This window comes from Eubalaena glacialis, chromosome 9 (genome assembly GCF_028564815.1).
Source record: "Eubalaena glacialis isolate mEubGla1 chromosome 9, mEubGla1.1.hap2.+ XY, whole genome shotgun sequence".
NCBI lineage: Eukaryota > Metazoa > Chordata > Mammalia > Artiodactyla > Balaenidae > Eubalaena > Eubalaena glacialis.
The window spans coordinates 57322960-57467138 of NC_083724.1; the positions used below are offsets into that span (position 1 = coordinate 57322960).

The following is a 144179-nucleotide window of genomic DNA, read 5'->3' on the forward strand; positions in this document are numbered from 1 at the left end:
TAAGGATTTAGGAATATGTACAATTTTACACAATGGACTGCATTTTCACAATGCATAAATATATATATATATATTTTTTCTTACAGAAATAAAAATAAGATTCCACTAAAGACACAGAATACCATATTGTAGAGCCACGCTGCAACAGTCCAAATTCAAGAAGAAACATGTCAATGCAAGTGTGCAAAAGCCTAGCTTACTCCAAACTAGTCAAATTTGACTTTGTTCAATTCATGTTATATAGGCAGGTAAGTCCTGACTGTCTATTTTAAACAAATAACCTTTGAAAACATACTCATACCAATGAGTGAAATGGAACAGATTTTTCCCTCCCCAAGAAAAACAAAGCCTTGTTGCAAGCTAATGAAAAGATACATCAAAACACACATACACACACACACAAACTATGTATAATATGTTTTCAACAGTATAATAAAGTTAAAATTTTTATGGGAGTCAAAACAATGCCCCATTATTTAAAAACTGGCTCGTTTAGTCTAAATTCAAGATGCAGCTGTGTCAGGCTTCTCTAAGCCAGATGACTGAAAAGCAGGGAAGACAGAGGCAGGATTTCGACTGGCGGATACAACAATTTGAGAGAGTGATGAAGAGAGTGAAGAAACCTTAGATGCTGGAGTATTTATGGTATTCAAAATGGCTCCTTCTGGGCTGACCAACAATTTTTTGACTGATGTATCCAAATGAAATACTGAAGTGCTACTTGGCAGTGAAGGATTACCAGAGCAAATGGCAGAAACCAAAGATGTCTTAGCCAAAAGAGTAGCTGGAGGAGACTTAATTACTGAAGTCAATGACACTGTTGGTGCAGGAGGTGGTACAGAACCTTCAGCAGCTGGGTTTATGATCTGTGGTGCTGCATGTACTGTGGGTAGAGAACTTGCATTCCCAAGAGAGTTTACAATTTTTGTAGAGCTTCTTAGAGAATGTTTCACAGGTTGCCCACTTAAAGAATTATTTGATGCTAGCGTGATCTTCTGGGCCAGGTTATCTACCGGTGTAGGCTGAATGCCTTGGCCACTGTTAAGAACTAAGGGAGGTCCGTATTTTGGATTAGTGGATATAAGGAGAACATGGCTGCCAGCTCCAAGACCTTGTGGTGGAACAATAAAGCGGGTTCCGTTAATCATGATTTGTGTGCCAGGTGCCAAAGGCGTACTGGTATTGATGACTATTTTTTGCTGAATACAAGGCTCACTGAACTGGCCCCCTGCCACACTAGTTACATTTGATGGTGCTGCACCAGTGTGAACGGCAGTGCCAGCTGGAGCAGAACTGTAACTGGGGGTTGATTTTACGAAAGCAGGGGACAGTTGCTGGTTTGGCAGAGAAGCAAAATTGGAAATGTTAATTCTTTTACCTGGATTCGGTGAAAGGGATGGAAATTCAGTTTGAGGTTTATTTGTGTTTATACTTGTTGGCACTGGAGTTGAAACCCCTGGTGACTGAAACTGGACGGAAGTCCGAGATTGTCTTTTAGAAAGAGATACAGAACGTGGGGCTCCTGGTACTGTTGCGGCTTGTGGAACTGTGTTGATTATTTTAGGGGATACAGTCACAGATGTAGGCAAGGCAACAGTAACAGGGATTTGCAAAGCTGATGTTAGACATTTAGGAGACACTGTTGGTTGTGTATTTGAAATCAGAACAGATGATGCAAGATGTCCTGTTTTCACAGTTGATATAGCCACAGTGTTTCCGAGATTTGACGTGCAAAGTCTATTTGACAAAATAGGCATAATTCTTGAAGAGGTATCATTTCCACTGACTAAAACAGGAGGTCGTGTCCCAACTGAGGCAGAGGTTGAGGTCACTGAAAGAGAACCCAAAGATACATTTGCTCCTGTTACTGAAAACATGTTTACTGTTCTTGAAGCAGAAACCACTGATTCATTAACAGGAGTAATATTTTGACTCACAAAATTTGAGCTTACTGGAATTGAATTACCACTTGTTGACAGTGGCAAAACATAGCCCTTGGTACTTTTTTCTTCTCCTTTTGGGGTTACATTTTGCAATAGGTTAATTGATGGTATAGCTGGCACACTGCCTGAAGTATTTACAATTGCTTGGCCTATGTTTAGCCCAATTTTCACATCTTTTATCTGAGACACAGTTGGTGACGAATTTATTTTTATTGGTGCTCCCACTGTAGATGGAATTAGTACTATCTGGGGCTGCTCTGGAGCCTTAACATATGTTTTACTCAAGGGAGGAGGAAGAGTTTGTTTTAATGGTTCTGCCACAATAGTTGGGGTTGAAGTGCCACTGGGAATTGCAGCATTAATAAAAACTAATTTCTGGGCAGAAACACCTGTAGATGTTGGTGCAGGTGCCACATTAATTGCAGTTCCACTGCCAGAAGAAAGAATAGATGGAGCTGACACCAGCATAAGTTTCTGAACTGGAGTCCCACTGACCATATCTTCATTTGTTGCTGCTGTTGCTTCTGATCTTGTAACAGGGTAACTTTTTGTGACATAATCTACTTGTTGCTGTTTAGCTGGTGTATGAATAACATTTGCATTGGTTTGTCCAAAATTTCCTGTTGATATGCTAATTACGCTTACTGAACTATTTGCTGTTGATGGTAGGAGAGTGCTAGAAGAAACAGAAGACTTTAAGGGAGAGGAGGGCATGTGTGAAGTTTTATCTATCATGTGCCCCAAATTACTACTGCAGGAAGGTTGGCTTAATGTAAATTTAAGATTTTTCCCCGTGGATGGATTAAAGCCAGCTGGAATGGAAACAGAAGTAGGTGCTTGGCCAAAAGGTGGGAGACTAGATGTAGCAGTTGTTCCAGCTACTGGTGAAAAAGCAGAGGATGATGAAGTTGTTGATTTTGGCACTAGAAATGCCTGAAGCTGAGGAGCAAAAGTAAAAACTGAACTTGAAGATAAACTATTGGATGAATTTTGATCTGGATTGGTCTGTACTTTTACAACTCCAGTGTTCCCACCTCGTGTCCTGACAAGAATTGACTGTGAATCTCTTATGCATACAGTTTTCAGCTCTTGCTTTGCTTCAGAAGAATCAGCAGTTTGTTGTGCAAAACAGTTGAGGGAACTACCTGGATTTGTAGATCCATTTAGTGTTGTTGCTGATGACTGAGGCTGAACTGTTGAGGAAATGGTGGGTGAAGCAATGGGCTGGGGGAATGCGGCTGCTGAAACTGCATTCTTGACTTTTCCTGCCTCACTCTGGCTAGTCTTAACTGGTGGTGTTAATAAATTACTTATGGAGGTTACAGGTGTCGAAGGCTGTGGTCTAGCATTACTCACATTTGACAAAGGTATAACTGTCTCGTTGAAAGCTGTATTAGGTAGTTGGGTAGAAACAGTTCCTGTTGGGTTGACAAGAACTGATGCTAAAGAAGAGTTTATATTTGCTGTCTGTGGGAAAGATGAACCATGTTGTTCTGTACCTTTTTGTTGAAGTGGTGGTATTTCTTTTGCAACTGCTTTCCCTTCCTTGTGCTGAATTACAAAATTCTTAGGCAGAATGAGAACCTGCTGCATGATTTTTTCTCCCGTTTTAGGATCCAGCATAGGTTGCATCTGAATCTTTACAGAGCTGTTATGAAGATCTATGGGCAACCACTGGCCACAGGGCATTTTGTATACCATCTGTAAAGGACCTTTTGTACTGGTGTGGCAGGTCAATGCTGGCTTTATGGGGCTTGCTTCTGGAGGAGATATAACTGGCTTTTCCACAGCAGGAGCACTTCTACCTGCGGAAGGGGGCAGTTGATTTGTTAAGGTCACTTTGTTCCCAATATTCTTTGCAAGCAAGGCCTGAATAGGTTTGGTCCCTTTCTGGAGAGTAGACACTGGTGTTGAATCCAATGAGGCAAATGACTCTGGAAACAGTGGCTCTGTATGCTTTGATTCATTCAAACAGTCAATTTGCATATCACCTTCTACAGTCTCAACTGTTGTCTCATTTGTGCTTAACTTTGCTTTCTTCCTTGGGGAAAGCTCTTTTGTGCTATCATCCAGATAATTAGTTTGTTTGGACTGTCGTTTAAGTGTTTTAGGCAGTGTCTTAGGTACATCTTTAGAAGGCAATTCTTTTTTCAGCAACTTGCTTCTGGCCATAGGTAAATCTATTTCTGACAATTTCATATCATCTGAAAATTATAAAACAAGCATTTTGTTTATATAAAACAGCAAAATAGCAATGGTAAGACCAATTATAAAAAAGAAAGTCAATCTTTGAACAAGCAATTTATTAAGAAACCTGTAAGGCGATTCAAAAGTCTCAGTACCACTGATGGAAATTAAGGTAAGGTGACCTTTGACATGGTAATCCTGACATTGTAACCATTCCCAAGAACAACATATTATTAATAAGGAAATTATTTTTGATAAAATTCTGCTGCCAATACAAGTGTAAAAGGAAAGTTTACATCTTTTAAAGAGATACTCAAGACAGCAATAGGGCTCAGAATTTAGATTTGGAAAGGAATCTAGTTCTCTCCTTCTAGATAGGGAAACCTTCCTATCAAAGAGAGATGGTTCTCCATATTTTCTATTTTTAGAGAGAGACTCTAAGGAATAAAAAATGTCCATATTTTTCTGGTGTTTAATTATTCCTACAGTAAAAAATTTATATTCATATCTGATCAAACTGGGTTTATGAGAAGTTACTCTTTTTCAATTCACCAGACATGGAAAACAATAGGTTAATACATTTCTAACCACAAATTTTTATACCTCTTAGTTAACTAAAGAAAGTTATTTAACTAGATTTATAGAATAAAATAATCTGATAAGTTGAAATGAATTACAGATCATCTAATCCAGCCTCCTTATAAGAATGAGGTGTCCACTCTGGTCTTATTAGGCCATCAACCTTGATCATTCCTCATAAAAAAAAAAAAAAATCTTCACAATTATTAGGGACTTGACAAGTTCCATTTAAAGCAAACATCAGAAATAGTGCTTAAAAAATAATAATAATAAAAAGAAAAGGCTAAACCTATTTCAAAGGGACTGCATATCAGTGATGTGTGGTCTGTAATGAGCAATAACAAGCCTACAGTTTGGAGTTGGGCACTGACTCCAGAAACTCCTAGAACAGTAATAATGACTCCAAAGAACCTTTAATAAGACATTAGTACACCTTCAAACATAACAGATTTCCCCAATCAATGAACTTCATTAACCAGATTATCCTTTATCTCCACAAAAGATACTAAAATTTCTCTTTGTGCTTTTAGTGTTGATTTAAAGAAAGTTTGAACGCCTACCTGAATCAAAATGGTCCTTCTCCAGGATATCTAGAGGTTCTGTGGTGTCTATAGACTTGCTACTGAGTTCTACTTTTGGAGATTCTTTTCCAGGATCTCCTTCACCTTCTTCAGCAGTCCACGGTTCTCCAGTAAATTTATCGTGATCAGGCTGTCTTCTGAAATCATCATAGTCTTTCTTTAGGCGACTCCTGAAGAAAAATATTCGACACAACAAACAATACGTACGTATTGAACTCTTGGAAGCTAAAGTAACTTCTAACATTTTAAGCTATATTTTAGTATTTTCAATTAAGTCACTAAACCTATGTTTTAACCAAGTGTGTCTAAGATGCCAATGACTATTGTTCAAGAAGACAAAACACAGGGTGTAGGCATAAGAAACTTAAAAAATTATATCTGCAATTTCAGAATAAAGTGTTCAAACATACACCTATTTGTCTTTCTAAAGGCTGCTGTTAGACCTATTAAATGTGAAAAAGGTAATTTTTTTTCTAGCTGCACTGATAGAAATAGATTTGAGATAGTCTTAAAATTGCTGATTATAATATAGTTTAAAAGGTCATTTAAAAGAGTTAATCAGAAAGTTCTAAGAAACAGTGTGTATTATTTTTGACTATTACACAAAGAGTTAACAAACAAAAACAATCCATCATTTAATCCTGAGAGCAATCATATCTAAACCTTTGGGTCTCACTAGAAATTATTTTTTTTAATTAAGCATAGGGAAACAAAGCTGAAAAGTGATCTTTCAGAGATCCTTTTCACATAAAAACATAATACCTATGTTTCTATAACACTAAGAGAGATAGAAACATTTCCAAATGATTACATGATATTTTAGAGATCCTTTATTATTCATTTGTTTTCAACTGAGTTTCTCTATTTTACTTTTACCCTTTGTTTATTTTTGTTTGTTTAAAAAAAATCTGAACATACATTCTCCAATTTACTTTTGCTACAAATTCCTATCTGTTTGGGACTTCCCTGGCGGTCCAGTGGTTAGGACTTCGCCTTCCAATGCAGGGGGAGTGTGTTCGATCCCTGGTCAGGGAGCTAGGATCCCACATGCCTCGCAGCCAAAAAGCCAAAACACAAAACAGAAGCAACGCTGTAACAAATTCAATAAAGACTTTGAAAATGGTCCACATCAAAAAAAAAAAAAAAATTCCTATGTGTGCATATTGGAGTTTAAATCTCACCTCTGTCACTTAACAGTTGTAAGACTTTGGGCAAGTTCCTTAAACTTTCTAAGCATCAGTTTACTTATTTGTACAATGAGGATAATAATAGCACTTACTTCATAGTTTGTGTGGCACATAAATATTCAATAAATGTTAGTTAATAATACTCAATTTATTTATCTTTCAATTATTGCTTAAGGGTTTTATAGAGCAGATGAGGGCTGTAAGATACTAGAGTGGGTTACCAAAGGATAACTGTAAAATTAATTTCATTTTAGAAATATCTATATGGGGGTAGTATAATGTTCCTCCCTTCTCAGTCTTCTCACCTCAGCTAATGACTTTGCTCCTTATTTCAGGGAAAATGGAAGCAATCAGACAAGAACTCTCATATGCTCACACCTCGTCTGCAACTTAAGACCTTCATCTGTACTCATATTCTCCATCTTCCTACCTAAGCTAACCCTTCCAACTTACGCATCTTCTCTCACCTAGTCAAGAATGTCACTCAACCAAACATCCCTTCCATTGTCTGAGTTCATTTTTGCCTCTCTATTCAATCACTTCCACCAGTATACAAACATGTTATTTCTCCCATTAATAAAAACAAATGACCCAACTTGACTCCAACTTGTCCTTCCAGGTACTGCCCTATTTCTCTGCTCTACTTTTATAGAAAAACTCCAATTCCTCACCCCTAATTCTCTTGAACAGACTCCTTAGACTTTTACCCACATCTGTATCAACACAGCTCATCAATGATATTGCCAAATTTAACAATGAATTCTCGTCCTCATCTTCCTCAATCCATCATGAGCAGCCTCCTTTTTAAAACATCTTCTTTACCTGGTTTCTAAGACACCACTCTTGGTTATGCTCCTACCTTGCTGAATACTCCTTCTCAGTCAGTTCTGCTGAGTCCTACCATCTCCATCACCTCTAACTGTTGGAATGGCCCAGGGTTCAGTCTCTCTTATCTATGCTCATATACTAGGTGATTTCTACCATCTCACAGCTTAAATATAATCTATATCCTGACAACCCCCAAATTTATACCTCCAGCCTGGCTTACTCCCTTTAACTGGGACTCATATGCTAAACTGCCTACTCAGTAACTCCAATTAGACATCTGAAAGGCGTATCAAACTTAACATGTTGAAATCCAAACTCCTGAATCCACCCCCTCCCCAAAACTACTTCTTTGTTTCCCCTATCTCAGCTAATGGCAATTGCATTATTCCAGTTGTTTAGATAAAAAATATTAGGCACCATCTTTTTCTCCTCATTTTTTCTGACACTCCATATGCAAGCCTTAAGGAAATTCTACCAGTCCTACTTTCAAGATCTATCCAGAATCCAAGCACTCCTTGCCGTCTGCATTGCTACTATCATGGTCCAAGCCACTGTCATTTTTTGCCTGGACTACTACTATAGTGTAACTGACTTCCCTGCCTTTATCATCATCCCACACTACACTATCTCAACAGAACAGGCAGAGCGAGTGCTTTAAAACATAAGTCAGATCATGTACTTCCTCTGTTTAAAGCTCTTCAATGGCTTCTCATCTCAGAGTAAAAGCCAAAATCCTTAAACATGTACATGATCTGGCTACCTTTCCCTATACTTCTCTGACTCTTGACTCTTACCACTTTCCTCCTCACTCACTCAGCTCTGGTTATTCTTGCCCCTTTGCATTTCCTATGAATGGCAATCATGCTTTTAACCTTAGGGCTTCTACATCTTCTTTTCCCTTAGATATCCACTTGGCTCTCTCCCCTATTTCCTTCAGGTCTCTTTTCAAACATCAACTCATCAGGGAAGTGTTCCCCAACACCCTGGTAAATGAGCAATCATTATCCCATCCAAACTAAGCATTTCTTATTCCCCTTAACCTGCTTCATTTTTCTTCACAGCACTTATCACCATCTGACATTTGAGTTTGTCTGTCTGAACAGACTTATAACTAGTAAGGAAACTGAATCAATAATCAAAAAAATCTCTAAACATTTCTCCAAAGATATATAAATTGCCATAAGCACATGAAAAAACACTCAATTTCACTAATCATTAGGGAAATGCAAATCCAAACTACAATGATTACCACCTCATATTCATTAGGATGGCAATTAAAAAAAAAGAAAATAACAAATGTTGGTGAGGATGTGGAGAAGCTGGAACTCTTGTAACTGTTGGTGGGAATGTAAAATTGTACGGTCACTGTAGAAAACAGTATGGTAGTTCCTCAAAAAATTAAAAACAGAATTAACATATTCCTCTTCTAGGTATACACCCCAAAATTTGAAAGCAGGGTCTTGGATATTTGTACACCCATGTTCATAGCAGCATTATTCATAATAGCTAAAACATGAAAAGCCTCCCAAATGCCCATTACAGATGAATGGATAAGCACAATGTGGTATATGCATAAAATGCAATATTATTCAGCCTTTAAAAGGAAGTAACTTCTGACATATGCTGCAATATGGATGAACCCTGAGAACATTATGCTAAGTGAAATAAAGCCAGTCACAAAAAGACAAATATTTTGTACTATATGAGGTACTTAGTCAAAATCATAGATACAGAAAGTAGAAGGGTGGTTGCCACGGGATGGGGGGAAGGGGGGAATGGGGAGTTATCGTTCAACAGGTATAGCATTTCAGTTTCACAAGATGAAGTTCTGGAGATGGATGGGGTAACAGTGACAAAACATCATGAATGTATTTAATATCACTGAACAGTACACTTAAAACTAGTTAAGATGGTAAATTTTATTTGTGCATTTTACCACAATGAAAAAAAAATGGGGGAGAAAAAAGAATATAAACCACACAGTAAGAGTTTTGTTTAATCAACAGTACTTTGTCAGGGCTTAGGAGGTACCTTGTACACAGTAGGTACTCAAAAATATCTGAATTACAAATCAATGGAAAACTATACTAAATGGTACAAGGACACCTTCCATAATCATAAAGTAAGAGCCTTAAAAAGTAAAACAGATAATAAAGCTTGATTTACCTGTTTCTTTGAAAAGCTTTCATTAACTTTGGTTCCCATGGCAGCAATTCATTTAAAAGACGTATCAATGTACTATGCAATTCTTTTACAGCTTGCCTCCGATGATACCATTTGCCCTAAAAAACACAATTTTATAAGTAAATTCCTTAGACTTAATCCAAAAGTAAACGCCAAGACTTATTTTCTGAGTAAAAAACAAAACAAAATGCCAATACCCATCAAATAAGTACATATCTCTTCTTCAGAAGGTTGCAGCAAGGAGGAAAATATCCTATAATAAATCTTCTTTGATATACTTTAAAGATTCTCAACTCTACAGGAGAAATCTAAAACCCATTTAATTAAACCAGGAGATAAAAAATTTTTTAAAAGTTTTTAATTGGGTCAATTATAAACATTTTTATAAATCACTAAAACACATGTAAAGATACAAACATTTATATAACTATGTAAATAACATTGCTCACTTCTGTAAAGTTTCTGTAATTTTTCCAAAACAGTGGGGAAAAAAAAGAGAGAAAGCCTGAATTGTTATCCTATTCAAAAGCCATCTTAACAAACTTCCTTAGGAAATTTTACAATTATTTTCTTTAAAAATGTTTCCAGCACAGAAAAGCAAACAACTGGTCACCATTTTCAATACTATCATGCTATACTAACGGTTAATTTCTGACGTGCCCTCCATTTGCTAAGTATTATCCTAAGTATTTCATTCATACTTGGAGAGAAAGAGACAGAGAGAGAGAGAGAGAGAGAGACAGACGGAGAGGGAGGGAGGGAGGAAGGGAGGGAGAGAGAGATCGAGTGAGCATGAGAGTTCACATATACTAGCAGTTATAAAAGCCCTCTGAAGTGTGTGCATTTTTAGTCTTATTTAACAAATGATGAAACTAAGGCTCAGAGAGATTAAATGACTTGTTAAAGGTTCTCTGACTTGAACCCAGATCTGCCTGTTGGTGAAGTCCAAGTTCTTTAGAACTAATTACATCACTGCCTCTTAAAAACTGTATTACATAAATTCGATCTGACACAGGTTATAAAACCTCTAGTAAAGATACATTTCATCAGTACCCATAAAATTACTTGAATACCATAGGAACAGGAAGATTACAGAAGTTATATCTTTAGGTAGCCAACTCCCCCTTCTCCACAATGTTAGTTTACACCAGCTATCCACATCACCACCACCACCATCACTATAGTCACTTACTGTTATATAACCAAGTTGTATTTCTTTTTTATTTGGTAACAGCTTTGAGATATAATTTACATACCATATAGTCCACTCATTTTATTTCTTTTATAACAAAAGGCACACAACTATATATGTTACAGATCACATTTAACCTGCATAAAATTAGATTTCACCCCACAGGAACTCTGAGTCAATTTGCATATAGGTAAAACATTAAGGCAGAAAAATAACCACTCCCTAGAGCAAAGCATATTCTAAAATCTGTGCATAAATTTCCCAACTTTATATATATCTAAAACTTTTCCTTTTGTCATGGAAATTTTAGACACATACAAAACTAAGTGATCAATAACACTGTATTTCCTACTCCTGAAAATTTTGTGCTTTAAACCAACACAATGTTTATGCACATAAAAATAAACATTTCTAACTGAGGTTTTTATACTTCAGAAGGGAAATTGTTCATTAGAAGAGTAGGAAGAGGTGAGATTATATGTGCATGTGCTCATAATGAATACGGAACCTAGGCTCACTGACTAATTTTTGTGTCTTCTCAGTGGCATAACAAATTATAGTATTGTGAAAAAATTTCAAGAAAAGTAACTTTTATTTCATATAATACACTAACCTGAAGAGACTCTCCATCTTGTCAAAAGCATTCTAAAAGGACCCAACTAACAATGAGTTATACCTCAAAAGTTTATTTTTCTCAAAGAAATGTTATGAGATAGTATAAAGTGCATATTCTAACCCATGAAAACAAAACTATTAGATTATAAATAATAAAACTGAGCAAGAAATAACTTTCATCTATGGAAAGCTATTTGAGGAAGATGAAAAGGCAGGTAACAGCTACCATAAATCCTTTTCAGAATGAGGTAAGATTTTGTTTCAATAAAAAATAGAAGATAGTAGATGGAGATTTTTCCCTTTAACAAGGCATATCAACAACATTATTTTTTTCTACATATCAACTTCTATTTGGCTCAAAAATGAAATGGTGATGGTGGAAATAAACTTTTCCTAATCTAAAGAGAGCAGAAAGAGGTAATGAATGAAGGTGGGGAGAATATTCTCTTCATGGTATAATTAACTGGAAAAGCATTAAAGGATTAGGGGGCGCCAGGCATGCTGAATTCCTTATTAACTGGGAGTTATATGGGGAAGAATTACAGATGCAGAGTTAACCTGGGCAGTACGGTGGCTGTATGGATTAGTGTGGTGGTGATGAGGTAGGGAATACAGAACTATCAGTGTTATGGGACTTTTAGGACTAGGTAGATGAAGCACGGGAAGGGAAGACTGTGTAACTGGATACTACTTAAAGCCATTTATCAACTCTGTTTGTGTCTCTACTAAATTACAACATTAATTTTTATAGGAGAGAGTTTTAAAAATATTAGGAAAATTTTACCTTTTGATTTTATTTTGGTTACTAAATTTTAATTAATCCAATGCCCAGAAAATATACTACTGAACAGGAGGGGTCATATAAATCAATCAGAGAATAGAGTCCTAACTTCCATATAACTCTGTTTTACCCACTGACCTGTTTGTAAATGTCTAAGGCCTTCAACTTTATGTATGTTTTTTGGCCTTCTTCCCCTTCTTTATACTGCATATTCTCAACTTGGGGTAGTGATGGTATGGTATCTCATTTATATTTGAAAATGCCTATCTAATCATTCTGTATTTGAAAAACAAACAAAAAGTTTATTATTTTCATAACACAAATTATAGAAAGTAAAGGCTGATAAAATGTTTTGACTAGAAGATACATATAAAGGATACGATGACCTCAACAAAGGGCATCCCTATACCTGCCATGGGGTATGTGTGTCATCTATCAAAAGGGGGCATAGGTTTAAAAAAGTTCAGAATCACTGCTCCAGGACTGGTGTTTGAGGTAGTAAGGTACTTTAATCACTTGACAGTAAAAGAGAAACTCATACTGCTTCTTTCGTTTATTATTTCTTTGGTCAATACAATCCAAATGGAAATAAAATAATATGTCCCTTTCTACCTAGTGCTGGTCTCAGAGTGTCACAGTACACAATGGAACTAACGTAGAGAAGTTATGAATTTTTAAATGAAGTTAGTCAAATGGTAATAATCTGCTTTAACTTGGATCTAATATAAAAATCTATTTAAAATCAAACAAAATATTTCCTGAACTTTAAATCAGATCATTAGCAATAGCTTTCCTGACTGATCAACTTTATTTATATACACAGGTAAAGGAAAAACTATCATGTTTCTTCTAGGATGAAATTATTAAAGCTAAAAGGGAACTCAGAGGACATAATTTTACAGAAGGAAAGTGTCTAAAGTAAACAGAGAAGTACTTGTAGGTGGAAGAAGACTTTAGAATTCTAGATCTCCCGAATGCTAAAATCCACTTTCCTTCCACTACACAATGCCATCTCTCATGGGCTACACACAGACAATTCCTAAAGAAGAAGAGACTGTACTGTGTAAGTTCCTATATTTACATGTAGGTATCTCTGTAATGCAAACATTAAAATCTCTAAAATTTACTTTGTTTCATTTGTTTAATTACAGTAGTACTTAAGACTATGGTGATCTAAAGTTTAAAAGTGAATTAAAAAAACAAGGAAAACAGCAAGTTCCCCATCTTCAAACACGTAAGAGAGAATATGGATATAATGAAAATCAGAAAGGCTCTTACAGTCTTTATCTGCACTGATCAATACAGAATCAAAGAAAGTAGATAGAAAGATTAAGTAAATGGTTATTTGTAGAACAGTGTTATAATTGTTTCTCTAATAAAAAATACATTTAATAAGCTTTACGTATATGAATTTAGTGCTGACTTTTCTTTATAAACAGGTATGTGAATATGGGGATAAATGAACAATTTTTGGTATCAGAATTCTCACTATTTTCACGGACAAAAATTTTTTTCTAAAATAATCCCAATGCATTATGTGAACTTAATAATTCAAACATTTACTGAAGGTCACTTTGAAAAGAAGAGAGTAATATATTTTTCTTTTATAAATTTACTATGAAATTTAACATAAAATAAAGTATGAATTCAAACATACACCAGGGAACCAAAGGTATACAATACGGTCTAAATTTGAGGCTTACCTTTCAATACTTTCTCAGCCAATGTCCACAGCAGCTGCAGATTGCCAGCTCCCTTTCCATGAGATGCCCCACTGTCAAACACTAAAGGTTTTATAACCTCATAGGGATTACTACAATAAGGAGCTGGTCTATGGCTACAAGATAAGTCCTTTATTATATTATGCAGTTTTGTAAGTTTTTGAATGTGATAGGTTAATAACCTAAGGAACCATAAGAGAAAAGAAACTTTAAAAAAACTTACAAAACTACACAATATTGTAAAATGAAAAGTTGAGTCTATGTGTGTGAAATGAGTGGGGAGGGAAACTTACCTTACAACTAAAGAAAAACTCCATTCTGCTGCAGTAATCGGGTATGACAGCACCAGCATAATGCTGGCTGGGGTGTTGCAAGGAGAGGGAGTTGGCAATCTACTGATGCTGGGGACACTGAACATCTAGAAGGAAGAAAAGAGGAAAACAAATAAATTCCACGTTTATTAAATGTCTCATTACCATGGATCTTTTGCACATTTTAATAAGTTTAGATGCTTTGAGTATTAAACTTAGGTGAAAGTAATTTGTTTACACAAATCATTCTGTTACTTATATAGATTTTCTTATAACACTATATCTAAACAAAATAGGTATCAACAGTTATATGAAGAAAAGATTAACATCACATATAAATATGCAAAGAATGCTTTTTTAAATTGAAAGGGTATTATTGTGAAGATGATAAAAAAGATAATTTTTATGTACAAAACATAATATATATGAAAAAAGCATCAGTGCTCTTTTTCTACATGCTTTTACTTACAAATATGTTGTTACAGCACAGAAACAGGGATCATATGACAAAATATTTTTTGTTACAGGCTTGGTTCTTGTCACAGACATAAATCACATGGTGGAAAGGGATTAGATAATAATACATCATGCTTTTCAAATAAAATTCAAATAACTTTTAGAAAAGCCAAATGAATTTGTCTGCAAAGATGTCTCATTTAAAATCACTAGCAATATCCAAAGGTAGGTTACAAATAATTTAAATGCAAATGTATAAAAACACAGCACAAATCAAATTAACTATATTTAAGCATGTTAATAATCTATTTATTTGGCATTCTCCTTAGTCTAAGTAATATTAAGTGAAAAGGTAATAAGTATTTACTTTTTTTTTTTCTTATTGCTCACCTAAAGAAATTACTACTATATTAGTATATTCCTGCATATTCACAGTTTTGGGGGTAAAACACTGCATTCATCTTGTTGGTATACAGTCCCTTGAAAAAGTACTAGTTAGACAGTATAGTGAAATGTTTGCATATTAATATGGAAAAAGTTAAAGAGTATTTTCACACTTTCAGAGGTTCTAATATGAACTATCCTATCATATACTAGTATTTTCTCTTTAGGTACTCTCATCCATTTTCTCTTAAGACTAATTCAATAGAAAAGGAAAGCATTTGTACTTTATTTTAAAGATATCCTACATTGCACAGCATGTACAACATTTCCATTATATTTCTAAATTAGCATTTAACTAGAAAGCATGAAGACACACAACTGCGTCAGTGATAATATTGGAAGTTTCAGTGTCATTTGACTTTGTATAGAGGGTGGACAGATCACATTCCCAGTGAGATAGTTACTATTACTGGGGAAGAAAATCTAATAATATGTATGTAACTGATGGTATGTAACCATTTTCATTCACAAAGAAGAAAAAATCCTGAACTAGGAATTAACTATTGGGTAAGTATCTGAATTTGATTCTTTTTAGTAAATTGGTGGTAACAAAGAAGTTAATAAAATTTTATCAAATCTATACCTGATATCAGAAAGGTGGCTTCTCAAGCAATTCACTGCACAATCTTAATCACTAAGTAATGTTACATATGGTATCATCAGAGCATAAAAAAGTCCATGTAAGTGAAATTAAGACTGGGAGTATCTTAAAAGCAGGGTCAGTATCCTACTTATTTTTACTTTCTCAGGCTCCATCACAATGCCTAGCAGAGAGCAGGCCCACAATAAGTATTCAAACTATAGAAGTAAATTTCTTAGCTTACTGAGATTTTCTACTTAGCTGCAAAAGATTTTAAAAAATTGATAGAAACGTTCCTAAAATATGTCTTCCAGATTTTCTGAGTACACAATGAATATAATTTAACTCTTGATGACTTGGATCATCATTATGAACAAGTTATTGTTTCATATTTTAAGGCAGTGACTGCAGGGTTTACAGGGCTATAACCTATGTCCCTATATTAAGTGGTTATTGATTACTAATAGTTTTGGACTCCTAAAGTCTGCTTTTGTAGATTTTTTCCTCAACTGTCTATTAGCACTTCATGCTACTGCCACTAAATCTGCCTTAAAGGGCCTTGTCCTAATTAAAAGCACCTGCTACAACTAGTTAGCATCATATCTTCATTGAAAGAAACTGTTCCATACAAGGATTTTTTCTATTTTAAAGTGCTAGAGATCCACATGTGGACTCTGGGCCTTCTATTTAGACTCCTTTTTATTCTCTGGTAGATTTGGGATTAATTTTCCTTCCATATATAATGTATCATTTTTACCCTTTTTACAGAGTCTGGTAAGATGGTAGGAAAGTTCTATTACTGTTCAATCTTCTCCATTTTTTGGATGGTATTCTTCCCTAGTTCACAAAAGGTTAAACTACCCTATCTTTAAATTTTAGGGGCTTTCCAAAGATTTTGATATCTTCTGTAATATAAAAAAGAGAATGATGTGAAGCTCATTTTTGGTCTTAAGCACCTCACGGATTTAAATTCAATTTTCCAGAACTCTTGCCACTGAAAGGCAGTAGAGTAACAATTAAATAGAAAATAATACAAATTTACTTGGGGCTTTGAAAAATATCTGGCATTTAGATTGTTACTTACATTTGAATAAGTGTGTGTGATATGTAATTCAAAAGAGTTTAAGGCAAAGAATAAAAGCCACACTATGAAGTTCTAATTATAGAAGGAGCTGTCACCTAGTTCAATTCTTCCTTGAAGCTCACTCCATGCTGGGAACACGCAGCATTAATTCTCTGGCTGATGTAAAAATACGAAACAACAGTTTTCCCTTTTAATTGGAACTTTTCTTAGAAGAAAAGAGGTGTTCAAATATTGTTTTTAAGAAAGTTTCCCTGATGGGATACAGACTATGCCACATTGCAGTAAGTTGAAACAGTGAGCGCTATTAACAAGAGTTAAAATTCAGTTCTTAGTTGAGCAGAGTAGTTATTAAATGTCAAAAAGAATGCCCCAAAGCAAGACTTACCATAAATAAATGAGGATAATGCATTTTCAGATAATTCAGTGACTACAGTCAATTGAAGTTTTGTCTTATCAGCCAGCTATTGTTCTGGTTCACATTTCCTGTCATCTAGTTCTCTTTTCTTACTATTATTTTGAACATGTCAGTTAATATTTGATTCTTCATAAAGTCCATAAAGTCCTACTCTCAAATAATATATTAACATGACATTAAGGGAAGTAAAGCAAGTGTCTAGAGTGTCTGGTGACCTCTGAATAAAAAAAATGGCTTGAAAATAAAAGATTAAGTCTTTTATAAAAGGACAGGAGTTAGCGCAACCAATCCTGATTAAAATTAAAAATTTATCCCCAGGATTGGCGATAAAAAGCTTAAGCTCTAAGGTGAATTCCTTGAGGATGAGGACTTTGTTTTAGTCTCTGAATTTCAACCAAGTTCCTTGGTATTATGCATAGTACACAGAAAACAATGAGGAAGTATTTGCCTAATGAATAAGACTAGAATATGACAGGTAGAGAAACTTATTTATTTTATTTGTTGTGCAGGGTTTCCAAAAGGTTATTTTAATTTTTTGAAAGCTTTAACTATGACAATTTAAAGACAGAGTGTTTTTCCCCCCACAGATGAGCTAGTTTTCAGTTTTGTTAACCATATAAAAAGATCTAGAATAAGAAAACAAGATACACAATGATGTAATTGCCAAAAACTTAAATAAAACTAATTAAAGGACAATTTAGATGTTGATGCAACCATATGTACAACTAAAGTCATTAAGTAAGTTAATTAGGGCATATTCAGGATTCTGAATGTATCTAAAGTTCCTTATACTGTAGTAAAATAGACTTTTTACTCTAAATAGATGGCTATAAAATAATTTTGATTTTATGCCTCACTGTGAGCAAATGGGATATGGAGAGAAGAGGGAAAAATCCCATAATCCTACACTATAATAGAGTAAAATTTCTTTGTCACAGGTGTTAGAAAATAAGATTAATGTATAATAATTTCTTTGCCTTATATCAAGCTTTTACTATACGCAACTATGATTTAGGGGTTCACATAAATTCATATAAGTGAAGTTTTATACATAATTTGACTATATTTTACCATTTACCTGTGTATTATTTCTTACTATATCTTCACTTTTTAAGAATATTTTCCATCATATTTTTAAAAATGAACAAAGAAAATACATATACAACCAATTTATAACTTCATTTCCTATAATGAAGGTAAAAGGTAAATGGTGACCATACTTAAAAGAGGCCATAAATCATAATGGATTGCAGACAGCTGAGATGGATCTGAAGCTAAGGTCAAGAATTCTTTTAACAATCTGAGAAAATCATAAACGGTAAAGGTTAATACTGACATTCACAAGTTCCATCAAATACAAGTCTTAATTAGAAATACATGATATGATAAAATGGTCTCAATCATGGAATCTGGCATATGATTTCATTGATTTCTACCTAAGTGTCAAAACATCAACTTGTGTTCTCCCCATAATAAGCTGGCAGCAGCAACTCATTATGAGAGACTAGGGCCCTGATCAAAAACAGGCATATGCCAGGGTTCTGCAGTCTCTGCACAACTGACATCTGAGGACAGATAACTATTTGCTGTGGGGGGCTGTCAGGTGCACTGTAGGATCATTACAATGTAGAATATTTTTAGCAGCACGGCTGGCCTCTATCCATTAAGTGCCAGTACCACCTCTTCAACTATGTCAATCAAAAATGTCTTCAGACATTGCCAAAGTCTCATAGCAGCGCTGGGCAGGGGTGGGGTGGGCAGAATCATTACTCACTGATAACCACCGGCTTTTACAAAACTCTGTGACCAAAAACTAGGGTGTCACTACCTCTGATCTAAGCTTCTGATTTCTCTAATGTTTGATCTAGCTAATGCACAGCCTGTGGTTAGGCAAGATAAGTGCTATTATTGTATTATGAATTTAAATTATTTTAAGAACATAATAGAGATTAATTTTATTCATGACTTGAAATTCCTTTCTAATTCTCTTAAACATGCCTTAAAAAAACATGCCTTTTGACATACTGTAATTATTATGCATATATTTTTTGGATGTTTAAAAAGTTTAACATTTCATGAATACTTCCATGTAGTAACAATGATCTACAAATATTTTATTTTACTAGCCATATGATATACCACTGTGTTAATATTATTGCTTGGTTAGTCATCTCCCTACTGTTGGACATACGGGCTTGTCCCAAATTTCTACTATTAGAGACAGTCTGCTGAACACACTATTGTGTAAATTACTTTTTTGGGGGGTAGGGGAGTAGGGTGAAAAATGGGGGAAAATAAAAGTTAAATATCAATTAGGATTATAGGATCAAAGAGTACAGGCAGTTTTATAGCTTTTCTTACATATTGAATATGAAATACAGAAATATTTGAAGTCTGTCTTAAAACTTGCTCAGTGTTGAGGTGCTTAACTGCTAAAAGGTGTATTAGAAAGATAGGGTATTATATTTTAAATTTTAGTTTATCTATATTGATAAGACTATCATTTATCATTTCATAATCCAGAAAAGGTTTCTTTTCTTATAACTTTGTTTTTTTGCCAAATGTTCCCTTTTCCTTATCTCTATACTGATTTTTCATTATCAAAGAAAAAAGACTGAAACCTCTTTGAAGATCTAAATTATGATATAAAACATAAGGAAATTAACCAAATGCAAGAAAAAAAGGGTCACATGAGAAATTCAGAAATATAACCACTTCTGTATTAGCCTGACAAAAATCTAACAAGTTTGATTATTTAGACAGCAAAAATGTCTAATAAATTTCAAATACAATAGGATCAGGCAAATTTATCAATATCGTAGCTCTATCTTTCTGGAAAACTAATAAATTTCCTAAATTAAAAAGACTACTTTCCAAATAATTAAGCAAAATGCAATTTTTCTCTCTTGACTAAAACCACAAAAATAAAAACAATAAAATGTCATGATTTCTCCTTTAGGGCACTAAAAGAATCCTATGATCTAAATAATAATGAGACAGACAAAATGAAAGGATTTTGTCAAACTACGTACTTCTATTTATGTCAGTCAGATGTCTGGTATAGCACTGGAGGACGTAAAGATGTTGAGTTCTCTTTGAATAAGCCTTTAAATGAAGTAATGGGATCAAATGAACTAAAGCAAACTCAGAAAATTAAATCATTTTTTCTCTCCTCACATTATAAATCATAAGTAGAATTAGTTGTCTTGCAAGAATAAGTAAACAATCTAGACTTTAAAAGATTGTAAATCTTCCAGTACAATGAGTAGCTCAATGGCAAAACCTCTAAGAGATTAAGAAAGCTTTTTTAATGGAATGTTGACCTGGATAAGGAAATGGGGTAATTCTTCCTTGTTGCTTTGGTAGGAAAAACTATCTAGAAAGGCCTTGCAGAGAAGCTCCCAAAAGCAGCCAGGTTTTTAAACGAATCCACATTAAATCCTCTATCACATATGTAATTTCTATCTTTAGTAAGGGCATTTGTGACAACCAAATGTTTATATGGAATATGTCTTCCCTGTTACTGAAGCCATCGTAGATCTGAAAGCTGATGATGAATAATATTGGGTGGGCCAAAAGGTTCGTTTGATTTTTTCCGTAAGATGGCTCTAGTGGCCCTTAGTTGTCTTTAACTTCATTTGAAACAATTTTGTTAGATTATATGTGACAGCTGTCGTATCAGTGTGCATTTAAAAAAGACAGCCATTTTAATATTGAAGATGGAAGAAAAAAGCAACATTTTCAGCATATTATGCTTTATTATTTCAAGAAAGGTAAAAATGCAACTGAAATGCACAAAAAGATTTGTGCAGTGTATGGAGAAGGTGTTGTGACTGATTGAACGTGTCAAAAGTGGTTTGCAAAGTTTCGTGCTGGAGATTTCTCACTGGACGATGCTCCATAGTCAGGTAGACCAGTTGAAGTTGATAGCGATCAAATTGAAACAATAATTGAGAACAATCAACATTATACTACGCAGGAAATAGCTGACATACTTAAAATATCCAAATCAAGCATTGAAAATCATTTGCATCAGCTTGGTTATGCGAATTGTTTTGATGTTTGGGTTCCACATAAGTTAAGCAAAAAACCTTCTTGACCATATTTCTACATGCAAGTCTCTACTGAAATGTAATGAAAACGTTCCGTTTTTAAAACAAATTGTGACCTGCGATGAAAAGTGGATACTGTACGATAAAGTGGAATGGAAGAGATCGTGGGGCAAGCAAAATGAACCACCGCCAACCACACCAAAGGCCGGTCTTCATCCAAAGAAGGTGATGTTGTGTATATAGTGGGATTGGAAGGGAGTCCTCTATTATGAACTCATTCTGGAAAGCCAAACAATTAACTCCAACAAGTACCGCTCCCAATTACACCAAGTGAAAGCAGCACTCGCTGAAAAGCGTCCAGAATTAGTCAACAGAAAACGCATAATCTTCCATCAGGATAACGCAGGACTGCATGTTTCTTTGATGACCAGGCAAAACTGTTACAGCTTGGCTGGGAAGTTCTAATTCATCTGCCGTATTCACCAGACATTGCACCTTTAGATTTCCATTTATTTCGGTCTTTAAGAAATTCTATTAATGGAAAATATTTCAATTCCCCAGAAGACTGTAAAAGGCACCTGGAACAGTTCTTTGCTCAAAAAGATAAAAAGTTTTTCAGGAACTATGAAGTTGCCTGAAAAATGGCAGAAGGTAGTGGAACAAAAGGGTGAATATGCTGTTCAATAAAGTTCTTGGTGAAAATGAAAACTGTGTCTTTTATTTTTACTCAAAAAACTGAAGGCACTTTTTGGCCCACCCAATAGAATTGTTGTTGACTCTAAACACTATTTTTCACAGTGATATCCTCTCATGAAGATCATTATTAATATTTCGTTTGTCTGGCAATAGTGAAGGAAGCTCACCAGGCAAGGAATAAGCAAAATGGCTATCACTATTACCAAGTTCATATATTTCATTAATAAAATTCCTCAGGTCCTTACTATGAGCCTAATTCTAATAATACGGATACTTGCTTTGTAACTGACAGTATATCAGCTAGGGCGAGTACATGGACACACATAAGAAATGACAGGCTGACAATGAAGAGACAGAACAAAAGCAAAAAAACAAGCAGACAAAAACCTTCAAAATAAATAATCTAAAGGCCTATTGGTGAATGTTTAGAGTAACTGACATCAATAGATTTTTAGGGTATCAGTACAATTATGGATATTCGTAGTGATCCCTGAGTCATCAAAAAAGTGTTAAATTATGTTCAGTATAAAGGAGGCAGGGAAATTTTTTCATTAAATGATTAAAGGAAGAATTTTAGTACTGAAGGTTTAGGTTTCAGCTTCCTAGAAAATTCAGTTAAGTGGAACCTCTTATTCCCAAATGATGACAGACAAATAAACTGGTATTCTCCAATACTAACATAAAAATTCAATAAAGTGAACTATTACAACTAACATTTATCACACTCCGTATCAGCTTTTGTAAAAAAAATAAGGAATGGCACTGAGATGCAAACTTCTACTATTATTTCCTTTATGCTGTGTGGCCATTTCATTGATTGAGATAAGTTGTTCATGAAAACAGTTTTTTAGTCAGGTAATTTAAGGGGAAAGTAGCCTGTATACTGTTAGTCTCAATAACATTATCCCCATTAAGTACAGTTCCAAGAATTTCTATTTCTTGAAGAGCAGAAAACATATTTTAAAACTAATATGCAAATATCAAGGGTCATGGACAAGTTAAAAATTTAGAGACATAAAATCTAATCAGTTAAAACCCATACATAACCTAAAATTTTCTGATAATCATGTCCCCAAGGACTATAGAGTCAAATATTTGTAATTTATGTTTTCTTTTACTCTTGTACTTGTTCCTGTGAAGGAAGGCAATATGTTTATACCTCATACCACCAATGGAAGTGAGGTGGATGGCTTTACAGAAAAACTCAAGGATGCTTGCAAAAGTCTTTTTCTCTTACAATACATACTATAAGTAAGTATATAAGCCAATTATGCTTAAAACTATCCATTAAGAAGAAACCCCTAATTCATAATATGGGAACAAATTAAAATGCATACGTTATTGTCTAACTGCAGCTAATAAAAACCAATTAGCAAATTTACTTAACAGAATTCTGTTTAGAGTCAGGAAGTATGGACTAAATGGCTTCTGCAAAAAAACTATAAATAAAACCCTGATTAAAAGACTATTCTTTCCTATTAAAGAATAGAATCGGTCCTCTATGAGCATACATATAAAATATATTAAAAAAACACTTTTGGCTGAGGAAAAAATATTTTAATATAGTTTGAGAAATACATCACAGAGATAAGTTTTAAAACAACACTTGGGGTTCATTCCATATGAAGAGATTGCTGATATACTCAAAACAAAACAAAAAACCCCTCACAGTCTAATAAGGATTCAAACCATTTTTAATGGAAATAATTGTAAAATATACAGTTTTCTGCATTCTCAGATTATATATTGTACATAATGTGTATTGAACATGTTTTCTTCTTAATTGATGGCTATCAGTATGAACAGTATCCCATCTCTTAGATTACAGCGATACTCTCAGGGGCATCATATTAGTGACTTCCAAAATGCTTAAGGCTGTTTTACCTCTGTATTAAACGACCTCAGACGGTTGTACTTTTATGGTACTTTAATTTCCTTCCTTCAGAATGCTACCAATATGTTCTTTCTGAACAGCACATAAAATGACTTTAACAAATATGCTGATATGAATGAAGCTTGCTGTATCACTAACCTTATTATCATACATCATTCTAGATTAACAGGTTCTGAGCAAAGACCTAAAAGTGGTTTCATGACGTTCCTAAGGCATAAAACAAAGGGATTTTTTTTTTAATGGTGATTGATTTTTTTTCAATGCTTAAAGCCTTCTCCATTTATTTATTGGTATGTAATTGTGTTTCAAATCTATAACACAATTATAAATGTCAGTTAAATGGGTATTACTGATTTAATAAATAACATAATTGTTTTACCAAGTGTTGAGTGAATAAAAATAATGCCCCTTACACTCTAGTCTCTCAAGAACAGTAAAAAGTGAAGGTAAAGATTAATTGTGAATTTAGTATAGTGAAAGTTAAAAAAAGACTTTCAGCTGATAAAGGTTCTTAAAAAAGACATATTGTTAAGCATGTATCAAAAACATCTGGGGCAAGATTAAACAATTTACATACGTTATTTATGTCAGAGCTAATTGAAATTTTATGTTACTAAGCAATAAACTTCCATTAAAAGCATATAATTATTAATTAAGAATAATTATATTATTATAATATATAATAAGGTAAGCACTACCCAAAAAACTACCAGTCAGAAAACAACCAACCAGTATACTGGGAAATATCTAAAACTATACCTGATATAAACTAGGCAAACAAAATTAATTTACTTGCCCCAGCACCATTTTTGTGTATTAAAAATGAAAACTAGACCACATAGGAGAAATAAAAGAAACAATGTTTCTATTTTTCATTGCAAATTTTTATGTAACTCAGGACAACAAGATTTAAAAAGGCTTTAGGAAAAAGCAGGAATAAATTTTAATGCTGACAATAATAGATAGAACTTTTGGATCAACACCTACCGATTTTTTTCTACTGTTTTCCAGATCTTTGAGTTCATTCTCGATTTTTGTGATTAATTCCCTGAGTTCATCAAGATTAGTGCAAATAAGCTAAAATAAAACACAAAAACACAGCTTGATAACACATAATATAAAACACCCAAAATGTGGTAACAGAAGTTGTTTTAACACACTGAATTCACAATTATTTGTCTTTGTAACAGCAAAATGCAAAGAAAGCTCCGCAGTTTGTATTTTAAAAGATATTTACTTGTTATGATGTATGAACTTCAGGCTTTCACCCCACATCCCCACCTTTCGGTTTGCTTTATAATCCAGGTTGTTTTTTTTTTTTAACATTCTTAACTTTCAGCCCAGAATGACAAAGATCTGGAAACTCACCCTAGACTTCACAGGTTACTGAATCACCTTTAAGAAATGCTTCATCAAGCAGTCCCCTAGCAGATGAATAAATGCACCCCTGGAGAACTATCATTTTACCTTTGCTTTGGTTGCTAACTATACAATTTAACAAATTGCATTACTGCTGTTGGGATTGCCAATAAAGAGGGACTTCAACTATATGAATATACTCAAAGAAGTTAATGTAATTAAGTATACATTCTTAATATGATCTTCTTAGTAGTCCTTAATAAAACCATCTCCAGAGATAGCATCTATTTCCTTTCATAATTGTGTGGCTCATTTTATTTCACCTTGGTAATGCTGGCAAATGGCCAAAACACTTGGTCTTTAGTTATTAATTAATAATCACACTAGTTTGGCTTAATTACTAAAGATTTAAACAGTGAAGTGTCAGCAACAATAACAAAAATATTAGTAACTACATTTTAGTTCTTGTAAAATTATACTGAATTTTTCCAATTTGTTCAATACATTTTACTTTTTTTTCCTAAAATAATTTAAGCTTATATTTTAAAAAATCTGTCGTGAAAAAGAAATAGAAGATTTCCAAACAAGAACTGCAACCACATATAGAGGAAAAGTTTTAGATTAATGAAAATCTTGTAATGTTTATACTGTGTGATAATGAAAAAAACCCCCACTATACTTATAAAGCTACTAATTCATCATTAAATTTTTATCAGTCCCATGTTTCTTACATTCATTAATTTCTTGTAAGGGTGTTGTTTTCCTAAAAGGCATATTTTCTTTTAAAAGAAAACAAACAAAAACAACAAAAGCAAAAGTAGGTTACAACAAGATCATTCCTCATGACTGTGTGACAAAAATGAGAGACTAGGAGCACCGACACTTTCTTTATCATTAAGTTGAACCATATGAAATTGCTGATATGCCTTTGATCTACAAAAATGGCAACATGGTTCAACCTAATAGACAAAGAAAAAGTTATCACAGATAATATAAATTATACTTAGTATTAACAGTTACTAGAAACATCTACATAATTTCAAACTCACAGAACTGACAAAGCAGGGAAAATATGTATTTAAGTAACCCAAATTAAATAATTTCAGAGTAGAAAACAGTATGCGATGATGTAGTAGGACAGTGCAGCTGATATTTATTACACACTACACATTTCCATTTGCCAAATCTAGAATTATGGAAGAAATGCTGATGGTTAAGCAGTGGACTAGCTAATTATATAAGTGCCTCTAGAACTAGATAACGTCTTCAACTTCTGTTATATCAGTAAAGCCTCAGAACCACGTTGGCCCTACACCAGGTTTCTAGAAAGTACTCAATGGGAACTAAACTTCCCATTGTATAATCTGCTATTATGACTACCATGTCAAATTTGCCACAGAGCTTGCAGATGGTTACACCCTTTTCACTGAACTTGATGTATTAGTCAATAGCACACCATGGATTTCTCATTTGCACATATGGCAAAGCTCAGAGGAATTTTCACTTGCATCTCAGCTGTCTCATTACACATGGAGTAAGGGTACATTTTGCATGTACGTTGTAGAAACTTATGGTAACAATGAAAACATATACCTCTACACCTGAACACATCCTAAAAAATTTAAGATCTTTTAATTAGCAAGCAAATATTTATATCCCGTTTAAGGGAACAGATACCACAGTTCTGAAGTCAAACCAGGAACGATTTCCACAGCTTAAGAGCTATAAGTAAGCTGTACTACATCAGTGCTTCTCAAACTTTAACGTGCATAAGAATCACCTGGGAACGTTGTTAAAAGGGGGTTTTTGATTTAGTAGGTCTGAAGCAGGACATAGGATTCTGCATTTCTAACAAGTTCCCAGGTATGGTCTGAAGATCACATTTTTAAGCAATAATGTACTAAATGATTATGAATTACAAATCTGCATGGCTATGGAAACATGCTGGTAGTATGGAGCTAAATGAGTATGAAAATTCAAAAAGATTGATTTCCAAATAGGGGATGGAATAGTGAATTAAATGCACAATGATAAGACAAATGTTTCTTAAATGACATGACTCAAACATAAATTTTGTTGAATTTGAAGGTCAAAATATTTTTAGCAATATTTACTTTGAAGTTATCTTAAAATGACTTAATATCTACATGACAATTTATACTCTCTTTATATACCGCTCTCTACATATATATGTAATACCTAATATATATACCCAAAATATACAGTCAAGTTATTAGAAAATTCTTGTATGGGAACATAATTCTAATTTTATTACTGATATCAAGGGAAAAATAATTTGATTTATGCCAATTCTGTCATATATACACTCTATTCCTTCTCTCTACAAAGTAAGGCATATGTGTGGCCTTTAAACTCAATTCATTTTCAAATGGTGCTTTTAAAAATAGAATCAATCCAATAAGAAATGTTCACCTCAATAAGGAGAACAGATGCATTATTTGAACAAAGCAAAACAGCTATTAAGACCTCCTCATTACCTTAAATTTGAAAAAAATATCTAAGGCTCGGTGCTTCCAGGGGTGAAAAGGAAAGCTCCATAGCAGCTTGGATTACAGTCGGGTCACACTGCCAACACTCATAAGAGAAGGTTTTCAGTCATACTGCAGAGGTTAGAAGAAGAGTTTTATCCCCCAAGAAGTACATCTTCAAGGATGTCACACTCTCCCTCAAATTAACCTTTCACTTGATGCAACCCATGAGAGCGTCACAAAATCATAAATCTTAGAGCTGAAAGGAACCGTCCAAAAAATGTAATTTGGTCCAAACCTTGGCAAAGGCTAAAAAGGTGTATCTCCAATTCATATACAAGCTAGTTAAAACTAACAGAGATAAAGTAACCTAAGGTGACACACTCATAGAGAAAACCATGGAACCTAGGACTCCTCCTCCTACTACTAGATCATATTCTTTAAGGGTTCCCTCTAAACAAAATAAAACAAAAAAACTAACAATAATTGAACATGTATTATAGTTTTAGGAATTAAATTATACCTAAGCTTTCATTTCTATTAAATGGTAAATATTAAAAGGCCCTCTCTCCAACTCAAGAAGCAGAAGTGTGTGTATACAGTGGGGGAGGGAAGGTCCTGTAGAGATTGAAAGAACTCCGTGACCATATCTCAGAAAAATTACAAAGTAAATTATTTCTTATTTTATCACTACTTCAAGCTAGATATTATGCCCTTTGGGTATAAACTCAATAGGTTTGAGAGGTATTTACTTTATTGATTCCAAAAAGGACACAAGTAAGGTAGCATACAAAAGTAAAAGAATATAGTAAATTACATTAAAAAGCAAAGGGAAAACAATGCAAAGTCAAAATGAACAGGTCCAAATAAAATGGATCACATTTACTACCATTCTAATAAAACACTCCAATAATTTATTTAAAAAATTATAAGTAAAACAATAAATGCATAATGTAAATTCAAAATCTATATTATATTTAAAATAAAATTATATTGACATCTGTTAAAACTATGAGGGCAGGAAAATTCCTTCTCACTTCTATGATCATCATATCAGCAATAATGACTACTTCAAAACCTGCAAATGAAGATATCATGTGTGACATGACAAGTAAGTATGATTAACAAGTTAAAACATTTTTATACCACTATATGATATGATTAAAACCTGATGTTTCTCTCAATGTACTATATATAAAAATGGAAAAAATTTTAAGGGGAAAGTAAAACCCCATGATGTTAAAAGTGAAACAAAAAGCTGAAGTTGAAAATACTCATTTTATTAGGATACATTTCACATGCATGAAGAACAAATGAGAAGGATAAGGATGTGTAAAGAAAAATATTTTTAAAGAAAAAGGTAGCAATTCAAAACAACAATACAATCTAAAGGTCCTTAACTCAGTGAAGCAGTCAAACTCTAATTTTAATTTTGGTCCCAATTTGTCACATTGAAGATAGTACTTTATTTCATATCCCTTAGTTTCTCCCTTGGTTAAATGGAGAAATAGAGTTTTTTCAGAGGTATGTTGGATCAGTGAGTTTATGCTTATGTTTAAAAATAATACTACTATGTAAGTCTTAATCAACAGCTGGATTCTGGATTTCCTCTGCAAAGGAGCCTTTCGAATAAATCACACATATGGAATAGGAACAAGTACACATGACATGAAAGATTTTGATTACCAACAAAAAGCAGAGTCATGGTAACTAAGGCTTTTAAATTATTTTAAAGACTTATCTTACTGAGACTTGACAAACTAAGCTTTAAGAATACTTTCTGGGACCTTCAAGATGGCAGAGGAGTAAGACGTGGAGATCACCTTCCTCCCCCCAAATACATCAGAAATACATCTACATATGGAACAAATCCTACAGAACACCTACTAAATGCTGGCAGAAGACCTCAGACTTCCCAAAAGATAAATATTTTTTTATCCTTTTTCTCTTTTTGTGAGTGTGTATGTGTATGCTTTTGTGTGATTTTGTCTGTATAGCTTTGCTTTTACTATTTGTCCTAGGGTTCCGTCTGTCTTTTTTTTTTTTTCTTAGTATAGTTTTTAGCGCTTGTTACCATTGGTGGATTTGTTTATTGGTTTGGTTGCTCTCTCTTTTTTTATGACTTTTTAATTATTTTTAATAATTTTTAAAAATTTTAATAACTTTATTTTATCATTATTTTCCTTTCTTTTTCTTTTTCTCCCTTTTCTTCTGAGCCGTGTGGCTGACAGGGTCTTGGTGCTCCGGCCGGGTGTCAGGCCTGTGCCTCTGAGGTGGGAGAGCCGAGTTCAGGACACTGGTCCACCAGAGACCTCCCAGCTCCACGTAATATCAAATGGCAAAAGTACTTCCAGAGATCTCCATCTCAACGCTAAGACCTAGCTCCATTCAACAACCAGCAAGCTACAGTGCTGGACACCCTCTGCCAAACAACTAGCAAGACAGGAACAAAACCCCACCCATTAGCAGAGAGGCTGCCTAAATTCATAATAAGGTCACAGACACCCCAAAACACACCACCTGACGTGGTCCTGCCCACCAGAAAGACATGATCCAGCCTCATCCACCAGAACACAGGCACTAATCCCCTCCACCAGGAAGCCTACATAACCCACTGAACCAACCTTAGCCACTGGGGGCAGACACCAAAAACAATGGGAACTACGAAGCTGCAGCCTGCGAAAAGGAGACCCCAAACACAGTAAGTTAAGCAAAATGAGAAGACAGAGAAACACACAGCAGATGAAGCAGCAAGGTAAAAACCCACCCGACCAAACAAATGAAGAAGAAACAGGCAGTCTACCTGAAAAAGAATTCAGAGTTATGATAATAAAGATGATCCAAAATCTTGGAAATAGAATGGAGAAAATACAAGAAACGTTTAACAAGGACCCAGAAGAACTAAAGAGCAAACAAACAATGATGAACAACACAATAAATGAAATTAAGAATTCTCTAGAAGGAATCAATAGCAGAATAACTGAGGCAGAAGAACAGACAAGTGACCTGGAAGATAAAATAGTGGAAATAACTACCACAGAGCAGAATAAAGAAAAAAGAATGAAAAGAATTGAGGACAGTCTCAGAGACCTCTGGGACAACATTAAACGCACCAACATTCAAATTATAGGGGTCCCAGAAGAAGCAGAGAAAAAGAAAGGGACTGAGAAAATATTTGAAGAGATTATAGTGGAAAAATTCCCCAATATGGGAAAGGAAGTAGTCAGTAAAGTCCAGGAAGCACAGAGAGTCCCATACAGGATAAATGAAAGGAGAAACACGCCAAGACACATATTAATCAAACTATCAAAAATTAAATACAAAGAAAAAATATTAAAAGCAGCAAGGGAAAAGCAATAATTAACATACAAGGGAATCCCCATGAGGTTAACAGCAGATCTTCCAGCAGAAACTCTGCAAGCCAGAGCAAGCAGCAGGACATATTTAAAGTGATGAAAGGGAAAAACCTACAACCAAGATTACTCTACCCAGCAAGGATCTCATTCAGATTTGACGGAGAAATCAGCCTCATGGCACAGGGAGATCAGCTTGGTGGTTTGTGACCACCTAGGGGGGGCGGCTATGGAGGGTGGGAGGGAGGGAGACGCAAGAGGGAAGAGATATGGGAACATATGTATATGTAAAACTGATTCACTTTGTTATAAAGCAGAAACTAACATACCATTGTAAAGCAATTATACTCCAATAAAGATGTTAATAAAAAAAAAAAACCTTTACAGATGAGCAAAAGCTAAGAGAATTCAGCATCACCAAACCAGCTTTACAACAAATGCTAAAGGAACTTCTCTAGGCAGGAAACACAAGAGAAGGAAAAGACCTACAATAACAAACCCAAAACAATTAAGAAAATGGTAAAAGGAACATACATATCGATAACTACTTTAAATGTAAATAGATTAAATGCTCCCACCAACAGACATAAGACTGGCTGAATGGATACAAAAACAAGACCCATATATATGCTGTCTACAAGAGACCCACTTCAGACCTAGAGACACATACAGACTGAAAGTGAGGGGATAGAAAAAGATATTCCATGCAAATGAAAATCAAAAGAAAGCTGGAGTAGCAAGTCTCATATCAGACAAAATAGACTGTAAAATAAAGACTATTACAAGAGACAAAGAAGGACACTACAGAATGATCAAGGGATCAATCCAAGAAGAAGATATAACAATTGTAAATATTTATGCACCCAACATAGGAGCACCTCAATACATAAGGCAAATGCTAACAGCCATAAAAGAGGAAATTGGCAGTAACACAATCATAACAGGGGACTTTAACACCCCACTTTCACCAATGGACAGATCATCCAAAATGAAAATAAATAAGGAAACACAAGCTTTAAACAATACATTAAACAAGATGGACTTAACTGATATCTATAGGACATTCCATCCAAAAAGAGCAGATTACACTTTCTTTTCAAGTGCTCATGGAACATTCTCCAGGATAGATCATATCTTGGGTCACAAATCAAGCCTTGGTAAATTTAAGAAAATTGAAATCGTATCAAGTATCTTTTCCGACCACAACGCTATGAGACTAGATATCAATTACAGGAAAAAATCTGTAAAAAACACAAACACATGGAAGCTAAACAATACACTACTAAATAACCAAGAGATCACTGAAGAAATCAAAGAGGAAATTAAAAAATACCTAGAAACAAATGACAATGAAAACACGACAACCCAAAACCTATGGGATGCAGCAAAAGCAGTCCTAAGAGGGAAGTTTATAGCAATACAATCCTCCCTCAAGAAACAAGAAAAATATCAAATAAACAACCTAACCTTCCATCTAAAGCAATTAGAGAAAGAAGAAAAAAAAAACCCCAAAGTTAGCAGAAGGAAAGAAACCATAAAGATCAGATCAGAAATAAATGAAAAAGAAATGAAGGAAACGATAGCAAAGATCAATAAAACTAAAAGCTGGTGCTTTGAGAAGATAAACAAAATTAATAAACCACTAGCCAGACTCATCAAGAAAAAAAGGGAGAAGACTCAAATCAATAGAATGGGAAATGAAAAAGGAGAAGTAACAACTGACACTGCAGAAATACAAAGGATCATGAGAGATTACTACAAGCAACTATATGCCAATAAAACGGACAACCTAGAAGAAGTGGACAAATTCTTAGAAAAGCACAACCTTCTGAGACTGAACCAGGAAGAAATAGAAAATATAAACAGACCAATCACAAGCACTGAAATTGAGACTGTGATTAAAAATCTTCCAACAAACAAAAGCCCAGGACCAGATGGCTTCACAGGCAAATTCTATCAAACATTTAGAGAAGAGCTAACACCTATCCTTCTCAAACTCTTCCAAAATATAGCAGAGGCAGGAACACTCCCAAACTCATTCTACAAGGCCACCATCACCCTGATACCAAAACCAGACAAAGATGTCACAAAGACAGAAAACTACAGGCCAATATCACTGATGAACATAGATGCAAAAATCCTCAACAAAATACTAGCAAACAGAAAACAACAGCACATTAAAAGGATCATACACCATGATCATGTGGGGTTTATCCCAGGAATGCAAGGATTGTTCAATATACGCAAATCAATGTGATAAACCATATTAACAAACTGAAGGAGAAAAACCATATGATCATCTCAATAGATGCAGAGAAAGCTTTTGACAAAATTCAACACCCATTTATGATAAAAACCCTCCAGAAAGTAGGCATAGAGGGAACCTACCTCAACATAATAAAGGCCAGATATGACAAACCCACAGCCAGCATCGTTCTCAATGGTGAAAAACTGAAACCATTTCCTCTAAGATCAGGAACAAGAGAAGGTTGCCCACTCTCACCACTGTTATTCAACACAGTTTTGGAAGTTTTAGCCACAGTAATCACAGAAGAAAAAGAAATAAAAGGAATCCAAATCAGAAAAGAAGAAGTAAAGCTGTCACTGTTGGCAGATAACATGATACTATACACAGAGAATGCTAAAGACGCTACCAGAAAACTACTAGAGCTAATCAATGAATTTGGTAAAGTAGCAGGATACAAATTTTTTGTTGTTGTTGCAAGTTAAGTGTTATTTAGTTATTTATTTTTTTCCAGGATACAAAATTAATGCACAGAAATCTCTTGCATTCCTATACACTAATGATGAAAAATCTGAAAGAAAAATTATGGAAACACTCCCATTTACCACTGCAACAAAAAGAATAAAATACCTGGTAATAAACCTACCTAAGGAGACAAAAGACCTGCATGCAGAAGACGATAAGACACTGATGAAAGAAATTAAAGATGATACAAACAGATGAAGAGATATACCATGTTCTTGGATTGGAAGAATCAACACTGTGAAAATGACTATATTACCCAAAGCAATCTACAGAATCAATGCAATCCCTATCAAACTACCAATGACATTTTTCACAGAACTAGAACAAAAAACTTCACAATTTGTACGGAAACACAAAAGACCCCAAATAGCCAAAGCAATCTTGAGAAAGAAAAATGGGGCTGGAGGAATCAGGCTCCCTGACTTCAGACGATACTACAAAGCTACAGTAATCAAGACAGTACGGTACTGGCACAAAAACAGAAATACAGATCAATGGAACAGGATAGAAAGCCCAGAGAGAAACCCACGCATATATGGTCACCTCATCTTTGATAAAGGAGGCAAGAATATACAGTGGAGAAAAGACAGCCTCTTCAATAAGTGGTGCTGGGAAAACTGGACAGCTACATGTAAAAGAATGAAATTAGAACACTCCCTAACACCATACACAAAAATAAACTCAAAATGGATTAAAGACCTAAATGTAAGGCCAGACACTATCAAACTCTTAGAGGAAAACATAGGCAGAACACTCTATGACATAAATCACAGCAAGATCCTTTCTGACCCACCTCCTAGAGAAATGGAAATAAAAACAATAATAAACAAATGGGACCTAATAAAACTTAAAAGCTTTTGCACAGCAAAGGAAAACATAAACAAGACAAAAAGACAACCCTCAGAATGGGAGAAAATATTTGCAAATGAAGCAACTGACAAAGGATTAATCTCCAAAATTTACAAGCAGCTCATGCAGCTTAATATCAAAAAAACAAACAACCCAATCCAAAAATGGGCAGAAGACCTAAACAGACATTTCTCCAAAGAAGATATACAGATTGCCAACAAACATATGAAAGGATGCTCAACATCACTAATCATTAGAGAAGTGCAAATCAAAACTACAATGAGGTATCACCTCACACCAGTCAGAATGGCCATCACCAAAAAATCTACAAACAACAACTGCTGGAAAGGGTGTGGAGTAGAGGGAACCGTCTTGCACTGTTGGTGGGAATGGAAATTGATACAGTCCCTATGGAGAACAGTATGGAGGTTCCTTAAAAAACTGAAAACAGAATTACCATATGACCCAGCAATCCCACTACTGGGCATATACCCTGAGAAACCATAATTCAAAAAGAGTCATGTACCACAATGTTCACTGCAGCTCTATTTACAATAGCCAGGACATGGAAGCAACCTAAGTATCCATCCACAGATGAATGGATAAAGAAGATGTGGCACATATATACAATGGAATATTACTCAGCCATAAAAGGAAACGAAATTGAGTTATTTGTAGTGAGGTGGATGGACCTAGAGTCTGTCATACAGAGTGAACTAAGTCAGAAAGAGAAAAACAAATACTGTATGCTAACACATATGTTTGGAATCTAAAAGAAAAAAATGGTTCTGAAGAACCTAGGGCCAGGACAGGAATAAAGTCGCAGAAGTAGAGAATGGACTTGAGGACATGGGGATGGGGAAGGGTAAGCTGGGACGAACTGAGAGAGTGGCATGGACATATATACACTATCAAATGTAAAATAGATAGCTAGTGGGAAGCAGCCACATAGCACAGGGAGATCAGCTCAGTGCTTTGTGACCACCTTGAGGGGTGGGATAGGGAGGGTGGGAGGGAGACGCAAGAGGGAGGAGATATGGGGATATATGTGTATGTATAGCTGATTCACTTTGATATAAAGCAGAAACTAACACACCATTGTAAAGCAATTATACTCCAATAAAGATGTTAAAAAAATATATATATATAAAGAATACTTTTTATGACTCTGTTATAACTGTGTACAAAAAGAGAATTCACATAATATTAGATTTCTCTCTCAAATATTAAACAAATTAAAAGGCTTCTGGGTAAAAGTTAACTTTATTAAGGAAATCAATATTCACTTTTCAATCTAAAAATCTTACATTATAAAACTAACACAGAAAAACAAAAAATAATTTAGTCAGTTTAACAAAGTAATCAGTAACTGTTAAATTTGACATAAAAGCTTATATCACCAACATGCTAAAGACTAAAAATAAAAATATTTCCTTTTTGCAATTATTGCTAAGTAAAAAAACATGACTAGTTCCCCTATATGCCAAATGTATAACCCGACATAACACTAGAGTAGGGAGGGCTAAGCATAGGTTTTCCCTCTAATAAAACACAATGATGCAAATAATATTACCCAGTTTTTCACTTTTCAAATACTTGTAGGCTTAATGATGAAATTTCATGATTTATAAAATATGACCAAATCTGAGACTTATTTCAAGGTCTTAAGTTCCTGGAAAAAGTGGTAAAGGTCAGTAATAGATGCTCTTAAACCAACTCTTAATTGATCTTCCTACTCATAAACACAGTATTTTTTGTCTAAAGCATCTGGCATGCTTATTTGAAAAAATAAATAAGATAATAAAACAGTAAGTTCTATCATTTAATCCTCACAACAATCCTATGAGGTGGGAACTATTATTATTCCATTGTACAGATGAGGAATTGGAAGCTTTGAGCAGTTAAGTAACTTACCTAAGGTTATCAAGTTAGGGCTAAGATGGCATTCGAACCCAAGTAGCCTGGTTCCAGAATCCATATGCTTAAGCACTATCCAGATTACTGATATCCACCTAGACCCACTGAATCAAGGATGGACCCTTAGAGGATGAAACCCAGGATTTTTCATTTTTAATAAAAGTATCAGATTATTTTTATACTATTTAAAGTTTGAGAACCACTGATGTAACTCCTAGGAAAAACTGGTACAGATATGGTTAGTCCCATTATAATATATACACAAATATAAATACAATAGGTCTTTGACTGCTTACAGTGTATACTTTAAATAGGGGTGGGATGATTATTTTTTTACACTGAGGTATAGATATTTTAGTTGTGTATATAAATAAACACGGATTCTTCCTGAAGCAAACAGGCTTATAGGTTTGATCTAGTTTTAAAAAAGTCAACAACCACTATCAAATTAAAAAGTAGCTGAGGTCAAAACAGGATTCACTTTTTTAATCCACCAGAACTTAAATACAACAACAACAAAGAACATTTCACACAATTTAATTCCTGGATATGTTTCTGAGGTGCTAAATGTCATATTGCTAGAGCTTTTGAGAAGGAAATAAATTCAGTTCTTTGTTATATAATAACCAGTCTTCTTATGTGTAGGAGTCTTTCAAATAATTAAAGAAACAAACTACATAGAATTATTACGAGAGGCAAAACTATAAGTTTTGCATGTAACAATAAAGTTTACTAGTGACTAATACTATGTCCTATTCTTTGCTTATTTGAAGCAAATGACCTATTTCCTGGGAAACAGCTGTCAATTTTCTTTCTCAGTAATACCATGGTATTTAAATTGTAAACCAGGCATAAGAACCACTGTTCTTGTAAGTCTATTTCCCAACCCTAGCAAAACACACACACACACACACCCCTCTCTCACCCCCAACCCCGCCTTCTTTCTAGGACACCTTAAGAACCAGGAAGAGCACTTTATTTTAAACAGTTCAATCTAGAAAAACATGTACTTTTGACCTTAAGTTTCTGAGTGGTAAGCAAATGGTCAGTAACTAACTAAAAACATCACTTAAGACAGTGTTTTTCATACTTTTTTGCCCCCAACCCATGGTCAAAAATACATTTTACACTGCATGTCAGTAAACACACACAATGGAAACCAAAGTTTTATGAAACAATATTACCCTTATTATATTTGAAACACTTAAAATTTCTTTTCTATTTTAACTTTGTTAGCTTAAAAAAGAAATGCTGGTCATGCAATCCACTAAGTTGATTTCATGCCTCACTAATGAATACCACCTGCAATTAAAAAAACAGAACAAAACAAAAACTGTCTATGCTGTCTATGCTGTCTGTGCCACTTATTACATATAAAAATCCATCCATTAATACAGGGATGAAGGCGAATATCAACAGTGGACCAGACCTGTTCTGAGATCCATACTGCCAGGATGAATACTTTGAGGGAATAAGGAAAAAACTGAGTGGGAGAAATAGCAAAGGCTAGCATGAAATCAGTGGAAGAATGAATGACAATATACTATTATAGCATTAAATAACACGCACAAGCAATGGTAGAAAGGCCTCTAAGTAAACAGTAAATACACTTCTTTGTTTTTAACTGAATATGCTGGAACCAAGGTTACTTTATATAAAAGGATTTTGTAGAAATGGTTGTAATTCACCCTAAGGATGTCATTAAAAATATTCTAAAATACTAAAAGAAAAATATGTCTATTTTCTTTTACTGTTCATTTAAAAGTATTAAATTTTACCAATTAGTAGCTTCCATAAAAAACACTTCCAAAATAGAATTTTTACTGAAAAAAAGATGTGTCTACATTTTTGGACATAGGTAACTGTTAAACTCACATTACATATTATCAATATTTTCATAGTTATTACTCCTTTACTTTCTTCTTTAGTTGAGACTCACAGAAATTCATTTTAACATCACTTTTTTTTTTGGCAATTAAGTGTTAATTTTATAACCTAAACCAGAAATAGATTGGACATGCTAATACAAAGAAAAATTTTAAAGAAATAGTCATTTGTTGTAGAAACTCATCTTTTATAAAGTAGAAAATAAAAGTATTATTTAACTAGGGTGAACTTCTCTGCTTATTCTAGTATCAGCTACAAACAGAAAACTCTTCACATAATCAGACAGCAGTACATACAAGTACTTTTTTCTTTTTGCAGAAAGGTTTAAAAAACCATTCAATTAACGTTTACTTAATATTCTCTCTGAAGTTCATATATAGCTGTGTTAAAAGTTTTGTTTTTTAAGTTAATAAGTCTACTATTTTGATAGTGCCCAAATAAAAGAAAATAAAATGGATTACCTACACAATGCTACCACGTAAAAATTATAGTTAGTTCTTGGAAGACTTTCATCTACACATTTACTTGATACATATATATATATTTCTATTAAACTACTTCTACAAAACAGTATAGTGTACAGAAAACCACAGAGATTTTTGACTATCAAGAGACAAAAAGAGAGGTAAAAATTTTTGAAATACTAGCAGATTAAATTTTAGCTATGTCTACACTTGCAGGGAAAAAGTCATAGTTGGAAACATCTCATTAAAAGTATTGTGTGTTATGGCGGAATTTAGCCAATCTCTTGAGGAACAATATAAACACTGAAACAAAAAATTAAACTAAAAAATACTGAGACAAAATTGAAACATTTACCTGAAATTCTGGTACAGTAGGTGACTTTGTGACAGTTTTCCTCTTCTTTGTGATTGCTTTTTTAGATATGGATTTTTTTCCTTTCAAGATTAAAAGAGAAAAGCTTCATAATGCTGTTTATAGCACTTCATTAACAAAAACCAAATTACATAGAACCTTGAAAGTTAAATTATAACTAACAGATGGCTTCTAGTGAGTCAAATAAAAATGATGAATCAAAACAAGCCCCAGCAAAAGCAAACATTAAACTATAACTACCTGTAACAGACATATTAACAAATGGTGTTTTCTTTCTATAAGAACCAAACTATTATAATCTCCAATGTGTTGCACAGTACCAGAATTTATTACAGTAAGATTTGGCAAAAAAGTCACATTACTACTGCTTAGTTAAAATCTAATTCACAACTTAAAATGAGGTTACATAAGAAAAAACCTTACCTTTAACAATGACTTCTGTAGTCAGGAACTTGCATAGAACTATACTCTGAAGACTATGGTCTTTATTCAACCTAATGTGAAAATCCTCTCAGTAGCTTAGGAAACAGGGTTTTCCTTCTATCCCTTTAGTTCTGCACTCACCTAATGGGCTGCCGTTGGCAGTATTCAATAACCAGTTTTAAAACAAGGTAAACATCTCCCTTTAAAGTGCACCTAGTCATTTGTGCAATCAGAAATCACCAGGAAAAATAAATCCACATTCTTAAAGAAATCTATTTGAGCATAAAGTACATATAATCTAAAACATGTATTTAACCAGACAAAAGAAATATGTACATACATATAACCTCTATTTTCCAGTAAGGAACATATTCAAGTAAATGTTTTTCCCCCCATTTGCAATCAGCAAAATCAATTAATAAATTGTTATTTATTCAACAAACATGAGATACAGTACAATTTATGGGGACAACAAAAAATTATAAAATGGAAACCCTGTCCTCCAAGAGTTTACAATCTATGTAGGGAATAAAAAATTAATTAGAAATACTTAAAAGTTAATTTTAGTTCACAATCATTTGTAGGCTAAAATCATCTTAAAAATTACTTTTTTTTCAAAAGAGAAAATGACTAAGTACCGAAAGCAACTTTGCTATACTACATAAGCCCTATTGTTCTTTTCTAAATGTTTTCCTGCACAGATGTGATCTTCTTGAATGAAAACAGTTAATTTTATTGCAACATTTTATTCAACTCATAAGCGCAATTCCAGTTTACAATATAATTGTATTTTCTTCTGTTTTTCTCTTTTAATCATATCACAGAACTGTAATTTGGGTCATTTCTAACTTTGACTCAATAAAATGCAAGTACACCATACTTGAACTACTGCAAATTTTCAGTTGCTGAGATTCACATGGGTTTTAGTGTTTTGTTCTACTAGGTAACAATCTGTTATTTGACATTTGCTTTTAATTAAACTAAAAAACCTAATGTAGGGACTTCCCTGGTGGTGCAGTGGTTAAGAATACACCTGCCAATGCAGGGGACATGGGTTCGAGCCCTGGTCCGCGAAGATCCCACATGCCGCGGAGCAACTAAGCCCGCGAGCCACAACTACTGAAGACCACGCGCCTATAGCCCGTGCTCCGCAAGAAGAGAAGCCATTGCAATGAGAAGCCCATGCACCACAATGAAGAGTAGCGCCTGCTCGCCGCAACTAGAAAAAGCCCGCATGCAGCAACAGAGACCCAACACAGCCAAAAATAAATTAATTTAAAAAAACTAATGTATATTTCTTTTATCACTGTTATTTGCTTATGTGCTCACACAGTACCTACACTAGAACTAAACTCATACAAAAACAAGTGGGTGGGTGGCTGCTTTAGCAATATTCAAGGAGAAGTGATTAAATTCTTGGTATCTCTATAATACAGCTAGTTACTGATTTCTAAACTGGATGCAATAGGTACCTCTCAAGGGGACTGATAAATCTGAACACCAAAATGCCTTTCCTCTATATGCTACCTTTACTATTCTTGAAAGTTCATGGGAAAAGATTTAACTGCTTGCTGACCTAAGACAGCAATTTGAAGGAAATGAAATCCTTCCTCATTCCTATTCCCCACCCCCTCAGCACTCCTCTAACTAGCTTTTTAAAAAATAATTTGATTTTGTATTTATTTATTTATAAGCACAACAGAGGTCACTCTTGATATTCCCAATTAATTTCATATTGTTGCCACAGAGGCACTAAACTTAGGTACTAAATTCTCAGTTAACTCTAACAGTCACTCTGTTTGACTGTAAATTAATTAAGCAGCTGAGGTGGTTACTAGGCATCTCCTTTCATCATGTCAGTAAGATACTTAAATGTTATTAAGTAACTACAAGTAGTACTGTGCAGTAGTTTTAAGCTTGAGTTTTGGAACTAAACTACCTGGGTTGGAATATCAGTTCTAACCACCTACTAGCTGCAAGACCTTGAGCAAATTATTTTATTTCCTTGTGAAGTTTCATCATCTCTAAAATAGGGATACCGATATCACCTATGTTGTGAGAATTAAACGAGTTAAAACACCTTAAGAGCTTAGACTACTGCTAGGCACATGGTAAATCACCAATAAATGTTAGCTGTTGTTCTCATGTGCCTTAGCTAAGTTGTGGTAAAAGTTTAAACAAAATGTTTATTATCTTTTAACTTTCTTCAAATTCTTTTATTAACTTAGTCCTTCATTTTACTTCTTCTTGCTCTTATGTCCTATGTGCTACCACTCGACTTTGTACACATATCAATTAATGTAACACTTATCATACAGTATTATAATTATCTGTTTATATGTTTCTCTTCCTTACTAGATTGGGAATTATTGACAACAGAAATCCTATTATTCATTTTGTACGTACAGCATTTAGCACACAAGAGAAATGATCCTTAAATATAAGAATCCTATACTTCATCAGAAATTTTATCAGTTTGGGGATAGAAAAAGGGAGGCAGGTAATTGTTTACAATTCTGAGGGTCAATCTGAGTCCATTTTATAATGAGGAAAACACTGACAGACAATTTAAATAATTTACACAATTTACCAAAGAGTTTCACAACATGACCTAGGAACGGTAGTAAGGAAAATAACATTTATTGATAGCCTACTATGTGTCAGACACTTAGTAAGGTGATATATAAATTACCTCAGTTAATTCTGAAAACCACCCTCCAAGGTAGGCAATATCCCCATTTTAATATGGGATAAATGAAGATCAAAAAAGTTACTTAACTTACTTAAGTGTTACACTGTAATAAGTAAGCCCCATAGCCAGGGACTCTAACACCAAAGTCCAAGCTCTTTCCATTATGTAATTCTAACCTCTCAAAAATCATAGTTACCATCTATTGATTCCTACCGTGTGCCAGGCACCATGCTAGGTGCTATGCATTTGCTTGCTATTCCATTAAACCTTGTAAAAATACAGCAAGGTAGGTATTACCTCATTTTTCACAGACAAAGAAACAGGCTATAAACAGGCAAATAAATTGACGGAGAACTTACAGCTAATATGCACTGGAGCATATATTTGTACTAGATCTGTCTCACTTCAAAGCTGTGCTCTTTTTATGGTAAAATACTGCATTTTTTTCAGACATTCTACAGGGATGTAATCTGCATCTGATTGATTTCAGAGCATTCCTTTTGATTAGGGTTATAAGATTTGCATATTCACTATTACTTAATACCTTGAGACTATGTCCTCCACAAAACAATTTGAACACAAATTTTCCTGTATTCTTCAATAAAAATCAACTGTTACTTTTTATTAAATATTACTTTTAAAATGGAGCATGGGATACTGTAAAACCACACAGCCTTTGTTTTATAATCTGTTTTTGCTCCAGGGCAAGATATATAGAGAGCAAGTTACATACTGACCCCTAGTGGGCTTCCATTCTTCCACCACTTACTTGATCATACCCAGGGCTTTTACCTCCACTGCCCTAAATCACCTAGTCCCATAAAATACAACTGTCAGAAGTCAATTTAAAACATACAAAGAATTTCAATACAATTCCTGAGCCTAAAACACAAACATGGGCAAAAAGTGAGTGTCAACATGTACCTAGAAATGGATAAGGAAACTAAATATGGCCTAGTAATTAATGATACAAGCACAGCCTAATGAAGCTTTTAAAAATTATGCTTAGATCAGCTCTAGAAGGAAGCCCAACTTAAGAGAGAAAAATATAACTAAAAATATATTTCACACTATAACTTAGGCATAAAGTTGTAATATTCTAGAATATGGAGATACACTTACCAGAAAAATTAAGGTGACTATCATTCCCAATCCAACTCTTTCCTTAGTCTCTTATTCTTCATCTTTACCTTCACCTGGTTTTCCTGCCTGTATTCACTCCTTGGCTCCTTGGACTATTCAGGCTTCCACTTCAATGCTCCTAGATTCGGCCTTCCCATGTTTAAAAATTATTCTAACACATACACTACTCTCTCGGTACTTTCATTTTAGGAATATTAATGTGAATGGATACTAAGACATTAATCACTGTTAAAAGTAAAAACCCAAGAGCATTTGTATTATAAGTGATTCTGGCAAGTGCCTAGCTAGACTGTGAAGTCACAGAAACAGTCTAAATATGGCTTTAATTTACTAAATGTCCATATCTTGGCTAATATAAGTTTCTGGAATGTTCTAAGTAAGCCATTTGACTTTAATAAAACAGCTGATTTTCCTTCTATTCTCCTTGCCTATGAGCAAATTTCTCATCATACTCACATTTTTTTAACACTATAAAATAATTCGATAACTCCTGAATACCTATTTCTTTTTTTCCCCTTTAACTCAGAATATTGAATTAGTTGTCAAATTCTGCTATTTACTGCAACATCTCTCTCAAAATGTTATTTTCTTCTGTCAATGTGATAGAACAGTCATATAATCATTCCTTATCTGGATTTAGAATTTCCTCTTCCTGGAGTTATCTTCTACCCCTTCATTTTTATAAACATTGCCAGTTTCTTTTTATAGCTCTTTAATGGCATCCTAATTACCCTGCAACATTCCTTCTCCTAATCCTGCCATTCACTTACTAGCTGTGTGACCTTGGATATGTTAATAAACCTCTCTGTGCCTCAGTTTTAAAAAATCTATAAAATCTATATAATGGGGGTAATAATAGCATCTACTTATGAGTTTTTATGAGGATTAAATGAGACAATACATATAAAGGCTTAGAATAGTGCCTGGCATGCAGTAAGCATTATATGAGTATTAGGTTTTTGGAGGGGTGGGAGAAGTAGAAGGCATTAAAATAAAAGGACATGGAGTATAGTCGATTCTTTCAGTCTTGTATATCTTGGCATCTTGAGTTGGTCCTCTAAGAATTTTTCCCATAAAGACACACATAGTTAGGTTCTATAGTCATATTAACACAGAATTATACAACTGATTCACAGATAAGGGCCTGGATATAATCAAATATTGTAGATTACATTACTTTCTCAGTCATTCCCTATAAAGCAGCTCATTACTTTCACACATTTGATATATTTTATTTCAAGCTCATTTCCCTGCACTGTATTCCTGATTCAATTATCTAAAATAGCACCACATACCCAGAAAGATATCACCTCAAAATGGCATATTTCCATCATTCAAACACCTTTTAAACCCTCAACTTTTCAACTTTTTCCTTAAGTTTTTCTCTAATTATGCTTATTTTTTCAGTGACACTTGGCTTAATTACGCCTCCATGGCTGTGCTCACATTATTAACCATTTTTCATCTACCCAATCCCCATTATTCTTCAAAGTCCTTCATCTTCTATTAAATCTTACTATAGCACACATGGATTTAGCCTCTCTTTGACCTTTGTACGGTCTTTACCATATACTTAACAATTATTAAATGAGGCTATTTACTATTTTTGAACCTTAATTTCTTCACCTATAAGAAACTAACACCACTTGTCTTATTTATTTTAATTGGTTTAGAGGAGCTAACACAAAATGATTTGGTTGAAAATAATGACCATGTAAGGAGGGAAAAACCCTCCAAACCAAACTGGTTGAAATGAATAACTTAAAATACCACAAGCTTTTTTGTAACAATTAATGTATCTTGAATCATTTTTGTCTTTTTCAGGTTTTATAAAAAGTCCTCTCATTTTAAAATTTCTCACTCATTTCACTCAACTCTATCTGCTCTACACAAGCTATAATAGTGTATTACCGAAAACAACCAAAATGTCCAATAAGGAGGTTGGTTAAATGGACTACACAATACACATAATAGAATCCTACACAGCCATTTAAAATGATGCTATAGAGATCTGTTTACTGCACAAAGATGTTCATGGTATACTGTCATGTGGGAAAAAAGCAGACTGTAAAATGGTATGTATAGTATAATCCTATTAAAAAATATAAATGCCTTAAAAAATGTGAAAGATATATATTAAGGGATAAATCTTAGTTATATCTCGGAGAACCACATTATGTGTGCTCATTTATTCATTCAATAGATTCCTACACAATGTGTTAGTCACTGTGCTAAGTGCTAGGGATGCAAAACCAGAAATAATCCTTCTGTTCTCAAGAATGTTATAGAACAGAGGGAGACAATCATCAAAACAACCTAGAAATAAATTCAACTATTAAGAATAAATTTTATAAGTAAATATTATGAAGGAGAAGTATCTAGTGCTATAAGTATGCATAATTGGGAAAATGCCAATGTTTTTCTATTCTACAATGCTTCCAAGAGTAAGGAGCAGGCTTAAATAAATGAAAATAAATTCAAAATTTAAAAAGCAGAAAGAAAAGTCCAATTCTGAAAAACAGATTAAAATGCTTATGGATTGCATAAGTGCCTCACAGTGCACTAAAATTATCAAATCATTTTCAACCAATTTATCTTTGTGCCTTCTACTAAAAATCATCTGCCATCACAATAAGAAGGCTTTACTAAATCTGGAGATTCCACCAAAATTTAAGGCTTGTGTAATCAACATAAATTGAAGCAGGTTAACTACATAAATCCAGATTAACGACATTTAGTCCACCCTAAGTAAAGGTTCATAAATCAGCCATGGGTGACACAGCTTATCCCAAAGCATATTCTACAGAATACTATTCCTTGAAAAAAGCTCTGTATTCAAGTAAACTTGAAAAATACTAGGTTAAACAAAACTAAACAGTTTTCTTCAAGATTTTCTGAAGTCCTTAATATACTGGCCCAGAATCACTTATGTACAATTCTACAGTCCAAAATGTTCTGAAAACTGAAGTTTTAAAAATAATTTATATGATAGCAAAACCTGACATAAACTGTTATGAGGTTCTTTATAGTCTTCATCTCATTTAGTTTGACTATTTCATACATTTTTCTGTAGAAATTATACATTTGATTACAGGGGCTGCCCTAAGCTCCACTGGGGATGTTATTTAATAAACATTATATATAATACCCTTCTAAAATCTGAAGATTTCTGAATTCCAAAATACATCCGGTACAAGAGTTTTGTAAGATGCACTGTGGACCTGTACTAATGCACAATGTGAATCTATAAGAGTAATATTTCCCAAACCTGTGACCATGAAGCTCACTTTTAAAAAGAGTAAAGGGAAACACTGGATTAGGGTATGCCCCTAACTATAAAAGGCCACAATGTCACATACCTAATAAAAAACCTCAAGGCAAAGCCTCAGATAAACAAGTGTACAGAAAGACGTAAAACAGATGTTTTGTTGTTGTTATATCATTTTACGTAGTACTGTTATGCCAGTAAGAAGTTTAGTGAAGAAACTAAAGAAAAGAATTGGCCTATGCTTACTCAGTACTAACAAGGGAGAAGGAAACTGTATTAGCCAGATCCTAGTATTTGTGCCACTGAAAACTGACTTTCCAAAATTTGCCCTGAAGATAAAATGAGAAAGTGTATAGGCGAGTGCCATTATTTTCTTCTACTTCATTCCTGTAAGCCTTCTCTTCCCAACAAACAGGCTCAGAGAGCATGAACCGTACTCACTGAATTTGCTTCTGAGTTTTATTCATCCACTTGTCTAGAACTGGACATGCAACTCCCACAAATTTTTTCTCTGATCTACAAACACTCTGAACTTCCATTTTAAAAATGAAGCAACACTTTATTTGCTTACAATACAAACTCCTTTTAATTCAATCCTTAGGAGTTAATATTTTTATTCTGCTATTGGTATAATCTGTATAGGAGCTACATCAATATCTATTTTATTTTATAAACCATCATAAGCCATAATTACCTTTGAACACATGAATAGTAGGTCATAAATGAACAATTAAAAGGTTTTAGGTGATAATGGTATTAATAAAACAATACTACATGCTTTGGAATTGAAAACAGTTTTTAAATTTTAAAATATTATTTAATATATTAGAGGCTAACATTTCAAAGAGAACTTGCCACATCAGTAAAACTAAATTTATATAGCCTAATGGATTGCTTATAAAATTTAAAGGATTTATTGCTGAGAGTCACTTTAAAAAAACTGTAGCTTTTTATCATCTGGGTCAATGTGGACCACTTCTCAATTTTTAGTTCAACAAATTAAGCCTGTTCTTGATGGTAAATTTTGTACTATTTCTTTATCAATTATACATTACATACACATTTTAAAATACATTTAATTGTATTTAATGATTTAAATAACTAAGGTATAACGGCAACTATATCAGCTAAACAAAGTTCACTCCCTCATTTGCCAACTCATCAAATTATTGTCAAATCTTCATTACCTTTGTTACTGAGGGAAGGAATAAAAAACTGAAATCCATAAATAATGACAATAAATCACAACTCATTTTAGTAAACAATTCAAGTTTTTCCCAATCCAGCAACTTTTTATTAGTGTTAATAAATGAAGTTGATCATCTGCTTTTATCTCATCTATGCTCTTAGTAACTGAGACATAAACTGATTAAATGGCAAACAACAGGAAAAGCAAAAGCACCTGAGTAATTATAAAAAGAGAGCAAACGACCACTGAAGAATTTATTCATAGGATTTTTTGTTGTTATTGTTCAAACAGGCTTGTGGAAAATACAGTGAGTACTTAAATCTGGTGTAAGACAAACTTACAAATCCTGTTAAAAAAAATAAAGCTTCATATCTTATTAGTTGATGTAATTTTTTCCTTATAGTTCACATTTTTTTCTGGATATGAAAATATATACTAAAATAATTTTTCAGGAAGCTAAAAAATATATTATGCGGGAAAAAACTAAGACCCAGAAAAATAATCTAACTTCCCTTGGTTTAAGAAGCTAGTTGCTATGAACTTTAGCTCTGGGAATGATACCTCTTGATATCAGTGCTTCTTCCATTGCACTGTACTGCCCTTAGCCTGGGGGAAAAAACACTTCTTAAAAATGATGGGAAGCATCACTTATGGAGAAATTGGTCCAGAGAATGTAAAAACATAATGCCCAAAGATTCTCAACTGAGAATTAAATTCAAATGTATTACACCAGTATTTTGTTGTTGTTAGTATTATATATAAAACCTCTTCTGCTCTGGGTTTTAATTATAGGGACTAATATAAAACTTGACCTTTAAAACACACACACACACACACACACACACACACACACACACACACACACGTTATTTCATTTTGTCAATCAGAGCCTTCCATGATGCCTAATTGAAAGCACTACTTGAAATATGCTAAAATGTAATTCTCACCCATTTGTGTTAGCTTACCAGATTTGTGCTTCTTGTGTTTTGCTTTCTTTTTGATGATCAATAACTTATTCTGGATCTCAGGTTTGTAAGACTTGAATGCAAGGGAATGAAGACCTTCGCGCTTTCTTTGTAAGTTTTCATTCAAAACATCTTTCAATTTCTTTTTTTTCTTTTTCTTCTTTTTTGCCCTCATTTTAGTTACTTTGAGTTTCTTGTGGCTCTGCAGTGACTGTTCTAATAGAATATCCCTTACAACTTTGTGGCAGTTAATTTCTGGATGATCACTGTGACTTCCATTTACATGTATTTGGCAAGATTTCAGAGCATTTTCTTTTAAAGGACTGGGTTCAGGCTTTACTCTGGAAGCTTCACCATATTTTTCCTGATTTTCTATAAACCTTATTTCACCTGGACTGAGAGGCTCTCCAAAGCCAGTAACTTCCCCTGGGCTCCCTGGCTTCTCTAAATTTTCTTTACAACAATCAGTTATTTTCATTTCACAGGGCCTGCGAATTCTAATTTCACAGTTGGATTTCACTTCCATTTCAACAGAGATGTCATGATTATCCAAGTTCATTTTAGCAGGGCAGCAAGTTGGATCAAAACTAATTTCCTGCTCTTTCCTGAAGGCAGAGGGCAGGCCTTCTCTACTACACCTATGTTCTCCATTACTTGCAGTAACATAGTCACACTTCAATTTCTCCAGTTTAATCCGAGGTACTCTTCGTATTTTAATGGGTGGAACTGGAAATTCTGGGGCTTGAAAAGGTCTCTGTTTATAAATCCGTACATCTGCACCACAGAACTGTGGGAAATGTACATAAGCATTCTCCAAATAATCGTAACCAAGGATAACTTCCCTGCATTCATGAATAGGCTGTCCAAGTACAGCATCTTGAACTTCCTTTTGTGTTTCATATACAAAGTCACAAAGACCCTTAAGTAACCACACTTTTTGGTAGAAAGGTAGTTCATGAAAAGGTTTTTCTTCCAATGGATTAACTTCTCCAAGAACTTTAAAAAACTGAGGACACAACCCAAGTTTTTCAGCACAGTTATTGGGATTTTCAGTCTGCCCTACAGCCGTGTACCACTGCTGTACTTTCTGTCTCAGTGCTGCTTCCCAGGTTCTATAAGGCAAAGTAGGTCTTCGATGTAAGGTAGGTCTGCGATGGGGAGGACTTAATAGAGAAGTCATTATTTTAGATAGAAAGGCGTTACACTGAGGCATCAGAAGACAGCGTTCCAATTCGTAAAAGACTATTTCTGGCAAATTTAGAATTTGCTGGGCTAAACAAAGGAAATGCCCGATTGCTGGAATTTCCCACATGGTCTCCATACAAGTTGGAGCTGCTTGAGCTAGAAGTTTTCTTTCCCATTCTTCTACTTCCTTTTGACTAGCTTCTTCTGCTTCTTTTCTTTCCTGCTCCCGAAGCCTAAAGAAAATTTAACAAATTATATTATTATTACTTAAAGTAGAGAATACCATAAAATACTAAATTTTAAGTATGTCATATTTATCTTCAGTCAACAAGGCAATTGGCTGTTCCAGTTTTCACTATCAGTACAAAGTGTCCCATTAGATGTACTATTGTGTTTTTTTTTTCAGATGAAGAAATACACATATAACTTGATCCTGAGTTTTACTGATGGAGGATTATCACTAACATTGCCACTCAAAGTAAAATTGTTCAACTCACAATGTGTATCAACTTCAAAATAAATGAAAAACATTTTTTAAATGTTTACTACACAAAAGCACAGTTTAGTGCTTTCTAGAAGTAACATGATGTCATGTAAGAGCTGTAAAGATGTTTACATCCTTTGACCCGATAATTCCAGTCCTAAAAAGTTATTCTAAGAAGATAATTCAATTGAAGCAAAAAGTTACATGTTTGTCAGTGTTAACTGGAGTTCTGTATAAGAAAAATAAAAATATAAAGAAGTTGTATTACATAACTGGGAAATAAGCTGGCTATATTATATAGCCTTAAAATTAAAATTATGAATATCACGTATAAACACAAAAAATATCAGAACACAATATAGTACTTAGCAAACAACAGCAATAATGAAAATATGCAAATACTGAACAAGGAGATGACAGTATTCCAAAAATATGTGAATCCTATGTTGATGAGATTATAAGTGCTTTTTTCCACTTAAAAATTTCTTTACGGGCACAGCTTTAAATTTTCTTAATTAAAAAAAATTAAATTAGATAAAAAGAAGTCTTTGTGATCTTGCATTAGGCAATGTGTTTTTAGATATGGCACCAAAAGCACAGCAACAAAAGAAAAAATAAAGTGGTCACCATCAAAACTAAAAACTTTTGTGCTTTTTTTTTTTTAAACATCTTTATTGAAGTATAATTGCTTTACAATGGTGTGCTAGCTTCTGCTTTACAACAAAGTGAATCAGTTACACATATACATATGTTGCCATATCTCTTCCCTCTTGCATCTCCCTCCCTCCCACCCTCCCTATCCCACCCCTCTAGGTGGTCACAAAGCACCAAGCTGATCTCCCTGTGCTATGCGGCTGCTTCCCACTAGTTATCTATTTTACATTTGGTAGTGTATATATGTCCATGACACTCTCTCACCCTGTCACATCTCACAACTTTTGTGCTTTTAAAGGACATCATCAAGTGAAAAGACAACCATGGAATGGGAGAACATTTTTGCAAATCACGTATCTAATGAGAGATCTGTATCTAGAAAATAAAAGAACACTTATAACTCAATAATAAAAGGATAAAATAACCCAACTAAAAATGGACAAAGTATATATTTCTCCAAAGACGACGTACAAATGAATAATAAGCACATGAAAAGATGCTCAACATCATTATCCGTTAGAGAAATGTAAATCAAAACCACAATACGATACCAATACATGAATTGGTATCTCTCTTACGATAATGATCTTGAGATGATTATCGTAAGAGAGATACTAACAGTTATTGGTAAAAATATGGAGAAACTGGAAACTTCATACACTATAAGGGATATAGCTACTTTCAAAGGCAGTCTAGCAGGTCCTCAGAAGGTTAAACATGTGACCCAGCAAACCTACTCCTAGGTATATGTCCAAGAGAAATGAAAATATATGTCCACACAAAAACTTGTATATTAATGTTCATAGTAGCATTACTCATAATAGTCAAAGAGTAGAAATACCAAATGTATTTGGTATTTGTATATCCATCAACTGCTGAATGGATAAATAGAAAGAAATCATAAAGATCAGATCAGAAATAAATGAAAAAGAAATTAAGGAAATGATAGCAAAGATCAATAAAACTAAAAGCTGGTGCTTTGAGAAGATAAACAAAATTGATAAACCATTAGCCAGACTCATCAAGAAAAAAAGGGAGAAGACTCAAATCAACAGAATTAGAAATGAAAAAGGAGAAGTAACAACTGACACTGCAGAAATACAAAGGATCATGAGAGATTACTACAAGCAACCATATGCCAATAAAATGGACAACCTGGAAAAAATGGACAAATTCTTAGAAATGCACAACCTTCAGAGACTGAACCAGGAAGAAATAGAAAACATGAACAGACCAATCACAAGCACTGAAATTGAGACTGTGATTAAAAATCTTCCAACAAACAAAAGCCCAGGACCAGATGGCTTCACAGGCAAATTCTATCAAACATTTAGAGAAGAGCTAACACCTATCCTTCTCAAACTCTTCCAAAATACAGCAGAGGCAGGAACACTCCCAAACTCATTCTACAATGCCACCATCACCCTGATACCAAAACCAGACAAAGATGTCACAAAGGAAGAAAACTACAGGCCAATATCACTGATGAAACGATGCAAAAATCCTCAACAAAATACTAGCAAACAGAAAACAACAGCACATTAAAAGGATCATACACCATGATCAAGTGGGGTTTATCCCAGGAATGCAAAGATTCTTCAATACATGCAAATCTATCAATGTGATACACCATATTAACAAATTGAAGGAGAAAAACCATATGATCATCTCAATAGATGCAGAGAAAGCTTTCAACAAAAGACCCCAAATAGCCAAAGCAATCTTGAGAAAGAAAAACGGAGCTGGAGGAATCAGGCTCCCTGACTTCATACTATACTACAAAGCTACAGTAATCAAGACAGTATGGTACTGGCACAAAAACAGAAATATAGATCAATGGAACAGGATAGAAAGCCCTGAGATAAACCCACGCATATATGGTCACCTCATCTTTGATAAAGGGGGCAAGAATATACAGTGGAGGAAAGACAGCCTCTTCAATAAGTGGTGCTGGGAAAACTGGACAGCTACATGTAAAAGAGTGAAATTAGAACACTCCCTAACACCATACACAAAAATAAACTCAAAATGGATTAAAGACCTAAATGTAAGGCCAGACACTATCAAAGTCTTAGAGGAAAACATAGGCAGAACACTCTATGACATAAATCACAGGAAGATCCTTTTTGACCCACCTCCTAGAGAAATGGAAATAAAAACAAAAATAAACAAATGGGACCTAATGAAACTTAAAAGCTTTTGCACAGCAAAGGAAACCATAAACAAGACCAAAAGACAACCCTCAGAATGGGAGAAAATATTTGCCAATGAAGCAACTGACAAAGGATTAATCTCCAAAACTTACAAGCAGCTCAATATCAAAAAAGCAAACAACCCAATCCAAAAATGGGCAGAAGGCCTAAACAGACATTTCTCCAAAGAAGATATACAGATTGCCAACAAACACATGAAAGAATGCTCAACATCATTAATCATTAGAGAAATTCAAATCAAAACTACAATGAGGTATCGTCTTACACCAGTCAGAATGGCCATCATCAAAAAATCTACAAACAATAAATGCTGGAGAGGGTGTGGAGAAAAGGGAATCCTGTTGCACTGTTGGTGGGAATGGAAATTGATACAGCCACTATGGAGAACAGTATGGAGGCTCCTTAAAAAACTAAAAATAGAACTACCATACGGCCCAGCAATCCCACTACTGGGCATATACCCTGAGAAAACCATAATTCAAAATGAGTCATGTACCACAATGTTCATTGCAGCTCTATTTACAATAGCCAGGACATAGAAGCAACCTAAGTGTCCGTCGACAGATGAATGGATAAAGAAGATGTGGCACATATATACAATGGAATATTACTCAGCCATAAAAAGAAACGAAATTGAGTTATTTGTAGTGAGGTGGATGGACCTAGAGTCTGTCATACAGAGTGAAGTAAGTCAGAAGGAGAAAAACAACTACTGTATGCTAACACATACATATGGAATCTAAATAAAAAAGAAAAAAAAAATGGTCATGAAGAACCTAGGGGCAAGACGGGAATAAAGACACAGACCTACTAGAGAATGGACTTGAGGATATGGGGAGTGGGAAGGGTAAGCTGGGATGAAGTGAGAGAGTGGCATGGACATACATACACTACCAAATGTAAAATAGATAGCTAGTGGGAAGCAGCCACATAGCACAGGGAGATCAGCTCAGTGCTCTGTGACCACCTAGAGGGGTGGGATAGGGAGGGTGGGAGGGAGGGAGACGCAAGAGGGAGGAGATATGGGGACATATGTATATGTATAACTGATTCACTTTGTTATAAAGCAGAAACTAACACACCATTGTAAAGCAATTATACTCCAATAAAGATGTTTAAAAAAAAAAAAGCATTTGACAAACTGCCAAAAAAAAAAGTGGTAAATCTGTACAATGGAATATTATTTGGCAATTAAAAAAAAATGAAGTGCTGATACATGTTACAACATGGATGAACCTTGAAACACGATACTAAGTGAAAGAAGTCACCCACAAGACCACATATTATATAATACCATTTATATAAAATGTCCAGAAATGAACAGAGACGGAAAGTAGATTAGAGGTTTCCTAGGACTGGGGAGGTGGGGGAAATGGGAAGTGACTTCATAGTCTTTTTTTTTTTTTTGGCTGCGCTGGATCTCAGTTGTGGCATATGAACTCTTAGTTGCAGCACGTGGGATCTAGTTCCCCGACCAGGGATCGAACCCAGGCCCTCTGCTTTGGGAGGATGGAGTCTTAATCACTGGACCACCAGGCAAGTCCCATTAGTCTTTATTTTTGGTGTGATGAAATGTTCTAAAATTGACTGCAGTGATGGTTGCACAACTCTGTGAGTATACTAAAAACAACTGGATTTTATATTTAAATAGGTAAACTCTATGGTATATGAATTATATTTCAATAAAGCTGTATTTAAAGAAATAAAAGCATATAGGGTTTTGGGAGAGAAATTAAAATGCAACAACAAGGGGAAGAAAATATAATAACTTCTTTCTCTTGAATTTTCAAGAGTGAGAGCTCTTCCTCTAGAAAAGATGTATAAAAACATAAAGATGTGACTAATTCATGGACTCTAAATGAAAATTGAGGCACAGTGTCTGACACTGGCTATTTTTCTGTACTATCATATTGTAATCTGTTAAAACAAATACATAGTAAGAATACTATTTTAGCAATATTGGGACTTTCATTTTATAGAAGAAACTTATTTTTATATTTCTGGCTAAGAGGTCACACTATAACTACCTTGTTATTACAGATACAACAAATTATCTGATCAAGTAGTTCTGGTTCATTAAAAAAGTTAAAGAAACTATCATTTGTGATTTGGCATTTATGTATATTAATTACATTTAAATATCTAAACAATGCTAGAGATTTTTGGTAAAATTTTTTTTTTTCTAAAGTGCTTATAGTTTTGAGGAGTTTTAGCTTTTTACTGAATGGGGGTGGTTGTGGGATGATAGAATCTGGCTTCCCCAGTACAAAGCTGGGACTCCAAAAGCCCACAAAATTAGCAGAAGGGTGTACTAGCAACAACAGTCCCTTCTCCTGGCCCCAACGAAGGGACTGAAAGGAAAACTGTCTTCACAATAGGAGTGTTGGATGGAGAAAAAATAAAATCTCTTCTAAGAATTTGTAACTGTAAGCTGACTCATGTGGATTTACTGACCACATTCACATTTCCTGGGTGCTCAAAAAGTTTAACGTGGTCTCATGTCAAAATTGTTGTCAGGTACTTAAACAGAAAAAAATCAATTCTCTGAGGCAATGAACCTTATAACTAGATCTTAAGGAACTCCCACACTGATTCAGTAACAAGAAATGAGCTCACAGTCAAAAAAACCCAAAATATAAAAGGAAATAAGTTACTGTTGAGGGATAGGAAAAAAAGTACGACCCCCCCCCCAAAATCTATAGACATAGGTAATTTAGGAGGTGCAAAATATGTCTAGTGAAAAGAAACTGAAAACAAGGGCAAAGAGAAAGATTATTTTAAAATGCAAAGCAGTTTTGAAAAAGAACTAAAGAAAACTTCTAAATATGAAAAATACAGAAATCAAAAGAAAAAAAAGATTTACAGTTAACTCCTCAACAGAAATAATGGAAGTCAGCAGACAACGGAATATCTTTAATGTACTTAAAAAAAACTATCGGGACTTCCCCGGTGGTACAGTGGTTAGGAATCCGCCTGCCAATGCAGGGGACGTGGGTTTGAGTCCTGGTCCGGGAAAATCACACATGTCGCGGAGCAACTAAGCCTGTGCACAACAACTACTGAGCCCGCGTGCCACAACTACTAAAGCCTGCGTGCCTAGAGCCCGTTCTCCACAACAAAGACAAGCTACTGCAGTGAGAAGCCCGCACACCACAATGAAGAGTAGCCTCCTCTCGCCACAACTAGAGAAAGCCCGCGTGCAGCAATGAAGACTCAACGCAGCCAAAGATAAATAAATTAATTAATTAATTAATTAATATTAAAAAACCTATCAATGTAAATATCCATTTGCAGCAAAAATATCTTTCAAAAATGAAGACAAACATAAAGATATTTTCAAACAAAAACTCCATATTTGTGAAGAACAGAACCTCATCCAAAGGAAATGCTAAAGGATTTACTTCAAATGGAATATAGGTCAGTGATCCTTCACTGATGATCAGAGATGGGAAAAGAGCAAAAAAGTGGTAATATATAGCTGCATCTATATAGACAGGGCATAAAATAATGATAAAAATGTTTTGTGGAGTTTAAAAAGAAGACAAGATAGAATTAAAATACATTACAACAATAACAAATAAGCTGGGCAAGAAATGACTACAGTTAAAAGTGTTCCAAGGTCCTTGTATTAATCAGGAAAATGGTAAAAATACTGATTAGGCTTTAATAAGTTAACTACGCATATGAAAGTTTCTAGGGTAGGTACTAAAATAACAGACTTTAAACATGCAAATGAGTAGAGATGGAAACATGGAAGGAAAAATATATAATAATTAAAAGTGGTGGGATGCATGTAACTAAAGCAGTACTTTGAGGGACATTTATAGTTAAGAATGTATATTTAGAAAAGAAGGAAAGTTGAAAATCAAACATACACGTTCATTAAAAGAAAAAAACAGCAAATCAAAGCCCCAAAGCTGAAAGAAGGAAATAAAGAGCAGAAATCAATGAAATATAAAACAAATATACAATAGAAAAATCATTAAATTCTAAAGTTGGTTCTTTGGAAACATTATTAAAATTAATAAACCCTTGGCAATACTGATGAAGAAAACATACACACACAAAACCAATACCAGAAATGAAAATGTGCATATCCTGTAGATTCTACAAATACAGATGATATAAGGATATTATAGGAAACTTTATGCCAAGAGACAATTTAAATGAAACAGGCAAGTTTTTTGAAAAACACAAATTAACAAAAGTGACACAAGAAGAACAAAAATCTGAATAATCCTGTTATCTATTAAAGAAACTACACACTTCAAAATCTTTCCCACATATGGGACTTCCCTGGTGGTCCAGTGGTTAAGACTCTGAGCTTCCACTGCAGGGGGCATGGGTTTGATCCCTGGTCAGAGAACTAAGATCCCGCATGCCATGCAGTGTGGCACCCCCCCAACAAAAAACCCCCCAAAATAACCAAAAGAAAAAAAAACTTCCCTACGTAGAAAAATCAGGGTCCTGAAGCCTTCACAAGAATTCATCTCGAAAATTTCAGTTAATGAAACAAAGTATAAAACAGGCATGTTAAAGAAGTAAAAGAGGGAGGACAGATTAAAGTCTAACAAACACCCAGTTGGAGCTCCAGAAATAAGAATACAGAAGAGGGGTAGGGGAGTGGTGATGATGGCAATATTTGAAGAGATAATGGCTGAGAATTTCCTAGAAATGATAAAGGACACAAATCCCCTATTCAAAAAGCCCAAGAAAGTAAATTAAGAGAACCACACTTGGGTATATCATAATAAAATAACAAAACATCAAAGACAAAAAAAATCTTACAAGCAGTCAGGGGGGAAAAAGACAGATTACATATACAACAATCACAAAAAGATTGAGAGATTTCTCAATAGCAACAAAATAAACCAGAAACAACTATCATTCATGGATGAGGATAAATTAAAGTCATTTTCATTTAGACAAAAAGCATAACTCATTCTAAGTAAAGTAAAAACTTCTAAAGTGTCTTCTGCTTCCACCCGATGAAGTAACAAGGAATCATATTTACTCTCCTACCTGAACCAACCATAAAAATCCTGACAAAACAGATAAAACAACAGTCTGTAAGAATCTAAACATCAAGCAAAGGACAGTGATCTCAGAGAGACGGGAAACAGAGAAGATGAGCCCAACAACTGTTGCAGTTTACTGCTTTGAGAGAATTTTCAGGCCATGATGCAGGAGGGGGAACCCAGGTAGAGCCTAGCAGACTCCCTGAGTTGAGAAGAAGTCAAGAATCCGGAGACACCAAGGCAGCTAAAGTCTATAGGACATAATACTAAAGAAGAGAGAGCTGCATAAAGTGAGAACAGCAAAGATGTAGAGTCCCCCTCAAATATTCAGAGCACTGACTAGTGTATGCATGTAAGGAAACAACCCAAAACTAGGTGGGGGGAAAACATCCAAAAGATTAGAAAATATAGTGTCTATTCCCAGAAGCCACACTGGAAAAACTCATAATTCATGGGATGTTGGATAGAATACTCAGCAAGGTCTTGCATTGGTAGTAGAGAATAATTAGCTCTAGACTGAGCACTGTTCTGGACCCAAGTAACAAATCATAAAAGACCCAAAATGACCAAACTGTTTCCAAGTAATTAACTGCATTCCAGAAAAAAAGCTCTAGGAGATTCATAGAAATATAAAAATATCCGGCACCCACCAAGATAAAACTCACAATGTTTGGCATCCAAACCAAAATACTAGGCATACAACAAAGCAGAAACACATGATCCATAATGAGGAGATAAAAATCAATCACTCAAAACTGACCCAGAAATGAAACAAATGTTAGGATTAGCAAATAAGGCCATTAAAGTAGTTATTGAAACTGTAAGCTATATGGTCAAAAAGTTAAGTAGAGACATGGAAGATATAAAACAGACCCAAATTGAACTTTTAGAGATGAAAACTACAATGTCTGAGATGAAAATATACTGAATGGGACTAATGGCAAATTAGACATAGCAGAAGAAAAGATTAGTGAACTTGGAGACAGTATAGAAACTATCGAAATTTCAAGATACAGAGAAAATACTTCTGTAGTATATACTTCAGGAAAACAATGATCACAGAAAGAAGTTCTAAGATGAAAGAAGAATTGAAGAACAAATCAATCGTGAATCATGTGGGTAAATAAACATTATACTACAAAAAACAGTGACAATAATGTTTAGTTTGGCGAGTAAAAAATGAGATAGAGCTAAATTATTCATCGATCATATATAAGACAGATGAGGCAGAAAAGATCAAAATTAACAACAGAAATAAAGCATATAACTTCCAAGTGAGTGGAAACAGTTGTAAGTGAAATAAATCTCATCTTCCAAAGATGGATGTCAACAGAAAATGCCAAACTGAAAAATCAAAAACTAGCAATATAAGCATGTATTTAGAAATGTGGAAATAATTACTAGAAAAAATGGCTAAAAAGTTAAAGGTAGATGTTTCTGAGTCGTGAAATAGAAGATGAGTTGAAGTAAGGCTGTTGTCTTTAATTAGAAGCCTTAATAGTACTATGTAACTTTTAAACTACACAGCCAATGAAATAAAAAAAAATTCTTAAATCAACTTTTCAAAAAGAATATTAGCCAGGAGATATTAAAGAGCCAATACCAAAAAGATTTATGGATATTATATTTCTTACCTGTTAGATTTATGGATATTGTGTATTTTACCATGAAATTGAGTTTCTCTACACTTCATACTGAGAAGGGTAATCATTTCTTCAATATTCTGTTGTTAACTAAAGAAAAGGTTTTCAAGTTATTTCTCATGAAATGTAACTCAGAGCTTGTTTAAAAGTTTGGTATAGAAAACTATCTGTTAGAATACCAACCAACAAAAAGTGCGTTCATTTAGTATGCTTGGCACGGAAACCGATTTTGGTCAACCCTGTCACAATCAATCATGCTGTTTCTGCAGAGGTGAAAGAGTAACAACTAGTGCTCAGGGAAGAAAATGAAAGGAGAAGTTGGAGCAGACCAAGACACTTTTATGGACTTGGTTTTGACTAAAACAGTGCTAGCAACCTTTGGCCAATAAAGGCTAGAGATATGGCAATTTCAGGCATTATTTATTCAATTTATAGATGGGGACACTAAGGACATAGAAGGGCGATAAGATAACTTCCTTAGGCTTACCCAGTGATTAGCGTAAGAGCCAGCAATACAAACAGTTTGCCATTGGTGGGCCAAAGTTAGCACCAACTGGCTTACCCCTGGAAGAAGATTAGGCAATAATTCACATATTCTGTTGGCTCAGGTGCCTGGAAAGGCCATGACTTAGTTGGGGTATGATGCTGCCAAATGTGGACATTGCCTGAGCTACTCAAGGGCTGCTACTCACTCTTCTGTTCCCTATAAACTAAACCCTTCAGGGGAGAATGATGGATTCTAGCCTCAGACCATGAGTACTGAAGAGGCAGGAGAAAGAGAAACAAAGACTGGTCTGGTGTAGGCCAGTGTAACACAGAATAATCCTTCAGACCTAGAGCTGTGAGTCTCTGCCCCAATCCTCAGCAGTATGGTATATACAGAATGGGAGCTTGCCAAAGAGCTCTAGAGTTAATATCTATAATCTGCCAATTAAAAAAAACTTAGTCAAACACTTAAAATATAATTAAAACATTTAAAAAACACTGTATTACGAAATGCTGAAGAAAACCACACTCTGCTCACAAGGACAAATAAAAAAGAGCTTTCAAAGTTATTCTCAATTTAAAAATTTGTTCTGAAGTGCTGTACTAAAATCAGATAGAGTGCTACATGTTTCTAAAATGTTAGCTTGAAAAATTAAGCCTTCAGTATTGGGGCAATGCTATATGAATGCCTGAGGATAGTTATAAAAACCACATTCACTAATGAAAAAAAAAAGGTTATAGGAAAGTTAAGAGAGTAGATCCTAATAGTTCTCATGGCAAGGAGAAATTTTTTTTTTAATACATTTATTTTATTTATTTATTTTTGGCTGTATTGGGTCTCCGTTGCTGCGCACAGGCTTTCTCTAGTTGCAGCGAGCAGGGGCCACTCTTCGTTGTGGTGCGTTTGCTTCTCATTGCAGTGGCTTCTCTTGTTGCGGAGCACAGGCTCTAGGCGCGCGGGCTTCAGTAGTTGTGGCATGCGGGCTCAGTAGTTGTGGCGCACGGGCTTAGTTGCTCCTTGGCATGTGGGATCTTCCTGGACCAGGGATCGAATCCGTGTCTCCTGCATTGGCAGGTGGATTCTTAACCACTGAGCCACCAGGGAAGTCCCTCTTTTCTTTTTATTACATCTATATGAGATGGTCAGTATAATTAAATCTACTGTGGTAATCATTTCACAATATATGTAAGTCAAACCATCATGCTGTACACTGTAAACTTATACAGTGATGTATATCAATCATTTCTCAATAAAACTGGAAGTAAAAGTAAACACCACCAAATGAACAAAAAAAAGTGTCCCCCAATTTTTTTTTTTCCCGGACAAGTTCTCATTTTTCAGGTTGCTCCTTACTGGCTTCAAGAATGTTTACCTGTTACTATGTAAAATACGAACAGAAGCTGTGCCTAAGGTTATTTTGGTCAGGTAAAACTTGGTAGGAACATCACTAACAAGTGAACAGCTTTACAAAAGAAAATTACGTTTTAAAGTATCCTAACTTTACTAGTTTTATAAACTTTATCAAATGCTTACCATGTGTGAGAATACAAAGAGGTGAAAGCATGGACCACACTCTCAAATAAGAGTTTACAATCTAGTAAGAAACATATACAGGAGCTGTAATCCAAAATAATCCATTAATTGAAAAACAATACAACACAGTATGTAAACTGTTAGCATGAAAAAGGAAAGCATGACATTTATTTACATTTTCTAAAATGAGCAACATAAAATATTATATTTTAGGAAAACCAACCATTCATATTAAGTGTTCAGTCAAGCTTCTTACTTAGCTACCAACAACAGAATCTCTTCTAGCTAAAGTAGAGAAGGAATTAAGCTCTGTTAAGGGTAACAGAGCCAAACTTAATAGATAGGAATATATGAATCCCAACCACACTTTGAGAGCTTCTCTAGGAAAAACTAGACTTCCACTACTACTTAGCATTTCTGATACTAGGAAGCTAGAACAACTAGAAGCTCCCTCCACCTCCTTTGCCAAAAGATTAACTTCCCTGCCCAAGACTGCCACCTCATGTTGGTCCCAAGCAATTTCAAGTGAGAAGAGTATGACTGGTCACAGGCCTCTACCTTAGCTATGAGTGGGTATGAGAATATAAATTTTCTGGCATCTGCTTTGGGAAGTCAGGACTTATAACATGGGAAATTACCAAAATGTTGGGCAGCTGTTCAAAAATGCTGGGTGGTCACAAATGACAAATGTCTACTTCATTAAGTCACTGTTATTTTGTGTTATAGAGAATTTGAAAATAAATCACTTAATCACAAGTCATAGCTTTTAATTCACAAAAATGTAGAAAACATTTTTACTTTAACTCCAATGATTTCCAAATCAATAAAATACCAGTAAGTTTAGACAAACATGTGAAATGAGTATAAAAGCATGCACACTATTTCTAGTAATCCAAATAGTTTTGCAAAAAAAGAATGGTGCAGAGGTCCAATATTTTTAATATGGCTAGAGTAGACTTTAATGATTGAAACTGCTACCTAATCATGTCATATTCCAGATTAACTGAAATTTATTTGAGAGCTAACTTCCAATTTTAACAATTTTATTTTTAAAATATTATCTAAAATGTACTATATATGTTCCTGCTTAATAAACAAAGTATATAAAATGTAATTTAATCTTTCCTTAATGGCTCAATGTCACCATTATAAACAAAATGCAGCGGTCATGAGTAGCTTAAAGACTATTCCAGCAACTACACTTTTTTTTTTTTTTTTTTTGGCTGCACTACGCAGATTGCAGGATCTTAGTTCCCTGACCAGGGATCGAACCCGGACCCCCTGCAGTGGAAGTGTGGAGTCCTAACCACTGGACCGCCAGGGAGTTCCCTCCAGCAACTACACATTAACCAGCCCTTTCACTCAATTTTCCCAGAACTTTGACTTGTAGTGTTGCTGTCTTCTAAATCAACAGTGCCTCTGTACACTAATCGGCCCCAAGATAGGCTGCTGCCCTAACAGCATTTACCTGAAGATGGCCAGACTGACTACCAAGCCTTACTCAATGTTTATTCCTTTCTGTTCAACACATATCATCTGCCATCTCCTTTGCACTGGTTTCCAATGCATCCAGGTAAATAAAGATAGTAGTACAGGAATGCCAGGATTTTGGATTTTTGCAATCTGATTTAAGAAACCATGGTTTTTATGGCATATACTGTACAAAAAAGGGAGACTACCTACTGTATAAAAATTAAAATACAGAGTAGGGATTCCCTTCCTTTAATTGGAATAGATCACAAATCAGAGACCTAACTGTTGGACTTAAAAGATTTTTTTAAATAATTTACTTCTAGGTTTATGTCTGCCCAGATGGTCACCGAAAAATTATCAGATGCCCATCAGTTAACTGAAGTATTACCATATTATAATATGGACTAGAATTATTCAGCTTGCTGCCAACTTGAATTTCTGATATAAAAAGTTGTTTAAAGCTAATTAGCAGGAGGAAAACTTTATTTTCTCACTTTTTTTTTTTTTTAAAGGGACGTGGTTATTTTAATTAATTAATTAATTAATTTTTGGCTGTGTTGGGTCTTTGTTTCTGTGCTAGGGCTTTCTCTAGTTGCGGCGAGCGGGGGCCACTCTTCATTGTGGTGCGCGGGCCTCTCACTATCGCGGCCTCTCTTGTTGCGGAGCACAGGCTCCAGACGCGCAGGCTCAGTAGTTGTGGCTCACGGGCCTAGTTGCTCCGCGGCATGTGGGATCTTCCCAGACCAAGACTCGAACCCGTGTCCCCTGCATTAGCAGGCAGATTCTCAACCACTGCGCCACCAGGGAAGCCCTATTTTCTCACTTCTTATGCCAAAAGTTTTAATCAAAAAACAAAACAAAAAAAGAGAGAAGCTTAGGTCCAGGTTTTAAGCACAACTACCGTAATCATATGATCCTTGCAACCTTCCCTGTCTTCCAATCTGACCTTTCTTTATGATGTTTTCAAAGCCCCTTCCAGACCAAATTTTACAGTAGCTATATTCTCAGCTAGTCTCTGACTAGCTCTCGAGAGGATATTAGATCGATAGAATTGACAGATTGATAAAATTATCATGATAGATTACAACAGATAATTGTACATAGAGAGGGAGGCTTTGTTTAGCACTCCCATGTATCATACCACATGTTGATGACTAAATGCCACATTTTCCTTCTAAGGACTCAAAACAAATCTTGCGAGAGGCTCAAAAGACATTTAAAAATCTCAGCCTATCTCACTAGTTATGTGGCACTTTATAAATTTTAATACTTGCTGTATTTTCAATTATAAAAGAAAAGCATGCTTATTTTAGAAAATTTAGAAAACAAAGGTTACGATAAAAGAAAAAGTCTCACTATTCCTGATACATTTTACATGTGTTTTTATGTAAACTCTAAATTCGGATGCACATAAAGTTAATGCTCCCTTGGCACTGAAGAGAGAAAAAGAAGGCAGGTGTGGCAAGGCTAGCAAGAATGTGGGGAAAAAAGGCATATGATGAGGTTAGAGAGATAGGGTGAGGCCAAAAGGTAAAAGCAGAGTCTTATAAACTATATTAAGCCATTAAAGTTCGTGTGTGTACTTGACTTGCTTTGTTTTGGGGAGGTGTAAGTAATGGGAATAGCTAAGTGGCATGATCAAATTTGCGTTTGGAAAAGTTCATTCTAGCTTTAATGTGAAAAACAGAATGGGAGGAGGGCAACTGTTTCACCAATTAAGAGAAGATTATAGTAGCCTAAGTGAGAGATTAAGGAACTGGATGGAGGCAGAGAAGATAGAGGGTAGCAGATTCAAGAGAGATTAGGAAATAAAACTGTCCACATTTGGGGATGAATTTGATCTGTGTATAAGGGAAAGGAAGATGTCCTGGATGAATCCTAGGTTTCTAATTTAAATAATCTAATAGATACTGGTGTCATTCATAAAGATAGGGAGCACTACAGTGAGATCAAGTTTTAGGTGTAAGCATTATACTTTCATAATTAATTTTCGATGTAATCAATTTGCAGAAGATATCTATAGCAAATATCTTTTGTTTGCCTGCAGATCTATTCTCTACCCTTCACTGTGTAGTTTAAGTGTATCAGTAGGCAACGTCATAAACTAGCTTTCCTTAGGTTTAGTTGAGGGAGCCCTGGCAAGGATCAGATAAAGACAGGAAAGTAGGGAAAAGTAGGGTAAAGTACTTATTCCCTTGGCTTCCTCTCTGTGAGGTTTTTGGTATTTGCCTAACATGCATGTGCTGTAAAAATAGTTAATAGGGAAATAACCTGAGATGATGGCTGTCTTGTTTAATGTCTTGTTAAATTTTCATGAACAATACAAGCATAATTGTTAAGAACTCATGTATTAAGTTCATATAAGTGGAATAAAAGTTTTACAAATGGACTTAAATAAAAGGGGGGGAGTTGTGTCCTTCAACAGAAGGTATCATCTCAATAGACTCTTCTTTGTAATCCTCTCATGGGTACCAGTAACTACACCCTCTTGCTCACCCTGGCTAACAGCCTCATGTCTTAATGTTCAGCTATAATCCAATCTCTTTTGAAATAAACCCTCCTTGAATTTTCTCATTTTGAATGTGCCACCTGTTTCCTGATGGATGAGAGACAATGATACTGTCAGTGATAGATACTACATCCAGAGAACATGTTAAGTATGAAATAAGGTCTCAAACTTAGAGAAGTTCGGCCAAGAGACATATATCTGAGTCTTATGTATATAGGTGGTATGGGAATGGATGAGATGACTTATGAAGAAAGTATAACATGAGAAAAGGATAGACTCTTGGATAAAAACTTGAACCGTGGCAACAGCTGGACAGTTAAGAACCAGAAAGAACTAATATATTAGACAATGATGGCACTTAAGACTGAGGGAGGGCTTCCCTGATGGCGCAGTGGTTAAGAATTTGCCTGCCAACGCAGGGGACATGGGCTCAAGCCCTGGTCTAGGAAGATCCCACGTGCCACGGAGCAACTGAGCCTGCGCTCTAGAGCCCACGAGCCACAACTACTGAGCCCGCATGCTACAACTACTGAAGCCCGCGTGCCTAGAGCCTGTGCTCTGCAACAAGAGAAACCACCGCAATGAGAAGCCCGCACAGCAATGAAGAGTAGCCCCCGCTCGCTGCAACTAGAGAAAGCCCGCGCGCAGCAATGAAGACCCAACACAGCCAATAAATAAATAAATAAACTAATTAATTAATTTTTAAAAACAAAACCAACAATGATGGTAACTACTTTATCAATAATGATGGTAAATACTTTATCAATATAACCTCCTCACAACAACTTTAAGAAGAACATATTAGTGTAGCAACACTCCAAAAAACGTTGAAGAACTTGCCATGACCATAAGATTAAAAGCAGAATGAATATACAATTGAATCAAAAGGAATGAAGTACCCAGAAGGTGAAAGACCAAACAAAGCTGGAAGGACCATGCTCCCTGACTTCAAGTGATGCTACAAAGCCATAGTAATCAAAACAGTAGGGTACTGGCATAAAAACAGACACACAGATCAATGGAAAGGAAAAGAGAGCCCAGAAATAAACCCATGCATATACAGTCAATTAATTTATGACAAAGGAGCCAAGAATATACAATGGGGAAAGGACAATCTCTTCAATAAATGGTGTTGGGAAAACTGGACAGCTACATGCAAAAGAATGAAATTTGATGGCTCTCCTACAACATATACAACAATTAATTAACTCAAATGGATCAAAGACTTGAACATAAGACCTTACACCATAAAGCTCCTAGAAGAAAAAGATAAGCAGTAAGCTCCTTGACATAGGTCTTGGTAAAGATTTTTGGAATCTGACAACAAAAGCAAAAGCAACAAAAGCTAAAATAACTACATGTGACTGCATCATACTTAAAAGCTCTGTACAGCAAAGGAAGCCATCAACAAAATGAAAAGGCAACCTACTGAATAGGAGAAAATATTTGCAAATCATGTATCTGGTAAGAGGTTAAAATTCAAAATATATAAAAAAAACTCATATAATCCAATAGCAAAAAACAAACAATTTGATTAAAAAATGGACAGATCTGAATATACATTTTTCCAAAGACACACAGATGGCCTACAGGTATATGAAAAGATGCTCAACATCACTAATCATCAGGGAAATGCAAATCAAAACCACAATGAGATACCACCTCACACCTTCAGAATGACCATTATCAGAAAGACAAAAAATAACAAGTATTGGTGAGGATGTGGAGAAAAGGGAACCCTTGAGCACTGCTGGGAATGTAAACTGGTGCAGCCACTATGGAAAACAGTATGACAGCTCCTCAAAAAATTAAAAATAGAACTACAATATAATCTAGCAATTCCACTTCTGGGCATTTATCTGAAGAAAATAAAAATACTAACTTGAAAAGATATATGTACCCCCATGTTTACTGCAGCCTTATATACAACAGCCAAGATATAAAAACAATCTAAGTATCCATCAATGGATGAATGGAAAAAGAAAATGTGGTATATATACACAATGGAATATTATTCAGCCACAAAACAGAAGGAAATATTGCCATTTGTGACAATGTGGATGGACCTCGAGGGCATTACACTAAGTGAAAAAAGTCAGACACAGAATGATAAAACTGTATGATCTCTCTTATATGTGGAATCTTAAAAAAAAAGAACAGATTGGTGGTTGCCAGAGGAGGAGGGTGGGAAGCGGGAAAAATGGGTTGAGTGGGTCAAAACATAAAGAAGAAAAATAAAATTAAAAACAAAGTAGAATGAATACATACACACACATCTATCTGTATCTCCATCCTTAAAGAAGACACACACATCAATGTTTACTGTAGCATTCTATAATAACAAAACGCTAGAAATAATCCAAAATGTGCATCTTATCAGGTAAATGGATAAACTGTAATACAGTCAGATAATGTAATATTATATACTAGCACTTGAAATAAACTAGAATGAAATAATTCAACACAGTTAAATCTCAGATACATAATGTTGAGTGAAAACAGAAAGTTGACATTTATATAAAGGATTCTTCAACATACGCAAAACAATCAATGTGACACACCATATTAACAAACTGAGGAAGAAAAACATATGATCATCTCAATAGATGCAGGAAAAGCTTTTGACAAAATTCAACACCCATTTATGATAAAAACCCTCCAGAAAGTAGGCATAGAGGGAACTTACCTCAACATAATAAAGGTCATATATGACAAACCCACAGCCAACATCGTCCTCAATGGTGAAAATCTGAAACCATTTCCACTAAGATCAGGAACAAGACAAGGTTGCCCACTCTCACCACTATAATTCAACATTGTTTTGGAAGTTTTAGCCACAGCAATCAGAGAAGAAAAAGAAATAAAAGGAATCCAAATCGGAAAAGAAGAAATAAAGCTGTCACTGTTTGCAGATGACATGATACTATACATAGAGAATCCTAAAGATGCTACCAGAAAACTACTAGAGCTAATCAATGAATTTGGTGAAGTAGCAGGATACAAAATTAATGCACAGAAATCTCTTGCATTCCTATACACTAATGATGAAAAATCCAAAAGTGAAATTAAGGGAACACTCCCATTTACCACTGCAACAAAAAGAATAATAAAATACCTAGGAATAAACCTACCTAAGGAGGCAAAAGACCTGTATGCAGAAAACTATAAGACACTGATGAAAGAAATTAAAGATGATACAAATAAATGGAGAGATACACCATGTTCTTGGATTGGAATAATCAACATTGTGAAAATGACTATACTACTCAAAGCAATCTACAGATTCAGTGCAATCCCTATCAAACTACCAATGGCATTTTTCACAGAACTAGAACAAAAAAATTGCACAATTTGTATGGAAACACAAAAGACCCTGAATAGCCAAAGCAATCTTGAGAAAGAAGAACGGAGCTGGAGGAATCAGGCTCCCTGACTTCAAACTATTCTACAAAGCTACAGTAATCAAGACAGTATGGTACTGGCACAAAAACAGAAATACAGATCAATGGAACAGGATAGAAAGCCCAGCGATAAACCCACGCACATACGGTCACCTTATTTTTGATAAAGGAGGCAAGAATATACAATGGAGAAAAGACAGTCTCTTCAATAAGTGGTGCTGGGAAAACTGAACAGCTACATGTAAATGAATGAAATTAGAACACTCCCTAACACCATACACAAAAATAAACTCAAAATGGATTAAAGACCTAAATGTAAGGCCAGACACTATAAAACGCTTAGAGGAACACATAGGCAGAACACTCTATGACATAAATCACAGGAAGATCCTTTTTGACCCACCTCCTAGAGAAATGGAAATAAAAACAAAAATAAACAAATGGGACCTAACGAAACTTAAAAGCTTTTGCACAGCAAAGGAAACCATAAACAAGACGAAAAGACAACCCTCAGAATGGGAGAAAATATTTGCCAATGAAGCAACTGACAAAGGATTAATCTCCAAAACTTACAAGCAGCTCATGCAGCTCAATATCAAAAAAACAAATAACCCAATCTAAAAATGGGCAGAAGACCTAAATAGACATTTCTCCAAAGAAGATATACAGATTGCCAACAAACACATGAAAGAATGCTCAACATCATTAATCATTAGAGAAATGCAAATCAAAACTACAATGAGGTATCATCTCACACCAGTCAGAATGGTAATCATCAAAAATTCTACAAACAATAAATGCTGGAGAGGGTGTGGAGAAAAGGGAACCCTGTTGCACTGTTGGTGGGAATGGAAATTGATACAGCCACTATGGAAAACAGTATGGCGGTTCCTTAAAAAACTAAAAATAGAACTACCATACGGCCCAGCAATCCCACTACTGGGCATATACCCTGAGAAAACCATAATTCAAAAAGAGTCATGTACCACAATGTTCACTGCAGCACTATTTACAATAGCCAGGACATGGAAGCAACCTAAGTGTCCATCGACAGATGAACGGATAAAGAAAATGTGGCACATATATACAATGGAATATTACTCAGCCATAAAAAGAAACGAAATTGAGTTATTTGTAGTGAGGTGGATGGACCTAGAGTCTGTCATACAGAGTGAAGTAAGTCAGAAAGAGAAAAACAAATATCGTGTGCTAACACATATATGTGGAATCTAAAAAAAAAAAAAACGGTCATGAAGAACCTAGGGGCAGGACGGGAATAAAGACACAGACGTACTAGAGAATGGACTTGAGGACATGGGGAGGGGGAAGGCTACACTGAGACAAAGTGAGAGAGTGGCATGGACATGTATACACTACCAAATGTAAAACCGATAGCTACTGGGAAGCAGCTGCATAGCACAGGGAGATCAGCTCGGTGCTTTGTGACCACCTAGAGAGGTGGGATAGGGAGGATGGGAGGGAGGGAGACGCAAGAGGGAAGAGATATGGGGATATATGTATATGTATAGCTGATTCACTTTGTTATAAAGCAGAAACTAACACACCATTGTTACCAATTATACTCCAATAAAGATGTTAAAAAAAAAAAAAAGACTGTTAAGAAACAGACCTGTATACACCTGAAACCATCACAACACTGTAAATCAATTAAAAAAAAATCAAATGTATTTCTGTATGTTAGCAACAAAATACAACTGAATTTTAAAATGATTTACAATTGCATCAAAAGCATGAAATTTTCTCTTCCTCAAGAAACACTGAAAATGAAAAGGCAGGCCACAGACTGGGAGAAAATATCCACAACGCATATATATAGCTAACAAAGGACTTGTATCCAGAATATATAAGGGAATTCTTTAAATTTAATAATATAATACATGGGAATGATAAAGTTAGGAAAGTGGTTTCTTCTGTTGGAGAAGAAAATACAGAAAATCTTGATTAAAACTATGTTTATTTTGTTTAAAAATTGCTGGGTAGTGGGTACCTAGGCCTTTATTACAATTGTATTTATTCGTTGCTCCATGCTTAAAATATTTCTAATTAAAAAAGAAATGGTTAACACTGTACCCAAAGAGAAAGTTTAATTCATAGTAAATTATCATAGTCACTAGACATTTAATGAAGGATTTTTCCCATGTCTTATTCACCTATGTTTATTTGATGTTAAGCACAGGACACAGATAAATATATGTATAATTGGAGAAAAGAAAAAGATTCAGTCATATCTCTAGTTTCTTACTAGCCATTCCTACTTAACTGCTTAAATGCTTTCCTCATCACTTCAAACAACTTATTAAAAACTGCAGTTCACTGATCTTTCTCCACATCACGGACTCAAGCTTTTTTATTTTCTTTGCTGGTTCCATCATATTTAAGTCACAGGGACAGCATGCTGCTTAGGAGCACAAGCTTTATAACCAAACTGCCTGGGTTCAAATCTTAAATTTACCACTCAAAAACTGCCTGGCTTTGGGCAAGTTACTTAATCTCTCTGTGCCTCCGGACAAATGCTGAATACATACATACAAGGTGCTTAGAGCTAAACCTGGCAAATAGTCCTGCTCAATAAATGTTAACCATTCTTTTTTATTTTCTTCTTATTGCTATTATTACAACTACCTCCTGACTCCTCTTTGTCTCTTCCTTTGTTCCCCCTATGTCAAGGAAGGTACTAAGTCCTGTTGATTGTTCCCAGAACAATCTGACCTTCTCCCTATTTCTGGTTACCAGTAGTGGAGGTCTAGACTACTACAGCCTTCTTCCTACAAGCTTTCCTTTTCTTCAATTTCTCTCTATTCCAATGTATTACATACTACTGTCAGATTAATCTTTATCCCCTTCCATAAAACCCCCTTTCCTATAGCATAAGTAGTTCTATGAGGCTCTACAGAAGGAAAAAAAGTATTTCACAGTGAGTTCCCAATTAACCACTACTATTAAAAAGTATGGTGGTAGAAAGTCTCAAGGTTGAACTTTAATCCTACAAATATCAAAGCAAGCTAAATTTATTACTATAAGAGGAGCAACAATATATTATAAATTGCCTTTGAGTAGCATTAGTAGTTCCCTATTAGGTCAGCAATCACTCCTAACATAGTTTGAGATATGATTTAGTATAAAAATCACCAGTCTTTTTTGAGTAATCACTTACCTCTCTGGGCCCTAGTCTCTTGCTATTAAAAAAAAATTACAGATGTGTCATCGATCTCTATGCTCCCAGACCCTAGAAGGTAACACTAACTGAGCACAACATTCTTTCCTGATGAATCCAGAGTAAGCATAGTTATCCAGGAAATTAATACCAATGGAGGACTGGCAGAAGTGACCCTATATGTCATTTTGAACTACACAATCTCTGGAGTTTCTCCTAATTTTAAACTTTAAAGGTCTGTGATTCTATTCTAAAGCTCTATGGATCTACATAAAATTCCTCTCATTTAAAATTTATAATTCATTTAAGACTACTTCCAGAAATCCAGAAAGCACCCTGAAATCTTTCATACAAATTATTTTTGTATAGCTTCAAAGTAATTTGGTTTAAATTTTAAAACTGTATTTTGAAACAAATTTCTTTGTGATATTTCAGTACTAACTCATACGTAGGTGAGAATGCATTTTGGAACACTATTAAAATGGGCCCAGAAATTTGATATGGGCACACAAAAGTTATACAACTACTCTTTGAAATGTAGTTCCTGAAAATTTGAACAACATGAAACTTAACTTTTTTTTTTTTTTTTTTTTTTAGCATTTACCTTTTTTCTTCTTTTGCTCTCAGCTGTTCTTCCTGTCTCAAAACTTGAACCATTACAGATTCAAAAACTCCACTTGTCAAGCCTGCCAAACTTCGTGGTGTTGACCGACGCCTTGTTGAAGTACATGCAGTTCCCTTCTCATCCTCCAATCCATAATAGCCTCTAGATGTAACTGCTATCGTTGTCTTTTCTCTCAAGTGCCTTGGAGAAGAATAAGTCAATTCACAGGTCAAATCTTCTGGGTAAGCAATAAACCCCCTTAACCAGCATCTTAAGAAGAATCCTTTTTGCTAACTACATAAAAATTAGTTAAACCTTGCTTAGCTATGTTTCAGATTTTTATCCTCCCTACGTAATTTCTAATTTTCCTTACTCATGTCATAAAGTCAGTCTGAGTGATAGTCTCTTCCCTACATTAAAAAAATATAAAATTGAAGCACTAAAATTAAGAATTAAAGATCTCTTTAATGAAAAAATTTTATTGTTTGCAAAATTAAATGTAGCTTATCTTTACATCTCTTCATATATTTCATACTACTATATCATTGCTATGGAAAAATATACAATCACACAAAAACATTTTGGGAGAGAAAATTTATGATACACAAACACTTAAGTAATTATAAACAAATGAAGCATTATAATATATAATTTTAAGTTGTAGGCATTACAATATATCATTGTAAATTTAGAAACCTTCTGACTAAACTATAAAAAGAACCTAGGAATCTAGATTTCCTCTTCAACCTCACCACAAATGTCTCCCTACCCTATGATACTTATTACTACACTGAGGTACTAGTCTAATACTTAAAGATAAGGATGAAAAATTTTCTTTGCAGTTTGCTTAACTATCCATAAATTGTCTTAATGAATTTGGATTAAAACTATTTACACTGAAGAAAGAAACATTAATCTTATAAAATTTTAAGTCTAGAATAAAAACTGAATCCTGAATTTATGAGTTAATTGTAAATCTATATGAGTTAATCGTAAAAAGCACCAGGGAAAATAGCTGCTGTTCTACCTCTGCAAAACATCCCAGAGCCTCTGAAGGCTTTGTACCTGTTGTTTCTACAATGGTAAAATCAAGTCAATCTTAAAGTAAGCATTCAATATGCTGGATAAGAATCTATGTAAGTTAAAATTTGACCCTGTAGTCATATTTTCCTGCTTTCCTATAGGCACAGGCTTTCTGTAATATAAAATAAGCTAAAGGTTCACTGAAACATAAACCTTTACGGCATGAAATATAATCAAACTCCTGTCCATCTTGGACTATATTTACAGTGGTTTATTACTCTAAGTTAGAGTAACTTTATAACAATCTTACTCTCAGGCCATCTAGGTCCCATGAACAGTATGACTGCAAGGTTTTACTGAACTGTGGCACTATTATGTGTTTTCTTTATTATGAGGAGACAACATTTTAACTACTTCAGCTTTAGGCAGGGCATAAACTTTTAAACTGGTTTTCTAGTAATGCTAAAAAACTTGAACTAATCTATCCATACTGTTTCAGGCTGTGATCTTTTAAGCACAACAGCATACATCTATATAGGGGCTAACTGGCTGGGAGAAAGGAATGTGGACCCAAGGAAAATAAACTGGCAATAACAGATACTGAATGGGTATACCTGGGTTCATTTTAGCATAGTGTTCACACTGGCGAACTAACTAGTTCTGTAATTTTAATTATTTCCTCATCAATACTAATGGAAAAGAACATTAATGGACAATATTACACTGAAATGTGATGACATGTCAGAGGTTACACGGTATGTAGAGCACTGGGGAAAAGGAGAGTTGAGGGAAATATTAAGTCATATGGCTTATAAACTGTCATGTAAACAAGTCAGAAACTAAATTTTACCCTTTAACTTCAGTCTTATAAGTAGAGAAGATGAAGTTATAAACTACTTTTTTAAACAGTATTTTCTCATAACAAAGAGGAATTAATATCCTTTATTACTCATCAGAAATAAGAATTTATAAGCTTTGATATTTATCATTCATAATCCAAATACAAAGAAAACGATGAAGCTTCTCTTGAATCAATACGTAAAGATGAAAGGGTCTAAGGAAAAAAAATTCTCATACAACATTAGCGGGTATGTAAAATTGGCACAGCCTTCTTGGAAGTCAATTTGGTAATAATCATTAAGATTTAATGTGCACATATCCTTTGACCCATCATGCTTCTAGGAATTTACCCTATAGACATATATCCACAACTGTGAGCAATAACACACACACACACACACACACACAAAGTATTGTTTGTCATTCAAAAAGAACAACCTGGAAACAAATGTCCTTCGATAGGAGACGGGTTAAATAAAGTCATGTACATCACAACATGCAATACCATCATCCATTAAAAGCAACAGGTAAATCTGTATGTACTCACTATAAAAGATGTCCACATTACACTGCTGAATGTAAAGAAGTTGTTTTGGGGTAAAATATAATTTTTACCCCAAAAGGAATTATATACAAGTATATGTAAACATACATATGGCATCCAGTAGTGTGTGTTTGTGTACATGTTCAAACTCTCACCTAGATTACTTCAATCTCTTTGTGACACGTCTTCTGGCTTCTACTCTGACCTCCCTCCAGTCTATCCTTCAAGCTGCAACCCAGGTAATCCTTTTAAAAAGCCAATCGGATTATGTCATTGCCCTGCTTTGTCTCCTCCAAAGCCTTCCAGTTATACTTAAAATACAAAGCAAAGTTCTGATGGCTTACAAGAGTTAGTATGATATGGTCCTCATCTACCTCTTCAGACCCTATTTTCTATTACTCTGACCTTAGCTTTTTGTGTTCTGGCCACAAAAGTCTCCTTGTTATTCTCAGTCACAACAACATCTGCTTTGCACTTGATCTCTCACCTGTAAGGCACTTTCCCCCCAGATATTTGTATGGCTAGGCACTATCACTTCATTCAAATCTCTATTCAAATATCACCACATTTGAGAGGACTTCCCTGACCACCATAACCTGTAAAGGATTCCCTGTCATTCTCTATTGCTTTACTCTGGTTTCTTTTTCTTCATGTAACTTATCATACATTATATAATTATCTATTTATTTGGTAATTATCCATATCCTCACCAGAATGAAAGCTCCAGGAGGATAAGCACTTTGTTTTGTTAATGGCTGTTACCTTCAGAGCCTCAAACTGTGGTATATAGATATAGTATTTGGAAGGATACAAGCCAAACCATTTATTTTTCATTTTAAATTTACACACATAAAGTTGAAAAATTCTAGCCATCTATTTTGTCCACAGTAAAAGAACACTGATTAAACATTTGTTACTAACTAGTACTTGAGTTTTCATTCATCAGAGAATAAAAGGCAATAAAATAAGATGAAAATAAGTCTCACCTCCAAATAAGAATTGTCAGATAATCAGCAATCAAATAATACACTAAAATAACTCCCCCTTCCCAAAATTCAAGCTTTTTTCCTTCCTATTAGGAAAATTATTCCATGAAATCAGTCTGACAGTAGTTTGAAAATAACAGATTGCTAACTGTAAGCAAAAGCTAAGCAATAATTATGGTTGATTCATTGAGTTTTATAGTTACCCTTTTTCTTTTTTTTTTTCCCTCACAAAGAAAGCATGAAAGATCTTTTCTGTGGTGTTGATGCATTCCAAATTTCAGAATTCAGAGGTGCAATTTTGTTTAAAATTATTAAAATAAGTATTAAGGTGGAAGTGAACTGATATTAAGTTTTACTTAAGGTTAATATTTGGACTGACCCTCTACTATAAACAGATGATTGGAAAGGTTTCCGTTATTACATGATTTTACATTACCAAAACAATGTAGAAGTGTCACCTATAAAAAGTTTATCTGTCCACTTAAAAGTTGGAAACAGAATCATCTAATGTGCTTTAAAATGTTCTAAATGAAGAGTTCCAGTCACTTTTAAAACCCATTTACTTAAAAAAATATTAAAATGCAATATAGCCCTCAGGGTCCTGACAAGAAAGAGATAATACTCAAAAGGAGGTGATGTTTAATGAAGACACCATTTACAAATGTGCAGGTAAAGTTAAGGGAAACTAGGAAGGGATGGTGAAGCACTCGTGGACTAGCCAGAGAGCATTATTATCACTCTAGGCTCAATAGGGAAAGGGGAGGGAATAGTTACTAGAACCAAAAAGCTGTCATTGTAGAAGAAGGCCACACGATGATGATGCATAGTTACTGAAGCCCAGCAAAGAAGAAGCTGTTAGAATAAATATCCCTACCTCTCTGTCAGTGCCTCCAACTGACTGAACCCAATCAGAAGCCAGAAAACAAGGCAGACCAGTTGATAACAGTCCTTAGAGATCAGCTTCCTGGGGCACAGAGCATAGTGCACAAGGGTGGAGAATAGATTTGAAGGTGCAAATGAAGATTATCCAGCACAACAGGAACTTAGTATTAGTTTTCAAGAGCAACTAACTGAAATTAGGAAAGGCAGAACTTTTTTTGGTGGATTTCAACAAAAACTTTTGCATGTTTGATAGATAAGCATCATTATGTAGTCAGCCCAGCCTGTCATGCACTTTTTCCATCTGGATTTGTGTATCTTTATGAGCTCTGAACTACAACAGTCTTTAAAACCAAGTACCAAAATAAACTCAACTTAAAACAAGCCTTTCAGATAACTCTACAGCCAATTATTAAACCAAGATTTTCAAAACTAATGAAATATCAAAACGCCCTCACCAAAAATAACTTTTCATAACATTAATATTATTTTTAAAAATTTAAAATATGCTTAATCTCTCATTTTCAGGATCTAGTTTAATGTTTTGTGACATAACGTTTTACAATATATAAAGCATAATAGTACAGAAGAACCTATATATGATTTATAAATAAATATGCATACAATAGGGGTACATATTCAAAACCTTTTCTGCTTGAGAAGCCAGATCATAAAAGTTCGGAGCCCACTCCTCTCATCTCCAGCTTATATATGATACCCCTAACAGTTCTGGAACAAAGAAGTCTTCATCCACACCAAAGGGAAAAAAAAAAAAAAAAGCAGTTATCACAGATTGTTAAACTTATTTCCTACTTGATCTTCTTTACTTTCTATTCTCCCAATTGTTACTCTTATTCCCCTTGCATTTTAAACTCATCTTCATCCAGACCTCCAGTCCCTTGTTTGGTTCCTTTATTTGCTCTATTTGCTCTCACATAATTCAGCCTCTTTCAGCTATTCATATAGATAACTAAGTTGGGAACCATCATATATGACTAACCTCTTCTTCTATCTCATCTCCCTTGACCAATTTATCTTTCTGTCTCAGGCACCCTATCTCTCTCTTGCATCTCAGCTAAAAGGTCCTTCACGCCTATACCTCCACTACTAATCACTGTAGGAAAAAAAAATCACCACCTTGTAGTTTATCGTCTAACTGTAACCTAAACTGGGCTCGCCTAAGATGACTTCTTTGAAGGAAGTCAACTCCCTCTTCGGTTCTCCATAACAGCAATTTCAAATGCATCATTATTCAAAAACTTCACCTCACTATCCATCATCACATAGCAGCTGACTTTGCTTATTACTTATTTCACAGAGAAAATGGTAGTTTTAAAGAAAGAGCTCGATTAACTTCCTGATTCTCAAAAAACAAAATTATCTGAATCCAAACAAAATGTATCTGCACTTTAAGTTGCAGTGAAAAAAGTGCCTCTTATCAAAAACTAATCCTGCAGTAGGTTTTCAGAATTTTTATTTCATTAACTATCTCCTAGATCTTCAGCCTCTACCTGCTAGTTGCCTTTAGCATATAAACATGTCCAAGTTTTTATTAAAAACAAACCATTCCCCTTGAGAAGAGCCACATCTAAATCTTGGTCCATTTCACCTTTCATTCACACCTCAAACTGTCATTTGCCTGTACCTACTCTATTGAAATCCCTCTTCCCAAATGACCTCCTAGTTATGAAATTCAAGTGACATTTTTCATTTCTTATTCACTCAACCTCTGTATACCATCTGATTACTCTTTTATCAAGACCTTAAACTGGACTTTGCAGAAAGAACAGTTTTAGATAGGTAGAATACTAATTAAGAAGAAAAACATTCATATTATTCAAATTCATTCATTCAAAATATTTACTGAGCAACAGGGATTCAGCAGTGAACATGCTGACAGTTCGCATATATTCGGGTTGAAACAATGGTGACACCACTGAAAAAAATGTTAAAGTTGAAAAGAAAAATATGAAAACTGGGAAGGAGACCTGGGTTGGAAATACACTTAGTTTTTAACATTTTGATATAACACTTGCACAACCAGCTGGGAAAGTTCTATGGACAGAAATATGAAGCTAAAACAAAAGGAAAGGCTCAAGATATCGATTTGAGAGTCTTAGGGATAAAGTCATAAAAAAGAGTCTCTTCACAGAGGAATAAATATAGGGAGATATGACCTAAAGACATAACTTTAGGGATTATCCACAATTATAAAGAAAAACATAGCAAAAGAAGAGGAAGACTCAAAAGACAATAGTTTAACTTAAGAAACAGCACTATAAGGGAATTCCCTGATGGTCCAGTGATTAGGACTCAGCACTTTCACTGCAGGGGCCCAGGTTCGATCCCTGGTCGGGGAACTAAGATCCCACAAGCCAAGTGGCATGGCCAAAAAAAAAAAGAAGAAACACCACAATAACAACCAAAGGAGAAAAGTTTTAAGTACCAAGTGATCTAAACTATTTAATTCTCCAGATAGATGGAAAAAGTACTAAGTAAAAACCAAGGATTAAGCAAGAAGGCATTCATTAGTATGGAAAACTAATAAGGGAATAATTACAATAAGGGAATAATTACAAAGAACCTTATAAGTTAAAAAATCTTTCAAAGTCTTTGTTCATACCTGAAGTGGCACCAAATAAATGACATAATTCCCCTAAAGAACAACCAAAGACCACCATAACTAATTTTTTGAAAACCAAACATTCTGCTTAGAATAAATTTCCATTTCTTGATTTTGCCTTTCTAATTTAAGGAAGGGACAAAGGTAAATGTAAAGTTTTTATTTACATAGGAAGGATACTTGAGAAGTGCCTTACCAACCTCAACAACTCTGATAAGCATTTTTAGTAAGTTAGGGCTGTTCTGTTGAACATTTTACTACCACTACAGCTAATCCTTACCATATAGACGCAGTCATGAGTTTTCAGTACAGGCAGAACAGAGGGCTCCCTAGGTTCTTATCTTTCATATAGTCTGGTTATGTTCATGTTCCCTAGAAGATACTAAAGCTGTGACAAGTCTGCAAAGGGGGCAGGTAGATAGCTTGGCTTCCTTTTCTTGGCTAACTCCTCTAAATATCTGCCAAGTACTGATGAGGATTTAAAGTAGGACACTGTAAATTCAAGATACTTTCAGATGTGACACAGACACAAAGAGGAAAGACGGGAAAGCTGGGGTGAGTCTTGCCTCTACCTACTTGAAATAATAGGTCATAAAAAAGAGATGCAGGCACCTAACAAGAGCTGAAGACTTAGCTGAAATTAGGAGGATGTGGCAAGTGGATATTATGGTGTTCACAGAAAATAAGCAATGCTACCAACCTCTTTCTTTATTGTGCATTTCAAGAATGGGAAGAATATCATTCTTATTCCACACAAACTAGTAATTCCTGTTGTTCTCTCACATTATTTTTAATTTAAAAATGAATATTTTATTTTCCCCTCCTTTATTGAGATATAATTGACATAAACCACTGTGTAAGTTTAATGTGTACAATGTGTTGATTTGATACACATATATTTTGCAACATTATTACCGCCACAGGGTTAGCTAACACCTCCACTGGGTCACATAACTAAAAACAAATATTTTAAGAATTCATTTCTGAATTATATCTTTCTTCTGATTAAATTATCACCTTGCCCTCTGGGTTTTGCAAGGTCCAGCGTGGGTTACAGGACTCTCTATCTGGCCCTGTTGCTGTCATTCCATCACTCACTCACTCCACAAACATTTATTGAGCACCTCTGGGTGCCAGGCTCTGCTTTGGGTACTGGGGATTCAGAAGACAGTGGTCTTTGTCTTCCAGGTACTTGCTGCTCTCTTGCATCTTCCATCCATGCTGGAATGATGGAGATGATTTCCTTATCCAGATGTGTTGCTTGGTATTGCACCTCTGCATTAGTCTCTCTGTTCTTTCTTCCCCTTATCATCTGGTGAGCTCCCTTCCTTTCTTCAAAATCCAAGTCAGATCTCTCCCTCCGTGGAGACGTCTCTATCTTTGACAATAATCATTCAACTCCATCTCATTGTGGTTCCTTCTTCATGTCTTTAGCAGTAGAAGATCTTTTCTGGTAGGTTCCAGTCTTTTTCACTGATGGTTGTTCTGCGAATAGTTATGATTTTGGTGTGCTCATGAGAGGAGGTGAGCTTAGGGTCTTTCTACTCTGCCATCTTGGCTGATCTCTCCATCTCCCACATATTTCTTATGCCAAGTGACCAAAACATGGGTGGTGCAAATGTTGAGTCCACAACACTATTTTACACTATTAAAAAGTATAGAAAGTACCTTATATAAAAATAAAAACATGAAAATTTCATTTCTGGAAAATTCAGAAAAAATCATTTGACAGAGGACTCATCCTACCAGATATTAAAATGGATTTTAAAGTCAGAGTAATAAATTTAATACCAAAGTTGAATAGTTAGACATACCAACAGTAGTGGAGACAGTTCAAAAGTAGATCCAAATACACCAGGACTTTAATATATTACAAAAATGGTATACCAAACCAATGGAAAAAAGTGATGCTGTGACAAGTAGCTGGACATGAGAGAAAAATAAAGCTGGATTTCAACCTCACTCCTTGACCAAAACAAATTCCAGACAGATCCATTTATTTGTTCATTCATTCATTTATTCCTTTATTCAATATTAAGTACTCATAGATACTGAGCTAGGTGTTGGCATCAACACTTACAGGCAAGATTCCTCCTTGCTGAGCTTACACGCTAGTAAGAAGACACACAAAAAAAAGAGTAAAGAAATACATACACATAAGTCTTAACTATAATATACTATAAGTTCGGTGAAGGACAGTCAAGAATAATTTCTCTGAGGAAAATGAGAGGAGGAGCCAGCCATGACCAAAACAAACAAACAAAAAAGCAAACAGAAACACAAAGAAAACCCTGGGAATAAGAGTGTTCTAGATAAAACAAAGAGGAAGTATAAAGGTCCTGAGGTGAGAAATGGCTTGGTAGGTATATAAAGAACAGTAAGCCAAACTCCTTACTATAGCCTAAGTGCCAATGAAGTGCTTGATGCAGGGTTCTGACTTCTCAATGTACATTTTTTTTAAAGTTCACCATGGCTGCCGGGTAGAAAATGGACTCTAGGAGGAAAAAGCAGAAGCAGGAAAAACAGGTCAGGAAACTATAGCAGTATTTCAGGCAAGAGATGATAATAGTTTGTACTTAAGTGGTGACAGTGAAAAGAAATGGGCAAAATTTAAAATATACTTTAGAGGAAGAAAGCTCAGAAATGGCTGATATGCTTAACAAGAGAAATGAGTGAAAAGGAAGAATCAATTAAAAAATCATGTTTTTTGGCCACAGCAACTTCCCAGACAGTGGAGTCATTTGCTCAGAAGGTAAGAACAGGCTTAGAATAGGAAAACAAAACAACAAACCTAAAGTTCAGTTTTGAACATGTTAAAATTTGAATTGGCTAACTTTTATTCAACATAGTATTGGAAGTCCTTGTCACAGTAACCAAAAAATAAAAAGAAATAAAAGGAATCCAAATTGGAAAGAAAGAAGTAAAACTGTCACTGTTGGCAGATGACATGATACTATACACAGAAAATCCCAAAGACACCACCAAAAACTACTAAAGCTCATCAATGAATTAAGTAAAGATGCAGAATACAAAATTAATATACAGAAATCTGTTGAGTTTCTATACACTAACAATGAACTATTGGAAAGAGAAATGAACAATCCCATTTTGCATCACATCAAAAAGAATAAAACACCTAGGAATAAATCTAAGGAGGTAAAAGACCTGTACTTGGAAAACTGTAAGCCACTAATGAAAGAAACTGAAAATGACACAAACAGATGGAAAGATATTTCATGTTCAGGGATTGGAAGAATTAATATTGTTAAAATGACCATACTACCCAAGGCAATCTACAGATTCAATGCAATCCCTATCAAAATACCAATGGCACTTTTCACAGAACTGGAACAAATAATTTGAAAAATTGTATGGAAACACAAAGACACTGGAAAGCCAAAGCAATCTTGAGAGAGAAGAACAGAGCTGGAGGTATCAGGCTCCCTGACTTCAGACTATATTACAAAGCTACAGTAATCAAAACAGTATGGTACTAGAACAAAAACAGAGACATAGATCAATGGAACAGAATAGAGAGCCCAGAAATAAACCCACACACTTATGGTTAATTAATCTACAACAAAGGAGGCAAGCATATGTAACGGGGAAAAGACAGTCTCTTCAATAAGTGGTTCTGGAAGAAAATGGACAGCTTACATGTAAAATAATGAAATTAGAATATTTTCTTATACCATATACAAAAATAAACTCAAAATGGATTAAAGAACTAAATGTAGGACCTCCCTGGTGGTCCAGTGGCTAAGACTCTGCTCTTCCAAAGCAGGGGGCCGGGGTTCGATCCCTGGTCAGGGAACTAGATCCCACATGCCGCAACCAAGAGTTCACTTGCTGCAACTAAAGATTCCACATGCCGCAACTAAAAAAAAAAAAAAGATCCCGCATGCTGCAACTAAAGATCCCACGTGCCACAACGAAGATCCTGCACATGGCAACAAAGATCTCACGTGCTGCAACTAAGACCCAACGCAGCCAAATAATAAATGAATGAATGAATGAATGAATGAACTAAATGTAAGACGGAAAACCATAAAACTACCAGAAGAAAACAGGGGCAGAACACTCTTTGACATAATTCATCGCAATATTTTTTTAATATTTCCTTTCCTATAGCAATAGTTCCTTTCCAATATTTCCTTTCCTAAAGCAAACGAAACAAATGCAAAAAATAAAAAAAGGGACCTAACTAAACTTAACAGCTTTTGCACAGCAAAGGAAACCACCAATAAAGTGAAAAGACAACCTACTAAATGGGAGGAAATATTTATAAATATTATGACTGATAAGGGGTTAATATCCAAAATATGTAAACTGCTCATACAACTCAATATCAAAAAAACAAACAACCCAATTAAAAAATGGGCAGAAGACCTGAATACACTTTTTTCTAAATAATACATACAGATGGCCAACAGGCACATGAAAAGATGCTCAACATTGCATATCATCAGAGAAATGGAAATCAAAATCACAGTGAGATATCATCTTACACCTGTCAGAACGGCTATTATCAAAAAGGCCACAAATAACAAATGCTGTCGAGGATGTGGAGCAAAGGGAACCCTCGAACATCATTCGTGGGAATGTAAATTGGTGCAAGTATGGAATACAGTATGGAGGTTCCTCAAAAAACTAAAAATAGAACTACCATATGATCCAGCAATTTCACTCCTAGGTATATATCCAAAGAAACTGAAAACACTAATTTGGAAAGATACATGCATCCCAATGTTCATAGCAGCATTATTTACAATTGCCAAGATACGGAAGCAACCTAAGTGTCCATCAACAGATGAGTGGATAAAAAAGATATGGTGTACATATATACACAACAGAATACTACTCAGCCATAAAAAAAGAATGAAATTTCATCATCTGCAACAACAAAGATGGACCTGGAGAGTATTATGCTTAGTGAAATAAGTCACACAGAGAAAGACAAATACTGTATGATATCACATATGTGAAATCTAAAAAATAAAACGAATGAATATAACAAAACAAAAACAGACTCACAGACATAGAAAACAAACTAATGTTTACCAGTGGGGACAGGGGATTAACAGGTACAAACTACTATGTATACAATAAATAAGCTACGGGGATATATTGTACAACACAGGAAATAGAGCCAATATTTTATAATAGCTTTAAATGAAGTATAATCTATAAAAATTTTGTATCAGTATGTTGTACACCTGAAACTAGTATTGTAAACCAACTTACACCTCAATTAAAAAAAAAAAAAAGATAAAGCTTCACACAAACAGAAAAAAAACCCAAAAAACAAAAAACGGAGACACCCAGTTGAATACAAGAAACTAGTGACAGTAGTAGCCTATTTTACTAGGGGACCAGAAAAATGTAGAGGAGACATTTTTATTGTAATACTTCTTGTATTGTTTAATTTTTTGCCACTAAGATGTACACATTATTTTATAAATTAATAAACTACCAATAAGACAAATACTAATCACTGGATTGCTAAGCAAAGTCCATGTACATTAGTTACACTATTTCCTTCAGATTTTCACAGTTGTTATACTTTATATGCATACTTATTTTTAATAATTTATACTGCAAATACATACTGTCAATCCCACCACCACAAGTATCTAAATGCTCCCTCCACCTTGAAATCTTTAATGATCCTCTTCTCCCCAGCCTCTCTTTCAGGTAGAAGGCTCCTTTCTCTCAATCCCTACAGCTCTTGCTCATAAGCAGCAAGCACTGTGATTAAGCACCTGGGCTCAGGAGCCAAACAGTCTGGATTCAAATCCAGCTTCTGCCACTAATTAGTTCGGGCAAATTAATTTTTCTGTGTCTCATTTCTTCATTTGTAAAACAGGTTATGTAAATCATTAATTACTTCAAGAGTTGTGGGGATTAAATAAGTTAATACAGATAAAGCCTTTCAAACAGAGTAACATACAATGGCATTTAATAAGGCAGCCAAGACAGGCTATCTCTACTCCTTGCTCTAAATTGGCAACTTAATCATAAGTACTGTTGAAAAGGATAGTTATAAAGTAACGAAAACATTAGGAACTAACTTGTGTGATTGGAAACATTTTAAAATAGTTTTAAGGTATATTCTTACTATAAATCTCACAAACTCATCATGCCATGACTGATGGCTTCAACCTATTTCTTAATGAGTTAGGCAAATTTTTTGTGAAAAGTCTTGTCATTTTTTTTTGTTGTTGGTAGCCAAACAAAGCACTAGATAGCTAATCCACATGGCAAAAAATAAATTTCTTAAAACAAAAAACTACAGGGTCAAACAAAAAAAACCAAAACCATCACTACAGGGTCCTACGGTTGTTATCCCGTTCGTGTATAGTTTTACATGTAACAATATTCACACACAACAATCAAATAACAAGTGAAATCAAATCTAGTAAGTGATAAGCAGAATATATGGCAAAATATATAAACTATATGTGGAAAATCCAAATTCTGTATTGAATTTGTGTCTGTATGTGAGAGTAAATGATACATATGTATACAGATGAGATAAGGAAGGCTAACAAGTGATATCTGATGGGAGAGGTGATTTTTATTTTTATTTTTTGACATACTTCTATTTTTTTCAAATCTTCTTCAAAGAGTATGTATTGAATAGAATGCTTAGCAGAGTATTTAGCATATAGAAAGAAATGAATAAATGTTAACTCTTAGTAAAAAAGGATTTAAACTGCTAATAAAAAATTAAAATAGATCTGTTATCTTATTGACACACTTGCCATAAAACTTTAAAAAAAAGACTTGATTTCAATTTCACTACCAACCAAATTCCCTACCATGGAATTAGTAAGTAGAGGAACTTACTAATGTACTGGCAATTGTATCAAAATCAGGGATTAAGATAAACTGGAGGATATAAATGGTTCTGTGGATCACCATGAAATAATGTCATATTTAATATATTTAATTATTTCTACCATCTTTTATTTAGCATGTTATGATATTTATTTTAAGATGATGTTCTTATAAGTATCTATCTGTTAAAAATACAGGTTTGGGTCTATAAAAACCAAGTTGTCAAATTAAGCACAACCAGCTGATATTATCAATATGTATTTGCAATTTATTAATTATATTTGTCCTATTCATTTTTTTGGTTACTGGTAAACAAAGTTGTAGAAAATAACTTGGAAGATACAGTAACTTAAATTCGTAAAATTCTGTATTTAACATAATTTTTTTCCTCTGAGAACTGTGAGAAGACTGAAATTATCCAATTAAAGAAACAAAACATCTAAGTCCAACTTAAATTATTTATTTACATATTTAAATCTAGTGTATTATCTAAATTATTTGGCAAAAGAAAATACTGTCTTTCTCTTCTTTCTAGCATTATTCTAATATTTTTGCTTAATAAAAACCACATCTTTTCAAGATCAATAAAACTAAAAGCTGGTTCTTTGAGAAGATAAACAAAATTGATAAACCATTAGCCAGACTCGTCAAGAAAAAGAGGGAGAGGACTCAAATCAATAAAATTAGAAATGAAAAAGGAGAAGTTACAACAGACACCGCAGAAATACAAAGCATCCTAAGAGACTACTACAAGCAACTCTATGCCAATAAAATGGACAACCTGGAAGAAATGGACAAATTCTTAGAAAGGTATAACCTTCCAAGACTCAACCAGGAAGAAATAGAAAATATGAACAGAACAATCACAAGTAATGAAATTGAAACTGTGATTAAAAATCTTCCAGAAAACAGAAGTCCAGGATCAGATGGCTTCACAGGTGAATTCTATCAAACATTTAGAGAAGAGCTAACACCCATCCTTCTCAAACTCTTCCAAAAAATTGCAGAGGAAGGAACACTCCCAAACTCATTCTATGAGGCTACCATCACCCTGATACCAAAACCAGACAAAGATACTACAAAAAAAGAAAATTACAGACCAATATCACTGATGAATATAGATGCAAAAATCCTCAACAAAATACTAGCAAACAGAATCCAACAACACATTAAAAGGATCATACACCATGATCAAGTGGGATTTATCCCAGGGATGCAAGGATTCTTCAATATACGCAAATCAATCAATGTGATACAACATATTAACAAATTGAAGAAGAAAAACCATATGATCATCTCAATAGATGCAGAAAAAGCTTTTGACAAAATTCAACACCGATTTATGATAAAAACTCTCCAGAAAGTGGGCATAGAGGGAACCTACCTCAACATAATAAAGGTCATACACGACAAACCCACAGCAAACATCATTCTCAGTGGTGAAAAACTGAAAGCATTTCCTCTAAGATCAGGAAGAAGACAAGGATGTCCACTCTCGCCACTATTATTCAACATAGCTTTGGAAGTTCTAGCCACGGCAATCAGATAAGAAAAAGAAATAAAAGGAATACAAATTGGAAAAGAAGAAGTAGAACCGTCACTGTTTGCAGATGACATGATACTATACATAGAGAATCCTAAAGATGCCACCAGAAAACTACTACGGCTAATCAATGAATGTGGTAAAGTTGCAGGATACAAAATTAATGCACAGAAATCTCTTGCATTCCTATACACTAATGATGAAAAATATAAAAGAGAAATTAAGGAAACACTCCCATTTACCACTGCAACAAAAAGAATAAAATACCTAGGAATAAACTTACCCAGGGAGACAAAAGACCTGTATGCAGAAAACTGTAAGACACTGATGAAAGAAATTAAAGATGATACCAACAGATGGAGAGATATACCATGTTCTTGCATTGGAAGAATCAATATTGTGAAAATGACTATACTACCCAAAGCAATCTACAGATTCATTGCAATCCCTATCAAATTACCAATGGCTTTTTTTTTTACAGAACTAGAACAAAAAATCTTAAAATTTGTATGGAGACACAAAAGACCCTGAATAGCCAAAGCAGTCTTGAGGGAAAAAAACGGAGCTGGAGGAATCAGACTCCCTGACTTCAGACTATACTACAAAGCTAAAGTAATCAAGACAATATGGTACTGGCACAAAAACAGAAATATAGATCAATGGAACAGGATAGAAAGCCCAGAGATAAAGCCATGCACCTATGGTCAACTAATCTATGACAAAGGAGGCAAGGACATACAACGGAGAAAAGATAGTCTCTTCAATAAGTGGTGCTGGGAAAACTGGACAGCTACATATAAAAGAATGAAATTAGAACACTCCCTAACACCATACACAAAAATAAACTCAAAATGGATTAGAGACCTAAATGTAAGACCGGACACTATAAAACTCTTAGAGGAAAACATAGGAAGAACACTCTTTGACATAAACCACAGCAAGATCTTTTTTGATCCACCTCCTAGAGTAATGGAAATAAAAACAAAAATAAACAAATGGGACCTAATGAAACTTAAAAGCCTTTGCACAGCAAAGGAAACCATAAACAAGACAAAAAGACACCCCTCAGAATGGGAGAAAATATTTGCAAACAAATCAAAGGACAAAGGATTAATCTCCAAAATATATAAACAGCTCATGCAGCTCAATATTAAAAAAACAAACAAACCAATCCAAAAATGGGCAGAAGACCTAAATAGACAGTTCTCCAAAGAAGACATACAGATGGCCAAGAAGCACATGAAAAGCTGCTCAACATCACTAATTATTAGGGAAATGCAAATCAAAACTACAATGAGGTATCACCTCACACCAGTTAGAATGGGCATCATCAGAAAATCTACAAACAACAAATGCTGGAGAGGATGTGGAGAAAAGGGAACCCTCTTGTACTGTTGGTGGGAATGTAAGTTGATACAGCCACTATGGAAAACAGTATGGAGGTTTCTTGAAAAACTAAAAATAGAATTACCGTAAGACCCAGCAATCCCACTACTGGGCATATACCCAGAGAAAACCATAATTCAAAAAGAGTCATGTACCACAATGTTCACTGCAGCTCTATTTACAATAGCCAGGTCATGGAAGCAACCTAAATGCCCATCGACAGACGAACGGATAAAGAAGATGTGGTACATATATACAATGGAATATTACTCAGCCATAAAAAGGAACGAAATTGGGTCATTTGTAGAGACGTGGATGGACCTAGAGACTGTCATACAGAGTGAAGTAAGTCAGAAAGAGAAAAACAAATATCGTATATTAACGCATACATGTGGAACCTAGAAAAATGGTACAGATGAACCAGTTTGCAGGGCAGAAATTGAGACACAGAAGTAGAGAACAAACGTATGGACACCAAGGGGGGAAAGTGGCAGGGGGTGGGGGTGGTGGTGTGATGAACTGGCAGATTGGGATTGACATGTATACGCTGATGTGTATAAAATGGATGACTAATAAAAAAAAAAGTATCTTTTCAGATACATTTCTATATAATCTGCTAAGAGAAGCAAAATCAAAAATTAAAATTAAGAAAAGGTGAAAATTAAGGGATGGGAAAAATCAAATTGACGTTAGTTTTCTCTTCTAATTCATCTCATCTATGTGTCCCTTGTAACTGTCTAGCTTGAAAGCTTGAAATTTAATAACTCACTAATATGGAATATCATATTCTTTATTAGCACAGCATATTAGGCCCTCTATGATCTGGCTCCATAAGCTGGCCCTTCCAGTCACAGCTGTCATTACTTTTCTATATATAACTAGCACTCTAGCCAAACTAAACTACTGACCATTCCCTAGCTATATACAGTGACATTTTTGCCTTTGCACTTTTGAATATGCTATTCTTGTTGCCTGGAATGACCTCTACATCAACTTAGTTTATCAACTCCTGTCCTTCCGTTTTCATCTTGAATCCCTCTACACTGCCTATCAAATAATAAGCACTGTAAATATATGTTGCATATAAGGAACAGTACCTGTCTTACTACATTAACCATACACTACCTTCTATTACGCTTTTAAATACTGTACCCATCCTTTAAGAGAGGATATGGTATCTGAATTCAACCCAATTAATACATACTGAGTTTCTCTGCACTTGAAGAGCTAATTTCTAGAAATACAGAAATGCGTAAGAAAATCTTAAACTTTGGTGAGGCAAACAGGTAACTTCAGTATCATGGTATTCAAAAACTTCAATACAAATCATATGAATACAAAAAAGTGGGTTAAGAACAGAGGAATATAACTAACCCAAGCTGAAAAGAAGAGGGGGGAAGAAATGTGCAAAGTTTTCCTGAGGAGATGACTGCTGAGTCTTTTAAAAACAAGCAGCAATTCTGACTTGATATAACTGAATACTTATTTGATTTTTATTAGCTCATTTACTTCATTAGTTCAAGAATTACCAAACAACTAACATCATAATACAGATAGACAGATACATCACTACCATAAATTTTTTAAGTGCTATTACCAAATGCAAAACAAAGAATCACGGAATACAGTGAAAAAAGCAATTAATTCTGTATCAGGCTTCATAGAGGAAGTAAAATCTAAGCTGAGCCTCAGCAAATAATTAGGATTTCACTAGACATAGAAAAAAGAAACAGACAAGTAGACAAGAAGGCACTCCAGATGTTTTGAAATTGCTCTGAATTTGATGAAGTTAACGGCCAATGACTGTAAATGAAATTCTAGAGAAAGCCAATGTCTAGTTCAACACAAGTGTCACTGGCAAAACCAGAATTAAACTCACTTTACTCACAAAGTTAAGACATCTTCAGTACAGTAAGCCATATATTAATTCTTTCAGAGTTCTAGAATACCAAAGGGGCTATTTCCAGGACATTTTCCCTCTTAATTTAATGCAGAGCAAAACTATTACTTAATAGAGTTAAGTCTCTTTGAACACCTAATAGAATAAACACAGGCATCACATAAGAATATTTATCTTCAGGTACTCTTCAAATTCTGTTATTTCTGTTAAAGGCCTAATTTTTCCTTCAATTACTTGGAATTTTCTCTAACCAAACATCATCATAATTTATTGGATGTTTCTTAATTCTGTGGTTTAAAACTATGGTTCTTAACCTTTTTTTGGCTCTGTGCTCCTCTGCTGACCTAATAAAGTTCTGCACCCTCTCCCTAGAAAAACTAAAATGTAGGCACCTGCGCACATTCCCACACACACTTTTGCATACTGTATGGAGTAGGGGATGTTTTAGAACTCTAATTAAAAACTTTAAACTTTATAAAGGCTTGAACTCATACTGAACTATAAAAGAGAAACACAAAATTTAAAAATCAACCAAAAGACTATGAGTTCAATTAGTACATTACTCTGCCTGATATAGTGCAGAGCAATGCTATGAGAGCTAACCTTGGATCTCTGTTCATTGCTCCCCAAAATCAAATGAGAGACACAAAGAATAGCATTATTATCCACAGCTGATATATGATGTAAGATCATACAAATAGGTTTAAATGAATAAAAGCGACGGGAATAGAATCTTAGGTCTTTAACTTAAGGCTTTTTAAAATTTTGGTACTATTTAACACATTAGCCCTATGTAACAGGGATTACTCATGGAATACTTTAACATAATTCTAAATTAAAATAGAGATTGCTCCGTGTAATAGCCTATGACAAACACATGACTTCCAAGGTCTTTCCATTCTTTAGTAGCATGCCTCCTCACCCCTCCCCCAACACTATCCCTCACTTGTTACCACTTACTTCTTTAAGCTGTATTCCACACGAAGACATGAATATATGAATCTGCTTCTTAATTCTCTCCTACCTTCCCTTCATTCTATAACCCAAAATACAATGCTAATAAAGGTTGACAAGTATAAAAGCAGTGATAAAAAAAATACTTCAATGAGAGAAAAAATTTTAATTCTGATGGGAAATCAATCATGAAACAGTGTTACTATATCCTGAAGTATCACTCCTAGAACTTTATTGTACATAAAAATCATTTATGGAGTTTATTAAAAGTGTAGCTTCCTAATCTCTACTCTGAGATTCTGAGTTAACAGATTTAAATATGCTATTCTGGGGCCAAGGAATCTGCCTTTAACACAATTCTTACGCTGGTGATCTGGGAAACACCTTTTGAGAGACATGCCCCAAACACCTTTGAAAATTACCTGTAGACCTTATAACCACTTAATTCTAAATCAACATTTATAGGAGTCAAACAGCAACAAACCAAGCAGAAAAAGTCCCTGCCCTCATAGATTTTCTATTCTAGTGAAAGAGAAGAAAAAGATATATAATTAAATCATATTATATGTGAGGTTGCAATAAATGCTATGAAAGAAAACAAAGAAGGTTAAGACAGAGGGAAAGCCTTGCAGATAAGGCAGCACCAACAGAAGAAAGGAGGGAACCAGGACACTAGTTTATCTGTGGGAAGAGAGCCAAATTTAAACTTGCTTTTCCTCAAGCACAAGTATTCAAGAGAGATATAAAATGTTTTCAGGGGCTTCCTGGTGGCACAGTGGTTAAGAATCTGCCTGCCAATGCAGGGGACACGGGTTCGAGCCCTGACCCGGGAAGATCCCACATGCCGCGGAGAAACTAAGCCCGTGCACCACAACTACTGAGCCTGCACTCTAGAGCCCGCGTGCCACAACTACTGAAGCCCGTGTGCCTAGAGCCCGTGCCCCGCAACAAAGAGTAGCCCCCACTCGCCCCTACCAGAGAAAGCCTGCGCACAGCAATGAAGACCCAACGAGGCAGCCAAAAAAAATTAATTAAAAAGAAAAAATGTTTTCAATTTTGTTTACTGATTATATTCTAATATTTTTATCTTCCAATTTTAGTAATTTGGATGTTAAAAATTGGGCTTGTGGGCTAACATGGAAACAATCTATATTTATAACTATTTCTAAGGGAAAACGTTTCTATGTAATAAGTTTTTGAGATGATTTCTCAGCACAAAATGAAATGGATTTGTTCTTATTTTTAGAACAAACATGAGAATAGACCCTGAATTCACTAGGAATTGTATATTTAGCAGAATCTTGGTATCCTTTACTGTATTTGTTCGGCAATCTACCATCGAAATTGAAAAGCAGTTTAAAAACATAAAGCATGAAATGCCACAGGGAAAATCCAATATTCTACCTGCATGTACATTTTGTAAGAGAGATTTTTCTTTCTGATCTCAACTTCAAAAAGCTGAGAATGTACACCATTATCATAAAAGTCAATGTACTAGGCTAGTATAGATTGTAAAATTGAAACAAAACTGTTTACCTTTAAAGCTTTTGCAAACCCAAACTGTAGTTATTATAAACTGGGATGTTACCATTTGAAGAAATGGTATCTAGCAGATGAGACGTATCTGAAAGAGAAAGGGGGCTATCTTTTGGAAACAGAAGATCCCCAAAACACTTCGTGTGCTAAATAGCAACTCAAACACTTTTTGCATTATATCTTGGCAACGTTTTTTCACCGATTCTAATTTAGAAGGCTTAAACTCCCACAAAAGAGCAATATTAGTAGAGTAGTACTTACAAAGTATAGCAAGAGGTAAATAGTTTTACCTTAAATTGGTTTATCTCAATCTGTATTCTCATCTTTTCTTTTTTTTTTTATCTTTAGAGGGATGCCTAGACAGAAATGAAAAGGTCTAAATCCCCAGATGTACTAACATTTGAAGAGATATAAAAGAAGCTATCAGAGAGTTATTTTTGTCTGAAGGTACATTCAGATGGCTCTACTCAAAAGCTTTAAATATGAAAGTTTGGGGTGAGTTCTTAGCACTAGCTATTCCAAGCCTTTAAAACTGCACTTACAAAATCTGTAGATTTTAAGTTTTGAATGGTATTATAAAAAATAACAACAGTAACACATGGTCATTGTAGAAAAAAAGTAGAAAGTGGAAGGGAAAATTAATCATCCACAGCTGTACCACCCAGTTACAACATTTAAATGACTGTACTGCCTTAAAACTTTGATGATACATATTTTTAACCCAATTCTTATTCAAAGTTGTAAATACTAATTGCCTTTAAATAAAACCTTTTATTAACTAAAAGTAATATGCTTATTATAGAAAATCTAGGACATAACAGAAAATTAAAAGAAGAAAATGAAAAATACCCGGGATCTTTCTACTTAGCAATAACCACTATTAACACTTCATTGGTCTTCCTAAGTCTTTTTGCAAAGTGTATATGCTGAACATCCTGACTTTTAAGCACAATTAATTTTGGAACATTCACGGGTCCCGGGTGGAAGATGATATAACAAAGGGCTTGGTTATATATAATACTACCACTGGGGTTTATTAGTGTTTCCCATTATAAAAAAAAAAAAAAAGGAACAACTACTTCAAGTAATTTAATATATATTTTAAAGATTCATATTATTATGGAAGTTCCTTGGAAATGAAAACAGCTATTATTTGTTCTCTAACCTTGTGGAGAGAGCCTAGAGATGATTTGAAAACTAAAGCACAAATATGAAAAGGACCTAATCTTCTCTCCAAAAACATGATTTCTCTTCCCTGCTCTAATTTTTTTCTTAGAAATAAAAATAAATATAAGGGCACAAATACAATGAGAAATGAACTTTAAGGCAAAACACACTACAATCTATTAGGGCATTTTTACTGTATTAGATCTAAATCATTTCCAAATTATTATTTTCAAATGGAACAAAATCTCCTAAAATACTAAAGTCTGTAAGTTTACTGTATTCCAACTAACACCTTTTATTTATTCCAGAATAAACTCTTTTCAGCTTCTTTAACTGTCTCTTCTCAATTAAGTATTTCAGCTTTTAATACACATTATACACACTTCAATCATATTTTTCTAATCTTTCCAAATTGAAGATAGTCAATCCTTACACAAAGTTGTGCCTTTGGTCCCCTTGTTTTTTTTACTAGACTCTGTCCTGGGCAATCTCATTCCCTCCCATTTCTTCAACCATCGTCCTTCTGCAGGTTAATTCCTCATTGAACACCTCTAATCTAGCCCTAGTCACTCTGCTGAGCTCCATATTCCGCCTTCTAATAATTCTGAGCTGCGCATCTTCAAATGCATGCTCCTCTCACATTCCCTCGGCATCACCATCACCTGGGCTCAAATTTATTTTGGCCCTCATCCTCTCCATCACACCCACATCCAATAGTTTGCCATTATACCACTTCTACTTGCTGAATTTACTTCTCTTGTATCCTTATTTATTATTTGTTCCTACTGCTTATTATCTCTTGATGGTATTAACTCAAGAGCCTTTTAATTGGTTTCCTTCCTCCATTCTCTCTCCTTCCATTTCAGCCTTCAAACCTCAAAATACTAGTAAAATCATGTCACTCCCTTAGCTAAAACCCGTGATGAATCTACACTGCCTACATTCTAAATTCCTTAGCAAGCAAACAAGGTCCTCCATAATTAGTCCCAGCTTACCTTTCTAGACTTATCTGCCATGACAGGACCTCATCATCCTACACTGTAACCAACCACTGGGTATAAACTATTCCTCTGGAATATGCTGTACTCTCCTGCTTCCATACATGTAATTGTTTACCTACCACCTTGAAGTAAGGGATAAAGTCATGTCTATCATTGTAAATACAGGGCTTTACATACTACTTATCATAGCATAGGTCAAATAATTGTTTAATGAACTCCTCAACTTCACCTATCAATAGTCTACTCACCTTCCAAAATTATGACCTCTAGAATACAATCTAATAAAGTATTTTTCAATGCCAACTTCCCCACCTCCCCAGAGTAGTTGATCCCTCCTCTGCACTCTCCTAACACTATAATAAAGCTTATCACAGTAGTCCTCAGAGTATGCACGCTTAGAATATACAGCTGATCCTTGAACAACAGGGGTTTTAACTGCATGAGTCCACTTATATGCGGATCTTTTTCAATAGTAAATACTATAGCACTACAGGATCCTCAGCTGGTTGAATCCGCGGATGCAGAACCCCAGATAGGGAGGAACCAAGCATACAGACAGCCTACAGAGGGCCAAGTTAGACACAGATTTTTGACGGCATCGAAACAAAGATGTACCATCAAAAATCCAAAAGTGATTATGTTCTCCCTGTTTGTAGGGAGAAAAACCTTAGGTACTAGATAGAATCTCGTCAATTAAGGTTTTCCTTCCATAATTTGTTTTAAGCCTTTTGTATCCCCTAGCAAAAAATCATACAATTAAATATATCAATATTTCAGGATATTCTGCAAGCAGTCCCATGACTTCCAGGTGTTCTGACAATGGAACAAGTTTGAAAATCAGTTTTAACACATTTTACAGTTTACCATAACTGTGTATGTACCCTTTTTTAAACTTCTTGGGCCAGGAATTGTCCCCTAAGTCATAGAACAAAGCAGGTGCTCAATAAATGTCTTGTTAGTTGAAATCCTTCATCCTTTCATCACTGCACTTAAACATTTTCTGAACCTTCTTAAATAGCACTTTTTTTTTTTGAAGAATGGCAACTATAATAAATAGAACTACATGGAGTATCAAGCTCTAACATTCTATAGTTCTGAACAAGAAGCAAATCCAGATTCTATTACCAAAGGGCCCCAATTTTTAGACTGACATTAAAAAGACAGAATTACAGAATCTAGTGGGGATGGGGGAGTTGGACTACTAGGGAGTAAGAAGCACCTTGTTAAAATTCCCAATTACTTTCTGGATTTTGATCTTAATTGAGAATAAACACGTCAACAAATTTCAAATTTAACTGAGGAGGAGATTAAAATCCGTGTACAAAATCCATTTGTATTTCAATTACTACTTGTACTTGGAAACCTCTATTTTTAAATTTTTGAGGCTTCATGATGATGCTTTTGTACTCTCATGCCCAACTAAAAAGCAATTACAAAACTAAATAATCTTTAGCTATATTTTAAGAAAGCCTTTTTTTTTAACAGTCCATTACATGTACCACTTTTTAACAACTTAATTCAGAAATCAACTATAATTTTAACAAGGATATATAATATTCAAGTTTATTTTCACCAAAATATTATTTTAAATGGCCAAAATTAAAATTTCAAGTTCAGCACTGTTGGGGTCACTGGCGCATCGATGCCTCTTCTATAACTACAAGCTTTTAAAACTACATAGCAATATTCTTAAAGCTTTCAAAAATATTTTAAAATTTAAAAGCTTTCAAAAATATAATTTAAAATTCAGAAGAGGCAAAAATTCTTACTAGACATAACTTCCCAACTATTAAGTATTTTCTATTCGTTTCCACTTAGTAGCTGATTTTCTCCCTATTTCTAATGCTAATTGTTATTTCTCTCAGTTGCCCCAAATACATGAATGAGATCCCTTCTAAAATACAACTCTGAGACGAGATATGCTAAGTCTTAGTCCTAGTTCTATCACAAATATTATATATAAAACATATTGCTATATATTACTAATATATATTAAATATGATAAAATTATAAATCTTTTATAGATCATACACATGTAGTCCTGTTATAACACCACAAAAAGCAAACCGAAAAATTTAGAAATTTTAACAGGATAAAACAAAAATAGAATATACTAAAGTTGTGATATTTTCTTCCCTCTCCCCAATTGGTCATCCTGCATACCTCCTAGAAAGCAGACACTACCCTGGAGAGACCATACTGTAGCCAGACGAAGTACCTGTAGTTCCTAGAAACACTATGCTGTTCCATGCCTTGCATTCACTGTAGTTCAGCATTCTGGAATGCCCCTCTCAAACCCTCCAAAAAAAATCCGGAAGCAATCTTCAACTTCTTTAAGAATCAGTTCAAGTATAAACATCTCTATACCTTTTAACTCCACTATAGAATCATCATCTTTTTAAGCATCTGTTTCCCTACTCAACTATACACCACTTAAGAGTAGGGAACTTCTCTTTTGATATCAGGGATCTGAATGTCTAGCTCTGGCAGATACATATTTGTACAATCAACACTCTCATAGCACAGATGAAGAAACTGAGATTTAAGTTATACAGTGTGCCCAAGGTACTAATGCCATTGGGTTGCTCTGTAATGATAATGTGGCACCCTCTATATCTAATGTATGTGATTTCTTGCTCACTAAAAGGCTCAGTAGTGTATGGAGCAGCTGTAAAATTCTCCTTACAGTAAATTTCAAAATAAGGGTTAATTCAATATCTTACAAACATATACTAGAAGAAAAAAGAGAACAAATGATAATATCTAAGTGATTTTTATTACTAAAACACCATATACCACTTATTTATAAATAAGGTATCTGAGTCACCTATTTGCTGCAAATCATACTCATGTGCCCAGTCTATAGAATATTGTTCTGGAGCATCTATATTTACTAATTGCATACAAAACAGTTATAACCTATGGGTTTCTGAAAGTTGTGCCCACTCAAAGCATTTATTTAGTAATGACTCAGATTGTAGGCTAGTACAGAAAAAGAAATGATTTCCTAGTATCTACAAGAGTGGTTTGTCAAATCTATTATTTACAAAATGTTTGTATACATCAAATACAAAAAAAGTGAGGAAGTCAAAATTTTAATTATCTCTTTGAGACCATCACATTACTTTTTGCTACTAAACTGCAAGAATTTTCTCTCTCTTGGACTAAGAACATCAGAAATACATTATTATGTTTATAAACAAAAGAATGTTTTAAGTTTAAGTTCTAAGTATGGATTCTATTAGATCATATGGGAATACAGTATTCTGAACATTAGTCACTAGGAATGATTCAAAGCATTCAGAAATTTACCTTTATGTAAAGAGAAACAGTCTCCCTGCTCTTTTGCAGGGCTTAAGAAACACTATAGACAAAATGCTTCTGAAAACACCTGTAATTTATTCAAACCTATAAGCAACTTCTTAGCACTTTGATGCAGCCATTCTCCAGCCTCATTCTAAATACCCGTTTCCAATCTGTAAAACTAGATGCTTGGACTAGAACTCTATGGTTTCTTCCAGGTCTAAAATCTTGTGACATCAATTTGGAAGATATTTTACTACTTAAAAATAATGACGTGTGAAAGGACTGTTTCTTATGTGAGTCATAACTATAAAACACTGTGGAGACAAGAGTAACAAACACACTACACAAATATAATGTCGCTAAATAAAATATTAAAAGTAATATACAAGACAAACTTGGTAATTATTCTACTACCAAATAATCCTACATTATGAATGGATTTGAGAAGAGGCTCCTTAGTTTAAATACAGCTGCCCTAATGAGTCAAGCACTATGTAAACCATTGTTTTCAGTGAAAGAAGTCACTGATAGTCTCGAAAACAGCATATGGGAAGCCAGTGACAGATGAGATTATTTTAAAATTACAGTTATAATCAAGGACCAAAAAATTAACACGACTTTTCAGAAGCTATTAGATAAAAGCACTAGTACACTTCCCAGTTTCAGATATGAGAATATTCATTTTATTCAGCTACCACTACTAGTATCATAATGATTAAAACTTATCTTGGGCTAACTATATGGGACTGGCACTTTCGACTTTACATTTATTAATGCATTTAATCCTACAGCAACCCATTAATTAGGTACTGTCATCATGCCCATTTTACAGATGAAGAAACTGAGGCCAAAAAGGTAAAGTGACTTGTTCAAGTTCACTTCCACTAGTAAAGAGTCAAACAACTGGTTCACTTCAACCACGATTTCCAACAACATTCAATTATTTTTCTATTCCTGAAGAATTTCCGATAGAGAAATTAATCTGGCTCATTATCAATTACAGAATTATAAATTAATACGTTTATTTTAGTAGCCTCCTGTTATATTATTTCCTCTTACGAAAAAAAAATAATTGACTCTGGATATATGGGTGGAGTATACCAAGAGCATCGTGCCATCTGAACTGCCTGTGACTTCTGGTAGAATAGATACCAATACCTAAAAGTATTAAAAATTTTGTGTTGATGCAAAAATTCAGTCTGCTCAGATGAAGCTGAGAGAAAAGACCAGGAGTACGCCACAGTAACTGTTAACCATTTAATTACACTCTATAAAATCTCCGATGGCCGACTTGAGCAGTAAAATTATTATTTTAACAGTTTGAAACCACCTTTTTACATGAGCCAGAATTAATTTTCTAACGGTATTTCATTCCAAAAACGTTTAAAATTTTCTTGCCAAAACTGCCTAAAAGTTGCAGGTCCAACTTCCATCCCACTTAAACTTTTCCTCTCCCTACTCCTGTAATTCTTCCTACGGGCACCATTTCACTTTACTTCTAAAAACTTTACCTGCTCTTTGGCACTCGGGACTCGGCTTCCTTCTCAGCTTCTTCACGTCTGGGCGTCGGGTTCTTTCAGCCCACACCCACCACACCCCTGCGGGCCCCCGCCCAGCGCTGCTCCTCCTCCCGGGGTTCTCCAGCACCGACTCAGCACCTATCAGCGACGCCCCCCGGCCCCTGGCCCAACCCATCCTCGGACACGTGCGAGGGTGTGTTTGTGTCAGCCCGTCAGTCCCGCCAGGGACGGGGCTCACTCACCGAGACAGAAGCGCCAACTTCTGCTCCAGCATCATCTCCAGCTTCTGGCCCTGTTTGGAGATCCAGTGGTCCACTCCATGCAGGCGGTAGCACGTCTCCAGCATCAACCTGAAGTCTGCCACGAACTCGGTGATGCCCCCGTATTGGCCGCTGGCGAACTTCTCCTCCATCTTCAGCAGACACATGCCCTTCCCGGGCTGCTGCCGGAGGGCGCGACTGCCCCGGCCCCCGCTGCGCGGCCCCTCGGCCGCCTCCTCCTCCCCAGTGGCAACGCCCCCCAAGGGCTGCAGGAAGGGGGAGGTGAGGCCTCGGTGCTTCTCCTGCAGAAACTCGCCCAGGATGCGGTAACCCTGCTGCAGCTCGTAGGTCAGCTCCTGCTCCTTGCAGCCACCGCCCCCGACTACCATCGCCTCCTCCTCCTCCTGGTCGTCCGCGTCCTCCCTCGAAGAGGCACTCCTTCCTCGGGCCGGCCCTGAGGCCGGGGCCGCCGCTGCCACCAACTCGTCGTCGTCCTCTTCCTCGGCCGCCGGTGGCGGCCGCTCCTCCTCCCCGGCCGGCTCCATCTCCCCCGGCGTCCCGGGCACGCTCATGCCCCCGGCAGGCCCAGCTTGGGCGGTGTGGAGCGGACGCTCGAGGCGCCGGGGCACGCGTGAGCGCGGGCCGCTTCCTCAGGGATCGGCTGCGCCGCGCAGCCCCAGCCGCATCGGGCCTCGCTCTCCTCAGCCGCCGGCTCGGCTCGGTGCGCGCGGGGGTCTCGAGCTCGCCGCCGGCGGGGCGGGGTTACATGGCGCGCGGAGGAGGGGGGAGAGAAGAGGAGAGCCTAGGTGCCCTCCTCTCCCCTCCCCCCGGCGGCGGCGCGCGCGCGGCCCTAGTCTGCCTCACCCCTCCGCTCCGCGCCCCGCCCGGCTACTCTTCACCCTCCAGGCCCGGCTTGCCCTCCGCGGCCTCGGCGCCCCACCCCCTCCCGGGCCGGCTAGAGGGCTGGGAGGGGGCGAGGAGGAAGGGGGGGGTTTTTCTCTAGCCTCCCCGGAGGGGGCCGAAGCACAGGGCCGCCGCGGCTCGGGCTCCTCCTCCTCTCCCTCACACCCCCTCCCGCCCCTCTCTACCTGCGGGGGACCCGGGCAGGAGGAGGTGGCGCGCGGACGGGGCCCGGCGACAACTGTCAGTTAGAAGCCCTGCTGGGCGGGGGGAAGAGAAGGGGGAGGGCACTCAGGCCCCCCCCCCCCTCCAGGTTGGGGCGAGCTGTGGAAAGACGCAAATAAAGAGGCACCGTCGCGGTCCACGGTGAGCATGCGTAGTACACCACCACCAGCCCGACTTCACGTCCCGCCCCGCTAAGCGAAAGCAAGGACTTAGTCTCAGCTTCAGGCCCTGAGGCCTGGTAGGTTGCGCGGACCAATGATGTCATCAGCTTGTAGACGACTGTAAGGGGCGGAGCGAAGAGGGAAGCAAGGCGCCTGCGCAGCTTTGCTTGCCACCTCCTGAGAGGGAGGCTGAAAGGGTTTTAAAATGAGGTGCTGCAAGAGGATATTTCTTTTGCGAGACCCCTATTAGCGCTAAAAGCTAAAATTAATCCTGAAGGAGCTTACTAGATAACCTTCGTCGATGGAAAGTGAATTGTAAGAAGGTATAAAAAGTAAATCCTATCCTTTTGTAAAGTTCTCTTTGCACACTCCCTCCCCCTGTGACTGCCGGTTTTTCAATATAAAACTAAAATTTTGCGAAGTCTAGAAAGGAGGTTGAAGGACTCGACCAAGTGAAACATGTTCACATGGAAAAGGAAAAGAGATGATTTGTGGAACTCGAATTTCTCAAACTCCTGTCCCCAGGTCTTAAATCAATTCCTGTTTTGGAAATGAATCCATGTTTTGCGTTAAAGTGAAAAACATTTCCACCCTCTCGATTTTTAACATCTGCTAAGAGTAAAGGAAAGGAATGGGACCTCATTTTTAAAAATCCTTGGGACTGAAAACAGTCTTCAGATATTTCAACTCTAAGCTGTGCAGCATGACCTTACAATCTCACTACACATTTTAAAATTACTGTTTAGGGAATGTCTAAAAAGTGAACTTATCATTCCATTAGTTGTCATATTGCTTGAAGTGAGGAGAAAGGAACTAATGGGTCCTTAAAGCAGTTATTACTATCTTCTCACTTTCTATTTTAAAGATGCACATATTACTTTTTCTCCTTACACAGAACGCTCTTGCTTTAAACCTGGAATTACTTGAATACAAAAATCAAAATTTTAGAAAGCAAGTGGGGACTTCCCTGGCGGTCCAGTGGTTAAGACTCCGCACTTCCACTGCAGTGGGGGTGGGTGGTGGCGCGGGTTCATTCCCGGTCGAGAAACAGATTCCCACATGCCACGCGGCGAGGGCCAAAAAAAAAGGGAAAGCTGTATAACGAAATGATTGGGATATACTGACTATGATGATTGTTTACTTCCCGTTAATGTGGACTTTTAAAGCACTGATAAAATTCACAACTTAAAAGCTTTTTTTTGGTCCAGTTAAGTTAGACAGCAGCCTTAGGTAAAACAGTTAAGTGGGAACACTTTTGAGGTTTTAGGGTATTGACACCCCCCACCCCCACCACACACACCCATCATCTAGTTTTCACCGTGTCCTCTCACCTCATCAGACATTTGTGGTGTATTAGGCATTTACAGCATTCTCTCTCCAGAGAGCCCATAGATGTACCTCAGCTCAGGAACAAAGGCAGAGACCAGTCTTACTTCAGGGACTGGCAGCCAAAACTGTCTGAACGTCCCTCATTTCCTTTGACAAAGCCCAAGAATCTGGACCCACCCCACCCCAGCAAATATCACCTCTTTCTCTTTAGCCACCAACCCTATTTCATGACTCTCGGGTAATATTAGCTTGCATTTATCGAACACTGTGCCACTAAGCACTTTATATTCGTTACCTCCGTTAATTTTCACAATCCTATGAGCTACGTATTATGGCCATTTCACAGATGGAGAATTGTTTAGGTTAAAAAAGTAGTTTGCCAAAATTCAAATCTAAGTCTGTCATACTTCAAAATTCTCCAGGTGCCTAATTCCAAGTCATATGGTAGATTTTCCAGTTCCTCATGTACAAGAGTGTAGGGAATTGCTAGAAATGTTTACCAAGGGCTTCTTAATTAAGGGATACTAATTAAGATAAAGAGGTGCAGGTGAGTAGAAGAAACCTCAGCTATAGGTCATGGAGAGGCCAAATTGACTGAGATCTTAGCTAGTATGAAAGTAGAATCAGGTGCTTGAACTTTTAGAATATAGATAAGTGAGAAGCAAAACTGCCTTTCAATCCCACCATCCAGAGAAAACCTATTACAGTAATATCAATACTTTGTAGTGGGGTTTTTCTATTTATTCATCTATACTTTTAAATTTTATTTTAAATAAACTTAAAATTGTGACTATACTGTACCTAATGTCCTTTTCTTTTTTCTCTAATTAACAATAAATAATTGTAGGGAATGTACAAGAATTGCATATCTAAAATCTCAACTTCATATCTCTGTCCACAATGGCCTAGATGGCCTGCTCATGAACTTGCAGGAGGTGAAACAGAGATTCTAATGTAAAAGGAATTCCAAACCATAAAAAAGAACACAGCAGAAGTACAAACACCAACAGCAATAACAGCTACCATTTATTAAGCACTTACTAAGTCTTAAATATTTACTAAATACGTTACATAGACGGTACTCATAATAGCCCCAGGAAATCCTGACAGATGTATTTGTTCTTAAATTTTGGATTAATAACTTGCTGAGTAGAAAGGTTTTCTTCTACCCTACAAAAAGCCTGACATTAAAGACCAACATTGCAATTAATATAATTAACCCTAGATTTACAGAACTGTTTTCTTACAATGTATACCTACTGCTAAATAACTGTTCTCAAAGCTGTTTTCTCTTTCTCGTTTAAAGATTAAATTAATTTTGCTTCCCTTTCATGATCACAATAGAATTCTCTTTAATGCTACCATATAATCTATTAAGAAATTCTCCAAAATAGAAATCTATTTAAGCCCCACTTTGAATCAGGGCTTCTCTTCTTGTTGAACTGCTTTGCAGGAAAAAATGGCATACATACACAATGCAATATTCTGCTCAAATACATAACACTGATTGACTCCCACAAATATTATTTACTATTTGTCAAACACTGTTACAGTATGTTACATGCTACCAATGTTAGATGTACCAGGATGCGCTTTTCAGTAACCATGGTCCTTAGAGTCCTGGATAACTTGAAAAAAAAAGAGACTGGTCTAAGACTTCAAAGTTTTAACTCTCAGCTGGACCCTTTGGGAACTAGAATATGGATATATCTCACTCTCAGGAGGACATTATTAAAAAGTTCATATGTATTATGGAGAAAACTTCCCACATCTATTGTAATATATCAAATCTCTTTTCCAATTTCAGCATCCTCCCATTACTATGAAAACTAGGAGTATTATCAAGGAGGAATAAGCCTGCCACTATATTCTTCACCCACAATTCCAAAGATATTTGTCCTGGAAGTTCTCCTATCCCATCTTTGTGAGCTCTTAGCATCTTGTGGTAGGCAGCATGACATCTTGACACCAAGTATACTGCTTGCCCAGCATCAATAATTCAGACAAATAGCAACAATTTATATACTTCACATCAACTAGAGGAAAGGTGACAAACATTTTAAGACAACAGAAGCACAGGTTATCACCAAGGTCTGTGTTTAAGAGATAAAACATGCAAGGTAAACAGAGGCTATAACACTGACTAATCCTGGAGAAACATGGGGAAGGCATATAAACTGCTTAGCAGGAAGAGAACAGTTCTCTCGATCATAATGGAATCCACTCACAACACTTGTTCGGAGTTACTTTTATGGTGGATGATATTCAAGTAATATTAAGGTGCTTCAGGCAAAATTTAGCAACTCCTGTAAGGCTTCCTGCTGCTCATCATCAAGCTGGGAAATGCATTCCAACCATAATTCTTCAGAAGTCTGTACCTGACGCACGACATTAGCTAGGCGTTTGGCACAAGGATCTTCATAGTTAATAGTCTCATTCATTTTTCCTTCTGCAATTACACTGATTATTTTTGGAAGATTGGAATTATTTGGACCAAGTACAACTGGGTGGTTACTTTCAATTAAGTCACAGAGAAAACTCAAAGTCTGAATAGCTTCCTCTTTATCCTCATGCAATGGAAGCCATGACAACCAGTGTGGAAGAACTTCATCTACATTTACACAGTTAGGCTTAAACCTCAAAATCTTCCCTACTGCTGAGATACAGTTCTCTGTAGCAATGACATTTTTTTTGGTTTTGGAATTTGCACACTTAATAACTTTTACCAGCAGCGGAACAGCTTCTGAACATAAAGAACGATAATCATCTCCACCAAACTGTGCCATAACACCCAGGCCATAAGCAGCAGCTTGCCTGACTTCAGGGTTGTTGTCTCGCATATTTAGTAGCATTGGCCACCGAAAATATTCTACATATTTAAATGAGGTTGGACTGCAGTGTTCTATGATATCATCAAATATGCACAATCCCCACTGTCTGTCTGGCCATGGCCTATTAGAACAAATTAGATTTACAATTAATGGAAGCAGCTGTTCAAACCACGGTAAAATCTTTTCCTTGTAAGTACTAAATAATGAGTGCAAAATATCTGATACTTTGGTCAGAATATAAACATCACATTCATCCTCATCTTGCAGAGACATTTCAACCTGTTGGTCATAGTTTTCTTCCTGTCTTTTAACCTGTCTCAGTTCTTGGTTTTTAAAGTGCCCTTCAAGTTTTGCTTTCAGTATTTCTCCCAGTTCTTCCAACTGTTCATCATTGAGGCACCCATCTCCCATTACTTCAATGGACTTTGCAAAAGAATTCATTATTTCTGAGAGTACATCTGTATCAGGTTCGGTTCCAATAGCCTTGATTAAGGGATCACATATGAATTGCCACATCTGTGCAAGATACTCTGGGCCATGAATTCTTGCACATTCCAGGAGAAAAGGCATGGACTCTGCTGCTGCCACTCGAACATTGTCATGGAAATAAAATTTCAGTAAAGGAACCATCAGTTTTACAACTTGTTCTGTATACTCCATGAATCCTTCCCTTAACTCCTTAGCATAATAAACCAACATCTGGCAAGCAGTTGCTTTTGCTTCAAGCCCTGAAGTCTTAATTCCAAAACTCTGCTGGTCTCCAAGATTTACAAATTGCCATCCATCATCATCACTCATATTCTCCACGTCTTGTGTGTCTAAGAGAGCAACGTCAGGTTTGGCTGAAGCAGTCTTAATAAGAGGCTCAATAACCAGTGGAAGGTACTGTTGAAAATCATTTCCAAGAATTTTACACATTCTGGCCCATGCTGAAACGATGTAAGAGGTCTGAGGGTCATCATCTTCCATATTATTTAAGTCTGATTGTGTTTTTAACAACAGTTGCATCACATTTGATACATCTTGCATAAATTTTTCCTTCCCAACAGCAAGACCAACATGGCTAATGCATTCGATAGTTTTTCCTTTCAGAAGTTTGAGTTCCTTTTGAACAGCAAGCTCAACAATATGCTTTAGTGAGGGCATAAATATATCATAGTATGGAACAAATTTTTCTTCTATTGTATCTGCAACTGAGGCAATGGTTGTCACAAGCTGTTCCAAGGCCAACTTAGTTCCATTGCGAATCAACTCTTGAAGTTTAATCACCAAGATGGAATGTAGATTTCTCACCATACTATCCAAATATAGAACTAGCAATGATTTGGGGCAGTCCTCAATAAAAATAATAAGCGCAGAAGCTGCATGTGACTGCACACGCTGATTACCTTGATTTTCCATGGTACGCAACAGAGCTGCAATCACTGTTTCATGGAATTTCTTTTGGAAGTTAGGTGCAAAATCTGTAGCCATCTGTCCAAGTGTAGTACAGGCTGCAGCCCTCACCCTTGGATGAGGATCCTGAAGAAAAAGCAAAACAGAGTTAACTGTTTCATCTAGAATTGATTCCATTTGCTGATGGCATCCTTCTCCAATAGCAGATAAGGCCATTAAGCCAGCATGTCGATATTTCCAGTCAGGGCTCTGAAGCATCTGCATGATATGCTCCTTAGTCATTGGTAAAACAAGTTTTCCACCGAGCCCACAAGCCAGTCTGTCTAGTGCACTCTCAGCAGCAACTGCATTGCTGTCAAAATCATCTTCTTCCATTTCATCAGCATTTACCCAGTCCTCATCATCTTGTAGATCAACCATCATTGCCAATATATGAGGAACTGCCTGTGCAATAATATTTGTATGTTTCTTCAACATTGGGGTTGCAGTTTCAGACAAGGTCACTATTACTTCAAGAGCCAGCTGGCGTTGCAGATTACTAAGTCTAGAGTCTCCACATAACTTTAGACTCAATTGCAGAGTATCTTCTAAATAAGGACCCAAATATTTAGGTACAGTATCTGCAATCTCAACAAGGGATTCTAGCACTGAATCATCATCCTGGTAGCATGAATCATTCACAGCCTGTAAGATTCCAGGAAGCAAGTCTGCAAAGTCTTTGAAAAGAGCAATATTATTCTCATTAGCAAGTACAAATGCAGCTGCAGCTCTAGCAGATAATGTCCTGATTGCTGGATGTTCTTGATCTTGAATACACTGGTCCAACAACCGTTTGATGATATCCAAATCGTGCCGATCTTGGGTCCCAAAAATCCCAGGAAAGTGCCAGAAAACGTGAAGTGCAACTTCCCACAGAACCACATTTTTAGAGTAGATTGAATCAACAAGGAACTTCAGACCTTCGGGCCAGTGGTTAGTGCCATCCTCATCTATCAAATTCCTGGCCAGCACTGCAAAAATATCACAAAGTTTTTTCCTCATACTAGCATGGGTTTCTAACTTAACAGCCAGTATCAGTTCAATCTTGACGTCCCTCTGAACATCAGAAGGCAGATTTGGATAGACTTCCTCAAACCCAGAGGACAAAAGCCGTCGTAGCAGGGCGGCAGCCATTTGTCTCACCTCATAACCTGCTCTTCTATTTCTGACGGCATCTAAGAGGAATGTAGTCTTACACAGACCTGGGATATTTTCATAGATTTCCTCTGCTTGCCTCCGCACCATACAGCTTGGATTGATGAGGTTCTTCAGAAGCTGGTAAAACTCTTGCTTTCCCGACACGGTCGCCGGTACTCCGGCAGACCCACACGCCGCCATCGCGTTCTGTCAAAGCGACCGCGACGGGGCAGGAGGGCGGGGGTCTGCGGCTCGAAGCAGTGACGTCAACGAGGCGCCGGCGGGGATGGGCGGGAGCGCTTCTTCCTCCCCTGCCTGGCCCTCGGTCTGGGCTCTGGGAAGGTGGGAGCGAGGGTCGCTCTCCATCTGTTTTCCAATCAGATGAAAATGTACCTACAGAGGAGAAAGAAAATGAAAGAAAAGTATGATATTGATTGTATTAGAATGGGATTATGGATGATTTTTTTCGCCTTAATTTCTAAACTATCTCTATTGTTGTTACACTGATAATTTTAAAGCATAGAGTACTCCTTGAAAAGCCGCTAAGTGAAAGAAGACGATCACAAAAGGCCACATGTTGTATGATTCCCTTTACATGAAAGGTCTTAAATAGGAAAATCCATACAGAAAGTAGATTAGTGTTTGGCAATGGCTAAGGGGAAGGGAGATAGAGAATGACGGCTGTCAGGGGGGTTCTTTCTGGGTGATAAAAATATTGTAGAATTGATTGTGGTGATAGTTGCACAACTCTGTGATTATACTCAAAACTATTGAATTGTACAATTTAGATTGGTGAATTGTATGGTATGTGAATAATACCTCAATAAAGCTGTTCATCACATAAGTACAATAAAAGATAAAGACAATGATTACTACCCCACTATTAGGTGCGCAGACTCAGGTGTGTGTCGGAATCACTTGGCCTGTGGATTATAATAAAGAATGAGAAAGACAACTGAGTAAAGTATGATGAAAAGTGACCTGGGCTAGTAATCAGGAGACTAGAATCCTGGTCTTGTCTCTAAACTGATTTTGTATCCCTGGTCATGTCACTCAAGATTTTCTTTGCAAACTGTAAAATGCCTTTACAGTTTTTCTTTTAGTAGGAAGCTGCTGAGATTATTCTAAGAAATAAATGCTCCCGAGGCTAAATATTGTTTCTTTAATTCAAGCAGGTGTGTCAATCAAAAACAATGATCATTCCTCTAACAATGATTAGATCTTACATTTGTATTGGCACCTTGCCATTCTGTCATTTTGACCATTATACAGGTTTGCAAGGTTGGTAAGATAGGTATAATACTAATTTTAGGTGAGAAATGGAAACTCAGGGCTGACTTTTGATGGATGAATCTTTATTAACTATTTGAAGAAAGAGAAGTTTCTAAGTAAAGGGAAGAGCTGTGTTCAAATGCAGAATGGTCTGAGAGCCTAGTGTGATGAGTTCTGTCAGTATTTTTTGCTGGAGCATTGGGTATGCGACTTGAGGGTCTTGGGGATGACATAGGAGGCAGGAAAGAGGAAGACAAGAGTTATATAGAGGCCAGATCATGAAGAGTCTTATATTCCATGTTAAGAAATTTGGCTTTTTTTCCCCCCTAAAGGTAAAGAGGAGCCTTTTAAGGATTTTACTCAAGGGCTGTGAAATAATCCATTTTAAGAAAGATTACTTTGATGGCAATGCAAAAACTGACGTGTGAAGACTGGAGGCATTTAGGAGGCCAATAACCTAGTTCAATTACGCTGAAAGCCTAAATCACAGCAGTGGTGGAGGGAAAGAAAAGAGGGCAAGGATTGCAGGTCTTAAGAAGTCATATCAATAGCACCATAGAGGGGAAGGAGAAGCCTAGGAAATCTCCCCAAGTTTTGGCCTGGGCATCTTGTTGGAGGTGCTGCAATTTACCTATTTCTTTACCTACACATGTATAAAGAACAGAATTAATGCAGACCAAAAGACTGCTAACTCTTTCTGGAGGAAAAAGAGGCTTCCCTAAGAAGGTGAGTCCCCAAATCCATTTTGTTCTCTAGTTGCTCCCACACTCTATGGTGATGGTCATTGTTACAACAGTAAGAGTTAAACTGAATCCATTTTAGGAAAAATACTTATGTTCCTTTATTTTAGAAAAACATACACAGATTTAAAATCTTAAGGTACTTCCTCTCTGGATTGCATAATTCTATTCTATTTACCTTTTGCATTGTTATTTCCCTTTTTCCCCCCCTAAGAAGCACACATAATAACCAAGATTTCAAGACTGGACTTGAAGACTTGGTTAGAGTTGAACAACTTTATGAAATTTTGTAATTAAAATTGGCTTTTAAAATAGTTTGCACTGTTGAGAGGCCACTTAAGAATGTTTCCATAAAGTGACTCAACAGCAGACAATTCGAGTGTTTATTAGCAGCTTACTACGTGAAGAAAGTGCAAAATAAGTTGCAAATTTCTTCCAAGATCTGAGAGATTTAGAGTCAAATGAGGGGGGTAGAATTAAATTGGACATACTTGACATTTTTTCAAGCATAATCCAGAATAAATAAAAATACAGAAAACAAAAAATACTATGAAGGCTCCTACCGACCTAAGATGGAACAATATGAATATCAAAAAGAATAATGCCTTCGATGAATTTTAAAAACTTTAAATATATCAACAAAAGTTCTGAGTTTCTAATACTAACAAAAGCCACCAACGCATTGATCATCTTTGGAGGATGCTAAGTCACCATCTGAAAATTGATAAAGAGGAATAATCAAGATTTTTCCTGCCTTTTCTGTACAAACTGTATTTCAGGATAACCAAATAGTTATCCACTTCTTCTTGATAGAATTCCAGATAAAAAGAGCACAAAAATGCTAAAATCAGAAAATTGCTGTGTTGTCACCCCAAATGAAATAATGAATGTAGGTAACAGTAACCAATGGATGCTAAAACCATTAAATGAAACATTGATTGGGAATTTAATAATAGAGGGATAAGGATGAAACCACCTGAAGTTCCTGATTAATCTTAATATTCTTAAAAGTGGGATAAACCAGAAGTGTCATTTACGTGTTGTCTTTCGGTTTCACATTCATACTTTCTCTAATTTGTTCTCTGATTCTGAGGTTAGGCTCTGGAAGCAAAATTTCTCCTTTCTCAGCTGGGTCCCTGATCATTTCCAACAATAGGAGCTGCTAGAGATTGGAGGATAGAAAAGGGACAGAAAAGAGATTGATCCTTCTTGTTTTTCCTTTTCTTGTCTGGATTGCCCCAGCAGTGGCCCTTCCTCCTGGTGACAGCAATTTCCTCCCTCTTGCAGCCCAATCTCTTCTCTCTGCAGATATACCCACAGTAGCCTGGGGGTACTCCTTCCTCAGAGGTTTCAGCCATAGCTCTGAACTCAAAGATACCAGTTCTGTTTTGTTCCTTCAGCTATAGGGATGGTAGCAGGTCCTTCAGTTACCATCTTTTGATTACCTCAGTGCTATTTATTTACTCCTTCAGGTGTCTCACACCTTTGTAACCAATCTCTTAAATCTCCTCTTGAAGTACTTAGTGTGGTTTCTATTTTCCCACCTGGAACTTGACTCATTCATATACCAGGCATTAAGTGATGCAAAAACTGCAAAGTATTTTTATCTTAAATCAGGTTTATTAAGGTATAACTCATATGCAATAAAATTCACCAATTATAAGTGTTTAATTAGGTAAGTTTTGACAGTCAAGTGACCATGACCACAATCATATATAGAATATTTTCATTACCCCAAAAAGTTCCTTTGGGTCCCTCAGTAGACAATCTCCTTTCCGCACCCCTGGCTCTAAGCAACTACTAAGCCGATTTCTGTTGCTATAGCTTTCTCTCTTCTAGAATTTCATATAAATGGAATTATTCAGTATGAAGCTTTTTGTGTCTGGCTGCTTTTAGTTAGCACAATGCTTCTGACATTCGTCCACTCTGTTGCATGTTTGTTCCTTTTTATTCCATCATATGAATACACCACAATTTGTTTATGCCTTCACCAATCAACAGACATTTGGGTTGTTCCCAGTTTTAGGCTATTATGAATAAAGCTCCTATGAATATATGAGTACAAGTTTTTGTGGGAAAATATGTTTTCATGTCTCTCAACAAATACTAGGAGTGAAATGGCTTGGTCAAATAGCAAGTGTAGGTTTATAAGAAACTGTCAAATGCTTTCCAAAGTGGATGTACTATTTTGCATTCTGACTGAAACATATGAAAGTGCCATTAGCTCCACATCCTTGTCAGCATGTGGGATTATCAGTCTTTTAAGTTTTAGTCATTCCAGTGAGCATGTCTTGGTATCTGATTGTGATTTTAGTTTGCATTTCCCTAAATACTAACAGTGTGGATTATCTTTTCATGTGTTTATTTGCCATTTGTGTATCTTCTTTGGTGAGGTCTTTGTTCAAATCTTTTGCCCATTTTTCAAAAAATCTAATTTTTTTGTCCTCTTGCTATTGAGTTTCAAAAGTTCTTTAAATATTCTGGATACTAGTCCCTTATCAGATATATGCTTTCAAATATTTTCTCCTTTTCTTTTTCTTAACCATGCTTTTTGAAAATCAAAAGTTATTAATTATGTTGAAGTTGAATTTATCATTTAAAAAATTTTAAGATTTCTGCTTTTTATGTCCTATTTAAGAAATCTTTACCCAACTCAGGTTCACAAATATTTCCTCTAATGTTTTCTTCTATAAGTTTTATAGTTTTAAGTTTAAACATTTTACATTTAGATCTAGGATCTATTTCAAGTTGATTTTTGTATATGGTATGAGGCATGGGCAGAAGTTCATTTCTTTTTGCATATGAGTTTATAGTTGTTCCACTTTTATCCCACTGATTTGCCATCTTTGTTGAATATTAATTGACCATATACATGTAGTCTTATTTCTGAACCTTCTATTCTGTTCTATTAATCTATATGTGTATCCTTATTCCAATGCCGCACTGACTGTATGGATTACTATAGATTTACAATAAATCTTGAACCCAAGTAGTTATAGTCAGTGATTCTAAAGATCACTGAACACTGTAATTTTTAGAAAGTACTCTCTAGGCTTTAGTAAGTTTAAGATATTTTTAACCTAATTAAAGTCCATACATATTTGTGAATTTGAGTATAATTGGGTACTTTTTGCAATCTATACACATTGTGCATTTAAAAATTAAATAATGGACCAGAAAAAATGAAAAACAAATTTCTTCTTTATTTGTTTTCAATGTAAACTTATTGATTTAGAATAATACCTCAACTTTCTCACCCAGATCATCTCCCTCCCCTCCAAAAAATAGCTGAGGAGAAAGGTATTTCTGACACTTTGGGCTGTAACCTGAAGCAGCTTATGTTTTAACTTAAAATTTGAATGTAAATATGATGTTCCAGTTGCTAATATTTTCAAGTTTTTTCGTATGAAATTGTTTTCTCTCTAAGCTTTCCATTTCCTTCATTTATTCAAAAAATATTTAATGAGTACCTACTATGTTCCAGGCACTGTGCTGGGACACTGGGGGTACAATAGTGAATAAAACAGAATGCCTACCTTCATGAAGTTTACAATCTACTTTGGAACTCCTTAGCTCATGCCAGGAGGACCATCCATGTTTAACCTGTGGTTTTATGGATTTCTCAGCATATTACCCCTTACGTCCAAGTATATGAGAAGCACAGTAGTAAAACACTGTTATCATCTTTAAGAATTGCATGGCAATAATTCAGAATATTAAAAGTTGAATAAAAACATCATGAATTGGAGAGAACAGAAAACTCACTATGTGAGTACTGAACTCGCTTCTTTACCAGATGGTTGAAAATATGTACATTAGTACTTGCAGGTATTAATTGATTTAATTTCATAACAAATAAAGGAGGATACAGATAGGTTAAAAAAATTTTAAATACAGATTAAATAACTGAGAGGAAAGTTATAATAATGATGGAGGATATCAACCATCCAGACATTTCATGTCATTTTGTTCTCCTAAAATTAGAATGTTTGGCTCCAACTCCCAGGGTTAGACAGAGCCCAGTAGAAACAATGCCCAGGGCAGAAGTGGTGAAGAATGAGAAAAGAAGCAAAGTAGGAATCAGACTGGGCCCCACTACTCCAAACAATTAATTATAAACTATATTAGCTGTAATTTTAATAAAAAAGACCAAGCAGACATAGTAAACTAAACATATTATCTTACAAAGGTAAAACACTCAGAAGAGTGTCTCTTTTATACTGCTACTACTACTACTATTACGGTTATAAGAATGAAAATATATCTGATTAATTAGAGACAATATTTTGTACAGTTTCTTGTATAATAGGCAAAATATAAATTATAAAAAGGACCTGTCCCACTGGGTAGTATACTTGGTAAGATCATCTTGAAAGATGACAAAACATTTTTATCTGCATTTTCAGTTGGTGTGAGAGGTAATCCTGACTTTTTAAGTAAGTTTCAGAAGTTGTACAGTCAGGAAGAAGTAATAATAATAATGATATAATAAAGAATAAATATTTTTCCATTGAATTAGAACTCTTGTTAGTGTAAAACTGTCATTAGTGTACTCATCTTTTTTGTAGCCATTATAACATTTTGCCTAATTTATCACTGTGTGTCTACTTTTAAAAGATTTATGAAAATCTGATATATTAGAATTATGAAGAGTCTAATTGGTTAAACTTATGCTAGGGTGACCAACCATCCTGGTCTGCCTAGGACTGGGGTTTCTTGGAATGAGGAGTTTCAGTTCCAGGACAGTCCCAGGCAAAGTGGAACAGTTTGCCTAACTTTCAATCACTTTTTAAGTATTGGAAAAATATCATTTGTACAAAGTCATTAACTATAAAGGTTAAATTACATTCAAGTTAAGCACTTTTGATAATAATCCTTTATAAGTGATGCTAGGTACTTCATATGCATTTCATTAAGTATACATAATGTTTGGTTGTCCTACAGTTATTGTTACTAAGCTTTAAGTAGTGACTGCCTGATCTCTCCATTTTGTTTTTCCCGTTGAGACAAATAAGTTATCTTTGGGGTAATACTTTGACAACCTTCAAACTCTCCTTGCCTAAATCAGATATTTCATCAGGAGTGGGGAAAAGGTAACTATTCTTCTAATTCCATCATTTCTTCTATGTTTGTAAGCTGGCATTTTTCTGTAATAAAGAGCTCTCCCTCATGACCTGAGGCTATTTGGCAACTGTGAAGGAGTGCTTAATTCTTTCTCATTAATGATCAATTTTCAGAGTAGGGAGGTGAGTAATAGCCACCTCCAATCATGACAAATACAGTTGGTTTGTTATGTTTTGTTTGGCTTCTCTTTTTTGAATCGTCAAGAGCTGTGAAGAATCTGAGATTTTACGCTACTTCAAAGCTAACAAGTTAGCCTGCCATAGTTTCATGGATGATAGTAAAAGATATGAGACTCTGCATCAGAGACAAAAGATAATTTGTTACTCATGGCAACAGCAGCAGTCAGAGTATCAGCATTTTTCACTGGTTCCCAACTCCCAATTCCTACAGCATGATGCAAAGAGGGATAGAGGCCAGCTATACACATCAAGGACTGTGTTACAGGAGGGAAACGCTGAGTTTAGATTACAAATCTTTTATAACGGGCAGTAAAGCTGACTGCTTTTTCTCCAGGGGGAGACATTATCTTTTTATTCTGGTTGGTAATCATGCTTGCCCTTTGCTCCAGAGGGAGACATTATCTCTGTCTTCCAAGGCTATTCACTACACAAGCATACTTAATAATATAGTCCAGAATGTCTTTGCTCACAAGATGTGCAGAAATATGAGAGACCATGGGTATAGTTATGTGCTGGTTGTTCTCCATTGCTCCCCTCCCTCCTTACATTCTCTGCCCTTTTCTGTAGCCCAGGAGGCTGACATCTACAGACTGCATCACTCAGGCTCCCTTTCTCTCTGTCTTCTGGTTGAATTGGCTTATGAGAGGCATTAGCAAGAGATTGGGAAGAGGTGGGGTAGGGTATTTAGTTCCCATCTCTCTGCCCTGTTCTCGCCCCACCTTGAGGCATTCCTGGTACAGGCTGCATTCTACTGATATAATTCTTATAAGGAGGCCCTTTTTTCCAGGCTGCAAACTCTCTGTAGGTTCATTCTCTCCCATATCCCCTTTAGGCCTAAATATGGTAAAAGTGTATAAATGTTCCTAGACCCTGTGCTTTGTTATGTTCTCTTAACCTTGCCCACATTTTTGTAAACAATCCTTTCAGCACACTCTCTTCAGTAACACTTTCTAAATATGTTTTCTGTTTCCTGCCAAGATCTTGATAAGAACTCAGAGATTCAATTAATTTTAAAAGAGAAAAAAACTAAAATTAATAAAACCAAGGATTAGAAAGGTAGTTTAACAAAAAAAGAGACTTTTAAATTAAATTAAATTAAATTTTATTTTATTTTATTTTATTTTGGCTGTGCCGCGCAGCTTGTGGGATCTTAGTTGCCCAATCAGGGATTGAACCTGGGCCCTGGTAGTGAAAGTGTGGCATCCTAACCACTGGACTGCCAGGGAATTCCCAAAAAGAGATTTTAAAACATGAAAATATTATTATCCTCAACATGCTAATTCATGCAAATATATTTATACAAAAATATAAGATCAAAACCAATAAAATCCTTTTAGAATAATTTATAGAATGTGAAATTATTTGAAAAATAAAAAAATAAAAAATACAAAAGATTTATATCCTACTTGATAAGTGGCCAGAGCAGATGATTTATCAACAAAGAAATATAGACTATAAATCTTGATGGGAAAAAGTCTCCAATTTGGGTAGTAATTAAAACAAAGCAAACTAAAGGCACAACCACATCTCCACATAACTATCTAAGATAAATTACAGGAACAACACAGCACTGGTGGACTGTTGGAAAATAAATCTATTGCTGGTGGCCCCTGTTGGAAAATAAATCTATTGCTGGTGGCCCCTGATTACTTAGCTGAGAATCTAGAATGGTGGTTAAAAAGTCTTTGATGCAGAAATTCCACTTTGAACAATAGATCCTAAGTGGATGATACAAAAGAAGACAAAAATGAGGTGCATATTTTTCACAATAGATGTATGTTAGAGTATTAAAAAAATTGAAAATAACCCAACAATGGGTAGAATAATTGTTAAATAAGCCATGATATTTTAAGATGTGTTGAAATGTTTCAGTGAGAAAAAGAGGATATATTATATGTACACACGACATATACTGTGTATAAAAGTATGGCTCTATGTGCCTGGAGTGAGGGAGACTCTGGGAGAGACTTCCTTCCCAGAGGGCATCTCAGTGGGCCTCCAGACGTGTGCCAGAGGGTTCTTCCCTTCAGGCCAGGCTCCAGGACAAGCAGGTAGGCCTCTGTCACAGAGGGACAGTGGTGTATCTGTCCACTCTCTCTGTGCTGTGCCCTCGGGGTGGTGGCCAGCCAAGAACTGTCTCTCTGTTTGTTGCAGTCCCAGGAGACCCAAGAGTACAGGCTCTGCTGGCCATGAGCCAGGCAATCTAGAGGTGTCCCCTGGGTGGCAGCCACAAAACTCTGGCGCCAGACATGTGTGCAGGTTCCCCTCCATGATCCAAAAGAAGACACAAATGAGGTGCATGTTTTTCACAGTAGATGTACCTTGAGTATTGCAAAATCTGGGGTCCTGTACTCTGGAGCATGGCAGAGGCAGAGCAGGAAGATAGCACCTGCCCTCTGGGGTCTCTGGAGAGGATTACAGTCAGCCCTTAGATGTGTAGATGTGTGTTTAACTACAGGCCTGCCCCTCAGGCTGCAGCTATGAAAATATGGCATCTGAAGTCTGACGGGTTTGTGTCTTGGCCAAGGTCACACAGCTGGCACATGATGGCAGCAGCACACACCCTGGACAGGGGTGAGGGAACTGCTCCCAGATTTTACTCTACATTAGTTAAGGTGTGGTTCTAGGACATCCAGACTCATGCATCACAACTTCCTATCCGAATCTATGGAGAGATGTGACATGAAAGAAAGCACCTTGAACCTAAAGGCAAATAGCGATAACCTCGGTTGTCAGAAAAGTGGTGAAATAGCATGGTGAAAGGAATGCTATGCACAAAAGCAGGTGGCAAGTTTTGCATGAGATCCCATGGCAGGTGAATCTCTGGATAACTCATTCATTAAACAGTGGACTCTACTATCAATGATACCAGCACCTTGGATGAGAATTCTTAAGAGTGCTGATGAAGCTACCACAACTCACAGATAGCAGAAACCTACCACACAATCTCCTAGAGATTAGCCAACACAACAAGCCTAAATATAAGGGAAGGGTTAAAAAAAAAAGTTCATTTTCCCAGAGGCTTCTCAAGCAAAAGTATCTTCCTTTGAAAAAGGAGCACCCAAGACAACAGATTTCCTCAGTGAATTTAAATCCTATTTTAAGAACAGAATCATCTAGACAGAATTGCATGTGGAGTTTTCTTCCTACCATGATAACTGTAGCAATAATGTTGGAAAGACCGACTCTATGCTTTGGACTAGGTGAGCCCTCTTAAGGGTCCTTTTCAAATTCCTAAGCTATAGTTTTGGGAGTCATTTAACAGAAAGCTTTTACAGAAATTGTAGTCAATCACATTATAGTAGGTTTCCTATTATTCATCCTGGTCATTGTTTTAATAACAATAAAGTGACAGACTGATAAGAAAATGTGGCTCTATGTTCTTTGGGTTCTTTTTGTTTTCCTGTAAAGTTTCTTAGATTTCTAACTTATTTTGAAGATGTTGATTTACATAGAGATTTAGTGCAACATGCTATGTTTGTGGCATTTACTTGGTCTTTACCTATGCATTTTTTTTAATGAAGAAAATGTATCAACAAAATTAATGAAAATGTTATACGAAGAGATAGAATGGCTGGAACAATGAGTATTCTTAGAGGACAATAAAAAAACCTTTTAGATTAGTGTCATTATAAATCATTCATTGACAATGGGAACAGAACCTTTCCTAGGCTCAGAGAACTTAGGTAACTTGTCTGAGGTCACACAGCTAGAAAGGGCAGAACAAGACTGGAACTTAGTCTTTTTGGCTCCCAAAATGCCCCTGGTGTGGTAACGTACACCATTCAGAGTACAAGTAGAGGGGATAGATCTTAAGGAAAAGAATGGACACTTCTATTGCAAAGGAGGAGAGCCTGAAAGAGAATGCATGTGAGGTAAGCTTGCGGTTGAGGTGGTAGGTAGGCAGTAACTGAACGACTTTTTTTAAAGACGATGATCTCTATTTTCTTGGTGAGACTATTGGCCTTAAGTAAGGCAGTGAGTGTTTGAGGAAAAAGTCAAAGGTTTTGGAGAAGCCATGGGAGTGAGGAATGCAGGATAAAGGAGTTGAACAAAGATAACTTTAAGAACTGAAAAGGAAAAAAAAAAAAAGAATTGCAAACTTTTCTCCAGTTGAGATTAGAAACCAGGAATCCACAGTGGCAACAATCCACCAATTATACTGTAAAGTGAAAAAGGCAGGGTTCAATGTCATTGGTTCAATTCCATTTTGTAAAACACCTATATGTGTGTATAAAACATGTGCAGGAAAATGTATAGTATATATACCAATTTGTTACAGTGGTTACTTCTAGGAGGTGAATGCCTTTGAGGTTGGGGGAAAGGACTTTTACTTTTTACTCCATATATTTCTGTATGGTTTGAATTTTTGTAGCAATATGTTCTTGCATTACTTGTATAAAAAATGGGGAATGTGATGGTCTGGTAAAGGCTTTAAGTTCCTGAGCATGTCTATGTTTCCATATAGATCATCTAGAGCCAATTATATAGTGACTTGAAGCTTCAGAGCCAGGAAAAGTCCTACCTGGCTCCTCACAGCACAGCTCACAGCTGCTGCAAAACCCACAAAGCTTAAAACAGAGCCAGCACTCTAGAATTAGTGGTATCTGGTCCCACTGCTGCTGTGGTGGAAGATTCCAACTAACCATACTGCTTGCATCTGTCCATTAAAAGTCATTCAGACTCAGAGAAGATCTGGAAGGCTCATAAAATTACACTTTCCAGCTGCTGAAAACTGTGCTTATAGGGAATCTCCCTCCGGCTTGTGGGGGAGGTTTCCAGGTTCTGTTTTGGCATCTGTGATGAGTGACAGTTGCAGAAATTCCATGGCTGGCCCCGAATGTAAGTGCTTTCCTGTTTATATTTGTATCTCAAGATAAATCTAAAGCAACACCAGTTAATTTCTTGAAATATTTCTAGTCCATGCAGTTTTCCTGTGAAGATTAATTCTACAGAACAAGACAGATGGGAGATACCAATGACAAAGGAACATTCAATAAGCAAGACTCTTCTTGATAAAGGAAACAGAAATTGAGGATTGAAGGCCAAGAATCAAAATTAAACTGTTCATCCTGATTACACAGCATTAATACTGGAAAGGACCTGGAAGGTAGAGAGAGCTAGATTCAAATTTGAGTTTCACCACTTAGGAAGTGTGAGACTTTGGGGAGAATTACTAAACTTCTTCAATCCACAGTTTGCTCATTTTCAATGGGGAATAATAAGACTTAGTTCACTGGGTCATTGTGACATCCAAATGAGACAAAATATAAATGTAGAGATTTTTTTTGCAATATTAATTCATGTGGGATTTTTTTTCTCTATATTTTCCCCATCTTCATTTTCCAAGAAGGTCCTTTGTGTATCTCTTCCTTGGGAGTTATTATAAGGAAGAAAGCTGTTGTTTGAAGACAAAGTTGTTTTTCCTATGTTTTATGAAAGCTTAAACTCATCAAGGAGATTGTTTTAAGTATGAGTGGGGTGGGAGGGGGGTGGGTATCCTTACAAGGAATGAAATGGAACAGAGAGGAAGTGGACATTTCCCCCCAGTTTAGGGAAAGGATGAAGAATGTTCCATGAGGATGGGGGAACTACTGTTCTTCTGGAAGTTGGATCTCCACAGGTGTGTGGAGTACATGTGAAACTATATGCTAATACCTGGCTCCCAGACTTGTAAATATTACTGTGCCCCAAAGGAGCACACTCCCATACTTGCATACTTCCAAGGGACTATTTGGGCTTGAGTAATGAGCATCTTAGTTGGTGGTCCAAAGTGTGGACCAAAGCCTGGAGTGGTTTCTCCATTAATTTTTTTCTTTATAAGACCCATTGAACTTTTTGTATAACTCAGTTGGATGGGAGTGTGTCTTTGCCTGTAGTCCCTTGAGATCACAGCTTGAGACAAAGGCTGGGGTGTAGGTAATTTATTTGAGAAGTAATCCCATGGAGCAGGAGTTCAGCACAGGGGATGAGGGGAAGTCAATACAAGGTTGCATTATTGAATTGGTTACTGGCATGGGTTCAAATCAGAATTGTCCCCTCAGAGAGGACTAGGAACAAGAGGGAGAACTGTTTATTCTTTTGATCCTGCCTCCCATCAGTTGGGACATTAACCTCTCTGGTTTGCATGTATGTGAGAGCTGAGCAGGCACCTATGAGCACTCACAAAAAGGAATCCGAGAAGCCCTGAGGCAGGAAGTGAGGGAAACTAGGCACAGGCTTGAGGGGAGGCGCTTTCAGTGCAGAGGGAGGAAGCCTGCAGGAACCTGTTTACCACAGCCATGGCTGGAATCGGACTTGAGGGTTAGAGGATGTGAAGTGGGGTTCCAGGTGTCTGATACAGAGAGACGCTCAATAATGACTGAGCAATATGGGGCATAGAGATTTTAAAAATTTATTTTCCTCCTGATTAAAAAGATATGTATATTTTTGGAGTAGAAACTAACAATTTGATTAAATACAATTGTAATCTTTCTGACATATCCTTATTTGGGGTCTAAAATTTAATCCTGCTGTAGTAGCACAATGCCTAACATAACAGGCACTAAAAAAACACTCAATGAAACGAACAAAAAAAGGTTAGTTTCCTTTCTCTAACCACACATGAATATACATAATAATCACACACACATGTATATACACAGTCTTTTCTAAAAATAAGAGGAAAGATATTAGTAAGTGCTGTGATTCCATTATGAGTTTGTACCTGTGTGATGTTAGCATTTGGCTCTGAACCTCCTAGAAACTGACCAACAGTCACCCCTCACCTGGCTGGCAACGGAGTCCTCACAGTGCCCTCTAATGGTACATAGAGCTACTCCATTAGCCCTCTGAGGAAGAAATTAGTTCTGAGCCCTCCAGAGCGGAATTACCCAGCAGAGCTGTATCATAGCATTAACTGTCCAGTCCGCCCCACTTTGTAGGTCCCATAAAGGCACACAGGGTAAGCCCTTATGCTGCAAGACCACACTTTCAGAAGCACCCTGTGAAATCCATCCTTTCTTCTTGGCAAGAGTATCTAAATTTCAAGTATTTAGAGGACCTGGATACAAAACCCAACATTTTTTCACTGTTCAGACTCTAATCCTGTCCCTTCTTATACAGCATATAAATATTCATAGAGATGAAGGCAAAACCATTATGCAATTCCTGAAGGCCTACCTGCAAACACAACTAGAATTACAATCCTTAATTACAAGAATAATAGAGAAGAGTTGCTTCTGAAGGAAACATAACATAAACATATTATGGCTTCTTGACTGGAGTCTGTGAATACCTGGCTATAACAGTATTTTTATATAAGTGGTTCCCTTTGTAATTCTATGTACTGTATTTTATGGATTTACAACTATTAATCTGAGAAGGAGTCCAAAGCTTCACCAGAGTGCTGAAGAGTTACTTAGCACGTTTAGAACAGCTGTAAAAAGTTGTATGTGCTAGTGTGAGGAAACCTTTTAATCTTACCACACGGTGGTGCTATTGCTTTGAGCGTAGGGAGACTAAGGCAGGGCTCTTGAACAGGCATACAAATTACCTCAGAGAAGCTTGAGGAACAAGGGGTGACGTGGCTGCAGAAAGTTACAATAGTCTTATTGTTACAATAGTTACAATAGAGAAAGTTGCAAATTCCTAGCAGATAAAATGCAAATCCATTAACTAAGACATTATGATCTAATACATTTACGTGATTTAATACATAAAATGTGGTTGGGTTTTACTGTTTTAAAATAGTATGTAACACAAAAATGCAGGGTTTTAAGGACCTACTGGCTAACCAATTCCCTAAACATTTATTTTACACAATATTATAGGTTCTCTTCAACACACAGATGGCTCACTGTGGTACTATTGTTCTTGCCGTGTTGTCCGAGTTTTATTTTTCCCATTAGCTCCATTCTGGATTTTTGTATGTAGACATCGTACTTAGCATGCATTGAATTCCAGCTAGATTCAATCATTCATTACATGCAGATGGAAAGTTCAAAGTAGAAGATACAACTCCCGCATAGGAACTAAAAACTGTCTGATGGAAATTGCATGAAGAACCCAAGGAAGAAACATAACAGAGCTGGTTACGTCAGCAGAAGCAAAATATACTTACAGATGAAACAATTTGCTTTAAAAGAATATGAGGGAGAAGGTGGTGGTGGGAAGTAGGTGGTGGTATAGATGAAATGGGATGAGCATGTGATAACTGTTAAAGCAGGGTGATAGGTAAATGGGGGTTCCTTATGCAATTTATTTTTGTATATTTTTGAAATTTTTCATAAAAATAAAATTAGCATATACATAAAATAACATAATGCTAAAGGGCTGGGTAAGTGAATTTTTGGTAATCGGATTCAGGAGTGTGAGAACACACATCAAGCCACAAAATTAATGGAAGTGAAGGATGAATAGTAATGCAGAAAATGTTTTAAGGCAAAGGAAGTGAATAACCTGGAGGCAAGTGTGATACTGAGTTTATATTATTCAATCTTCATTTAGATTAAACTCTGTTGGCAAGAAAAATACTTCACAACATTTTTCTAGCAAATCTAAAATCAGTTTTTGAGACTTTAACTCTCCTGGCCTTTTTTTTTAGGGGGGGTAAGGGGATTGGCAAAAGAGTCAGCAAAGAACTAAGTGTTAGGAAACACGAGGGGCTCTTCTTTTCAGCAAAAGGGGCTGGAAGAAGGCTGGTCCTTCCAATTAGCCTTGTAAGTTCTTCATGGCTTTAAAAAGAGAAGACTTAACTAGTTTATTTTTATTATCAATGATCCACTCAAAGATATTTCTTTTGAGAAATCTGTTTTATCTCCACTGACAAAAGAGGATCTTCCCAGGTTGTTACAAATGTATGTCTACAGGATTTAATATTTTTGATAAGGTTAGATGAAAATGTGTTTGTATCCATGAATATCTCCTTTTCATTTTTTAATTACAGTATAGTTGATATACAATATTATATTAGTTTTAGGTGAACAACATAGTAATTCAGTATTTCTATAGATTATACTCCATTTAAAGTTACTACAAAATAATGGCTATATTTTTCTGTGCTGTACAATATATTCTTGTTGCTTTTATATTTTGTATAGTAGTTTGTAGCTGTTAATCCCATACCCCATCTTGCCCCTCCCCCTTTCTCTCCCCAATGAACAACTAGTTTGTTCTCTATATCTGTGAATCTATTTCTGTTTTGTTATATATATTTGTTTGTTTTATTTTTTAGATTACACATATAAGTGATAACATATAGTACTTGTCTTTCTCTGTCTGACTTCCTACACTAAGTATTATATTCTCTGGGTCCATGCATGTTGTTGTAAATGGCAACATTTCATTCTGTTTTTTACAGCTGAGTAATATTCCATTGTGTATATATATATATATATATATATATATATATATATATATATATATACACACGCATATAAAACACATCTTTTTTAAATTTAATTTTTATTTTATATTAGAGTATAGTTGATTTACAATGTTGTGTTAGTTTCTTTTTTTTTGAATTTCATTTAATTTTTTATACAGCAGGTACTTATTAGTTATCCATGTCAACATATATGCACCCCAATAGGAGCACCCAAATACATAAACGAATGCTAACAGACATAAAGGGGGAAATTGATGGAAATACAATAATAGTAGGAGATTTTAACACCCCACTCACATCAATGGATAGATCTTTGAGATGGAAAAGCAATAAGGCAACAGAGATCCTAAATGATACAATAGAACAGTTAGACTTAATTGATATTTTCAAGACATTACATCCTCAAAAACAGAAGACACATTCTTTTCAAGTGCACATGGAACATTCTCTAGGATAGACCCCATACTAGGGCACAAAACAAGCCTTGACAGATTTAAGAGTATAGAAATAATTTCAAGCCTCTTTTCTGACTACAACAGCATGAAACTAGAAAGCAAACACAGAAAAAGAAATAAGAAAAAAATGATTACGTGCAGACCAAACAACATGCCACTAAAAAACCAATTGGGTCAATGATGAAATCAGAGAAGAAATTTAAAAATACCTTGAGGCAAATGAAAGTGAAAACACAACCATACAAAGTCTGTGGGATGCAGCAAAAGCAGTTCTTAGAGGGAAGCTCATAGTAATACAGAGCTTCTTCAGAAAACGAGGAAAATCTCAAATAAACAACCTAACCCACCACCTAAAATAATCAGAAAAAGAAGAACAAAAAACCCCCTAAAGTCAGCAGAAGGAAGGAAATAATAAAAATCAGAGAGGAAATAAATAAAATAGAGATTAAAAACAATAGAAAAAAGTCAATAAAATCAAGAGTTGGTTCTTTGAAAGGGTAAACCAAATTGACAAACCTCTGGCCAGGCTCACTGAGAAGAAAAGAGAGAAGACCCAAATAAACAAAATAAGAAATGAAAGAGGAGAAATCACAGCTGATACAGCAGAAATACAAAAAACTGTAAGAGAATACTATGAACAATTATATGCCAACATGTCCAACAACCTATTTAGAAGAAATGGACAAGTTTCTAGAAACATACAGCTCACCAAAACTACTGAATGAAGAAGAAATAGATAACTTGAGCAGACCAATCCCTAGAAGTGAAATAGAATCTGTAAAAAAAAAAAAAAAATTCCTACAAACAAAACATCAGGACCAAATGGCTTCACAGGCAAATTTTACCAAACATTCAAAGAAGAACTTATACTGATCCTTCTCAAACTCTTCTAAAAGACTGAAGAAGAAGGAACACTCCCAAAGACATTCTATGAAGCCACCATCACCCTGATACCAAAACCAGACAAAGACACTATCAGAAAAAAAAATTATAGATCAATATCTTTGATAAATATTGCAAAAATTCTGAACAAAATATTAGCAAACCGAATCCAATGATATATAAAAAAGGTCATACACCACGACCAAGTTGGATTCATCCCAGGGTCAGAAGGATGGTTCAACATATGCAAATCAATCAATGTGATACACCACATTTACAAAAGAAAAGATAAAAGCCACATGATCATATCAATAGATGCAGAAAAAGCATTTGATAAAATTCAACATCCATTCGTGACAAAAATCCTTATGAAAGTGGATAAAGAAAGAACATATCTCAACATAATAAAAGCTATTTATGACAAACCCACAGCCAATATAATACTCAATGGTGAAACGCTGAAAGCCTTCCCACTAAAATTTGGAACAAGACAAGTATGCCCACTCTCATCACTTCTATTCAACATAATTTGGAAGTCCTAGGCACAGCAATCAGAAAAGAAAAAGAAATAAAACGTATTCAGATTGGTAGGGAAAGAGGTAAAATTGTCATTATATGTAGATGACATGATACAATATATAGAAAACCCTAAAGACTTCACACAAAAACTACTAGAACTGATAAATGAATTCAGCAAGGTAGCAGGATACAAGATTAACATACAGAAATCGATTGCATTTCTTTACAGCAACAATGAAATATCAGAAAGGGAATGTAAAGAAACAATCCCTTTTAAAATTGAATAAAAAAAAAAAAATACTTAGGAATAAACCTCATCAAGGAGATGAAAGACATTTATGCTAAGAACTACAAAGCTTTAATAAAGGAAATTGAAGATGATTCAAAGAAATGGAAAGATATCTCATGTTCTTGGATTGGAAGAATGAATATTGTTAAAACAGCCATACTACCCAAAGCAATCTACAGATGTATTGCGATCCCTATCAAATTACCTATGCCATTTTTTCACAGAACTAGAATAATCCTAAAATTTATATGGAACCATAAAAGATCCAGAATTGCCAAACCAATCCTGAGGAGGCAGAACCCTCCCAGACTTCACACAATACTACAAAGCTATAGTCATCAAAACAGCATAGTATTGGCACAAAAAGACATGTGGATCAATGGAACAGAAGAGAGAGCCTAGAAATAAACGCACACACCTATGGTCAATTAATCTTTGACAAATGAGGCAAGAATATACAATGGGGAAAAGACAGTCTCTTCAGCAAGAGGCACTGGGAAAGTTGGACAGCCACATGCAAATCAGTGAAGTTAGAATATACCCTCACACCATACACAAAAATAAACTCAATATGACTTAAAGACTTAAATATAAGACAAGACACCATAAAACTCCTAGAAGAGAAAGTAACATTCTCTGACAATAAATCATACCCATGTTTTCTTAGGTTAGTCTCCCAAGGCAATAGAAATATAAGCAAAAATAAACAAAGAGGACCTAATCAAGCTTATAAGCTTTTGCACTGCAAAAGAAACCATAAACAAAATGAAAAGACAACGTATGGACTGGGAGAAAATATTTCCAAATGGTGTGACTGACAAGGGCTTAATTTCCAAAATATACAAACAGCTCATACAAATCAATAACAAAAAAACAAACAACCCACTCGAAAAATAGGCAGAAGACCTAAATAGACATTTCTCCAAAGAAGACATACAGATGGCCAATAGGCATGTGAAAAGATGCTCATCATCGCTAATTATTAGAGAAATGCAAATCAAAACTACAAGGTACCACCTCACACTGGTCAGAATGGCCATTATTAAAATGTCTACAAGTAATAAATGTTGGTAAGGGTGTGGAGAAAAGGGAATCCTCTTACACTATTGGTAGGAATGTAAATTGGTGCAGCCACTATGGAAAACACTATGGAGGTTCCTCAAAAAACTAAAAATAGAGTTGTCATATGATCCAGCAATCCCTCTCCTGGGCATATATCTGGAGAAAACTTTAATTTGAAAAGATACATGCACCCCAATGTTCATAGCAGCACTATTTACAATAGCCAAGACATGGAAACAACCTAAATGTCTATCAACAGATAAATGGATAAGGAAGATGTGGTGGGACTTCCCTGGTGGCGCGGTGGTTAAGAATCTGCCTGCCAATGAAGGGGACACGGGTTCAAACCCTGATCCAGGAAGATCCCACATGCCGTGGAGCAACTAAGCCCGTGAGCCACAACTACTAAGCTTGTGCTCTAGAGCCTGAAAGCCACAACTACTGAGCCTGCCTGCCACAAATACTGAAGCCCACGTGCCTACAGCCCATGCTCTGCAACAAAGAGAAGCCACCACAATGAGAAGCCTGCATACTGCAAGGAAGAATAGCCCCCACTCGCCGCAACTACAGAAAGCCCGTGTGCAGCAACGAAAACCCAACGCAGCCAAAAATAAATAATAAATAAATAAATTTATTAAAAAAAAGATGTGGTGTATATATGTGTGTGTATATATATATATATATATATATATATATATATACACACACACACACGGAATATTACTCAGCCATAAAAAAGAATGAAATAATGTCATTTGCAGCAACATGGATGGACCTAGAGATTATCATACTAAGTGATGTAAGTCATAAAGAGAAAAACAAATATCATATATATCACTTATATGTGTAGCCTAAAATATGACACAAATGAACATCTCTATGAAACAGAAACAGACTCACAGACATAGAGAACAGACTTGTGGTTGTCAAGGGGAGAGGGGTAGGGGAGAGAAGTATTGGGAGTTTGGGATTAGCAGATGCAAACTATTATATGCCAGATGGATAAACAATAAGGTCCTACTGTATAGCACAGGGAAACTATATTCAATATCCAATAAACTAATGAAAAAGAATATATATATGTATAGCTGAATCACTTTGCTGTACAGCAGAAATTAACACGACATTTAAAAACAGCTATACTCCAATAAAATTTTTTTAAAAAAGAAACAGACTCACAGATATAGAGAACAAAATAGTGGTTACCAGTGGGGAGAGGAAAGTGGGGAGGGGCAAGGTAGAGGTAGGGGATTAAGAGGTACAAACTATTATGTACAAAATAAATAAGCTACAACACAGGGAATATAGCCAATTGTATACTGTACAGCACAGTGAATATAGCCAATATTTTAACTATAAATGGGGTATTACCTTTAAAAACTGTGAATCACTGTGTTGTACACTTGAAAATTATACAATATTATACATCAACTATACCTCAGATAAGAAAAAAAAAAACAGACTCTGGTTAAATGAAAAAAAAGAAAGAAAGATGGGTAGGAAGGAGGAGACCAACTGTGAACTAATGGAGGGAGTGAAGGCAAATCTAGTAGCTTAGGTTGTCAGACTAACGTGGGCTGGAGCAGCAGATAGCAAGAGAACTGCAGGAAGCGGTCTCTATAGAGCAAACAGGACTGGCGTGAGACTCTAGCCTGATGTGCTTCAGAGGTGCCAGGTCCCAATCACCACATGCCCTTCACACATGGTTTGAGGGCTCTGAAGTGGTTGAGGGCTCTGATGTTCCACAGAGAGACTACTTTGCACACTAGTGCCTTTGCCTCTTTCATCCCTACATCTCCCAGGAAACTACTTGCCAGAGTCATTCTCCAGAACACTAGGCTGAACATTGGACCCACCTAGGTGCTTCTGAACTTTACCAATGTCCAGACCCCATGGTTGTGAACCACTGCTCTCAAAGGCCAAACTTTTTCTTATGTTCCTGGAGTGGAGCCAGAGAGAAGGGAAAAACAGGCTCCACAGGCTGCAGTGTGGCTGCTGGCCAGATGGACTTCTTCTGGCCTGGGATTTAATTTCTGCTGTCCCAGGGCACCCACACCTCTCCTGTGCCCTAATCTACCTGCTGAGGACAGCTCCATCAGTGCAGGTTTTTAAAAATTAATTAATTAATTAATTAATTAATTATATTTTTGGCTGTGCACGGGCTTTCTCTAGTTGTGGCGAGCGGGGGCTACTCTTTGCTGCAGTGCATGGGCTTCTTATTGCAGTGGCTTCTCTTGTTGTGGAGCATGGGTTCTAGGCACACGGGCTTCAGTAGTTGTGGCACGCGGGCCCAGTAGTTGTGGCTCACGGGCTCTAGAGCACAGGCTCAGGAGTTGTGGTGCACGGGCTTAGTTGTTCCACGGCATGTGGGATCTTCCTGGACCAGGGATCGAACCTGTGTCCCCTGCGTTGGCACCACTGCGCCACCAGGGAAGTCCCATCAGTGCAGTTTTTAATTCTTGTAACAAGGCTCTATCAGAGAGGTCCTAGCAGGAAAACAATGGCACTCCAAACAGGGAACCCAAGCAGGGCTAACAAAAGAATCAGTTACAAAAGTTACAAGCACAGTATGAAGGGGAACTAAGCATGGTGCTGTTTTTGTGCTAGAAGGGTCATGAAGGAGGAGAGGGCTGGGCCCAGAAAGTGTAGCTCTAGGAACGGACTGTCAGGTGGCAGCTGAGGGTTCAGCACAGGGAATCCATCAACATGCAGAGACTTGGTAAGGAGGGAGCTCAGGAGGGAGCCCTGACCTCGCTCTCCTGTATGTCCCAAGAGTGACTGATCCTTCAGCTAAGGACGCTGGATTTTAAGACAGACATGTGGCACAGACCTGTAGTGTCCCCACACCCACAGCTGAGCCACAGAGACAGAGATGTGCCACCAACTCTCAGCCCTTGTGTCACGTGAGACAGAAATAGATATTTGTTATACTAATCTGGGCAAAGTTGCTGAGTGGGGCAGCCCACAAAGTCAGCCTCTGTAATCACCAGCAGATTGTAGGGGATGGAGAGTGGGCCTAGAGAGGCACACAGAAGGTATCCAGCTCAAAGGCCAGAGGTCCCCATCTCTATCTAGGCATCTTCCCTGGGCAGATATCTCTGTCTGAGGGCCAGGGGTCTGGCCTGAGGCAGAGCCGGAAGTATGCTCCCTGGGTCACTGGGTATCTTCCCAGACTGACACCCTCTCCTAGTTGAAATTCCTAATGGTGCCTCATTCTTCTTTGTGTCCTCTGTGCCCAATACCTGCTCATGGAGACATAATAAAGATGAAGGTGCTGAGTACACATAAAGCCATTTATCTCTGCCACACTAGTTTCAGAGGATCATATTACTCAAGACAGTCTGGATAATCTCTTAAAAATTAACCTGAAAGGTTTTCCCCCTTTGTCAAAATGTTTGTTGAGCAAGGATTTCCCTGGTGGCTCAGTGGTTAAGAATCTGCCTGCCAATGCAGGGGACACGGGTTTGAGCCCTGGTCCGGGAAGATCCCACATGCCATGGAGTCACTAAGCCCATGCACCACAACTACTGAGCCTGCACTCTAGAGCCCACAAGCCACAACTACTGAGCCCAAGTGCCACAACTACTGAAGCCCGCGCGCCTAGAGCCCGTGCTCTGCAATAAGAGAAGCACCGCAATGAGAAGCCCGCGCACCATAACGAAGAGTAGCTCCCGCTCTCCGCAACTAGAGAAAGCCCGTGCAGCAACGAAGACCCAATGCAGCCATAAATAAATAAATAAATAAATAAATAAATAAATAAATAAATAAATAAATGTATAAATGTTGAGCAGAATGTGGTATGACTTAAACAATGTACTTACTCAAATAGTTACTGTAAGTGCTTCATCATAAGTCTGTAGCCCTTAGTTCTTATTCTTCTTCAATTACACACACACCAAGATTATTGAAAGGTTGGTCTTCTAATTGTAGTTAAGCAATAGAACCCAAAAGTATTGAAGTAAGTCAGGATAGAGAGATCTAAAGTTTAACCCGGAAACTCTGAATCGGGTATCACTAATTCTCCTGTCCAGTTTTCTCTTGACTTGAAAGCTCTTGTTGGGTAATCTGACTCTGCATAGATGCTGAAAGATGAAGTTGTGGGAGTGGCAAAATGCAGAGACTCACAAGTGTGTCCTCCTTAAAAGACATTTTAATAAATAAGAGTTTTGGCTGGAATTTCCTGCAGTCTTTGTGGTTGGGCATTTCTAGCCAACAACAAAGCATTTTGTACTTCAAAAAAGTGCAATGGTCTCAGTTTTATCCAAGTGGCTTCCCCAAGGAACTTTAACCATAACTCGTTCAAATTTGAACTTGTATTCAAAGTACAAATATTTATTTCAATTAGTATTTTTGTAGTACATAAATGAATGTGTAGATTTTCTGAATTCTTTTAATAACACTTTTTGCTTCCATGCCCTGTTGCTTACTTTGAGCTATGTGCCACACTAAACACCTTACATGTACTGTCTCCTTTAATCCCATAATAACTCTACAAGGTAGATACTATTTATCCTCATTTTACTGATTTATAACTAATATTCAGCGATGTTAAGTGACTGGCCCAAGTCAGCCTTCATAATATCCAGAATTCAAACATTTGTCACCGCTTCCATTGCTCTTATCTGGTCTAAGTCAACATCACCTCTCACTAGGATTACTGCTATAGCCTCTTCTCAGGTCTCCCTGCTTTGATCCTAGTCCCCCTACAGTCTATTCAGATAATGCCACTCCTCTGCTAAATGCCTGTAGTGACTCCCCATTTCTCTTTGAATAAAAGTAAAGTCCTTTCTGTGAGCCTTAAGGCCCTATCTAACATGCCATTGTTACCTCTTTATACCCACAGCATCTCCCCTACACTCTTCCTTGCTCAGAATGGAATTCTTGCTATTTCTGAAGGCCAAATGTGTCACTCTAGCCTTGTGGCCTTGTCCCAGCTGTTTCCTCATACTGGAGCAATCTTCCCCCAGATACTTGCATGACTAACTCTTCATCTCCTTTAAGAATTTGCTAAATGACACCTTCTCAATGAGGCCTACCCACTCTTACCTTCCTATGTTAAATTGAAACCCATCTGCTTTATCTCTCTGCATTCCTTTCTTTGGGAGCCAAAACCCCCCAGGTCAGTCTGGATTTGAGACGCCTTTTTAGCTTACTCCAGGTGGCTGTGCAAATGTTATCATTTTCTACGTGTGCTAGGTAAAAAAGTTTGACAAGCCCTGCTTTAGGCAATCATGCAGATAATTTAACTTCTCAGGTTTCTTACTGTTAAGCAAGACAGATACACAAGACAGAAGTTACAAATGAAGAAGATGGTTTTAAAGTCTTAGAGAGCTAGATATTCTTAGATATGAAATAGAATGAATATTTAATTACATATATTGCAAAAAACCAACAAAGCTATAATAATTAAAACAATGTGATATTGTCACAAAAATAACAAAAAGATCAGACTGTTTCTTTCTCTCTTTTTAAAAAACAAATTTCAAGTTTACAATACATTATTTTAACTACAGTAACCATGCCACATTAGCTTTCCAGGACTTAGTCATTTTATAACTGAAAGTTTGTACCTTTGAGCAACATCTCCCCATTTCCCTCATCCTTCAGCTCCTGATAACCACCATTCTACTCTCTGTTTCTGTGAGTTCAAATTTTTTTAGATTCCACATATAAGCAAGATCTTGCAGTACTTGTATTTCTGTGTTTGGTTTATTTCAGTTAGTATAATGTCCTCTAGGTTCATCTATGTTGCCACAAGTGACAGCATTTCTTCTTTTTAATGACTGCATAATATTTCTCTCTGTGTTAGTGCCAGTCACACAGTGAGGCCAAACAAACTGAAATATTGGAGTTTGGAGCAGAGAAAGGTTTATTGCAAGGCCATGAAAGGAGGTCGGTGGCTCATGCCCCTCAAAACCCTGAACTCTTGTGTGTGTGTGTGTGTGTGTGTGAGGGTGCATGCACGCATGTGTGTACACACACCACATTTTCTACATCCATTCATCCACTGACAGACACTTAGGTTGTTCCATGTCTTGTCTATTGTGAATAATGCTGCAACAGACATGCCAGTACAAATATCTTTTGAAGACAGTGATCTCATTTTCTTTGAATATATACCCAGAAGTTGGACTGATGGATTATATGGTAGTTCTATTTTTAATTTTTGGGGAAGTTGCTATTCTGTTTCCCATAATGGCTGGACTAATTTACAATCCCACCAACAGTGTACAAGGGTTTCCTTCTCTCCACATCCTCACCAATATTTGTTATTTTTTGATTTTTAAAATAATAGCCATCCTAACAGGTGTGAGGTGATATCTTATTATAATTTTGATTTGTGTTTTCCTGTATATTAATGACGATGTTGAGCACCTTTTCTAAAGGTGTTGTCTTCTTCAGAAAAATGTCCATTTGGGTCATTTGCCCATTTTTAAATTGGGTTTTTTGGTTGTTTTGTTTATTTGTTTTTTCTTCTAGGAGTATTGTGGTTTCAGGTCTTATGCTTAAGTCTTCAGTGCATTTTGAGTTGATTTTTATGCATGGTGTAAGATATAGGTCCAATTTCATCATTTTGCATGTGGCTGTCCAGTTTTCCCAATACCGTTTACTAAAGAGACTATCCTTTTTCCATTGTGTGTTCTTGGTGCCCTTGTCGAAAATTGGTTGACCATATATGTTTAGGTTTATTTCTGCACTCTCTATTCTGTTCCAGTGGTCTAGGGATCTGTTTTTATGCCAGGTCAGACTGTTCCTGATTGCAGTAGAAAAGAATACATTCACCAAATTGTTGGTTGCATACCATTTACTGAAGGCCTTATCCATACACTCTAGTAAGGATACCATGCCTGGCACAGCAGCTGCTACTATGCTACTACTTGGTTGAGCTTGCAGTAGCTACAGTCATCCTTCAGAATCTAGCCAGTTTCTGCAGGGGACAGACTGATAAATTAAATGGTGATATGATAAGGATCACTACTGCTATGTCCTTTAAGCCTTTAAAGTGGCACTAATTTCTACCAGCACTGTCCTCCCACCTCCACCACAAGGATGTGATACTGCGTTTGACTTCATATCTTGTCCAGGTTACTTGGTTTTTCCTACTATTATAGCTCTTTCCTCCTATGTCAAAGGAACTGGGCACTACTTTTTCTCCAGTGTACAGTCACCTGAGTAAATGGTCATAAGGAAGAACTGAAAAAATCATTATAGCATATACTTGCTATCATGTTTCAAGGTCCTTCCTCCTAGGGACCCAGCCAGTGGGTTCTGGATCTAAAATTGGCTCATATCTAGGAACTGAGCAAGGTGCCATAATGCTATTGGGGCTTCTGCCCTCAGCTTCTTTGTCCTCCATGCTTGCCCCCCTCCCTTTTTTTGTTTGTTTTGGTTGTACAATACCTGCCAAAATGGCTGCCTGTATATTTTGCCTATGGGGTACCAAACTCCATAATTATTTCAATAACTCCCTGAAGATCAAGCTTTCTTGGCAGCCTCCCTGATCTTGCTGGTCATTATGAAAATTGTGACCCTTTGGCTTTGAGTAGTCAAGTACTACCACCTGGAATTTACTACTTCACGGGTCCCATCATCCCCATGATATTAATGAACCCGGCTCTGTGATTGCATCTCCTACCAACAGTCTGGGTAAGCAGAAAAGAGCTGCCACTGAACATCTTAATGATCCTGCATATCCTTTTGACCAGTGCATTCCTAATAGCTTGAAAAAATGACATGTACTCTGGGCCCTTCTTTGGCACATAATCATCTGAGAGTCTTTGGTTTCACATAATATAATCACTTCAGCATGGCTACTTCCTTCAGCCTCTTTATTCCCTACTCTGCTATCTTCTGGGAAACTCAGCAGTAGCCATCGTTCTTTCCAACATTCTAAGAGTCACCTTAGAAGGTGACTTAGAGTCACACAGTTTGTCCTATACACTGGGGTCCTTGCCAAGGTGTTAAATCTCATATTCCAAGAAAGTGCTCCTAAGTCAAGGAATTCTGCTTATCTCCTCCTACATTTGACGCCCCTTGATCCAGCATCCTCGACATCAAACCTTGAGGGTATTACCCTGACAACTGCTCACACATGCTAGCTGATTCTTGCAATTTATTTGGTATATGGTCTCTTTCCTCCCTTACAGGCCCAGTCAACCCAACTGAATTATACTGAGATTTAACCCTATGACCAACCTAGTGACTAAGAGAGGAGAGGAAGCAACTCCTCAGGGGAAAATATTATCTTAATGAATGAAAGGATAGGACTCTAGGCTGAGAAACTGAAATTTTTAAAAATAAATGAAGATGCTACAACTAAAATGTACAATAATGTTTAAAAAAAATCACTGGATGTGCTAACAAGACAACTGGAGATGGCAGAAGAAAGAGTCAGTGAACTTGAACACAGATTGATAGAAATTCAATCTGAAGAACAGAAAGAAATATGATAAAGGAAAAATAAATAATCTCTTGGACCTGTGGGACAATATCAAATGATCTAACATGTGTGTAGTTAGAGTCTTAGAAGGAAAAGAGAGAAGGGGCGGACAAAATATTTTAAGAAATAATGGCCAAATATCTTAAATTTGGAATTCAACAAAAACATCAACGTCCAAATCCAAGAAGTTCAGCAAACTCCAAGCAGGATAAAACACACATAAGGGTGCATATGTGTGTGTGTGCGTGCGCACACACACACACACACACACACACAATCCTAGGTATATCATAGTCAAACTGCTAAAAAACAAAAGTTAAAAAAATAGTAACCAGAGAAAAGAGATACATTAACATACATAAGAACAACAATATAAAAAACAGTGTTGTCCAAAGACAATGGAATGAAATCTTTAAGATACTGAAAGAAAAAAACCCAAAAATTGATCAGCCCTAATTCTATATTCAGCACAAATATTCATCATAAAAGATGGTTTTGGACCCTTACCTTATACCATATATAAAAATTAACTGAAAAGGGATCAAATACATAAATGTAAGAGCAAAACTATAAAACTCTTACTTCTTAGAACAAGAAGCTCAACTCCTCTCACAAAAACACCAAAATCACAACTAACTCTGAAGAACCATTGACAAAAAAGACTGGAACCTACAAAAAAAGATATTCTACATCCAAAGACAAAGAAGAAGCCACAACAAGATGGTAGGAGGGGTGCATACGTGATAAAAAGACAAGTCCCATACCTGCTGGATGGGCAACCCACAAACTGGAAAATAATTGTATTGCAGAGTTTCTCCCACAGGAGTGAGAGTTCTGAGCCCCATGTCAGGCTCCTCAGCTGGGAGGTCTGACATTGAAAGGAGGAGCCCTCAGAGCATTTGGCTTTGAAGGCCAGTGGAGCTTGATCACAGGAACTCCACAAGACTGGGGGAAACACAAATGCCACTCTTGGAGGGCGCACACAAGGTCTCGTGTGCACTGGGTCCCAGGGGAAAAGCAGTGACTTCATAGAAGCCTGGGCCAAACATACCTGCTGGTCTTGGAGGGTCTGCTGGGTGGGCAGGGAGAAGCTGTGGCTCACTTTGGGGACAAGGACACTGGTGGTGGAGGTACCGGGGAGTACTCATTGGTGTGAGCTCTCCTGGAGGCCACCTTTTCAGCACCAAGACCTGGCCCCAACCAACAGCCTGTAGGCTCTACTGCTGGGACACCTCAGGCCAAACAACCAACAGGGCAGGAAAACAGCCTCATCCAGCAGCAGACAGGCTGCCTAAAACCTTCTTGAGCTCACAGCGATGTCTAAATACACGCCCTGAAATGGCCCTGCCCACCAGAGGAACAAGACCCAGTTCCACCCACCAATGTGCAGGCATCAGTTCCTTCCACCAGGAAGCCTGCAGAAACCTCTTAGACAAGCTTCACCAACCAGAGGGCAGACACCAGAAGCAAGAGGAACTACAACCCTGTAGCCTTGGAACAAAAACCGCAATCACAGAAAGTTAGACAAAATGAGATGACAAGGGGATATGTTTCAGACAAATGAGCAAGTTGTTCCAAAAGAACAACTAAGTGAAGAGGAGAGAGGCAATCTACCCAAAAGAGAATTCAGAGTAATGATAGTAAAGATGATCCAAGATCTCGGAAAAAGAATGGAGGCACAGATTAAGAAGTTACAAGAAATATTTAACAAAGACCTAGAAGAACTAAAGAACAAACAAACAGAGATGAACAATACAAAAACTGAAATGAAAAATACATTAGAAGGAATAAATAGCAGAATAAATGAGGCAGAAGAATGGATAAGTGAGCTGGAAGACAGAATGGTGGAAATCACTGCTGCAGAACATAAAGAAAAAATGAAAATAAATGAGGACAGCTTAAGAGACCTCTGGGACAACATTAAATACACCAACATTCACATTATAGGGGTCCCAGAAGGAGAAGGGAGAAAGGGCCTGAGAAAATATTTGAAAAGATAATAGCTAAAAACTTCCCTAACATGGGAAAGGAAACAGTCACCAAAGTCCAGGAAGCACAGAGAGTCCCAGGCAGGATAAACCCAAGGGGGATCATACCAAGACACATATTAATCAAACTGACAAAAATTAAATACAAAGAGAAAATATTAAAAGCAACAAGGGAAAGCCAACAAATAACATACTAGGGAATCCCCATAAGGTTATCAGCTGATTTTTCAGCAGAAACTCTGCAGGCCGGAAGGGAGTGGCATGATATATTTAAAGTGATGAAAGGGAAGAACCTACAACCAAGAATACTCTACCCAGCAAGAGTCTCGTTCAGATTTGATGGAGAAATCAAAAGCTTTATAGACAAACAAAAGCAAAGAGAATTCAGCACCACCACACCAGTTTTACAACAAATGCTAAAGAATTTCTCTAGGTGGAAAAGAAAAGCCCACAACTAGAAACAAGAAAATTATGAATGGGAAAGCCCATCACTATGGCAAACATACAGTAGACTTAGGAAATTATCCACACACAAATATGATACCAAAACCAGCAAATGAGAAGAGAGTAGAAATGCAGGATATTGGAAATGCATTCGAAATTAAAAGACCAGCAACTTAAAATCTTGTTCATATATAGACTGCTATATCAAAACCTCATGGTAACTGCAAACTGAAAATCTACAATAGATATACACACAAAAAGAAAAAGGAATCCAAACATAGCATTAAAGTTAGTCATCAAATCACAAGAGAACAAAAGAAGGGAGGGGGAAAAAGACCTTCAAAAACAAAGCCAAAACAATTAACAAAATGGCAATAAGAACATATAAAATGAGTGTGCTAATAACAGTACCTGTACCTTTATTGAGCTGTTGTGAAAATTAGTGGAGTTAATACATGTACTACAGGGTTGGTGCTGGCTCAAAAACTAAGCAGCTGGACCTTGGACGAGTCAGAAACTCCAGGGCTCAATTTATCTCTCGATAGGATAAGGGACACAAACTAAATCATTGTTATCAATGAAATCGATTTTTAAAAAATGGAGTGCAGTGATTCTGGCTGAGATAGAGGGGACCCAGGCTCTGTCTGCTAGCCTTGCCCTGCTCCCTCTCTATCTGGACACCCCAAGGAAGCCCATGGAGTTTGAAAGGGAATGAAACCCCATTATAAGGTATAGACTGGCTCAATGAATACAGAAACAAGACCCATATATATGCTGTCTACAAGAACCCACTTTAGATCTAGGGACATATACAGACTGAAAGTGAGGGGATGGAAAAAGGTATTCCATGCAAATAGAGATCAAAAGAAAGCTGGAATAGCAATACTCATATGAGACGAAATAGACGGTAAAATAAAGGCTGTTACAAGAGACACAGAATGACAATACATAATGATCAAGGAATCAATCCAAGAAGAAGATATAACAATTGTAAACATATATTCAGCCAACATAGGAGCACCTCAATATATAAGGTGAATGCTAACAGCCATAAAAGGAGAAATTGATGGTAATACAATAATAGTGGGGGACTTAAAAACCCAACTTACATCAATGGAAAGATCATCCAGACAGAAAATCAGTAAGGAAACACAGGCCTTAAATGACACATTAGACCAGATGGACTTAATTGATATTTATAGAGCATTCCATCCAAAAGCAGCAGAATACACATTCTTCTCAAGTGTGTATGGAACATTCTCCAGGATAGATCAGATGCTGGGCCACAAAGCAAGCCTCAGTAAATTTAAGAAAACTGAAATCATATCAAGAAACTTTCCCAACCACAATGCTATGAGATTAGAAATAAACTACAAGAGCAAAACTGCAAAAAAACACAAACACATGGAAGCTAAACAATATGCTACTAAACAACCAATGATGCACCGAAGAAATCAAAGAGGAAATCAAAAAATACCTAGAGACAAATGAAAATGCAAATACAATAATTCAAATCCTATGGGATGCAGCAAAAGCAGTTCAAAGAGGGAACTTATAGCAATACAAGCATACCTCAGGAAACAAGAAAAATCTCAAATAAACAATCTAACCTTACCCCTAAAGCAACTAGAGAAAGAAGAACAAATAAAAGCCAAAGTTAGTAGAAGGAAAGAAATCATAAAGATCAGAGCAGAAATAAATGAAATAGAAACAAAGAAAACAATAGCAAAGATCAATAAAACTAAAAGATGGTTCTTTGAGAAGATAAACAAAACTGATAAACCTTTAGCCAGACTCATCAAGAAAAAGAGGGAGAGGACTCAAATCAATAAAATCAGAAACGAAAAGGGAGAAGTTACAACTAGCACCACAGAAATACAAAGGATCATAAGAGACTACTACAAAAAAACTGTGTGACAATAAAATGGACAACCTGGAAGAAATGGACAAATTCTTAGAAAGGTACAAGCTCCCAAGACTGAACCAGGAAGAAATAGAAAAAATGAATAGATCAATCACAAGTACTGAAATTGAAACTGTGATTAAAAAACTCCCAACTAACAAAAGTCCAGGACCAGTGGCTTCACAGGTGAATTCTATCAAACATTTAGAGAAGAGTTAACACCTATCCTCCTGAAACTATTCCAAAATATTGCAGAGGAAGGAACACTCCCAAACTCATTCTATGAGGCCAACATCACACTGATACCAACACCAGACAAAGAAAGAAAATTACAAGCCAATATCACTGATGAATATAGACATAAGAATCCTAAACGAAATACTAGCAAACCAAATCCAATAATACATTAAAAGGATCATACACCACGATCAAGTGGTGTATTTATCCCAGGAATGCAAGGATTTTTCAACATCTGTGAATTAATCAGTGTGATACACCACAATAACAAATTGAAGAATAAAAACCATATGATCATCTCAATAGATGCAGAAAAAGCTTTTGACAAAATTCAACATCCATTTATGATTAAAAACTCCAGAAAGTAGGCATAGAGGGAGCATAACTCAACATAATAAAGTCAACATATGACAATCCCACAGTTAATATCATTCTCCACAGTAAGAAGCTGAAAGCATTTCATTTAAGATCAGGAACAGGACAAGGATGTCCACTCTCACCACTTTTATTCAACATAGTTTTGGAAATCCTAGCCATGGTTAATCAGAGGGAAAAAAAATGAAATAAAAGGAATCCAAATTGGAAAAGAAGAAGTAAAACTGTCACTGTTTGAAGATGACATATTATACATAGAAAATCCTAAAGATGCTACTCAAAAACTATTAGAGCTCATTAATGAATTCAGTACCAATGGTATTTTCACAGAACTAGAACAAAACAATTTTAAATTTGTATGGAAAAACAAAGGACCTCGAATAGCCAAAGCAATCTGGACAAAGAAAACGGAGCTGGAGGAATCAGGCTCCCTGACTTCAGACTATACTACAAAGCCAGTAACCAAAACGGTATGGTATAGGCATAAAAACAGGCATAAAGATCATTGGAACAGGATAGAAAGCCCAGAAATAAACCGATGCACCTATGGTCAATTAATCTACAACAAAGGAGGCAAGAATATACAATGGAGAAAAGACAGTCTCTTCAATAAGCGATGCTGGGAAAACTGCACAGCTACATGTAAAAGAATGAAATTAGAACATTTGTTAACACCATATGCAAAAATAAACTCAAAATGGATTAAAGACCTAAATGTAAGACCAGATACTATAAAATTCTTAGAGGAAAATATAGGCAAAACACTCTTTGACATAAATCGCTGAAATATCTTTTTGGATTCACCTCTTAGGGTAATTAAAATAAAAAGAAAAATAAACAAATGGGACCTAATTAAACTTAAAAGCTTTTGCACAGCAAAGGAAACCATAAGTAAAATGAAAAGACAACCCCCAGAATGGGAGAAAATGTTTGCAAATGAGACCAACAAGGGGTTAATCACCAAAATATACAAACAGCTCATGCAGCTCAATATAAAAAAAAAAACAACTCAATTAAAATATGGGCAGAAGATCTAAATAGACATTTCTCTGAAGAAGTCATACAGATGGCCAAAAAGCACATGAAAAAATGCTCAACATCTCTAATTATTAGAGAAATGCAAGTCAAAACTACAATGAGGTATCACCTTACACCAGTCAGAATGGCCATCATCAAAAAGTCTACAAACAATAAATGCTGGAGAGGGTGTGGAGAAAAGGGAACCCTCTTCCACTCTTGGGAATATAAATTGGTACAGCCACTATTGAGAACAATATGGAGATTCCTTAAAAAACTAAAAATAGAGCTACCATATGATCCAGCAATCC

The 144179-nt window shown here is 36.1% G+C and overlaps 2 protein-coding genes across 3 annotated transcripts; both read right to left on the minus strand.

Annotated features, from left to right (window-relative positions):
* Window positions 1-270: 270 nt before the first annotated feature.
* Window positions 271-102204, minus strand: BRD10 (bromodomain containing 10). The gene is made up of 8 exons (XM_061200406.1): window positions 101541-102204; window positions 73251-73451; window positions 48872-50289; window positions 39174-39253; window positions 24718-24807; window positions 9472-9587; window positions 5270-5460; window positions 271-4147 (listed from the first exon to the last, which is right to left on the minus strand). Exons 1-8 carry the CDS (start codon window positions 102128-102130, stop codon window positions 504-506), a joined length of 6330 nt encoding a protein of 2109 aa, XP_061056389.1. The 5' UTR covers window positions 102131-102204; the 3' UTR covers window positions 271-503.
* A 2982-nt stretch (window positions 102205-105186) lies between these two features.
* On the minus strand, window positions 105187-109779 carry RANBP6 (RAN binding protein 6). 2 transcript variants are annotated; one of them, XM_061199051.1, is made up of 2 exons: window positions 109641-109737; window positions 105187-108525 (listed from the first exon to the last, which is right to left on the minus strand). In XM_061199051.1, the coding sequence occupies exons 1-2, from the start codon at window positions 109653-109655 to the stop codon at window positions 106459-106461; spliced, it is 2082 nt and encodes a 693-aa protein (XP_061055034.1). In that variant the 5' UTR covers window positions 109656-109737; the 3' UTR covers window positions 105187-106458. The 2 variants fall into 2 exon arrangements, with proteins under 2 accessions (XP_061055034.1, XP_061055033.1); XM_061199050.1 differs by having other exon boundaries at window positions 105187-109779.
* Between the last annotated feature and the right edge of the window lie 34400 nt (window positions 109780-144179).

Coding starts and splice junctions, on each gene's coding strand:
- BRD10 (XM_061200406.1), bottom strand. CDS start 102,130: ATGAGCGTGCCCGGGACGCCGGGGGAGATGGAGCCGGCCGGGGAGGAG. Junction 73,452..101,540: donor AAGTTGGCGCTTCTGTCTCG/GTGAGTGAGCCC, acceptor TTCTTCTCCAAG/GCACTTGAGAGAAAAGACAA. Junction 9,588..24,717: donor AAAACAGTAGAAAAAAATCG/GTAGGTGTTGAT, acceptor TGTGTTTTTTAG/GGCAAATGGTATCATCGGAG.
- RANBP6 (XM_061199050.1), bottom strand. CDS start 109,776: ATGGCGGCGTGTGGGTCTGCCGGAGTACCGGCGACCGTGTCGGGAAAG.